Genomic DNA, 139704 nt, shown 5'->3' with positions numbered 1-139704 from the left:
TGGATTTTTTTTTCCACAAGGACCATGAATCATATGTTTGCGAACCATGTTGAAAAGATGTCGATTTTTGCTCTGATTTGGAATCTCTGCACTAACTATTTTGTCATAAGAATCTGTGGAGTAAAGTTTTGAACTTGGCTTGAAGATAATGAGGAAATGAGCGTGAGGAAGACCACGTTTCTGGAACTCAATCACATAGGTGTAAGCAGCAACAGATCCAAATATCTCTTTTTTGAATAACTCTTGCTTCAGTATATCAAGCTTTGCATGAAAGACTCGAGTCACTAAGTCTGGCCTGTTATGTGCTTCGTCTGTTGGCAGCATATGATCCTTTATTTCTGGCCATGAAGGATTACAAGTCATGGTAATGAATAAGTCTGGTTTACCAAATTTCTGTACCAATGCCATAGCATCAACATATCTCCTTTTCATGTCACGAGGACCTCCTATAAATGAAGCTGGAAGCACCACTCTCTGCCCTACCTTTGAACCTTGGCATTGACCTGCTATCACGCTATCCATAACACCTTGTAGTTGCTCTCTCCTTATGAATTCTTGTTTGCTCTTATAATAATCTAGTCTCTGACTTTCGATTTTTATGTACATATCAACAACATACTGCTGAAGTAACCTTCCAGTGTTCAGTATATTTGGACAATATTTATCTCTCATCTGCAATTTATAAGCATAATATTCTCGCATTGACACAGATTCGCTGTTGTTTTCAGGATCATTGCAGGCTGGATAAATTGAGAAAATATAAGTAATGTGTTTCCTATATATAACCAATGGATGTACTGTATTCTGCATATAAGTGAGTGGATATGTGTAATTATATAAGTAGTGCATAACTAATGTGTATAGGTAATGTATAAGTCATCAGCATATCATTGATGTATAAGTCATTAGAGGTTCGAAGTACCTTGTTCTTCAGCAGATATCATTTCTTCAGCAGATTTGTAATTGGTCAGAACAGCAGTAGATTTGGTTTTCTGAATAGATCTTTTTCTCTTTTTTGGATTGTCTCTTGTCATTCTTCTGATTCCAGGATGCCAGCCTGTTTCACCAAGTGCAAACAATAGTGGATATTGTAGAGGATCGTAACAGCCATAATAGTACTGCACAAGGTGATCATTTCCTTCTTTTGTATAAATTTGGATGTGTCTGGCATAACTTGGTTCTGAGTTTTGTCTTTCTGTCCAAAGAGCTGCAACTTGAGAGGCTGTTGGATGATTGAACACTCGTTGATCATTTTCTGAATGTGATTTGAGGACTATTTGATATGAATCTAAATTCGGAACATTTCTGAGACTTCGCAGAAAGCATGCATATGGATTTGACTTCATCAGTTCCATGATTCTCATTACTATGCTTTCTGTTAACCTTTCAGAAACTGCCATTCTATTTTGAAGCTCATGCTCTGTATCATGGAAATAAAGCTGCAGATATAATCCACATCCTCCATGCGGAATAAGGTCTTTGATGAAATGATAAGTCTGTCCTTGAACTTTGAATGTGTAAATACCATTTGTTCTCTTGCAAAGCGATTTATCATAGTGTACACCAAAAGATGTAAAAGCAAACATATTGTTATATGTTCTGACATATGTGCGAAAGGATAAAGCTTCATCAGAGTGACCAGTAAATAGTTCTACAAGAATATCTGGAAGCTTATTTTCATGTAGAAGTACTTGTCCGTCAGAGCAACAGAAATTAGGTGTCTCAGAATGCATCTTTTTTGCCCCACAGTATTGACAATCAGCTTTCGTAGGTAACCTATCTGCATTGTCATTAATAGACTGCAGTGTATGAACTCCATGAATAACTTGATTACCTGTAAAAGTATTCATTACTTGAGTGAAACTAAGAGTTGAGAGTCAAAATAATTATGTAGGAAAGTAAGGAATAATGCTCTGCAATGTGTACCTCTTTTTTTTTTCTTTCTGTTACTCATGCCTTTCATTTGTTTCATTGATGAATGTGTTGTACCTGAATAATTCAATTATCTATAATCAGAAGTGATTTCATGAGATATGCTTATATTGAGGCTTAGCAAGACTATCAGAAAAAATGAGTTGTAATAAGATTGAATGTATGTGAGTGCTAATCATAATATGATTTGGATCATTGAACTGAAGTATTTTGACAGATAGCAGAAGCAATTAAGATTCAAGGTAGTAACCTGCATTTGTCTTTGTTCTAATAGAGCCACTGTCCGGAAGTTGATACATTTGGTATGTTGGCAGAATAACTGACAGATCTATTAGAGATAAAGTTGATAAAATTCTTATGAATAATGATATCAAAAATCTTGTTAAAAACTCCAAGGAACATTTATCACCTGAAGCCTCTTCAGCAATGTCTGTCAGAAATTGGTAGCAGTTCATACATATGAATGATTCATCTGATAACCAAAAAAGTTAACCAATATGAGTGTTGATCATAATGTTCATGATTATATATAATGAACATCAATCAATAATGAATTTTGAACTCTAAATGACCTGTACTATCTGTAGAAGCTAGGCATGTATGTTTTGTCTTACAATTAGATGTAGATCCTGCGTTTAAAAATTGGAAATAGATCATTATATGAATAGAATCATGCTTATAATCTGACTACAAACACTACATGGCAAATGAATCATGTAATCTACCTTTCTGATACGTTGAGAATGAAGAAATCTGTTGCTTTGACTTTTTACTCGAGTGACTATCAGATAGTTCATCACTATTGTTTGGAGACTCAGAAATTTGAACACCACATTTTAGAGCACCTATTAAAATCAATGATTAGCATAAGGAACAATCAAAAGTGTAAGTGATCAGAATATAGTAGCTTATATAGAAATAGTACCTCTGCAGTGTCCTGCAAAATGAGAGTATAACAACTGATTAGAAGAAGCAGTTACAAATGATTTAAGACAAATGTGAATTTAGTATAGCTAAATATGTTCCTTACAGAACAGTAAATAGTATGGCTAATCTTCATTACAATCAAGAATTCGATCAACCTTCTCTTGGTGTTTGAAATTCTGAGAATCAGTTACTCTGCTAACTTTATCATTCAAAGATGAACATGAAGAACGTAACGGGAATAGTGAATGGTGAATAAACAGATAATGGAAATATAATGAGAGTATTCGAATTAGGATGTACCATGAGAACATTGTTGAGCAGCAAAGGGACGCATGACAGACGTAGAAGCTGGTGATTTGCAAGCCTGTTCAAATTGCTCTGGCAAGGACTTGGAAAGCATTTTTTCCAATTTTTTTCTTTGATAAGCCTCTCTATTCTTTCTGCGACAGGCTTCTTTTTCTTCAGGCGAAAGAGCAGCAAATTTTTCCCTCTTTTTACGATTTCGATTTTCCTTTTTGTCACGAAGTTTATGAGGATCATCCCTTACGAAGAGCTTAGAGCAGCTCATGTTTCTTATACACAGAAACCAAGCAGGAAACAAAGGCAGAGAAAAAAAAAATGCAGACGTATGCACAGATAGGTATTTTTTGTATATTTGGATGTAAACAACTATCTACGTCAAAAACACATATATATTGATGTGTAAGGAAGAAACTACCAACGTAAACAACAGGAAGCTAAGGAATACATAAGTAGAAAGCAACTAAAGTAAGGAAAAAGACAACAAGACCTCCATAAAGATAGCAAATCGCTGCTGATATGAGACACTTGATGGGAAATTTAGCTGGAACACCTGAGCAAAGATTCATATCAAAGAAATATATAGTAGTATCAAAGAAATGGAAACCTAATCCAAATAAATTGGGTTGAAGATGAAAGAATACCTGATGTCAAGGAAGTAGTAAAATGCAGGGGAACTTGCATGCAAACTGGTTCTGTGGATGTAGTAAAGTATTTGCATGAACCTGTGCTACTTGTGTATTGCAGGTCTATCAGTAAAAAACAAGAAATGTGGAAAACCGAGACAAAACAAGTGCAAATGACAAAAATAGGCATGGTTGGAACCACAGAAGGCCAGAAAATAAGCATATAAATGACCAAAAGAGTAAAAAACAAAAGGTAGTGGCAGACAATTGATTTAACATTCCAGCTAGATGATTTAACTCCTTGGTCAAAATTCAAAAGTAAAATCTGTGTGATCTTTATCTTGATGCCAAGATTTATCTCTAAAAATATGTTTAGGATTTATCTAAAAATATCTTTACTTATTGTATATATTAGGGTAAAATACACGGAACCCCCCTATGGTTTCGCGAAAAGACAGGAAACCCCCTATCGTTTAAAAACCTCCACATAAATACCCTAACTTTCATAACTAAAGTGGAAATTACCTTTTGAACCGGCTGAGTTACCGGCAGCAGGTCAAATACTCTCGTCTAACCCGTGGCCTGCTAAATTAGTAGGAATTGACAATCCAATGTATATCCAGAAACGAAACGTAAGCTTGAAAGCTTTGCCTTGAACTTTGAATCAAAATCACTCTAAGTGTACACGGAAACCTTTGACAGGACTCGGAAGAAAAAAATCAAACTGGAACTTGATATACCAAATGCAGACCTTCCCCATTGATATAGCTAGGAGCTAGCTAAACCAGTTGAACCATTAATCTTTGTTGAGGCGATTTCAGTCTTACCTTAAACGTAGAACCAAGTACTACATTAATCACTCCTAAGTCAGTCCCCTCCCCTCCAATACAAGAATATCCACAAACAAGAAGAAGGAGATAATGGCGGCAGCTGCAGTATCCACCACCACCACAGCTTCATCAATGCTTCATCAGTTGGAGTGCAACATGGACGTGGACAAACTCACTTGTGAATTCTTCTCCATCCTCGAAAACAAGTTCCTTTTTGGGTATGACGATCCCAAGTTCGTTTCCCACCTCCCCAAAATTAATACTACTCCTCCTGCTACTGCTGCCGCTGCTGCTGCTGCTTCTCCCCTCAGCACCAAGCACTTCCCAGGCGGCCGCGGCAAAGTCCGAATCCTCTCCATTGATGCTGGTGGCTCCACCGACGGCGTTCTTGCTGCCAAGTCTCTGGCACACCTGGAGGCCACCCTCCGCCGCAAATCCGGAAACCCAAATGCCCGCATTGCTGACTTCTTCGACGTCGCCGCCGGCGCCGGCGCAGGAGGCATCCTCGCCGCTCTGCTCTTTACCCGGGGGAAGGATGGAAGGACCCTGTTCACCGCCAGGGGGCATGTTGACAATGGAGACGGTGGTTAAACTACTAGCCGGGAAATTATTCTGTTTAAGGGATGACATATCAAATCCACCAGCTGGCAGGGAGGAAGCAAATTTACCAGAATTGCTCCGGCGAGCAGTCCAATTAGGGGAGAGAGCATCGTCAGTGAACTCTGAGACCGTGGGAGCGACAAACTCGGAGGGATTGTAGCTGCCGACGGGGATAGAGTCGCGAGCGGCCCGCATAGGGGAGAGCGGGGCAGCAGGAGAGAAATGGGGTATTTTGGGTATTCGACCTCCAGCCGGTAACTTAGCCGGTTATAGGTCTATTTTCACTTTAGTTATAGAGTTTAGGGCGTTTATGTGTATGTTTCTAAACGATAGGGGGGTTTCGTGTCTTTTCGCGAAACCATAGGGGGGTTCCGTGTATTTTACCCTATATATTAATATATATATATACATCTTTATGACCTATATTATATTTGTGTAAAAATATCATTAGCAACCTGAACTATACACACAATCAATTTGGGGTCCAGGGGCCAGAAGGAAAGAAGGAAAAATCTTGGCCTGAAACACGATGCCAGAAGTGAGAAGCACATTCCAAAAGCAATAAATCAACCGTGCATTTAATATTTCCAAATCATTTTTTTCGCGTGATTGTTATTTCACAAGCTGAAACACAATGAGAAGCACAAAAGCAAGGTATAACGATCAAAAAGTGCACTCCACTCGAATGTACAGCATGCTCAAGCACGGAGATGCAGTCGAAATACCAGCAACAGTAGAAGGGCCAAGTGGTTCTCTTATATATATATATATATATATATATAAACAGAAGAAGACCTCCATAAAGATAGCAAATCGTTGCTGATATGAAACACTTGATGCAAAATTTACCTCCAACAGCTGAGCAAAGATTCATATCAAAGAAGTATATAGTAGTATCAAAGAAATATATAGTAGTAATAAAATGCAAGCCAATTTGCATGTGAAGTGGTTCTGTGCATGTAGCAAACTATTTGCATAAATCTGTGGTACTTCTGTATTGTAACTGTATGAGTTAAAAAACAAGAAATGTGGAAAACCGAGACAAAACAAGTGCAAATGACAAAAATAGGGACGGTTGGAACCACAGAAGGCCAGAAAATAAGCATATAAATGACCAAAAGAGTAAAAAACAAAAGGTAGTGGCAGACAATTGATTTAACATTCCAGATAGATAATTTAACTCCTTCGTCAAAATTGAAAAGTAAAATCTATGTGATCTTTATCTTCATGCCAAGATTTATGTCTAAAAAGATGTTTAAGATTTATCTAAAAATATCTTTACTTATTGTGTATATATATATATATATTATATTTTATTGTATATATATATATATACATCTTTATGTATATATTATATTTGTCTAAAAATAAAAACCTATATTATATTTGTCTAAAAATACCATTACTTATTGCATATATCCTTTATATATATATCCATTAATTATCCATCTTTTAATTTAGAATTGGAGTTGAATTAAAATTTTAATCACTAACTTATATTTTAATCACTAACTTAAATCTATGATTTGCGATTATTATGTCTATCATAATTCAGTTCAGGTATATTTTTAATTTTTGCCGAAGGTTTAATTTAGTTCAGGTTTATTTTAATTTTAATTTTTTAATTGAGTTCAATTAGAATTTTAATCACTAACTTATATTCCATAGTTATCAAAGTCTTTCGATTAAGATTTTAATTTTAATTTAGAAATCTAATATTTCTAAATCTATGATTTGCGATTATTATGTCTATCATAATTCAGTTCAGGTTTACTTTTAATTTTTGCCGAAGGTTTAATTTAGTTCAGGTTAATTTTAATTTTAATTTTTTAATCGAATACTATTGGAACATGGATTAGCAGCCTGAAGTATACATACAATCAACTTGGGGTCAAGGATCCAGAAGGAAAGAACCAAAAATCTTAGGCTGTATACATCTTTATGTATATTATATTATATTTGTCTAAAAATTAAAACCTATATTATATTTGTCTAAAAATACCATCACTTATTCCATATATCCTTTATATATATATGCATTAATTATCCATCTTTTAATTTAAAATTGGAGTTGAATTAGAATTTTAATCACTAACTTATATTCCATAATTATCAAAGTCTTTCGATTAAGATTTTAATTTTAATTTAGAAATCTAATATTTCTAAATGTGTGATTTGCGATTATTATGTCTATCATAATTCAATTCAGGTTTATTTTTAATTTTTGCCGAAGGTTTAATTTAGTTGAGGTTTATTTTAATTTTAATTTTTTAATTGAATACTATAGGAATATGGATTACCAGCCTGAACTATACATACAATCAATTTGGGGTCCAGGATCCACAAGGAAAGAAGCAAAAATCTTAGGCTGAAGGACAATGCGAGAAGTGAGAAGCACAAGCTTCCAATGCATAAAGTGAGGTCCACATTCCAAAAGCAATAAATCAACCGTGCATTTAATATTTCCAAATCATTTTTTTCCCATGATTGTTATTTTAGGTATCCTTTATATATAAAAGATATAGACTCCAATAATTTAGTTCAAGCTTATTTGTAATTTATAAAAGAACCATAACTCTTGAATTTTCTCCATAATAACCAGGTCTATCATATTTAAGAGTGAAATCTATCAGTTTTCTCCATAATAACCACGTCTATCATATTTAAGAGTAAAATCTATCAGTTTAATTTTTTTTTCCAAAAGTTTAAATTTAATTTTAATTGAAAAATAAAATTTCTAAATCCATCTTTTATTATGCCTATCATAACTCTTAAATTTTTTTTCAGTTGAAGTTTATTTCTAATCTTTTCATTCAAGAGTGGAATAAATATTTTTTAATCGAATAATTTAGGAACATCCATCATCAGCCTGAACTATACATGCAATGAATGTGGGGTCCAGGAGAAATCACAAGGTGAAGGACAAAAGTAACGTACAACCATCAAAAAGTGCACTCCACTCGAATGTACAACATCCTCAAGCACGGAGATGCACTCGAAATCCCACCAACAGTAGAAGCCAAGTGCTTCTTATATATATATAAAGGATATTCGTGAAGTGTAGTGGCGTAGTACCACCAGAATAGGACCAGTAGCGGGAGGGTGGTTCATCGGTGCGAATGGGCTGTTTATCTACTTCCCAACGACACGCCATTAATTACTGCCATTGGATCGAAATTAGACTCAAGGCGACGCCCACTCATTTGCCAACTCACGTGCTCCGCCCCCACCCCCATCAGCATTTTTCATCGTCATAAACATTTCAGTACTCTTATAATTAATTATTATATTTATAACCCCCCCCCCCCAGTCCCGAAACACCAGCGATCCTCAGATCTTCGTTCCACCTCTCAGAACTTTTGTACCCTCTCTCGCTGTGTCTTTCGGAGGCTTACTCTTTGAAGGATGAAGGTGACGGTCGTTACACGTAGCGGCAGAGAACTAGTAAAGGGTGGCCTTGACCTCGATGATTCCGTATGCTATTCTATTCGTCCTCTTCTTCTCTTGTTATTTTCTCAATTTAGCTAAAAGTTATTTGCAACACTAGAATTGAGAGAAAATATGATGGGTTTTGGGCTCTGTCCTTGTAGGCTACTGTTGCTGATCTTCAGGAGGCAATCCATAAGCGAAGTAAGTCTGTAGAAAATGCTTCTCACATTGCTTTGCTTTCTTGGGTTTCGTTATTTTCGAGGTTTATAATCTGAGCTGAATTCGTGTTTGTTATTACGAGTGCCTGTGCAAGTCTGCTTGTTCTTGCAAGTTTCCCTCTTTTTTATGCCTGGATAGTAGATATTATAGTTTTTTTTTATGTGATGCCCGTGAGATAAAAAAAAAATGTTTGTAAAATAGGTTGATCATGCAAGCAAATAAATTTTTGAAAATAGTCCACAATCCAAACATACCCATTTCTCGACATTGGCACGGTTTATTTTTACTATTACAAGCAGTATGTTATTATTGTTCAATCCTACCAGGTTCTTCTGGGTTAATTAGCCGTGTTTTCGTTCGATTTTATTTTTTTTCAATTGAATGGATAGAAATATCCAGTTTGAACCTTTCTTAAAATTGACTGTGGAAAGGAGCGAAAGTTCTGAGATTTCTTACACTTTCTCTTGCCTCTTTTGTAAAGATCGAGGGCAGATGGCCTCTTTTGCTCATGAATAGACACATTTATGCAAAAAAAAAAAATGGAAGGATAAACCAATATACACCATTTAAGAAATGTCAAACTGAGAAATTCTTGACAACATTAGTTCAGATTACAAAAAAACTTAAAATTTGAATGGCCCTGCAAATTGTCAAAATCTTAAAACAAAAAAGTGACTATTGAACTCCCTTTGCACCTCTAAATAAGTCTTTAGAATTACTGACATGAAATTGACTTTCTCAAATCTTAGTTATGTTTGTCCTATAGAACCCATCTAAACTTTGGAATTCTAGGTTAAAGAAATGCATCAGAGAATTATTACTGGCCATAAAAATATTAGTATTAACTGCTATACATCCGTACTTATATGAAAATTAATCATGAAAAGTGTAAGAGAAAATGGTAGCATAGACATAAAATGATGGGAAATTTCACTGATGAAGAGCTATGCTTTACCTATCTTATTTTGGTTGCCTAGAGTTCAGAGGTTCAAGATCTTCCAAAAAATTCTGAGAAGAATGTCTCAAATTGGTACTTTCCATTCATAAGGAAAACATTCACAGAGCAACAAGCTTTAAAAAAGTTATGGAAAAAATGATATTCTGTAAAATGAAAAGAAAAAAGAAAGCCATGACCTCTAGTGGTAATGTCTTTCACAACCCAATAAGTCTATGATTTGGTAAAACTCATTCAGTTCTTTGTATAATACAACAGAGGCGGATTTACAGTGGGGGCACTGGGGGCACGGGCCCCCACTGCCCTCCTTAAATTCCTATTATACTCCTATAATTTTGATACAATTTTAATGGTGCCCCCAGAATTTTTTTAAAAAAATATGAAAGAATGGATCACAAAATTTATATCATTCACTTTCCTCCTCTAAGGACCAAATATCAATTATATCAGTCATTACTTTTGGTCCCCACTCTCCAAATTCCCTTTACTCTGTGGTCCCCCATTTCACTTCACAACCCACGACTCCTCTTCTTCCACACCCAACTAACTACTCTTTCTTTTTATTACTTCATCCAATCATCATTAATCATTTACTTCCTTTGTCCCCATTCCCCAATTTTCTTTTCCTCTTTTGCCTCTTGGTTGTCCCCACTGAAAATGGTCTCTCCCATCAAATAGTCCGATCCTATCCTGGTTTTCCTGTCATGAAAATGGTGTTGTTGACTACTTCAAACAGTGTTCCATTAAAGGAGTAGGCTTTTTGAAAGCCAAGACCTGCTTTCTTCAGTTCAACCGCAAGAAACCAGTCATTGAAGCTGACTTCTTTCCAATTAAATAACGTGATACGGGGCACAAAGGAAGTAAAGGGACCTGAGTCTGCTACAGTGCCACTGATTTGCAACTCTTTTCACCAATTTTGGGAGACCATTAAAATCAGGTTCTAAACAATTACTTATTATTATTATTATTTTAAATTTGTTTGCAAATATATTTCTAGAGCATGAGATTATTACTGTTTTAGAGAAATTTGAAAATTGATTAGTTAATGTAATAACTAATAAATGGGTTATTTGATATTTGATAAATATTTTAACTTGTGAAATGGTGATTTTATAGATTTATAATTTATTTTTTATTTTTCTTGATTAGTTTCTTATTTGGAGTTAATGTAATGATGAATAGAAGGCCATTTGACATATATTTTAACTTTTAAATTATTCTTATATGGATCCTTTTGTCTAATTAACTTGATTAGGTTCATATATTCTGATTAATGATTTGATATAGTAATGAATGAATAAGTTGTGATTTGATATAGTAATGATATGTTGTGATTAATGATTTAATAAATAACTTTAACTTGTAAAATAGTTCTTGGATAGATTATTAGATTTTATTGGACATTTAATATTTTAATTGGATTAGTATCTTATATATTGATTTTAATTTCTTAAACTATGGAGAGATATTTCAAGAGGAAATCAATGGAAAAAGAGCCGTCTAATAAAGAAGAAGCCAAGGATAATGAAGGTGCAAAAAATGACAATAAAAGAAGTTTTTAAATAAAATTATTATTACATTAATAATTTTGAGTTTGTCTTTTTATGTTTTTCATGGAATATACATATCAATTGTACTTGTTAGTGAATTTATTTATTTTTTGCCCAAAAAATAAAAAAAAAAGAGTAGATAAAAAAATTTTAGTATTATTTGTGCCCCCACTAAGATTTTTTTCTGGCTCCGCCCCTGTAATACAATAGCACCAAAAATTTGAAGTGTTTTTCGCAACATGATCATAGTCTGTACAAAGAAAAAAGGGAAAAAAATCTCAAAGCTGTTTCAAAAATAAATACCGTACATATATGAGACAATTCAAAAGGTATCCACCATTCAAAAATAATGTATTAGCAGCATGCAAATAATGAAGGACCTAAGGCTAAAATTAAAGAACAACCCTATCCAATAGTGACCACCCTTCAATCCAAAAGCCGAAAAAAAGGAAAAATATAGCATTGTTAACTTGAAAATCTTACTATTCCATGAACTGGTTATAGAATGATTGAATCTTGATTTGTTCACGCCTTTAATGTAGTGATGTATGTTAATAACATAACAAAAAGTACGGAAAAAAAGATAATTTAAGAAAATGGGATCTGAATGCAAACGAATCCTAACATCTTCCTGTTATTTCAGCTGCAAAAAATTAAGTATACCTTTTCAACAAATGAAGAAACTAGAAAGACCAACAGATCATATCAAATTTTTTATTGCTACAAAGATAGAAACCATTTTAGGGACCAGTAAATCTACTATAATTTAGACTATTCGCAAAATGTTATCCCCATTAGACGATTAGAAGCCAATCTTAGCTTCTCAGAACCAAATCAACAGGAATTTTATTTTAAAAAATTGGAATTTTTGTAAACTAAAATAAATAAATGATGTTCTCGTAAAAGAAAAGGGAAAGGCAAGATCTGAAGAGGTATTGAAAACAAGTATCTAAATTAGTAGGGCTCTATCATCACTTACAGTGCTATTGGCTGTTTGTCAAAGAAACCCCAAAAACTAAGAAGGCACCAAATATTTTCTTGTTAAGGATTCAAATACCGAAAACCTGAAAAAAAAAACCAAATATTTTCTTGTTAAGGATTCAAATACCGAAAACCTGGAAAATTACAACCAAAACTTAATTTACCAAAATAAAAACATGAAATCTACAAACTTTTCCCACCTGCAATCACAAAAAAAAAAAAGGTCAAGTTCAGATCAGATAAGTAAAAGGAGAAAACAACATGAACAGAAAATTTAATGAAAGAAAAATCTCAAAATGTTCAGATTCAATAGGTAAAAGGATTTCAGATTTGTCTCTATCACTTGCTTATCACATGCATAGATAGAAAAATGGTGAAAGGAAGAAGAGGTTTTTGACCAAAAAAAAAATAATAAGAGAGAAGAAGAGGAGAGGAAGACGATCAAGCAGATGCAGAAACATCTGAAGGCCTTTTATCTTGCAATGTAAAAAAAAATAAACAACATTAGTTTGCTCCAAAAGCTGCAACTAAACTCCTCATCTCGCTCAAAAAAGGGAAAAAATTAAATGGCTAGATTATTTTTGGCAGAGGAAGAAAGAAGCTCGGAGCAAATTATTTTTTTTCTTCTCACCAAGACAGATAGAAGATAAGAAGATGAAGATGATGTTGAAAAAAAAAAGATGGAAGAATGAAGAGTGAGATGATGATCATGAAGAAGGAAAAGATCAGGGGCGTCTCGGTGATGCTGAAGAGTGAGGGACCATGGACTGAGAGGAGAGGAAAGGACTGTTCAGAATTCTGAAGCATGGAGTAGTCAATTCTTACCAAACCCACATGGGTTTCTTTAGGAAGCAAAGAAAGGAAATCGAAAATAAAGGTGCGAAAGTGGGTTGAAGGAAAAGGACAATTACTATTATCATTACTCTCTTTAAAGGTGCGAAAGTGGGTTGAAGGAAACGGACAAACAGTCGGTGGCTCACAAACGCAATTCACAGCCCAATTGCAAGCAGCAGGTCACGTGAACGGCGCATGGCGGACGACAACTTTTCAGCAAATCACCAATTGACATGTCAGCAAAAACACACACCTTCGGGCAAGTTCCTAAGCACTTAGTCTACCTTAGGTTGATAAATCCAGAATGTGAGGCTTAAGGCATAGCCTGGGTTTATAGTGTCATCTCGGCCCTGGTGTTCCTCCCTCGCAGAGTCTCTCGATCCATTCATCCAGTCTCTCGAAGCATGTCAATGGCGATATTTCAGCACGTGGTCACAGCACCCTTTGCACGCGCCGTAAGGTTCCGTACCCTGACTGTCGCCTGTAGCACCGTAACTTTACCTTCTCTCAAGAAGAAGGCCGAGGCATCATCAAAAGTGGACTTGCAGTCGCAGGTTCTCCTCGGCATGTCTGAGCAAGAGCTTCAACAACTTGCCGTCGATTTCGGTCAGGTATAGTTTTAGTGGGTTTAGCCTAAAAGCATAAATGGACCAATCAATTTTCCATCTTCAGTTGCTTTTCTGGAAATATGAAATTCTTGTTGTAACTAGCAAGTACTTGTCATTTTAGGAACGCTACAGAGGTAAACAATTGCACCATTTACTGTATAAAAGAAAAGTTAAAGAAATTCAAGACTTTAGTCAAGGTGAGTAATTTTTTTTTCCAAATCTTGCCTAATTTTATTCAACTTTAATTGGTAATTTTTTTGGGGTAATTTTTTGGATGAAAAGTGCCATTGGCATTCAGGAATGAGTTGCAGGAAGCAGGATGGAGAGTTGGGAGGTCACCAGTATATAAGAATGTTACGGCATCTGATGGCACCATTAAGGTAGTTTCTTGACAAAACTGGCTCGGCTCTTGGTGGTGGTTGAGCTAATAATATATATCTAAACAAGATTCTAGTTTGAATGGACATATACATATACATATACGTATATATATAGATATATGTATATATGTATATGTATGTCAGCATTGAGCATCCATGGAGGATTGTGTTAGATAAAGAGGAGGAAACCAAAGAGAAGATTATTTCTTATTTGGTAACAAACATGTATTCATTGAGGACACTAGACTTCTACAAGAACTAGTTAATTCACCTGAAACCTGAAGCTTTGGAGAGTTGGCGAATTAAAATTGAAGAATGATTTGAATGATTTCCTTTTACAATAGAAAGTCTGGAGCCGTAAAGTGAGGCAAGTTATTTCTTTTCTCAAGGAAATTTGGCAGGAAGCTTTTTTGGGATGTGGGAGCACTTATTGTCTAGATTCTATTTTGGTTTGTAAGTTTGCGTCGGGTGAAATTTGAATCACAGTTTGTAATTGGGATCGCTGTAGGGTAGTATCAATATGGAGAAAACGAGTAAGGTTCACTGAAATTGCCATCAAAAGTTTAATTATGTCTCAGAGCTTGTGCCTTCTCTCAGATGACCTAGAGATCTCTGGGTCTCAGGCTCTCGGCATTTGTGAATCCCGTTGGCAAAAGAAGCAATCAAGGAATATTTTTAATTGTTTTTAGACTCGCTAGAATTGGCACTAAGATTACATGATTCAGGAACTTGCTTTGCATAGAACTTGGGTTTCCAGTATTCATAGTGCTAAGTTTGGTGATAAACATCATGGTTGTCTCATGCATAAAAATGTCATGTCCTAAGACTACAGGAGTGCATAATAATGTCATGCATAAGTTGCCTTCGCCATGACTCTCTGTTGCTCATTATATGTATAAACATGAAGCAAGAACATGCGCATATCCAGATTTAGTCCATCTCAATTCTTTCCAAAGTGATAGATTTGGCTGTCTTTATATGCCTACTTTTTGATTATGTCTTGTGATATCTTGTGACTTTATATGTCTACTGTCTCATTATATCTTGTGACTTTTTATTATTTCATCTTCCCAGTTACTGATAAAATTGGAGGACAACCGATTGGTTGAAACTGTTGGGATACCAGTGGAAGATGATAAAGGTTCAGTCAGGTTGACTGCATGTGTCTCATCCCAGGTTATTTTCTACTGCAAAAACGTTTAAATGTGGTGGTTTATATATCCATTTTTGGGATATCTATTTTAACATTGAGTACATAGTCCCTGTTGATTCCATTGTTAATCTTCTCCCTGTGTCAATTAGGTAGGCTGTCCATTGCGCTGTTCCTTTTGTGCCACTGGCAAGGGGGGATTTGCAAGAAACCTTAAGAGGCATGAAATTGTAGAGCAGGTATGTCTTACATCTGTTTGATGCTATTTTTGAAATTTACATCAGGTGACAGATGGGCTCTCTTTCACTTGGAGGTGCTGTGAGAAAAATTTCCCTGCCTCGTTACCTCCATCCTCAGGACTCATGGCATCTTTTTCTTATTAAATCAACCTAGGCTATTTATCCACTGCTGCGTCCCTTATTCCCTTAGTTAATCGTCCTTAGGATTCTCGTTGTACCCTTCTTTCCCCAAAAAGTCCAGTGAGTTTCCTTTGTTTACATGCCTGCTGTTTGTTTGTGAACATAAGTTTATACACTTCTGAACTACTGATGCTAAACTTTTGTCATTTTATTTAGTTGTGGATCCTGTTATGGTCTCTGGAAGCACTCTGTACGTGCTGCATTTAAGTAGTCCCATGATCATAAATGTGCAGGTGTTGGCAATAGAAGATGTTTTCAAGCACAGGGTTACAAATGTCGTGTTTATGGGAATGGGTGAGCCGATGTTGAACCTTAAAGAAGTTCTTGAAGCACACCGTTGCCTGAATAAGGTCCTCTATGCCTCTCCACTCTGAAAATTCAAATTGCTCCAAAATCTAACATAGGTGGTGTATTAAACTGTGTAGCTAGTTTTTTTTTATGTGGATGTAAAGATTGTTCACATGCCATCCTTTGTTCAGGATATCCAAATTGGGCAGAGGATGATCACAATATCAACTGTTGGAGTTCCAAATACAATAAAAAAGCTGGCTTCTCACAAGCTTCAATCGACGTTGGCTATTAGGTAATGTCATTGCATATTCTGCTTTCTGGACTGAAAAGGGATAGAAATGTTTCCTTGTGTGTTTGCACAATAGACCTTCAGGCATTGAACTGTTATATCACTGTTCAACACGTCCCTGATGGCTGTTCTATTCTGTTACAAGGAAAGGGGAAAAAAAAGGGTGGAAGCCCTTTCTTTCTGCTTCTCTTAAAAGCAGTTTGACATAACTTCTAGATAAGTCCAACGAAGTTAGAAGATGTTGCTCTTTATGCTGTTCAATTCACTGGTCATCATGCTTAGGTATAAGGAAGTATATTTTGCTTCCTTGAGCTACAGTAGAAACCTGACAACATCAGATTGCACCAGTTTGTTTGAATTCATAGGTACAGGAATTATGGGCATTATTCCTGGTGGAGTTAATAATTCTGGTGATTGCCAAGCTTAGGCACGAACTCAAATGGTCTGAACTTTTGCTAATTTACCTTAATCTCCCCTGGTTTCCATCATTATCGCGGGCACGGGTCTAATATTTCACTAACTTCCTCTTCAATCTTTGTCTGATGAATGTCGGGAATTATCAGGGTGGTTAGTGTGATTTAAGAACTTAGTGGAGGTTCTCGTAGTTACCATAAAACTCAGTTAATATCATAATTTGCCGATGATTTTTCCAGATATCATTGCTGACCATCCTTAAAAACTAGTTGTTAAGCTGTGAAAGCCTAGAACATCTTTTCCTTAGCTAAGCTTACTTCAACTCTGATTCGTGATGTGTCATTTCCTTCACATTTTGTCCAGCTTACATGCTCCAAACCAGAAACTCCGCGAAAGTATAGTACCAAGTGCAAAGTCCTATCCTTTGGAAGCAATCATGAAGGATTGCAGGGACTATTTCCTTGAAACCAGTCGACGGGTGTCTTTCGAATACACACTTTTAGGTATTCCAGACTTCTGCGAGTAAAAGGTTTTCATGACTTCAATTGTTTGATAGGCATGCAGAGAGGAAGTAACAATAGTTTTGGCTTTTATTTGTTCTTGTGAAGCTGGAGTCAATGACACCATTGAGCATGCGTTAGAGTTAGCAGAACTGCTTCATGAATGGGGTCGTAGTTACCATGTCAACCTGATACCGTTTAATCCAGTTGAAGGATCTGATTACCAGCGTCCATATAAAAAATCAGTACGCGTTTTATCTCCCTTCTTCTTTGGATGTTCATTTTGGACCCTTTAGCTTTCCCAATTTAGTTCTAAACTATTTTTTTCTAGCAAGAGCGGGGTCAACTGATAGGTATAATAAATTTGGTTATGCAGACTCTTGCATTTGCAGCCGCTCTGGAGTCCCGTAAAATAACCGTCAGTGTCCGGCAGACTCGAGGTCTTGATGCTAGTGCTGCATGTGGACAGCTGAGAAATCAGTTCCAAAAGAGCCCTCTGCTTACTGGTGCCGAGGACCAGCAATCAAACTCAGAGATTGCAGTTAGTTGTTGATCCAGGATTCACCTGTTGCTACCTTCTGCAAGTTAGGTGGAACAGCTGCTTCATGGGGGTAAAGTCCTACTAGGTTAGCATCACACTCAGCTCTCGTGGCAATCAATGGATAACATCCCACAGGAGCAGAAAAGATTTTCATCTTAACAAGAGGATTATTCAGTGAAATTGAAGAAAATTATGAAAAACTGCAGATTTTATCAAATGCAGGCGACAATACTCGAGAGCTGAGAGGAATTGCAAATGGGGATGGAGGTCTTAAAGTACAACATGGTGTATATTTTTTCTTCAGGAAATGGCAGTCTACGAACGATTTTGTGAACTTGCTGAAGTTCATTTAAGCTACGACTACAGTTTCGATATTGCTAATAAGAGAGAGATCACTTTTGAGCTCTTTCTAAAATTCTCAGCCATATGTAAAAGGAAAAATGAAGAGACATTTGACACCCTATGGAGACTATTATATATACCAACCTTCTGTGGCAAAAATTGAATTACACGAGACAGTCTCTCCACCCTGCTTAAAGGCAGAAGGTAACTTCCGCAGTCCGCCAAAGGCTAGTCGCCTAAGAAAATTCCCCCGAGTCAAACTAATTGCCATGGAACATCAGCCATATGCCTTTTCTAGCAAATAAACTTCCATTCGTACTGTACAGCGGGCCTTCAAATAGGAGAGTACTTGAAGAGTAGAGGCATCAATCATCAGACTTCTGCATTCTGCATGATGTACATACAGGTCATCAGCAGTTAAATATTTCACAGACAAGCCCCTCGAAATGCAATCCCTGAAAGAGAGTCAACAAGTTATCTCTTTTCTTTGATATCATAATAAGCTGTACTGATTCCTCAATCCTGTTGAACTGATTCCGTTTGGCACTACTTCGTCAACAATTTCGATGTTATTCTGTGCAAAATATAGGCAACTGATAATAAATTGAGAGTACATCAGTCAACAATATGATTCTTCAGCTCACTACTACTACTTGAATTGATAAACAAATGCTGAGTTGATAAAGCAACGTTCAGGGGTGAGGCCAAAAAAGGAAGAGAATAGTATCGTACACAAGAACAAATCATTCAAGGGTGAGGCCAGAGATGGTGAGTGGTTACATAGGAAATGAAGAGAGAAGGAAGGATAGATAAAGAAAGCCAGAGCCGTCTGGAAGAATCCAAGTGCGAACCTCATTTAACTCAATGTTCACGCGCATCTTTCCACTTCTTTGACGTTTTTACAACACTGCCCTTCAAATCCTTGCATTATGGGATTAGGTTTTCAGCACTAGTGACTGTTCAGTTTTCACGCGCCTCTTTCCACTTCCTTGACGTCTCCGAGCGCCCCCCTCAGTACTAGTAGTAGAGTCCACACTCCACAGGTTTCCGGCGCTCTTGTCGAATTTCACTTTCCGTTCATCGTCGCTTCAAAGAATCGAAAATATCAAAGTCATTGCAATTATTCTTGGTACTTTCTCTCTCATTGAAATCCTCTCAAACCAAAACATCTTCCTTAACCTCTCTTCTTCTCATTTTTTTCCTTTTTTTTTTTTGTTCATCTTTAATGTGTAAAAGTTTTGATCATTAACTCTGATGCTTTTAGTATGCTTTTAGTTAACTTATCTGATTTTCTTACTATGTGTTTGCCGCTGATTCTCTCCAGATTTTTTCTTCCACTTTGGTTCTCTGTAATTTCTTCAGGTAAGGCTTCTTTTTCCCTTTTTTTTTTTAATCTTTGTATTTGTGTTGTCAACATGAATAGCCGAATATTTAATTTTGTTAGTATCAACACTTATTATTGTGCTCTGGAGAGTTTTTTTCCCGTTACTTATTGTAGACATGTGTTCTTTCTTTTGGTGCTTTTCTTTTACTTGTTTCTATTTTCACTTTCTTGTAAATGATTAATTGTCATTGCTTATATTTTCTTTGATCAAAGTTGTTTTTGCAATCTATTGTAGGGAGCATTTGAAGTCCTTATATCGTCAAAGAAGTTGTTGCCAGGTAAAGTTCGGTTCTTTGTGTCGTAAATTTTCACTTTTCCAAAGTTATTCTAATTCTTGGTAGATTTAGTTAGGATATGTGCTCTACTTTGGATTCTTATCCAATCTATTCTTCTAGTTTTCACGATTTGAAGAAATTTTTATTTGTTATGCCTGATAAAATCTTTACTCCTCTGCTTCATGGTTGCAATTTTTTAGCTCCAAACAATGTGATTTTGTATCTTGATTAGAAGATTATGATACTATAACGGCTCTTTACATTTCAGCTCCTGTTGTTTCATCATGTTGCTTTTGCTTGCTTTTCTTTCCAACTTGCATGGGGTAGCAGAGGCTATAGTTGATCTCGTGAGCAGGGGAACCACTTTGAGAGAAGGAAAAATTAATGAAATTGAAGGTGGGGTTACTTTGGAAGTTAGTTTATCGTATACATGACGAAAGGTTCACAACTCAATAAAACTGTAGAAATACATGGAGAGGAGCTTTTAAACATATTTGTTGTTAATATTTGATTTTAGGTTAATGCTTTAAGCTGTTCTTTTATCTAAGAAAGTCGTTGGTTCAGACAAAAGGTGTGCTTGATATAACTCATGACATGCTTCAAAGATTGGAGGCAAACTTCGGGGTTCATAAATTCATGACAGTTTGTTGTTATTTGTACGTGCTTATGTGGTTTAGCACATACGAAACTGCCTGTATGATGTGAAGTGGTGCACAGGAAGTGGCTGGGTCTGATTTGCAGGTGAAACAAATTGGTCCTGTGTCAACAGACTCAACACAAAAGAAAGACAAAGAACTTACTCAAAATTATTTAAGAACTATGAAATCTTGTTTATCTTGTTTGCAAGAGGTTTGTTTTGAACTCTTTGTATGTTTATCATGCAGGGACCTAACACAAAAGATAGACAAAGAACTTACTCAAAATTATTTAAGAACTATGAAATCTTGTTTATCTTGTTCGCAAGAGGTTTGTTTTGAACTCTTTGTATGTTTATCATGCAGGGGCCTACTTTAACCCAGATTTTAGCAACAGTGGTAGGGCTTGCTGAAGGGTAGTGCTTGATTGTTATGCCATGTTACAACACGTGTAGCAAATAAACCACTATACAAAAGAAAGACAAAGAACTTACTCAAAATTATTTAAGAACTATGAAATCTTGTGTATCTTGTTCACAGGAGGTTTGTTTTAAACTCTTTGTATGTTTGTCATGCAGGGACCTGCTGTAACTCAGATTTCAGCAATGGCGGTAGGGCTTGCTGAAGGGTAGTGCTTGATTATTGTCCCATGTTACAACACGTGTAGCAAAGAAACCACTATACAAGTTTTTCAATAGCTGAGGTAGGTGATACTCAAGATTTTGAGATTGTTACAATTCTAGCTAAATTTCCATGTAGTAATCTTGCCAAGTATGCTTTTCATTAGTGTTAGATTTTTAGCCTGAAACTTGTGAATAAGTTGTTTTCCCATTTCTCCCATGGAATAGTTAGAAATTTGAAAGATTGAAACTATTAATATATTGTTAATGATGAACTGTCATAGATGTTAAAATTGGTGGTTCAGACCATTGATGATAAAATACTTTACAGGTTTTCTTTCTTTTGAAAATTTAGATAGCATTGTGGCTACCTGAAAAGTCTCATTGATTACTTAAAATGTTTACAAGTCTTAGACTTTTGCATTTTTTTCCAATTAAAAAATAATCTGACAAAGATGGAGCTGACTTTGTTGGTAGTTGGTTAAAGCAACTTAGTTGAAGATTATGTTTTTGTAATAGTTAATGCACTACTAAGTCCTAATGGCTTTATGCTTAAATGATCAAATAAGTTTTCTATAGACTGTTTTATGTAAATTTAATAAAGTAGGAGAAGTGCAGCAACACTATCACTGTAATGGTACTAGATGGGAGGGGACAGGGATTTTACAATAGGCAGTTAAATAAAAAACTTACTCATTTCGAGTAAGATCATTATGCTTTAATTTCCATTTTATGCAGTTAAACTTTTTTGAACGGTTGAATTTTGGCAGACTGCTGTTAATTAAGCATTACATCCAGTTTCTTGATATTTAACTAATAAGTTTACTTCGTTTTTGCTTTCCATTCTATGTTTGTATGAGGAAATAATTTAATTTACAGAAGAGTTCATCAACTGCGTTGAACTTGTATATTGTTTGCTTGCTATGATGACTGGCCTTTACTAACAAAAAAGAAAGAAAGTTGACATGGCCATTGGATTTGGGTTTGGTATCTTATCCTGGTCAGATAACAAAGACAGCTAGAAAAGAGGGCAAAAAATGTGAAAAAAGGATGTTGCCTGGGAGTTGAAGAGAGTGCAATTTCAGGATCTCAAGTTGCTGTAAAAACTTAATCAGCAAGAACATTCTTCCACATGGGTTTTAGGAATGCTTAAAGTGATTACCTTCAAACTTAGATATTCATTTACATACTAGTCATTTGATGAGCCTTGGAGCTTTGTATGAGAAGCAAATGAGCGTTTAAAAGTTTAACACCTGACAGGAGAAATAACTGAAATACAAGTTCATTGTAAAAACTAGACCAAAAAATTTGATGCCCAGCAAATTTACTAGCTAAAGTATTTCAAAGCTAAATTTCTCACAATTGTTACAGTGAACATCAATCTAATTTTCTATTAGAGAAACCTTTGTCACACCTAGTACTAAAACACAATCACTTTTAACAAAAACTGTTTACTGTTTTTATTTGTAGAATTTTATGAACATAAACATAAAAAAGGAAACATAAACATTACCAAGCGACCTCTCAGTGATTGGCAGCAGCGAAATGTTGCTACTTCTGGCTCCCACCTCCCTCTTCTTTTTGGTTTTAGTCCGCAATCTGCAGTGCAGTAATGAGCTCCGAGAGAAACCCCAGAATTGAGATTGAAGTTTAGAGGTCTAATTAAAGATCAATTTAGAGGGGAATCTGAGTTTCTTATTGGGACGGGACATTTGGAGGAGAGTTAGAGTTTCTTAAAACCACGGCTGCCTTCAATATCCGGTTCAAACATTATTAGACTTCTAAACCCGAGTGTTGCTCACTGGACCGAAGCGGCCTGACTTATAAGTCATAACATGCTCCATCAGCAGTCAGCACTCACACTATAAAGTTTAGGGCTTGGTTTATCACAGCAGAAGCAGGCAGATTCCTTGCTCTGGTTTTCGTTCAATCATCTTTCAAGAATCGTCGTTTTAACAGGTCAATTTAATTGTTATTCTCATTCAATTGGTTTCTGAAATTCCGGATTTCTGTTTTACTTGTTCTTTTTGCTCTTGTAAAACTCCTGATTGAATAATGACTGAGAGGTTTCGGGTTTCTATCTGAGACCAAGACTTGTAAAGCTCAGATCTTCCTACTAATCACAATTTTTTTTGCGCCACCTGCCCTTTTATGATGTTGAATTTAATTTTTCTAAACATAAATATCATAAATTTTCCTCATCTGTTTTTACTTTTTCTTTTTCTTGGTCATAAATTGGCCCCCCAAATTGATTTTTGGCTGGCTTACAATTTTTTAAAAAATCATTAGCTCTAACAAAAGCAATATTAGTTGACGGTATATATCTCTTTCTCTCTCTTTTTTCCCGTTTTTGGGTTGTGAAGCATAAAAAAGGGACCCTTCTTTATAGGTGATATGACATAGAATTCATGATATTGATGCATTTTGATTCTCAATTACTTTTTTTCCTAAAAAAGATGAAAATTTTCTTCATCTTTAATACTGCCTTTCAGCCTTTGGTGTTGCAACGTGCTAAATGTGCATAATGTAATGTGTAAGTAATAAAATTTTTTTTTTTTTAAAAAAGAGTTCCTCTTAGTAAGCTTTCGAGTTTTGGCTGTTCTAGCATGAGTTTCAGAGTCGTATACGCTATACAGATAGGTGTATTATGGGATGATGTGAAATTTTAGAACTTGTCTTTACCATCGCTTGTTTAAACTGTCTGTTATGCTATGATAAAACTTTACTGAATATTTGTCGCTGAAAAGAAAAGTTTTTTATATGCTATACATTTTCCCTTGTTGTCATACTGAAATTTCAAACAAGTGTTTTACTTCTGAAAGAAGTTGGCATGTTTTGGCTTTTTTTTTTTTTCAATTTATTTTGAGACAATCATCCCTATTAAATTCATAATATATGTGTAAAAGTTGAATTTTAAATTCAAATTAACATCTAAATTCAGAGAGTTCTTTTTTTTATTTTTCTTTTTGTGCAATAAAGTTATCTAATATTATGAAGAAAACTATCTTAAGAACATTATTCGAAAAGATAAATGCTTATACATTTGAAAAACTTTTGCGAACTAGCTCCACGGGTTATTGTGAATTTTTTTTTTTTAATTTTTACTTCGGTTTGTTTACAGAAAACAAAAATTATTCCTCGCGAAATGAAGCAAAACTTTGACATTTTCTTCTGTGCTGTTTATTTTGGGCCGCGAAGAGCTTCCGGGAGGTCAAGCCCAGATTGATCATGACAGATAGAGGAGATTGACATTGATCTGGCCATTGGGCTCCTGGAAAGGCATCTCTTATCATACTGGGCCTCATAATTATCAAGAGTATAACGCTCTTTCTGGCGATTGCCGGCTGGAGGGTCGTCTTGTACAAAGGGTTTGCGAACTTGGGAAGTGGAAAATGAATCAGAAATTTGGAGGGGGGAAACCGCCAACTGGAACGCCGTCGTTAGCTTGGTCGTGCGCTGTCGTGATCGTTTCGCTCCTCGCCGGTGCCTCGGTCGTCCACAACATCTATAAGCCTGATCTGGTAACAACCCCCCCCCCCCTTCTCTCTCCCTCTAAATACTCACACAGCTCGTACAACTGTTCGATAAAATGCCCATACGAACCGTGCAAAACTTTCCTCTTGAGTTTTACTAGTATTTTTAACTGGGACCTCTTTTGTGAAGTTAGCCTAAAATTGTAATGTAGTTTGCTGGTGAGCTTGCAGACTTTGCCTCCAATTGAGAAAAGCGTTGATGGGGCTCAACGAGAACCCGTGGAAAAACACTGATGAATTTCCAGTTTCACTTGTCTGTTGAGCTGTAATTCAGGAGTCAGTCGCTACCAGCAGTGGTGCTTCATAACTTTATACATTTGAAACTTTTTTTTAAGTATATACAATTTCATGAGTTCCACTGTGATTTGGATCCCCATTTTTCCTTTTTTAGGTGGGGACTTGTCTTCTAGTATTTGAATTTCGGTTCAAGTTTGATCTCTTCGTGACGTGTCTAGGGCATGCTAATAATCCACATCAAGTTAGAGATGGAGAACTGCAACCGTCTGGTGCAATAATCAGTAGTATTTGGCTTGTCTTAGAGACCACTGTTTACTAATATTAGCAGTTATGCAAAGGAAAATTTGAAGTAAATCCAGCCGTATTTTATTGTCAAATTAGATATAATTGATACTTGCAAGCAAATTGCACGTGTAATCAACTGTTTGTATTAAATATGGCCCCTAAAACATGGTTGATGTTACGTGCTAATTGATACGCCATTCCCATGGCAAACCGGAGTAATTGGCAGTCCCACCCTGTTCTTTTCCACCGAGCGCAAAATTATGTGTGAAGCAAAAAATAAAGCTCAGAATATCTAACTTAGGAGAAATGTAAGAACGTAATAGCCACTGCCAATGATAAGTCATTTTAGAAGAAGATAGTGCCGATTATAAAACTGCTTTTTTCTTCCACAAACTTCCTTTCAAATCTCTCCATAAAAGTTTAGGGGTTGGAGAAATGATAAGAATCAGCAAATTGGATTGTTCCAGCGGTTCGCCAAGTCATTTCTTGAGAGTACATTTTTTCAAAATATAGGGGCCTTAATCCCACTTGCCGTGCTGAGTATTGCCAAGTCCAATTCTATTGAATTAATTAATGAACCTAGTAGTTCCCTTGCGCAATCCTCACTGGAACAATAGTAGTCCAGTTGGCTTTTGTGCGTAATATTTCTTGTATCTGGGCCAGTAATCCGAAGTAACAGAATTCATTGCTCTAAAAGTTGTAACAGGGTAGTCAAATCAGGGACAGAGCCCATGAAGAAGTGACTTAGGATTTTTCTGTTTTCGGACTAGGTGGGTTTCCCGCGCAATGCGCGGGCGCTGGGTAGTAGGTCATAAGTGCGGCGAAGTTTGGTTTTTGGTTTGTGAATGTGTGGTGAAACGTTTTGAATGGAATAAATTGGATTTTTGATGGATAATTTTACAATTGTAGTTAAATACAGTGTATTTGTAAATGGCATGGGTTATTATATAAATTTTTTTAGCTTAAATGATGGAGATTAACTTATTGGAATTCTTAAAAATTAATAGTTTTTTGAAATTCAATGATTTGGGGATATCTATATATGAAGCAAAAGGAAATATAAAGGATAAATGATCTAATGTATTTGTATGTATATAGTTGTGTGTTACTGTATATTAGTTATACATATATTAGTATATGTGGTATATTTGCATATATATGTATAACTGTTATATACATATTAATTAATATATGTATGTATATGTTTGTGATGTGTATAAGTATTAGTATTGAATATATATGTATAGGGCTAATATATGTTTATTAGTGTGTATTACTAATATATATATATATCTCTGTTATTACATTGTTATAAGGATATATTAGTATTATATATCTATATATATGTATTTATTTGTATATGTTTATAATTATGATATATTTGGTATCCCTATACATTTTTTTAGGTTAAATGATGGAGATTAACTTATGGGAATTCTTAAAAATTAATAGTTTTTTGAAATTCAATGATTTGGGGATATCTATATATGAAGGAAAAGAAAATATAAAGGATAAATGATCTAATATATTTGTATGTATATAGTTGTGTATTACTGTATATTAGTTATACATATATTAGTATATGTGGTATATTTGCATATATATGTATAATTATTATATACATATATGTATAATTATTATATACATATGAATTAATATTAGTATTATATATCTATATATATGTATGTATTTGTATATGTTTATAATTATGATATATCTGTATTATTGTAGACTACTTATTATACTTATATGTTATGTATTTGTTATGATATATTTGTATAATATTAATTAATATATATCTATATATCTACATATATGTATATATTTGTATATGCGCAATTATGATAAATGAGTTTTATTGTGTATTAGTTATAGATATGTGTATATCTATTAGTATTTTATTTATATTTATTATCGTATATTGGTGTTATATATGCAAGAAAGTTTCTGTGTCTTGACCTTATCAGAATGTATTGTGTATTCACGTGTGCATGGCAGTTATTTGTTTGCATGTGCAGCTAGCATGAGACGTGTAATTTCTTGGGTGGAAGGACAGTGAGAAGTACAGAAAATTCACGTGTGTCTAGTAATCTTTCTGGGTTATATAGTTGAAGATTAGATAGGGGTAAGAAGTGTATATTTGATATATCTGTGCAGATATTTAAGATTTGGAGATGGCGGGTGGAAGTGCGAGATTTCCAACTGTTCAATTGTATTATCCAGAGGTGGATGAAGAGGTGAATCAACTGGCTGTTGTTCGTGGAGCTGCGTATCCTATGGGGAATGGTTGCCGAAATCGTCCAGCTGAACCTGTTGCGCGAGCTCAAGTGGCAAATGTGTTGCTGAAAAATGAGATATGTAATTTGTTCAAAGAATTTTATAGGCATGATGATTGGGCTTTGGTGTTGGAGGCTGCGTTTAGGACTGGAAGGAATTATCCGATCTTGGGGTTGATTGCTAGTAGAATGAGATTGGAGGTGTTAGAAGAAAGGTATTACTTTCCCAGTCCGCCATCTTCTAGCGACATGGGTGGCGAAAGTGATTAAAGATTCTAACTTTGCGAAGATGTGTTGGTTACTTTGTGTATTGTTGGTTTCTGGTGTATGGTTTTTGGTGTATGCTGTTTAGGCTTTAAGATGTGTTTTTAAATTTCTTAAGGATATGATGCTGTTGTACTTGATATGTAAGGTAGGATCATGTAAAGTGGTGAAGTTTTTGTTTGTATAACTGTGATTCGACGGTATGTAATGAAAATTTGTACAAAACTTTGAGATTTCGGGTGTATTATTTTTTGGATTTGAGAATTTATGAATGAATTAAAAATTTTAAGAATGTAATGTTTTTGGTAAAAAAGATGAGATGTTAGAAAAGAAATCAAGGCCAAAGCAGAACTTTTGAACACATGAACGTGTTTAAAAGTTTAAATGTTTATTAAATGCATAATAAAATGAAAATTGTTCAATTGTATTTTTTTGAGCTATTGAGATTTGGAACTATTGAACAGCGAATTGTTGTTCAATTGAAATTTGTAGCAAAGTTCGAAAGTGAATGAGAATTTAATGTATAGTTTTCTACAAGAATCCAATGTTGGATGAGTGTGTCTAAAAATACATGAAGGGGTCTGAAAATTTAAAAGTTGATTGAATAGATAATACAATGAATAAAATTTATTTGATGTTTTCAACTATTTCCTGACATATAGGACGTTGTTCAATGAGTCAAGAATGGATAGTTGTAGCAGATTTCAGATAAGTATTGATAGACTAAACAGACCAAAAGAATTCACGTGCGTACAGTACTTTTTTGTGTGGCACATATCTTTTTGTCCGGATTGTTTACCTCACATGTGTATAGTGTCATTCTGTTTTTTGTATTTGTTTGTTTTTGCTTTATTGGCTAGTTGGTGGGTATAAATTCATCAGTTCTGTGATTTGCTTATTCAGTTCTTGTATTGCTATACTCTTTGCCTGTTTGTGAGTTGAAGATGGATTATACTCATAATCGTACTGCAGTATTACGTGATTTGCATCCAGATGTTGAGGTTATGTTCAATCGAATGTCACTAAGTGGCGTCTTGGGAAATTTGGCTGGCCATAGCGGAGATAATGGAATGTTGAGTGGTGGAGATCGGGTTTTAGCGAATAATATTCTGCTCAGGAATGAGATATATGAGTTGTTCAAATCTTTTTATCGCCATCCAGAGAAGGCTTCTGTACTGGAAAGTGTATTAGGAGATATTGGAGAGCTTCCATTTCTTCAAATTATTGCTGGTCGTATGGAAGTAGAAGTTGAAGAACAGAGGAAAGCAATTCAAAGCGCAATGAGTGGGTTTGCTGATTCCTCTGGAAGGAATTTGTAGGCTGTTCGTATGCATGTTTTCATTGCTTTGTATAATTTCTATGCTGGAATTGTTTCCAGTTGTGGTTTAGTGTATTATATGTAAAAGTTTGTGTTTAGATTTTGTATTGAGCAACTTTAGATGCATAAGCTTTTTAGGTTATGCAAATGTTTTTATGTTTTATCGTTTGTTAATATTTGGTTTGATTGGAGTTTGTTCTGTTTTTTTTTTTCAAATGAAAGTAAATTGAATAAACTATTGTAAAGTTGGGATGTATTTCTGGGAGGAGCACAAAATCAATTAGAGGAAGTGAAGGAAAAATAGTTGCAATAACTGTACATATAACTCTGGTCTATTTCCAGTTTGACAAAGCTCAGCTAGCTATTTCTAAGCAAAAACTGATAAGAACTTCAGTAAGTATACAAACGATGAAGGGTAGTAAAAGTTCACCAACAAAAAGTTAAGGAATAGATAGCTGAGCAGCCAAAGGTTAGAGATCAAAAGTTATGGAACAGTAGTAGATATGCACAAATATGTGCTAACAAAACGTATCATATGGCAGTTTCAGTCCTCCTTTTCAGACTTTTCGGTACGTTGCTTCTTAGTTGGGCTCTCTGTGATTTTGAGAGTTGAGAGCAAGCTGGTGTGGACATTTGTATCTTTTGCAGAAGTAGTGACTGCAGTTTCATTGGTATGTGGACTGGTGGTTGGAGGTTGTGTACTTGACCCTGAGTAACCAATGGTGGGAGGAACTTGTGATAAAATCTCTGCCATTGAGGTCTTATGTAGGATAATCGCTGAGTATTTCTCAGTAGTGGTGGAAGCATAGGTGTTTATCATTTTCTTCACAAAGCATGTTATGACGGTGCTGTTTATCGCTTCTTCAATGACCTCATAGTTGAGTTCATGCTATAGAAGTAAGATAAACGAATTTGCATTAAATATAGTAAACTTAGTTCTTAGTGAGAGTGTTCTGAATGTGTATGAAAACTGAATTTGTTACCTTGTTTTCTAAGTCCTGCATCTCTGATAGGGTGAAGGGAAGCAACTGAAGAGCATCGTTGTCATAAAGATCAAGCGTCAAAACTCCAGAATAATCAGCAAGTTCTATAGTTAATCGGCATCTTGCAGCAATATTGACTTGTTTGTTGCATGAAGTGCAAACAACTTTCCACACAGGCTTTCCTCTGAATGATTTATGGCATTGTGGACAAGCATTATACCATAATCGTTGGCTCTTGTCTAGTAATCTTGGAGTACCACGCAACCAGTATGCTTTTTTCTGTATTAAAGTCACTATTGTTTTAGTTACGTTGATGACTAAATGCAGATGTAGATTTTAATATTGAGCATGTTTAAGAAGAAGATGGAAATGCTGAAATAAAAAGACAATGGAATAAAACTTATTGGCCAACTTACAGGTAGAAGAGATGAAGAATAAAGAAGCAAATCATAAAGGCAAGAGTTTTATAGAGCATAAAAAAACATATATTTTGTACAGGATAAAAGCAGAAAGTATATATGTGAATTGCTGTTGGCAATAAAGCATCAGAGGTAAAATTTACCATAGGAAATGCAAGAAAGTCTTGGATAGTGGTGAGCTCATCATCTCTTGGTTGCGGCAAAAGCTTGGCTCGATTGTGATATGCTTTTTCTGTCATCAGTTTCTTGATGTCTGCTTCAGTCTCGGTAGCCCTTGTAAGTGAAGATATAAGTTTTATTTCTGAGCCTCAGAATATATTTCATAGAAAATGTTCTGACATAGTTATTTATGAGAAGGATTAGTATCACTGTTTGAGATCAGCAGCTTGTTGTATTGGAGGATTAACCAGAATGCTTGATCCAAATTTTGTTGAAAGATTTAGAGCTGCAAATTTTGTCATCAGACACATAATATTTTGAATACATACTAAGTGAGAAAATATGTCCAGGATGGGAAATTTTTGATGTACTCACTGTGATATGATGACACTTTAATTCGAAGTGCAACAATTAGTGGCATTGTGTCAATGACATTTGCAATCATCTGGCCTTCATCTGTCTCATGCTCACCCCAAAGAGTTAGAATCACTGGCATCATGCTGCATTGTGTTTCAGAGTTCATATGGTTTAGTGTTCATATAGAATGATGGTTTTGAGTTTATGATGGGAGAAAGCTGATGATCAATCTATAATGGTTTTGAGTTCATTTAGAACAAATGGATGGTTTTACATACCTTTTATCTATAATCACCACTTCTCTGGTAGCAGTAGTAGCTCTCTGTATTCGAGGATGGACTTCAGCGACAATGCCTAAGACATCTGATTTTGGGATGTGCTAAGTTATAATTTTTATGAGAATTATATGTATTAGGACTTCAGGAAATGTATTTGTCATTTACCTATATCTGTATTATCATCAATGTGCTGATGAAATCTTCTGAAGGGTGAGAATTTGAACACAGGTGGAATCTGAGGCGGCTCAACTTCATCTATTGCTTGAACAACAGTAGAATTGTCTATGTACCATGTACACTGATTTGGATGAGTGCAATATTCTGATGCTGTGTACTCAACTCTAGCATTGCAGAGAATATATCGTTTATACAGCTGGAAATGGTTTCTGAAGAAATCAATGTCTGATTTATAAATCATTGCTTCAACTGTTGTACCCTGATAACAATTATAGTTATATTCAGCTGAGCATGAAGGTTGAGGAACAAAGCATATAGAGTGCAGTTGAGAATACGGATTACCTGCTCATCAATTAATATCAGCTTCTGATATCTGTTTCCTGCTTTTGAGAGCAATGCCTTTTGCTTGTCCAGAACCTGAACCACAGTTGTCCAGTTTTGCAGTCCAGGGATTATCTCAGTGAATGGAATGATATTTTTTTCCTCCTGTGACTCATAATAACAATACATAAGTACTGGGTGAACACTATAAGAGATATACAAGTATGAACATAGACAAATGAGTCATATGTACATGGTTAGAGCAGTTACTGATAAGCACTATAAGAAATATAGAACTATGAACATAGATAAATAAGTGACATGTACATTCTTAGAGCAGTTATTGATAAGCTAGATACTGTACTTCTCTATATACTATATTTTCAGTAATTGAGTCTTGTTGGTCATCAAATATGGATGGTTTGATAAGAATTTTGATAGAGGTACTGTTTTTAGCTCTTGACAATGCTACATATAGTTGTCCATGTGAGAAAACTGGTTCACGCAAATAGATGCCAACAAAATCAAGCGTTTGGCCCTGAGCTTTGTTAATTGTCATAGCAAAACAGGGTCGGATAGGAAATTGAATGCGTTCAAATGATACTGGTGAGTCTGAATTGTTCTCTGCTCTGAAACAAATTCTGTGGATGAAGACCTCTTTTCCAGCAAATTCACCACATGTTATTGCTGCATGTATGACGTTTGAGCTCAATGATTTGCATATGAGTCTAGTGCCATTGCATAATCCCTGAGGTGCATCAATGTTTCTGAGTAACATGATAGGGCAATATGGTTTCAGAAGCAGCTTATGAGGTGGGAAACCATTTGGAGTTAAACTGTTTAGCAAGTCCTCCATGATTGTCTGGTCGGAGTTGTCTATACACTTGTCTCGGCTGATGTATTCTTGCACTTGTCCTTCTAAGTGTACAATGAGCTTCTCATTAATCTGGTCCACAAAGTCATTCTTTGTTGTCAGTATAGCACGGTTAACTGCAGATAAATCTCCCTTGGAAAAAGCTTTGAAATCTGGAAATACTGTCCTCATCAGTGCAGTCATTGAATCTTCCTCATTTGTATATCTTATTAGCATTGATAGAGGTATCTGGATAGAATTGTTGAAGATAATTGGCTCTGTTCCATTTCCAATTCGAAGTAGATATTGAGTAAATTCTGGATCATGCCTTGCTCTCATGTTTTCAGTCAGATGTATCTTATGCAGCTCTGGCCATATATATGAATTGACTATACTTGCATCAATAAATTCAGATTTTGATCCTTTTGTTACCACTGGCAAGACTTGACGAAAATCACCTCCAAAAACAATGACCTTTGATCCAAACAAATCGTTTGAGTCCATTATGTCCCTCAGAAGTTTGTCGACACTTTCAATTGACGCTTTATGCGCCATTGGAGCTTCATCCCAGATGATCAGAATGGCTGATTGAAGGAGTTTTGCTAATGAGCTCTGTTTACTAACTCTACATTGCTTATCTGCTGTTGCACCAATTGGTATCTTGAATCTTGAGTGAGCTGTTCTTCCACCTGGCAGAATCGAAGCCGCAACTCCAGAGGATGCTGTAGCAAGAGCTATGTATCCTTTTGACCTGATTTCTGCTAGTAGTGCTCGATACAAAAATGTTTTTCCTGTTCCACCTGGTCCATCAATGAAGAAGGTTCCTTTCTTATGAACAAAAACTGCATTCATGATAATGTCAAAAGCTTTTTTCTGCTCAGCATTTAGTTGTTTAATTGCTAGTAGGTCATGCTCTGGTACACAGATTCTTGTTTCAGCTATTGTATCACGAGTGTTTTTGTTCAAGTTGTCAAAGCACATGGTATTTGGAACTAAAGCATATTGATTAATGTCTTTTCCCATTGATTGCAGAAACTCATTTATTTGGTATAATACCTGGAAACGAATCTGATCAACTGATAGTTGTGGAATTCTGCTCATATCTTCAGATAATGGCTTCTCAAATTGCTCCCAAAGATACCTGGGATTTGAAGGAGGAAAATGAACAAGCAGAGTCGCAAATAATCTTCTTAAACTATATGGCATCTGATACAAACTTGCTTCTTCGAGGCATTGTTCTTGTGACTTATCAGACTCAAAGTAACCTCTTAGAATTGCTGCCTCACGGAAAGTGTGGACATATGCTCCATTTATTGTTCTCAAATCATCAAATGAAGTTGGATTGTTGACATGTGTAAGAAGCAATCTCAGAAAGTATATTTCTCCTTCCATTGGACTTGCTGTTACTATCCTGCCTATAGAATTTTTCTGTTTTCTTGGCTCCCAAGTTCTCCTTCCTGGATACCACACAAAATGTTCAGGAAACTCTTTGTAAGTGCATTTGAGATTCTGAGCTAGACAATGAGTAGAGTTCATGTAAAAGAATTCTGTTAACATAGTTCTCTTAGCAAATCTATTCCTTACTACATCGCGCAAATCTTGATCTTGTCTGAAGTTCAATGGCTGACAATTTTCTAAGTGAAGTTGCAGATGAATAACAGCAGGATGCATTTCAAATAACAAGAATCTGTATATTCTCCATATACCTTCGACGGCGCAGACCCACCTAGCTGATTGGTAGTCTTTGATTTCATCGACTGCAGATAGATGAGCATCAGGATTTGAGCCATTAGAATCGTCTGAATTCACTCGAAAGTGGATCTTGTCATGACTTTTGTAGATGTACTTGTATATGTACTTGACTGCCTTTACTGTAGAACAGATTTCGACGTTTATATGGCAGTTGAATTTTGCAAGAAGATAAGGATTGTATGGAACAACCCATCTGTTATCTAGTTGATGTCCACGAACCATGATTTTGTATCCATTGTTCCTTCTCTGATAAATGGGGTATGCATTATCTCCATGGAACGTTTTGTCAGCAAATGATTTTGGATAATTGTTTCTGCATTTTTTCTGATGTTCTCCTTGCATACAGACATTCTTTGGATTTTTTTTTCCACAAGGACCATGAATCATATGTTTGCGAACCATGTTGAAAAGATGTCGATTTTTGCTCTGATTTGGAATCTCTGCACTAACTATTTTGTCATAAGAATCTGTGGAGTAAAGTTTTGAACTTGGCTTGAAGATAATGAGGAAATGAGCGTGAGGAAGACCACGTTTCTGGAACTCAATCACATAGGTGTAAGCAGCAACAGATCCAAATATCTCTTTTTTGAATAACTCTTGCTTCAGTATATCAAGCTTTGCATGAAAGACTCGAGTCACTAAGTCTGGCCTGTTATGTGCTTCGTCTGTTGGCAGCATATGATCCTTTATTTCTGGCCATGAAGGATTACAAGTCATGGTAATGAATAAGTCTGGTTTACCAAATTTCTGTACCAATGCCATAGCATCAACATATCTCCTTTTCATGTCACGAGGACCTCCTATAAATGAAGCTGGAAGCACCACTCTCTGCCCTACCTTTGAACCTTGGCATTGACCTGCTATCACGCTATCCATAACACCTTGTAGTTGCTCTCTCCTTATGAATTCTTGTTTGCTCTTATAATAATCTAGTCTCTGACTTTCGATTTTTATGTACATATCAACAACATACTGCTGAAGTAACCTTCCAGTGTTCAGTATATTTGGACAATATTTATCTCTCATCTGCAATTTATAAGCATAATATTCTCGCATTGACACAGATTCGCTGTTGTTTTCAGGATCATTGCAGGCTGGATAAATTGAGAAAATATAAGTAATGTGTTTCCTATATATAACCAATGGATGTACTGTATTCTGCATATAAGTGAGTGGATATGTGTAATTATATAAGTAGTGCATAACTAATGTGTATAGGTAATGTATAAGTCATCAGCATATCATTGATGTATAAGTCATTAGAGGTTCGAAGTACCTTGTTCTTCAGCAGATATCATTTCTTCAGCAGATTTGTAATTGGTCAGAACAGCAGTAGATTTGGTTTTCTGAATAGATCTTTTTCTCTTTTTTGGATTGTCTCTTGTCATTCTTCTGATTCCAGGATGCCAGCCTGTTTCACCAAGTGCAAACAATAGTGGATATTGTAGAGGATCGTAACAGCCATAATAGTACTGCACAAGGTGATCATTTCCTTCTTTTGTATAAATTTGGATGTGTCTGGCATAACTTGGTTCTGAGTTTTGTCTTTCTGTCCAAAGAGCTGCAACTTGAGAGGCTGTTGGATGATTGAACACTCGTTGATCATTTTCTGAATGTGATTTGAGGACTATTTGATATGAATCTAAATTCGGAACATTTCTGAGACTTCGCAGAAAGCATGCATATGGATTTGACTTCATCAGTTCCATGATTCTCATTACTATGCTTTCTGTTAACCTTTCAGAAACTGCCATTCTATTTTGAAGCTCATGCTCTGTATCATGGAAATAAAGCTGCAGATATAATCCACATCCTCCATGCGGAATAAGGTCTTTGATGAAATGATAAGTCTGTCCTTGAACTTTGAATGTGTAAATACCATTTGTTCTCTTGCAAAGCGATTTATCATAGTGTACACCAAAAGATGTAAAAGCAAACATATTGTTATATGTTCTGACATATGTGCGAAAGGATAAAGCTTCATCAGAGTGACCAGTAAATAGTTCTACAAGAATATCTGGAAGCTTATTTTCATGTAGAAGTACTTGTCCGTCAGAGCAACAGAAATTAGGTGTCTCAGAATGCATCTTTTTTGCCCCACAGTATTGACAATCAGCTTTCGTAGGTAACCTATCTGCATTGTCATTAATAGACTGCAGTGTATGAACTCCATGAATAACTTGATTACCTGTAAAAGTATTCATTACTTGAGTGAAACTAAGAGTTGAGAGTCAAAATAATTATGTAGGAAAGTAAGGAATAATGCTCTGCAATGTGTACCTCTTTTTTTTTTCTTTCTGTTACTCATGCCTTTCATTTGTTTCATTGATGAATGTGTTGTACCTGAATAATTCAATTATCTATAATCAGAAGTGATTTCATGAGATATGCTTATATTGAGGCTTAGCAAGACTATCAGAAAAAATGAGTTGTAATAAGATTGAATGTATGTGAGTGCTAATCATAATATGATTTGGATCATTGAACTGAAGTATTTTGACAGATAGCAGAAGCAATTAAGATTCAAGGTAGTAACCTGCATTTGTCTTTGTTCTAATAGAGCCACTGTCCGGAAGTTGATACATTTGGTATGTTGGCAGAATAACTGACAGATCTATTAGAGATAAAGTTGATAAAATTCTTATGAATAATGATATCAAAAATCTTGTTAAAAACTCCAAGGAACATTTATCACCTGAAGCCTCTTCAGCAATGTCTGTCAGAAATTGGTAGCAGTTCATACATATGAATGATTCATCTGATAACCAAAAAAGTTAACCAATATGAGTGTTGATCATAATGTTCATGATTATATATAATGAACATCAATCAATAATGAATTTTGAACTCTAAATGACCTGTACTATCTGTAGAAGCTAGGCATGTATGTTTTGTCTTACAATTAGATGTAGATCCTGCGTTTAAAAATTGGAAATAGATCATTATATGAATAGAATCATGCTTATAATCTGACTACAAACACTACATGGCAAATGAATCATGTAATCTACCTTTCTGATACGTTGAGAATGAAGAAATCTGTTGCTTTGACTTTTTACTCGAGTGACTATCAGATAGTTCATCACTATTGTTTGGAGACTCAGAAATTTGAACACCACATTTTAGAGCACCTATTAAAATCAATGATTAGCATAAGGAACAATCAAAAGTGTAAGTGATCAGAATATAGTAGCTTATATAGAAATAGTACCTCTGCAGTGTCCTGCAAAATGAGAGTATAACAACTGATTAGAAGAAGCAGTTACAAATGATTTAAGACAAATGTGAATTTAGTATAGCTAAATATGTTCCTTACAGAACAGTAAATAGTATGGCTAATCTTCATTACAATCAAGAATTCGATCAACCTTCTCTTGGTGTTTGAAATTCTGAGAATCAGTTACTCTGCTAACTTTATCATTCAAAGATGAACATGAAGAACGTAACGGGAATAGTGAATGGTGAATAAACAGATAATGGAAATATAATGAGAGTATTCGAATTAGGATGTACCATGAGAACATTGTTGAGCAGCAAAGGGACGCATGACAGACGTAGAAGCTGGTGATTTGCAAGCCTGTTCAAATTGCTCTGGCAAGGACTTGGAAAGCATTTTTTCCAATTTTTTTCTTTGATAAGCCTCTCTATTCTTTCTGCGACAGGCTTCTTTTTCTTCAGGCGAAAGAGCAGCAAATTTTTCCCTCTTTTTACGATTTCGATTTTCCTTTTTGTCACGAAGTTTATGAGGATCATCCCTTACGAAGAGCTTAGAGCAGCTCATGTTTCTTATACACAGAAACCAAGCAGGAAACAAAGGCAGAGAAAAAAAAAATGCAGACGTATGCACAGATAGGTATTTTTTGTATATTTGGATGTAAACAACTATCTACGTCAAAAACACATATATATTGATGTGTAAGGAAGAAACTACCAACGTAAACAACAGGAAGCTAAGGAATACATAAGTAGAAAGCAACTAAAGTAAGGAAAAAGACAACAAGACCTCCATAAAGATAGCAAATCGCTGCTGATATGAGACACTTGATGGGAAATTTAGCTGGAACACCTGAGCAAAGATTCATATCAAAGAAATATATAGTAGTATCAAAGAAATGGAAACCTAATCCAAATAAATTGGGTTGAAGATGAAAGAATACCTGATGTCAAGGAAGTAGTAAAATGCAGGGGAACTTGCATGCAAACTGGTTCTGTGGATGTAGTAAAGTATTTGCATGAACCTGTGCTACTTGTGTATTGCAGGTCTATCAGTAAAAAACAAGAAATGTGGAAAACCGAGACAAAACAAGTGCAAATGACAAAAATAGGCATGGTTGGAACCACAGAAGGCCAGAAAATAAGCATATAAATGACCAAAAGAGTAAAAAACAAAAGGTAGTGGCAGACAATTGATTTAACATTCCAGCTAGATGATTTAACTCCTTGGTCAAAATTCAAAAGTAAAATCTGTGTGATCTTTATCTTGATGCCAAGATTTATCTCTAAAAATATGTTTAGGATTTATCTAAAAATATCTTTACTTATTGTATATATTAGGGTAAAATACACGGAACCCCCCTATGGTTTCGCGAAAAGACAGGAAACCCCCTATCGTTTAAAAACCTCCACATAAATACCCTAACTTTCATAACTAAAGTGGAAATTACCTTTTGAACCGGCTGAGTTACCGGCAGCAGGTCAAATACTCTCGTCTAACCCGTGGCCTGCTAAATTAGTAGGAATTGACAATCCAATGTATATCCAGAAACGAAACGTAAGCTTGAAAGCTTTGCCTTGAACTTTGAATCAAAATCACTCTAAGTGTACACGGAAACCTTTGACAGGACTCGGAAGAAAAAAATCAAACTGGAACTTGATATACCAAATGCAGACCTTCCCCATTGATATAGCTAGGAGCTAGCTAAACCAGTTGAACCATTAATCTTTGTTGAGGCGATTTCAGTCTTACCTTAAACGTAGAACCAAGTACTACATTAATCACTCCTAAGTCAGTCCCCTCCCCTCCAATACAAGAATATCCACAAACAAGAAGAAGGAGATAATGGCGGCAGCTGCAGTATCCACCACCACCACAGCTTCATCAATGCTTCATCAGTTGGAGTGCAACATGGACGTGGACAAACTCACTTGTGAATTCTTCTCCATCCTCGAAAACAAGTTCCTTTTTGGGTATGACGATCCCAAGTTCGTTTCCCACCTCCCCAAAATTAATACTACTCCTCCTGCTACTGCTGCCGCTGCTGCTGCTGCTTCTCCCCTCAGCACCAAGCACTTCCCAGGCGGCCGCGGCAAAGTCCGAATCCTCTCCATTGATGCTGGTGGCTCCACCGACGGCGTTCTTGCTGCCAAGTCTCTGGCACACCTGGAGGCCACCCTCCGCCGCAAATCCGGAAACCCAAATGCCCGCATTGCTGACTTCTTCGACGTCGCCGCCGGCGCCGGCGCAGGAGGCATCCTCGCCGCTCTGCTCTTTACCCGGGGGAAGGATGGAAGGACCCTGTTCACCGCCAGGGGGCATGTTGACAATGGAGACGGTGGTTAAACTACTAGCCGGGAAATTATTCTGTTTAAGGGATGACATATCAAATCCACCAGCTGGCAGGGAGGAAGCAAATTTACCAGAATTGCTCCGGCGAGCAGTCCAATTAGGGGAGAGAGCATCGTCAGTGAACTCTGAGACCGTGGGAGCGACAAACTCGGAGGGATTGTAGCTGCCGACGGGGATAGAGTCGCGAGCGGCCCGCATAGGGGAGAGCGGGGCAGCAGGAGAGAAATGGGGTATTTTGGGTATTCGACCTCCAGCCGGTAACTTAGCCGGTTATAGGTCTATTTTCACTTTAGTTATAGAGTTTAGGGCGTTTATGTGTATGTTTCTAAACGATAGGGGGGTTTCGTGTCTTTTCGCGAAACCATAGGGGGGTTCCGTGTATTTTACCCTATATATTAATATATATATATACATCTTTATGACCTATATTATATTTGTGTAAAAATATCATTAGCAACCTGAACTATACACACAATCAATTTGGGGTCCAGGGGCCAGAAGGAAAGAAGGAAAAATCTTGGCCTGAAACACGATGCCAGAAGTGAGAAGCACATTCCAAAAGCAATAAATCAACCGTGCATTTAATATTTCCAAATCATTTTTTTCGCGTGATTGTTATTTCACAAGCTGAAACACAATGAGAAGCACAAAAGCAAGGTATAACGATCAAAAAGTGCACTCCACTCGAATGTACAGCATGCTCAAGCACGGAGATGCAGTCGAAATACCAGCAACAGTAGAAGGGCCAAGTGGTTCTCTTATATATATATATATATATATATATAAACAGAAGAAGACCTCCATAAAGATAGCAAATCGTTGCTGATATGAAACACTTGATGCAAAATTTACCTCCAACAGCTGAGCAAAGATTCATATCAAAGAAGTATATAGTAGTATCAAAGAAATATATAGTAGTAATAAAATGCAAGCCAATTTGCATGTGAAGTGGTTCTGTGCATGTAGCAAACTATTTGCATAAATCTGTGGTACTTCTGTATTGTAACTGTATGAGTTAAAAAACAAGAAATGTGGAAAACCGAGACAAAACAAGTGCAAATGACAAAAATAGGGACGGTTGGAACCACAGAAGGCCAGAAAATAAGCATATAAATGACCAAAAGAGTAAAAAACAAAAGGTAGTGGCAGACAATTGATTTAACATTCCAGATAGATAATTTAACTCCTTCGTCAAAATTGAAAAGTAAAATCTATGTGATCTTTATCTTCATGCCAAGATTTATGTCTAAAAAGATGTTTAAGATTTATCTAAAAATATCTTTACTTATTGTGTATATATATATATATATTATATTTTATTGTATATATATATATATACATCTTTATGTATATATTATATTTGTCTAAAAATAAAAACCTATATTATATTTGTCTAAAAATACCATTACTTATTGCATATATCCTTTATATATATATCCATTAATTATCCATCTTTTAATTTAGAATTGGAGTTGAATTAAAATTTTAATCACTAACTTATATTTTAATCACTAACTTAAATCTATGATTTGCGATTATTATGTCTATCATAATTCAGTTCAGGTATATTTTTAATTTTTGCCGAAGGTTTAATTTAGTTCAGGTTTATTTTAATTTTAATTTTTTAATTGAGTTCAATTAGAATTTTAATCACTAACTTATATTCCATAGTTATCAAAGTCTTTCGATTAAGATTTTAATTTTAATTTAGAAATCTAATATTTCTAAATCTATGATTTGCGATTATTATGTCTATCATAATTCAGTTCAGGTTTACTTTTAATTTTTGCCGAAGGTTTAATTTAGTTCAGGTTAATTTTAATTTTAATTTTTTAATCGAATACTATTGGAACATGGATTAGCAGCCTGAAGTATACATACAATCAACTTGGGGTCAAGGATCCAGAAGGAAAGAACCAAAAATCTTAGGCTGTATACATCTTTATGTATATTATATTATATTTGTCTAAAAATTAAAACCTATATTATATTTGTCTAAAAATACCATCACTTATTCCATATATCCTTTATATATATATGCATTAATTATCCATCTTTTAATTTAAAATTGGAGTTGAATTAGAATTTTAATCACTAACTTATATTCCATAATTATCAAAGTCTTTCGATTAAGATTTTAATTTTAATTTAGAAATCTAATATTTCTAAATGTGTGATTTGCGATTATTATGTCTATCATAATTCAATTCAGGTTTATTTTTAATTTTTGCCGAAGGTTTAATTTAGTTGAGGTTTATTTTAATTTTAATTTTTTAATTGAATACTATAGGAATATGGATTACCAGCCTGAACTATACATACAATCAATTTGGGGTCCAGGATCCACAAGGAAAGAAGCAAAAATCTTAGGCTGAAGGACAATGCGAGAAGTGAGAAGCACAAGCTTCCAATGCATAAAGTGAGGTCCACATTCCAAAAGCAATAAATCAACCGTGCATTTAATATTTCCAAATCATTTTTTTCCCATGATTGTTATTTTAGGTATCCTTTATATATAAAAGATATAGACTCCAATAATTTAGTTCAAGCTTATTTGTAATTTATAAAAGAACCATAACTCTTGAATTTTCTCCATAATAACCAGGTCTATCATATTTAAGAGTGAAATCTATCAGTTTTCTCCATAATAACCACGTCTATCATATTTAAGAGTAAAATCTATCAGTTTAATTTTTTTTTCCAAAAGTTTAAATTTAATTTTAATTGAAAAATAAAATTTCTAAATCCATCTTTTATTATGCCTATCATAACTCTTAAATTTTTTTTCAGTTGAAGTTTATTTCTAATCTTTTCATTCAAGAGTGGAATAAATATTTTTTAATCGAATAATTTAGGAACATCCATCATCAGCCTGAACTATACATGCAATGAATGTGGGGTCCAGGAGAAATCACAAGGTGAAGGACAAAAGTAACGTACAACCATCAAAAAGTGCACTCCACTCGAATGTACAACATCCTCAAGCACGGAGATGCACTCGAAATCCCACCAACAGTAGAAGCCAAGTGCTTCTTATATATATATAAAGGATATTCGTGAAGTGTAGTGGCGTAGTACCACCAGAATAGGACCAGTAGCGGGAGGGTGGTTCATCGGTGCGAATGGGCTGTTTATCTACTTCCCAACGACACGCCATTAATTACTGCCATTGGATCGAAATTAGACTCAAGGCGACGCCCACTCATTTGCCAACTCACGTGCTCCGCCCCCACCCCCATCAGCATTTTTCATCGTCATAAACATTTCAGTACTCTTATAATTAATTATTATATTTATAACCCCCCCCCCCCAGTCCCGAAACACCAGCGATCCTCAGATCTTCGTTCCACCTCTCAGAACTTTTGTACCCTCTCTCGCTGTGTCTTTCGGAGGCTTACTCTTTGAAGGATGAAGGTGACGGTCGTTACACGTAGCGGCAGAGAACTAGTAAAGGGTGGCCTTGACCTCGATGATTCCGTATGCTATTCTATTCGTCCTCTTCTTCTCTTGTTATTTTCTCAATTTAGCTAAAAGTTATTTGCAACACTAGAATTGAGAGAAAATATGATGGGTTTTGGGCTCTGTCCTTGTAGGCTACTGTTGCTGATCTTCAGGAGGCAATCCATAAGCGAAGTAAGTCTGTAGAAAATGCTTCTCACATTGCTTTGCTTTCTTGGGTTTCGTTATTTTCGAGGTTTATAATCTGAGCTGAATTCGTGTTTGTTATTACGAGTGCCTGTGCAAGTCTGCTTGTTCTTGCAAGTTTCCCTCTTTTTTATGCCTGGATAGTAGATATTATAGTTTTTTTTTATGTGATGCCCGTGAGATAAAAAAAAAATGTTTGTAAAATAGGTTGATCATGCAAGCAAATAAATTTTTGAAAATAGTCCACAATCCAAACATACCCATTTCTCGACATTGGCACGGTTTATTTTTACTATTACAAGCAGTATGTTATTATTGTTCAATCCTACCAGGTTCTTCTGGGTTAATTAGCCGTGTTTTCGTTCGATTTTATTTTTTTTCAATTGAATGGATAGAAATATCCAGTTTGAACCTTTCTTAAAATTGACTGTGGAAAGGAGCGAAAGTTCTGAGATTTCTTACACTTTCTCTTGCCTCTTTTGTAAAGATCGAGGGCAGATGGCCTCTTTTGCTCATGAATAGACACATTTATGCAAAAAAAAAAAATGGAAGGATAAACCAATATACACCATTTAAGAAATGTCAAACTGAGAAATTCTTGACAACATTAGTTCAGATTACAAAAAAACTTAAAATTTGAATGGCCCTGCAAATTGTCAAAATCTTAAAACAAAAAAGTGACTATTGAACTCCCTTTGCACCTCTAAATAAGTCTTTAGAATTACTGACATGAAATTGACTTTCTCAAATCTTAGTTATGTTTGTCCTATAGAACCCATCTAAACTTTGGAATTCTAGGTTAAAGAAATGCATCAGAGAATTATTACTGGCCATAAAAATATTAGTATTAACTGCTATACATCCGTACTTATATGAAAATTAATCATGAAAAGTGTAAGAGAAAATGGTAGCATAGACATAAAATGATGGGAAATTTCACTGATGAAGAGCTATGCTTTACCTATCTTATTTTGGTTGCCTAGAGTTCAGAGGTTCAAGATCTTCCAAAAAATTCTGAGAAGAATGTCTCAAATTGGTACTTTCCATTCATAAGGAAAACATTCACAGAGCAACAAGCTTTAAAAAAGTTATGGAAAAAATGATATTCTGTAAAATGAAAAGAAAAAAGAAAGCCATGACCTCTAGTGGTAATGTCTTTCACAACCCAATAAGTCTATGATTTGGTAAAACTCATTCAGTTCTTTGTATAATACAACAGAGGCGGATTTACAGTGGGGGCACTGGGGGCACGGGCCCCCACTGCCCTCCTTAAATTCCTATTATACTCCTATAATTTTGATACAATTTTAATGGTGCCCCCAGAATTTTTTTAAAAAAATATGAAAGAATGGATCACAAAATTTATATCATTCACTTTCCTCCTCTAAGGACCAAATATCAATTATATCAGTCATTACTTTTGGTCCCCACTCTCCAAATTCCCTTTACTCTGTGGTCCCCCATTTCACTTCACAACCCACGACTCCTCTTCTTCCACACCCAACTAACTACTCTTTCTTTTTATTACTTCATCCAATCATCATTAATCATTTACTTCCTTTGTCCCCATTCCCCAATTTTCTTTTCCTCTTTTGCCTCTTGGTTGTCCCCACTGAAAATGGTCTCTCCCATCAAATAGTCCGATCCTATCCTGGTTTTCCTGTCATGAAAATGGTGTTGTTGACTACTTCAAACAGTGTTCCATTAAAGGAGTAGGCTTTTTGAAAGCCAAGACCTGCTTTCTTCAGTTCAACCGCAAGAAACCAGTCATTGAAGCTGACTTCTTTCCAATTAAATAACGTGATACGGGGCACAAAGGAAGTAAAGGGACCTGAGTCTGCTACAGTGCCACTGATTTGCAACTCTTTTCACCAATTTTGGGAGACCATTAAAATCAGGTTCTAAACAATTACTTATTATTATTATTATTTTAAATTTGTTTGCAAATATATTTCTAGAGCATGAGATTATTACTGTTTTAGAGAAATTTGAAAATTGATTAGTTAATGTAATAACTAATAAATGGGTTATTTGATATTTGATAAATATTTTAACTTGTGAAATGGTGATTTTATAGATTTATAATTTATTTTTTATTTTTCTTGATTAGTTTCTTATTTGGAGTTAATGTAATGATGAATAGAAGGCCATTTGACATATATTTTAACTTTTAAATTATTCTTATATGGATCCTTTTGTCTAATTAACTTGATTAGGTTCATATATTCTGATTAATGATTTGATATAGTAATGAATGAATAAGTTGTGATTTGATATAGTAATGATATGTTGTGATTAATGATTTAATAAATAACTTTAACTTGTAAAATAGTTCTTGGATAGATTATTAGATTTTATTGGACATTTAATATTTTAATTGGATTAGTATCTTATATATTGATTTTAATTTCTTAAACTATGGAGAGATATTTCAAGAGGAAATCAATGGAAAAAGAGCCGTCTAATAAAGAAGAAGCCAAGGATAATGAAGGTGCAAAAAATGACAATAAAAGAAGTTTTTAAATAAAATTATTATTACATTAATAATTTTGAGTTTGTCTTTTTATGTTTTTCATGGAATATACATATCAATTGTACTTGTTAGTGAATTTATTTATTTTTTGCCCAAAAAATAAAAAAAAAAGAGTAGATAAAAAAATTTTAGTATTATTTGTGCCCCCACTAAGATTTTTTTCTGGCTCCGCCCCTGTAATACAATAGCACCAAAAATTTGAAGTGTTTTTCGCAACATGATCATAGTCTGTACAAAGAAAAAAGGGAAAAAAATCTCAAAGCTGTTTCAAAAATAAATACCGTACATATATGAGACAATTCAAAAGGTATCCACCATTCAAAAATAATGTATTAGCAGCATGCAAATAATGAAGGACCTAAGGCTAAAATTAAAGAACAACCCTATCCAATAGTGACCACCCTTCAATCCAAAAGCCGAAAAAAAGGAAAAATATAGCATTGTTAACTTGAAAATCTTACTATTCCATGAACTGGTTATAGAATGATTGAATCTTGATTTGTTCACGCCTTTAATGTAGTGATGTATGTTAATAACATAACAAAAAGTACGGAAAAAAAGATAATTTAAGAAAATGGGATCTGAATGCAAACGAATCCTAACATCTTCCTGTTATTTCAGCTGCAAAAAATTAAGTATACCTTTTCAACAAATGAAGAAACTAGAAAGACCAACAGATCATATCAAATTTTTTATTGCTACAAAGATAGAAACCATTTTAGGGACCAGTAAATCTACTATAATTTAGACTATTCGCAAAATGTTATCCCCATTAGACGATTAGAAGCCAATCTTAGCTTCTCAGAACCAAATCAACAGGAATTTTATTTTAAAAAATTGGAATTTTTGTAAACTAAAATAAATAAATGATGTTCTCGTAAAAGAAAAGGGAAAGGCAAGATCTGAAGAGGTATTGAAAACAAGTATCTAAATTAGTAGGGCTCTATCATCACTTACAGTGCTATTGGCTGTTTGTCAAAGAAACCCCAAAAACTAAGAAGGCACCAAATATTTTCTTGTTAAGGATTCAAATACCGAAAACCTGAAAAAAAAAACCAAATATTTTCTTGTTAAGGATTCAAATACCGAAAACCTGGAAAATTACAACCAAAACTTAATTTACCAAAATAAAAACATGAAATCTACAAACTTTTCCCACCTGCAATCACAAAAAAAAAAAAGGTCAAGTTCAGATCAGATAAGTAAAAGGAGAAAACAACATGAACAGAAAATTTAATGAAAGAAAAATCTCAAAATGTTCAGATTCAATAGGTAAAAGGATTTCAGATTTGTCTCTATCACTTGCTTATCACATGCATAGATAGAAAAATGGTGAAAGGAAGAAGAGGTTTTTGACCAAAAAAAAAATAATAAGAGAGAAGAAGAGGAGAGGAAGACGATCAAGCAGATGCAGAAACATCTGAAGGCCTTTTATCTTGCAATGTAAAAAAAAATAAACAACATTAGTTTGCTCCAAAAGCTGCAACTAAACTCCTCATCTCGCTCAAAAAAGGGAAAAAATTAAATGGCTAGATTATTTTTGGCAGAGGAAGAAAGAAGCTCGGAGCAAATTATTTTTTTTCTTCTCACCAAGACAGATAGAAGATAAGAAGATGAAGATGATGTTGAAAAAAAAAAGATGGAAGAATGAAGAGTGAGATGATGATCATGAAGAAGGAAAAGATCAGGGGCGTCTCGGTGATGCTGAAGAGTGAGGGACCATGGACTGAGAGGAGAGGAAAGGACTGTTCAGAATTCTGAAGCATGGAGTAGTCAATTCTTACCAAACCCACATGGGTTTCTTTAGGAAGCAAAGAAAGGAAATCGAAAATAAAGGTGCGAAAGTGGGTTGAAGGAAAAGGACAATTACTATTATCATTACTCTCTTTAAAGGTGCGAAAGTGGGTTGAAGGAAACGGACAAACAGTCGGTGGCTCACAAACGCAATTCACAGCCCAATTGCAAGCAGCAGGTCACGTGAACGGCGCATGGCGGACGACAACTTTTCAGCAAATCACCAATTGACATGTCAGCAAAAACACACACCTTCGGGCAAGTTCCTAAGCACTTAGTCTACCTTAGGTTGATAAATCCAGAATGTGAGGCTTAAGGCATAGCCTGGGTTTATAGTGTCATCTCGGCCCTGGTGTTCCTCCCTCGCAGAGTCTCTCGATCCATTCATCCAGTCTCTCGAAGCATGTCAATGGCGATATTTCAGCACGTGGTCACAGCACCCTTTGCACGCGCCGTAAGGTTCCGTACCCTGACTGTCGCCTGTAGCACCGTAACTTTACCTTCTCTCAAGAAGAAGGCCGAGGCATCATCAAAAGTGGACTTGCAGTCGCAGGTTCTCCTCGGCATGTCTGAGCAAGAGCTTCAACAACTTGCCGTCGATTTCGGTCAGGTATAGTTTTAGTGGGTTTAGCCTAAAAGCATAAATGGACCAATCAATTTTCCATCTTCAGTTGCTTTTCTGGAAATATGAAATTCTTGTTGTAACTAGCAAGTACTTGTCATTTTAGGAACGCTACAGAGGTAAACAATTGCACCATTTACTGTATAAAAGAAAAGTTAAAGAAATTCAAGACTTTAGTCAAGGTGAGTAATTTTTTTTTCCAAATCTTGCCTAATTTTATTCAACTTTAATTGGTAATTTTTTTGGGGTAATTTTTTGGATGAAAAGTGCCATTGGCATTCAGGAATGAGTTGCAGGAAGCAGGATGGAGAGTTGGGAGGTCACCAGTATATAAGAATGTTACGGCATCTGATGGCACCATTAAGGTAGTTTCTTGACAAAACTGGCTCGGCTCTTGGTGGTGGTTGAGCTAATAATATATATCTAAACAAGATTCTAGTTTGAATGGACATATACATATACATATACGTATATATATAGATATATGTATATATGTATATGTATGTCAGCATTGAGCATCCATGGAGGATTGTGTTAGATAAAGAGGAGGAAACCAAAGAGAAGATTATTTCTTATTTGGTAACAAACATGTATTCATTGAGGACACTAGACTTCTACAAGAACTAGTTAATTCACCTGAAACCTGAAGCTTTGGAGAGTTGGCGAATTAAAATTGAAGAATGATTTGAATGATTTCCTTTTACAATAGAAAGTCTGGAGCCGTAAAGTGAGGCAAGTTATTTCTTTTCTCAAGGAAATTTGGCAGGAAGCTTTTTTGGGATGTGGGAGCACTTATTGTCTAGATTCTATTTTGGTTTGTAAGTTTGCGTCGGGTGAAATTTGAATCACAGTTTGTAATTGGGATCGCTGTAGGGTAGTATCAATATGGAGAAAACGAGTAAGGTTCACTGAAATTGCCATCAAAAGTTTAATTATGTCTCAGAGCTTGTGCCTTCTCTCAGATGACCTAGAGATCTCTGGGTCTCAGGCTCTCGGCATTTGTGAATCCCGTTGGCAAAAGAAGCAATCAAGGAATATTTTTAATTGTTTTTAGACTCGCTAGAATTGGCACTAAGATTACATGATTCAGGAACTTGCTTTGCATAGAACTTGGGTTTCCAGTATTCATAGTGCTAAGTTTGGTGATAAACATCATGGTTGTCTCATGCATAAAAATGTCATGTCCTAAGACTACAGGAGTGCATAATAATGTCATGCATAAGTTGCCTTCGCCATGACTCTCTGTTGCTCATTATATGTATAAACATGAAGCAAGAACATGCGCATATCCAGATTTAGTCCATCTCAATTCTTTCCAAAGTGATAGATTTGGCTGTCTTTATATGCCTACTTTTTGATTATGTCTTGTGATATCTTGTGACTTTATATGTCTACTGTCTCATTATATCTTGTGACTTTTTATTATTTCATCTTCCCAGTTACTGATAAAATTGGAGGACAACCGATTGGTTGAAACTGTTGGGATACCAGTGGAAGATGATAAAGGTTCAGTCAGGTTGACTGCATGTGTCTCATCCCAGGTTATTTTCTACTGCAAAAACGTTTAAATGTGGTGGTTTATATATCCATTTTTGGGATATCTATTTTAACATTGAGTACATAGTCCCTGTTGATTCCATTGTTAATCTTCTCCCTGTGTCAATTAGGTAGGCTGTCCATTGCGCTGTTCCTTTTGTGCCACTGGCAAGGGGGGATTTGCAAGAAACCTTAAGAGGCATGAAATTGTAGAGCAGGTATGTCTTACATCTGTTTGATGCTATTTTTGAAATTTACATCAGGTGACAGATGGGCTCTCTTTCACTTGGAGGTGCTGTGAGAAAAATTTCCCTGCCTCGTTACCTCCATCCTCAGGACTCATGGCATCTTTTTCTTATTAAATCAACCTAGGCTATTTATCCACTGCTGCGTCCCTTATTCCCTTAGTTAATCGTCCTTAGGATTCTCGTTGTACCCTTCTTTCCCCAAAAAGTCCAGTGAGTTTCCTTTGTTTACATGCCTGCTGTTTGTTTGTGAACATAAGTTTATACACTTCTGAACTACTGATGCTAAACTTTTGTCATTTTATTTAGTTGTGGATCCTGTTATGGTCTCTGGAAGCACTCTGTACGTGCTGCATTTAAGTAGTCCCATGATCATAAATGTGCAGGTGTTGGCAATAGAAGATGTTTTCAAGCACAGGGTTACAAATGTCGTGTTTATGGGAATGGGTGAGCCGATGTTGAACCTTAAAGAAGTTCTTGAAGCACACCGTTGCCTGAATAAGGTCCTCTATGCCTCTCCACTCTGAAAATTCAAATTGCTCCAAAATCTAACATAGGTGGTGTATTAAACTGTGTAGCTAGTTTTTTTTTATGTGGATGTAAAGATTGTTCACATGCCATCCTTTGTTCAGGATATCCAAATTGGGCAGAGGATGATCACAATATCAACTGTTGGAGTTCCAAATACAATAAAAAAGCTGGCTTCTCACAAGCTTCAATCGACGTTGGCTATTAGGTAATGTCATTGCATATTCTGCTTTCTGGACTGAAAAGGGATAGAAATGTTTCCTTGTGTGTTTGCACAATAGACCTTCAGGCATTGAACTGTTATATCACTGTTCAACACGTCCCTGATGGCTGTTCTATTCTGTTACAAGGAAAGGGGAAAAAAAAGGGTGGAAGCCCTTTCTTTCTGCTTCTCTTAAAAGCAGTTTGACATAACTTCTAGATAAGTCCAACGAAGTTAGAAGATGTTGCTCTTTATGCTGTTCAATTCACTGGTCATCATGCTTAGGTATAAGGAAGTATATTTTGCTTCCTTGAGCTACAGTAGAAACCTGACAACATCAGATTGCACCAGTTTGTTTGAATTCATAGGTACAGGAATTATGGGCATTATTCCTGGTGGAGTTAATAATTCTGGTGATTGCCAAGCTTAGGCACGAACTCAAATGGTCTGAACTTTTGCTAATTTACCTTAATCTCCCCTGGTTTCCATCATTATCGCGGGCACGGGTCTAATATTTCACTAACTTCCTCTTCAATCTTTGTCTGATGAATGTCGGGAATTATCAGGGTGGTTAGTGTGATTTAAGAACTTAGTGGAGGTTCTCGTAGTTACCATAAAACTCAGTTAATATCATAATTTGCCGATGATTTTTCCAGATATCATTGCTGACCATCCTTAAAAACTAGTTGTTAAGCTGTGAAAGCCTAGAACATCTTTTCCTTAGCTAAGCTTACTTCAACTCTGATTCGTGATGTGTCATTTCCTTCACATTTTGTCCAGCTTACATGCTCCAAACCAGAAACTCCGCGAAAGTATAGTACCAAGTGCAAAGTCCTATCCTTTGGAAGCAATCATGAAGGATTGCAGGGACTATTTCCTTGAAACCAGTCGACGGGTGTCTTTCGAATACACACTTTTAGGTATTCCAGACTTCTGCGAGTAAAAGGTTTTCATGACTTCAATTGTTTGATAGGCATGCAGAGAGGAAGTAACAATAGTTTTGGCTTTTATTTGTTCTTGTGAAGCTGGAGTCAATGACACCATTGAGCATGCGTTAGAGTTAGCAGAACTGCTTCATGAATGGGGTCGTAGTTACCATGTCAACCTGATACCGTTTAATCCAGTTGAAGGATCTGATTACCAGCGTCCATATAAAAAATCAGTACGCGTTTTATCTCCCTTCTTCTTTGGATGTTCATTTTGGACCCTTTAGCTTTCCCAATTTAGTTCTAAACTATTTTTTTCTAGCAAGAGCGGGGTCAACTGATAGGTATAATAAATTTGGTTATGCAGACTCTTGCATTTGCAGCCGCTCTGGAGTCCCGTAAAATAACCGTCAGTGTCCGGCAGACTCGAGGTCTTGATGCTAGTGCTGCATGTGGACAGCTGAGAAATCAGTTCCAAAAGAGCCCTCTGCTTACTGGTGCCGAGGACCAGCAATCAAACTCAGAGATTGCAGTTAGTTGTTGATCCAGGATTCACCTGTTGCTACCTTCTGCAAGTTAGGTGGAACAGCTGCTTCATGGGGGTAAAGTCCTACTAGGTTAGCATCACACTCAGCTCTCGTGGCAATCAATGGATAACATCCCACAGGAGCAGAAAAGATTTTCATCTTAACAAGAGGATTATTCAGTGAAATTGAAGAAAATTATGAAAAACTGCAGATTTTATCAAATGCAGGCGACAATACTCGAGAGCTGAGAGGAATTGCAAATGGGGATGGAGGTCTTAAAGTACAACATGGTGTATATTTTTTCTTCAGGAAATGGCAGTCTACGAACGATTTTGTGAACTTGCTGAAGTTCATTTAAGCTACGACTACAGTTTCGATATTGCTAATAAGAGAGAGATCACTTTTGAGCTCTTTCTAAAATTCTCAGCCATATGTAAAAGGAAAAATGAAGAGACATTTGACACCCTATGGAGACTATTATATATACCAACCTTCTGTGGCAAAAATTGAATTACACGAGACAGTCTCTCCACCCTGCTTAAAGGCAGAAGGTAACTTCCGCAGTCCGCCAAAGGCTAGTCGCCTAAGAAAATTCCCCCGAGTCAAACTAATTGCCATGGAACATCAGCCATATGCCTTTTCTAGCAAATAAACTTCCATTCGTACTGTACAGCGGGCCTTCAAATAGGAGAGTACTTGAAGAGTAGAGGCATCAATCATCAGACTTCTGCATTCTGCATGATGTACATACAGGTCATCAGCAGTTAAATATTTCACAGACAAGCCCCTCGAAATGCAATCCCTGAAAGAGAGTCAACAAGTTATCTCTTTTCTTTGATATCATAATAAGCTGTACTGATTCCTCAATCCTGTTGAACTGATTCCGTTTGGCACTACTTCGTCAACAATTTCGATGTTATTCTGTGCAAAATATAGGCAACTGATAATAAATTGAGAGTACATCAGTCAACAATATGATTCTTCAGCTCACTACTACTACTTGAATTGATAAACAAATGCTGAGTTGATAAAGCAACGTTCAGGGGTGAGGCCAAAAAAGGAAGAGAATAGTATCGTACACAAGAACAAATCATTCAAGGGTGAGGCCAGAGATGGTGAGTGGTTACATAGGAAATGAAGAGAGAAGGAAGGATAGATAAAGAAAGCCAGAGCCGTCTGGAAGAATCCAAGTGCGAACCTCATTTAACTCAATGTTCACGCGCATCTTTCCACTTCTTTGACGTTTTTACAACACTGCCCTTCAAATCCTTGCATTATGGGATTAGGTTTTCAGCACTAGTGACTGTTCAGTTTTCACGCGCCTCTTTCCACTTCCTTGACGTCTCCGAGCGCCCCCCTCAGTACTAGTAGTAGAGTCCACACTCCACAGGTTTCCGGCGCTCTTGTCGAATTTCACTTTCCGTTCATCGTCGCTTCAAAGAATCGAAAATATCAAAGTCATTGCAATTATTCTTGGTACTTTCTCTCTCATTGAAATCCTCTCAAACCAAAACATCTTCCTTAACCTCTCTTCTTCTCATTTTTTTCCTTTTTTTTTTTGTTCATCTTTAATGTGTAAAAGTTTTGATCATTAACTCTGATGCTTTTAGTATGCTTTTAGTTAACTTATCTGATTTTCTTACTATGTGTTTGCCGCTGATTCTCTCCAGATTTTTTCTTCCACTTTGGTTCTCTGTAATTTCTTCAGGTAAGGCTTCTTTTTCCCTTTTTTTTTTTAATCTTTGTATTTGTGTTGTCAACATGAATAGCCGAATATTTAATTTTGTTAGTATCAACACTTATTATTGTGCTCTGGAGAGTTTTTTTCCCGTTACTTATTGTAGACATGTGTTCTTTCTTTTGGTGCTTTTCTTTTACTTGTTTCTATTTTCACTTTCTTGTAAATGATTAATTGTCATTGCTTATATTTTCTTTGATCAAAGTTGTTTTTGCAATCTATTGTAGGGAGCATTTGAAGTCCTTATATCGTCAAAGAAGTTGTTGCCAGGTAAAGTTCGGTTCTTTGTGTCGTAAATTTTCACTTTTCCAAAGTTATTCTAATTCTTGGTAGATTTAGTTAGGATATGTGCTCTACTTTGGATTCTTATCCAATCTATTCTTCTAGTTTTCACGATTTGAAGAAATTTTTATTTGTTATGCCTGATAAAATCTTTACTCCTCTGCTTCATGGTTGCAATTTTTTAGCTCCAAACAATGTGATTTTGTATCTTGATTAGAAGATTATGATACTATAACGGCTCTTTACATTTCAGCTCCTGTTGTTTCATCATGTTGCTTTTGCTTGCTTTTCTTTCCAACTTGCATGGGGTAGCAGAGGCTATAGTTGATCTCGTGAGCAGGGGAACCACTTTGAGAGAAGGAAAAATTAATGAAATTGAAGGTGGGGTTACTTTGGAAGTTAGTTTATCGTATACATGACGAAAGGTTCACAACTCAATAAAACTGTAGAAATACATGGAGAGGAGCTTTTAAACATATTTGTTGTTAATATTTGATTTTAGGTTAATGCTTTAAGCTGTTCTTTTATCTAAGAAAGTCGTTGGTTCAGACAAAAGGTGTGCTTGATATAACTCATGACATGCTTCAAAGATTGGAGGCAAACTTCGGGGTTCATAAATTCATGACAGTTTGTTGTTATTTGTACGTGCTTATGTGGTTTAGCACATACGAAACTGCCTGTATGATGTGAAGTGGTGCACAGGAAGTGGCTGGGTCTGATTTGCAGGTGAAACAAATTGGTCCTGTGTCAACAGACTCAACACAAAAGAAAGACAAAGAACTTACTCAAAATTATTTAAGAACTATGAAATCTTGTTTATCTTGTTTGCAAGAGGTTTGTTTTGAACTCTTTGTATGTTTATCATGCAGGGACCTAACACAAAAGATAGACAAAGAACTTACTCAAAATTATTTAAGAACTATGAAATCTTGTTTATCTTGTTCGCAAGAGGTTTGTTTTGAACTCTTTGTATGTTTATCATGCAGGGGCCTACTTTAACCCAGATTTTAGCAACAGTGGTAGGGCTTGCTGAAGGGTAGTGCTTGATTGTTATGCCATGTTACAACACGTGTAGCAAATAAACCACTATACAAAAGAAAGACAAAGAACTTACTCAAAATTATTTAAGAACTATGAAATCTTGTGTATCTTGTTCACAGGAGGTTTGTTTTAAACTCTTTGTATGTTTGTCATGCAGGGACCTGCTGTAACTCAGATTTCAGCAATGGCGGTAGGGCTTGCTGAAGGGTAGTGCTTGATTATTGTCCCATGTTACAACACGTGTAGCAAAGAAACCACTATACAAGTTTTTCAATAGCTGAGGTAGGTGATACTCAAGATTTTGAGATTGTTACAATTCTAGCTAAATTTCCATGTAGTAATCTTGCCAAGTATGCTTTTCATTAGTGTTAGATTTTTAGCCTGAAACTTGTGAATAAGTTGTTTTCCCATTTCTCCCATGGAATAGTTAGAAATTTGAAAGATTGAAACTATTAATATATTGTTAATGATGAACTGTCATAGATGTTAAAATTGGTGGTTCAGACCATTGATGATAAAATACTTTACAGGTTTTCTTTCTTTTGAAAATTTAGATAGCATTGTGGCTACCTGAAAAGTCTCATTGATTACTTAAAATGTTTACAAGTCTTAGACTTTTGCATTTTTTTCCAATTAAAAAATAATCTGACAAAGATGGAGCTGACTTTGTTGGTAGTTGGTTAAAGCAACTTAGTTGAAGATTATGTTTTTGTAATAGTTAATGCACTACTAAGTCCTAATGGCTTTATGCTTAAATGATCAAATAAGTTTTCTATAGACTGTTTTATGTAAATTTAATAAAGTAGGAGAAGTGCAGCAACACTATCACTGTAATGGTACTAGATGGGAGGGGACAGGGATTTTACAATAGGCAGATAAATAAAAAACTTACTCATTTCGAGTAAGATCATTATGCTTTAATTTCCATTTTATGCAGTTAAACTTTTTTGAACGGTTGAATTTTGGCAGACTGCTGTTAATTAAGCATTACATCCAGTTTCTTGATATTTAACTAATAAGTTTACTTCGTTTTTGCTTTCCATTCTATGTTTGTATGAGGAAATAATTTAATTTACAGAAGAGTTCATCAACTGCGTTGAACTTGTATATTGTTTGCTTGCTATGATGACTGGCCTTTACTAACAAAAAAGAAAGAAAGTTGACATGGCCATTGGATTTGGGTTTGGTATCTTATCCTGGTCAGATAACAAAGACAGCTAGAAAAGAGGGCAAAAAATGTGAAAAAAGGATGTTGCCTGGGAGTTGAAGAGAGTGCAATTTCAGGATCTCAAGTTGCTGTAAAAACTTAATCAGCAAGAACATTCTTCCACATGGGTTTTAGGAATGCTTAAAGTGATTACCTTCAAACTTAGATATTCATTTACATACTAGTCATTTGATGAGCCTTGGAGCTTTGTATGAGAAGCAAATGAGTGTTTAAAAGTTTAACACCTGACAGGAGAAATAACTGAAATACAAGTTCATTGTAAAACTAGACCAAAAAATTTGATGCCCAGCAAATTTACTAGCTAAAGTATTTCAAAGCTAAATTTCTCACAATTGTTACAGTGAACATCAATCTAATTTTCTATTAGAGAAACCTTTGTCACACCTAGTACTAAAACACAATCACTTTTAACAAAAACTGTTTACTGTTTTTGTTTGTAGAATTTTATGAACATAAACATAAAAAAGGAAACATAAACATTACCAAGCGACCTCTCAGTGATTGGCAGCAGCGAAATGTTGCTACTTCTGGCTCCCACCTCCCTCTTCTTTTTGGTTTTAGTCCGCAATCTGCAGTGCAGTAATGAGCTCCGAGAGAAACCCCAGAATTGAGATTGAAGTTTAGAGGTCTAATTAAGGATCAATTTAGAGGGGAATCTGAGTTTCTTATCGGGACGGGACATTTGGAGGAGAGTTAGAGTTTCTTAAAACCACGGCTGCCTTCAATATCCGGTTCAAACATTATTAGACTTCTAAACCCGAGTGTTGCTCACTGGACCGAAGCGGCCTGACTTATAAGTCATAACATGCTCCATCAGCAGTCAGCACTCACACTATAAAGTTTAGGGCTTGGTTTATCACAGCAGAAGCAGGCAGATTCCTTGCTCTGGTTTTCGTTCAATCATCTTTCAAGAATCGTCGTTTTAACAGGTCAATTTAATTGTTATTCTCATTCAATTGGTTTCTGAAATTCCGGATTTCTGTTTTACTTATTCTTTTTGCTCTTGTAAAACTCCTGATTGAATAATGACTGAGAGGTTTCGGGTTTCTATCTGAGACCAAGACTTGTAAAGCTCAGATCTTCCTACTAATCACAATTTTTTTTGCGCCACCTGCCCTTTTATGATGTTGAATTTAATTTTTCTAAACATAAATATCATAAATTTTCCTCATCTGTTTTTACTTTTTCTTTTTCTTGGTCATAAATTGGCCCCCCAAATTGATTTTTGGCTGGTTTACAATTTTTTAAAAAATCATTAGCTCTAACAAAAGCAATATTAGTTGACGGTATATATCTCTTTCTCTCTCTTTTTTCCCGTTTTTGGGTTGTGAAGCATAAAAAAGGGACCCTTCTTTATAGGTGATATGACATAAAATTCATGATATTGATGCATTTTGATTCTCAATTACTTTTTTTCCTAAAAAAGATGAAAATTTTCTTCATCTTTAATACTGCCTTTCAGCCTTTGGTGTTGCAACGTGCTAAATGTGCATAATGTAATGTGTAAGTAATAAATTTTTTTTTTTAAAAAAAAGAGTTCCTCTTACTAAGCTTTCGAGTTTTGGCTGTTCTAGCATGAGTTTCAGAGTCGTATACGCTATACAGATAGGTGTATTATGGGATGATGTGAAATTTTAGAACTTGTCTTTACCATCGCTTGTTTAAACTGTCTGTTATGCTATGATAAAACTTTACTGAATATTTGTCGCTGAAAAGAAAAGTTTTTTATATGCTATACATTTTCCCTTGTTGTCATACTGAAATTTCAAACAAGTGTTTTACTTCTGAAAGAAGTTGGCATGTTTTGGCTTTTTTTTTTTCAATTTATTTTGAGACAATAAAGCTTGTTCTCCACCCATTTTGTACGTTGACTGGGTTTTGTCATTGTATTTGCATACCACAATTAGACTTTTTGCAATGAATGGTATTACACGCAATTGCATGAAGTGGATGTTGGCAATATCTCCGCAAATTGCATCCTACCCATTGCGGTATACCTATACAAGAAAGATTATTCTCTTATGTTTTCATCCTGCTTTGTTTGTTCGAATATGTGCCTCATATTTTTCGTTAAAAGTGATTCAACTGGTTCTGTGATGATGTTGGATTGGTAACTGCTTTAGGGCCCTAATCATGAGGAGGTATAGTCCACCATATTACAGTCCTTCAAGGAGAGGATATGGAGGTCGACCTAGAAGCCCTCTAAGAAGGGGCTATGGTGGAGAGCGTGGTAGGCGTAAAGAGCAAAATCATGGAAGTCTTTTGGTTCGAAACATTCCTTTGGATTGCAGGTACTCAGTAGTGATCCTTACAGTCATGACATTGTCTTCTATTCTGTAGGAACCTGGAAGCTGTTTTGTTCTTTTAACAAAATTTGCATAATTGCAAACAGGCCAGAAGAACTTCGAGTTCCCTTTGAAAGATTTGGATTAGTCAGGGATGTCTACCTTCCAAAGGACTATTACACAGGGTAAGCTATATTCCTAATTTAATAGATTCTTCTTAGTATGCATATAAAAATTTGTATACACTTGAACACAATGTGATTTTACATTTGATTTCTTATACTCCCTTGCACTTGTGTCCCTATTCTGCACAGGTCGGTATAACATTTAGAAGAATGGACGAAATGTCACACTAGTGTCATGATTATGCTACTTATCGAAGCATTACTATCAGTAATTCTAGTTAAGACAACTTTTTCTTTCTGAGTGATGACACGGATAAGTATTGAAGAGGTTAACAAATAAAATATTTGAGGTGGATGGCCTGCAAGGTTTTTCTTATTGATTTCTTTTGAATGTCTCTGTTGCTTCCATGTGTATCTGAAATCTTGATGTCAATAAGGAATCTCTCTGGTGTCAATTGCTTCTTTCTAGCTGCATTCTGGGTGCAAAAATCAGAAAAATGGCTGGTTTTCAGATTTTTAGTGGGCGAAACTTGCTAATAGATTTGCAGAATGTGATGGGCTGCATTTTGAAACTATTTGAAGGCTTGTCATTATCTTATTCTTTCTTTTCATGGTGAGTTATGCTTTTAAATGGTTTGTACGGGGGTCTGTTTGTTTGAAGTTAAAAACAAGCCCAAGCCCCACAATTGTTGAAGCCCTGTTCTTTATCATAGCATATAATTATTTTCCTCCCAAGGCTGTTAATGTTCCAAATAAAGAGTGGTCCTTCATGAAGACAAACTATGAATTACACCGATCAATAGAAGTTTGATGACGAAGAAGAATGATAGTTGAGAAGTGAAGACAACATGAGAAGAGTTTAATCCTGGAAGAAAGCTGATTTCAAATGTGTTATATGTTTACGAGCTTGTCAAGAAATTTCGAGTAATTTGCATCTTTTGAAGTTGCTTGCTTACTTGAATGTAAAGAAAAGGTGAGCCATTTGGATACTTTCTTCTTTCACATAATGAAGTTTTTGCTTTTAAGTGAAATGATAGGTATATTAAGCAAGATATTAATAACACTAAATTTGTTTGCTAACTTTGACTAGTAAGTATTAGTTTTGTTTTCTTAGTGACTTATTTTTGCATTGCGAGTTTCAAACTTCTGATGATGCTCTCTGCTTCTTCTGGCAGGGAACCTCGTGGCTTTGCTTTTGTGCAGTTCGTTGATCCCTATGAAGCTGCAGAGGCTCAATATCAAATGAATGGACAGATTTTTGCTGGTAGGGAGATATCTGTAGTTGTTGCTGCTGAGACTAGAAAAAGGCCTGAAGAGATGCGCAGAAAAGCTAGGACTGGGTAAAAAATATGCCATTTTCTTCTTTCCTGGTGACTCCACAAGTTACTGAGTTTTTGACATATTTTGCACGTTGGCCTTTTTGTAGTGGACCTGTAGGCTATGGGGTACGACGGTCATCTTACTATGGTAAGTTGTGGATCAACATTGACGTATTTCTCTTCTACTAACAAGATTTTCTCCCTTTGATTATATATCTGTAGATTCTTGTAACGGGAGTAAGGCTAGAAATTTAAGAAATGCATAGTGCTTTTGTTTTTTAGGTGTACTTGTTCGATTTTTAGTTGAAATCTAGATTTCTGTAACTTTATTTGCATGTCTGCTGGATCTGCATTTGATTTCTTATGAAAGTAGTATGCTGCATTATAATTAATAAAAAAATTCTCAAAAGTTCAAATCCTGAAGTGATACAAGTTTGTCTTGCTTGCTTTGTTTGAGTGGAGACTTAAAAGGAGTTTCTAGATAGTATTTGTCTTCCTCACTGTTCAGTGAGTCAGATTTCTGGTTAGTCTCTGAAGGGGTTGCATATATATATATATATATATATATATAATTTTTTGTTTTGTAATTTTACTCAAGTTTGGTATATAGTCACCAAACTTGAGCTAAACTTGGATTAAGCATGATCACTTTATCTTCTGATGATAATCTTCTATTATCTTTTCCTTTGTAAATTTATTGCATTCTATGCACAGGGCATTCTAGGTCTCGCTCTCGTTCACGCTCCCCTCGATATGCTTCAGGTTCTAGAGGTCGATATAGATCAAGGTGAGTTGTTAAGGTTGAACAGTTTCAGCATCTCCCTTCTCTTAATTGAATGTGTCTCATTGCAATAATTTTCAGGTCGTACTCTCCTGCACCAAGGGGCCGTAATGATTATTCTATTTCTCCACCGAGAAGGTATGATGATCGCCCTAGATCTCCAAGAGATCATCTGCAAGACCGAGACCTTGTTCATATTCACAGGTCATATTCTCCTGGTTACCATGATGTGGCTGACCGAAATGGCAGCAGCTATGCCAAGTAAGTAGAAACACGCATTACGAAGGTCACTTGCTGTTAAATACTAGTGTGGTGAAGTTATGCTCTAAGTAATAGTTGCTGATGTCGGATTAAAAGCAAGAAGTTGGAGTCTTTTCTAATTGTGCCATCGAGGGGTTTGGGAGCCGGGCATCATTTTCTTTGTTGCATCAAAAGGACAGGAGGAAGGTTCAAGGGGCTGGGGAAGGTCCTGATATATTATTGTGTTGGTTTGTGTATTTCCAGCATTATGATGAAGCTAATCACCAATATTCTGAAAGACCTCTGCCTTTGATAGTATTCTGAGAAGTGAAATGTTTGCTTTTCAGCCTCCTCGTCTGAAACAACTTTGGGTCTTCCTGGTAGCCTGGTAGTGTTGTGGCCTAAATCATTTGGAAGTCATTTAGACTTGCTCAACGTTGTTTTTTTGTATCTCAAGACGTGCGAATGTTCAGCAGTTTTCAAGCTGTGATATTCGGATGGCTATTCCCTTGCCCCCCCCCCCCCTTCCTTCCCCCCAAAAAACCTCCTTCCCTTTTCCTCTCAAGGCTTTTTCCATTTACAGTTGCATGTGCATTCATGTGATGTGTTGCAGGAAAACTGAGCTTGAATCTGGGGAAGCAGTGGCTCACTGGAGACCATCCCCTGGTCAGGCATCAAGGTCACCCTCTGGATCCAGATCCAGGTCAGCTGATATTTCTCCCAGGCATGGCAGATAAAGACAAACGCCACAAGGAGGAGAATTTGAAATGTTTTCCCTCATCATTTTGTACATCAGCGTGTTACCTTCTGTCAATCAACATTTGGAAGCTGCTCGTGGATACTAGATCTATGTTGAAGAACTTGTTACATCTTATCGTTGATCATACAGTTTTTTTCCCCTTTCTCCTTGGATCAAAAGACAAAAGACTTGTATGGGATTTTCTAGGAGTTTGATAAAAAGTAATTTTTAGTAGCTGAATTAAGCACTGGGTTGCCATTTGGAGGCTAGCTTTCCTTGAATTGTCCCCTCCTTTGAGACTCGAAAAGTGCCAAAGTTCAGAAACCGCCGGACATGTAAACTTGATAGAAACCTCCTTTGGTCCAGATGGTATACGATAAGTTTTGCAATGCAATGCATTTGCAACTGTGCGATATGGAGTCTTACGAGTCTCTGTGAAGTCCAGCCCGGTTGCTTGATCTGGTACAAGTATTTATTCCTCAACAATTTCCATCTGGAAACCTTTCAAGCAATCATAATCGTCTCTCATGCGAGTCCAAATTTTTGCTCCTCAACAACTTCAAGTCCGGAAAGTTTAAAACAATGATAACTCAACCCAATGGGGTCAGAAAAGAAAAGGATTTGATTCATTAAGAGGGGGTTTGGGTATTGATTTTTTGTTTTAAAGTTAAATTAAATTGAGAAAATACCTGAATCCTAGTCGGTAAGAAGAGTTTCAGGTATTAATTTTTTTTCGTAAAAATGATGATACATTAAAGTAAAATCCCAAATAAAACACAAAGAACTCAAATTGGCAGGCTAAGCCCTCTATTCGCCAAACTTGTTCAATAATGATCGAGTACCGAGACAAACTAGACATTACTCCTACATCAAAAAGTAAAAGTTTAGGAACGGGCCTATCCTTCAAAAAACGGGCCCAGGCTTCTCAAATGTAGGCCTGATTTGCTTCTCTGCTCTGGTCTGTTTTTAAGGAGCTCTTTCGTTAGCCATGAAGGACCTAGTAGGTCCAGAAAATGCAAAACTGAAACCGACATGCCATTTGCTTTGCAGCCCAATCTTCTATTTCGTCTTGAGCAGGCGATCAGCTGTCGGCTCTATTCATGTTCCACGGCGGCCGAAGCAGCAGCATAACAACTCGCACAAGGGGAATGCTGGGACGAAGGCTCCTCTCTCTCCTGAAGACAAGGACCCCATCAACCTCATCTTCATCACAGGCCTCCGCCACTGCGTAAAGCCTAAATGCCCACATACTACTAGTAGTCATTGTTTTTGTCAATTTGTTTCTGCTTTCTATCTACAAGCAAGATAATTGCTTCCGATTCTCTATATTTGTTTGTCTTTTGGTCTATGGGATGTTGTTTGTATTTTTAATTAATATCAGTGGATGGGTATTCCCGAAGGAACAGTTTGGTAGAGGAAGAGAGTGGAAGATCAAGCGGCAAAAGATGGGGCAGGAGGGCTGTGTCGGGGGCATTGATATGCTTAACTGGAGGTGTTGCTTTGAGCGCTCTTGATGATCTTGCTATTTATCATGGTTGTAGCAGGTATGTTGAGTTTTACTTTACTAATCCCTCTTCTTTGCCAAAAGCTTCTCCCTTGCTTGAATAACTTGATTGTCCGATACTGGGTTCGCATGGAATTGGAAATTTCATGATGCTCCAAATTTGGTGACGTTTGAGTAAATATACATGGTTTTTTTTTCACTTCTTTTTTCTTTTAAAGCTTCCTTCAGCAGATCAGCCATTTATTCTTACAGTTTTGCGTGAAAGTTGAGACTTTTATAGCAGCTAAGTAACAGGTGAAGAAATTGACTTCCTGCCCTCCTTTATCATTTAAATCCAATCAATTTGTTGGTATGATGCAGAAAACATAATCAGCTATGTATCATGTTTTTCTGAACAAGAAGAATATAAACTAATTAACTAACTACCCTGCTCTGTAGAATTTGGAGTTTAGTATATTGCAGTGAAACACCATCAAAATCTACATTAGCAAGAGGGAATAACCTCTAAGAATTCTTCTAGCCCAGCATACGATACTTATTATTGTTAAAATAGTCTAAAGTTATTCAATTAAAAGTTTATGTATTTTAGTAAGGTGGAAAATTGTTCAAGTAAAATGCTCTAGTGTACTTATATTGCTTTCTTTTCCATTTTGAATAAAACGTAGCTGAATGTGGATTTATGGGCAGCATTTAGATATATTCCTCTTCGGATTGCAACATTCTGAAAACATTGATAGTCGGATTGCAGTTCTTTTTGTAACATCCTTAAAGCTTGTAAATCTATGTCTTAGGGACAATCTTAAGTCCTGGCTTAGGCGTCTGAGAATTATGGTTCCTTAGTGAGTGTCTATACTTAATTAATGTAGCCTTTTGGTTTAGGTATATGCCTCCAATCGCGTATGTCTGAATGCAAAAAGAAGCTGCTCTTGGAAATCATGTCTGATTTCCCAGCTTCTAATATTATTGAGGGGGAAAATGAATGTTTTCATCTTTGTGTTTTGATTTTCTCTGATATGCTGGTAATGCATTTGCTGTAGCTGTTCTGGTAGCATTTCTGAATATTGTCTTGATTCCAAGCAGCAAGGCCATGGAGAAAGCTAGTAAGAGCCAAGCAATTATTGATGCCATCGGAGAGCCCATAGTAAGAGGTCCTTGGTATAATGCCTCGCTTGCAGTAGCTCAAAAGAGGCATTCTGTTTCGTGCACGTTTCCTGTTTCTGGACCACAAGGCACTGGAATCCTACAGTTGAAGGCTGTTCGTAATGGAGGTTGGTGTCAGTTACCATCGTGGTCAATTTTTATCTGATTTATTCATAATACATCATTCCGAATGCAGCTTTCTCTATCTGATTTGGGAGTTAGGATGTAGGGGGAGGGGAATGCAACAGAACAAAAGGGAGGGGGGGGGGGGGCCATGGGGGAGGAAGTTTACATTATTTTGTTGTAGCTCCTTAACATTAGTTCCAACAGACCTAACTTGTTTTTTCATGCTGTAACAATGCGTGGAACAGATGACAGCTGGTTTTCATTTTTGCGACCTCGTGACTGGGAGATACTACTTATGGAAGCTCTCCTCCATGTACCTGGTAACGATGAGAAGCAGCAAACATTTCGTATTAGCGTATCAGATTTCTTACCACCTCCACCTTCGCCTGTTCCTGCCTGCAAGGCATGCACTATCTCATCTCAACAGCCAGAGAGTTTAGATAAGAGTTGATTGTTAGGCTAGATTAGTTTTCAAAGTCTTTTGCTTCCTCTTCTTCATTTTTTTTTTGGTTATTACGCCCAATTGCAATTTTGCCAACATTGTAGTCGACTATAATGGAGAAAGATAATAAAGGTTGGCGGAGTCTATATCATCCCAAAGTTGTGGAATTCGAGTTAGGCTCTGTGCTACTTCAGAGCTTTTCCAATTAAGATGGATCCCTTGTGGTGTGTATTCAACCGCTGATGGAATTTTTAGGCAGTCAAACTGGGTATGGATTTTCATTGGTGAGGCTTCGTGCGGGGAAAATGTCAATTCTCACCCGTTTGATGGGTTACGCTACCATTAAGTTTCTACCTCTTTTCTTGTTGTGCGTACATGTTTTCCTGTGGGAGCACGGACGCAAAATGGAAGGTGACACAAACATCTGTAATATTTGATGATTGTCGTGGTTTAACTATCTTCGCGCTTTGTCCGCTATTAGCGGCATAAGTGGTAAAGGCAAAACAGTAGTACAGTGTGTGTGTGTGTTTGGATTGAAATGATTTGAGAAAAAATAATTTGTTTTATAAATTTTAATTATTTTTTATGTTTTTAATTATTTTTTTATTTCATATACATCGAATCACAAAAAATATTACAATAATTATTTTAAATAAATCATCTGAATAAACTCCCATCCAAACAAATCAACCCACGTCACTCACTGACACATTTCTGACTGGATAGAACCAACAGCATCGTTTTCTTTATTGCTACCTCCATTATACGTGGCTTGTTGCATTTCTTTCATTTTCTTTTGTGAGAGGACTGCTCATGGACGGTCGATCTGATGACCGTCCTGCCCCAAATCCAACCATTGGTTGGTATACACTGATACAGAAGTTCAAATGTACAATGGTATAGAGACAGTCAACATGACAGACAGTACAATAATTCTTGTCACATGAAACGAAAGAGAAATTATGTATTACGTCACCCTTTTGTGATTGAGTGTGAAATTCCTCAGTGTGAAATTCAAGTAAGGTACTAAATCCAAGCATTTCTAGTGTGCTATGAAAAAATGGCTTCATGGTTTCTTATATTTTTCTTTTCGTGGGAAATAAAAATGTCCTTGCAGTTACAGTCGGACTAGGTTTTCTTTGTTTTCCAGCTTGAACGAATAATATAGAATTTATCGTGTCAAATAAAAAACTGACATGATCGCTATGAAATTTTTTTACTTTCTTTGGAGTGATATTTTATCATCAGACGAGTATGGTAGCATGCAAGTTCTCTCACTTTTTCCGATGACTGAGAAACTCAGACTTTTTCGTTACTAAAGTTGACCTGCGAGAAACCTTCAAAAGCCGGCAACTTTTGAAGGCTCCCGCAGACCTTAATAAACCCAAACCCCAAACCCCCCCGAACCGATGTGGGATAGAAACCCCACAGGGGTGCCCCGCTGCTAAGAAGTAAAGACCCCCCAGACACCCACTGAAATGGAGAGATCACCTCCCCGAGGTTTCTGTCTTTTTCCGATGACTGAGAAACTCAGACTTTTTCGTTACTAAAGTTGACCTGCGAGAAACCTTCAAAAGCCGGCAACTTTTGAAGGCTCCCGCAGACCTTAATAAACCCAAACCCCAAACCCCCCCGAACCGATGTGGGATAGAAACCCCACAGGTTTACTTATTTCAGATTTTCTGTGAAGGCCATGCAAGTTCTCTCACGATTTTGAAAATTTTGAATCATACGTGTAAACGCCAACCTGTTGAGTGGGGGCATTGCCACGAAAGTTTTACTGGAAGACAGGCTGTCACTCGCTCCGCTGAGAATGAGAAGTCAAGTCACAGGTGTGCGTAAAACCTTGGATATATAATGAAAACGTGAGACAATGAATCCTGAACGAGCACTAAATAACGCATTAGGAAGGAAGCCTCCGTTGAATTTGACTATTGATTCTCTTCAGTCTCCTCTCTCTTCTCTGCGAGGAACGGTGAGAAATGACGATCGGAATAATGGAGGTGACTTTAGTTGGCGCTCGAGGTCTCAAAGACACTGAATTTTTTGGTAAGCAAAAATTGCACGACTCCACACTCCACACTCATCTCACGTTACTACTGCCATTAAACAGCTAATGATCTCACATGCGATGCAACAAAGATGAAGAAACTCAATAATGTTTTACCGTCCCGATCAAGTTTTTTGAGCCTGGGATATGTGTTGCCTGTGATTTTTTGTGTGCATGGTTTCATCTTTTGTCTTCTGGGTCTCTCTCCTTCATATGTTGCTGCTCTTGTTGATGGTTTGAGCGTCTTCGGAGTTTTATCTCCCTCTTTATCTTTATGTTAGTTTGATGATCAGATGACCACTAAAACCCCATCTCTATTCTCTTCTTCATCACCAATTGGCCTCTTAATTACTGCTGAAGCCAAAAGTATATCTCGAGATTTTGCCTCTCATTATAATCATGACGGCCTCCTCCCTCCGGCGCCAACCACAATTTGTTCCTGAGTTACATTTTTTTTTTTCATTAGTTTCATTCAATTGAAAAAGGACAGAGACAATTCAAAAGGTGTAGATGTGGAAATGTTACGCCCACTTCGTCCTTGTGCGATTATTCCGATCCACATGCCACGACTGAGGCAACGACGGAGAATTTTATTTGAGACTTAGTCAAACTAGTCGCCACGTTGTATTACTCTTTTCTTCTTCTACTTCATCAAGACTGGACTCCGGAGATGCATGGTGGTTAACTAGGGTGGTTTTTTTTTGCGTGCCGTGCAGGCGGAATTGATCCCTATGTTTTGATTCAGTACAGAGGCCAAGAGCGCAAAAGTAGCATTGCTCGAGGTACGTAATTAAACATTTACTACTACTTTTTAAAAGCGTATCAACAGAATAGTAAGCAAACTTGCCTCCGCACCCAGTGTCTGACCCAGTCCAGATGTGAGCGTCTTGCCCGAAAGAAAGAAAAGCACAAATTTTGGCCCAATCTTCTTGCAGGAGGATTCGAGTGTATTCACGTTTCAGAAAAATATATATATATATATATATTGTAAGGTTGAACTGTCAATAATGCCTCCCAAGCTTTACGGTCTGTGTCAGTTTGGTCCTTGAGAGATATTCAATGCAACTGATATAAACCTTAAAGCAATTCTTTTTTCTGACTTAGTCAAAATTGAATGCTACCATCAACAGGATTCCCAAATCCGCCTCCTACCCACGTTCATCATTACGACACTACGACTTCTCCTTTTGATGGTCAGAAAATAGTAACAACTGCCTGCCCAAGATGTGTATTGTTCCAAGAGGGACTCCCTTTTTGCAATTTTTTCTTCTTTAATATGGATTTTTTCTTTCTGTGTAGTTTCCTGGAAGCTGTCTAGGTAGGAGACGCATAATTGTCTTTCTTGACTTTGTAATGACATTTTATTTATGGCTCATTCAATGTCTAATCTGCGTTTACAATTTGGTTGTCGCATTATATAGTCAAACATCTGTAAGACAAGAAGTAGCAGTAAACTAGTAATGTAAATTCAAATACAAGAATATGACCCTGTAAGTTGTAACGACTCGACTGTATATGCAATCAATCTTCTGTTCCAACGATTTGACAGACTGTGTTGCTATGCAGGGCAAGGAAGCAACCCAGCGTGGAATGAGAAATTCACCTTCAGAGCAGAGTATCCAGGAGGAGATGACCAGTACAAGCTCATTCTCAAGATAATGGACCACGATACTTTTTCGTCTGATGACTACCTCGGCCAGTCCACGTGAGGCATTTAGAATTTATTGCCAAAAAAAGAAGATAATTTAGCATATTCTGTTCCTTTCCCAATCGTTTCCTATGTTACTAGACGTGATAATTATTTCCTATTCGGTTGTTCAAATTTTGTTACTGCAAAGCACCTGCTGAAATGATCTAGTTTAGCTAGTCAGTTTAATAGACCAACAACCTCAAGTTAAACTCCAGCAATTTTAGCATCGAAAACACACTACCATCATCGGTTAAGAAACTACGTCGGGAATCCTTTGAAAGTTCTCACAGAAAACTGAAAGAAGAATGTTCATCCCCTATCCGCGGAAGTGGTTTCTATCCTTACCGGTCATGATCCTCAAGTGTGTATATAGAGCATTCGCCATTCACAGAAATGAAATGTCCTTATTGTCTTTATCCTATTTCCCCAAGTATCTTATCAATTTCAGTTGCACTGCACTAATAACATGTCTACCTGCAGCATCTACCTGAAAGAGCTTCTAGAACTGGGTGTGGAGAATGGAAAAGCTGAAATACATCGTCAAAAGTATAGCATTGTTGCCAGTGACCAAACATTCAGTGGAGAAATTCAAGTTGGGATTACTTTTACTCCAAAGGTATTCATCCAACGCCAAATAAACTGCTGTCAGATATGCTTCTTGGCAACATTTGGAGATATTATGATCTGTCATTTGATGCATCTCTTGAAACAGGAGGACGCCAATGCCGAAGAAGAATTTGGTGGATGGAAGGAAAGCGACTACTAGTTTCTCTGACAGATGAGCGTGCTCAATATGCAATATGCGATTCTTGTAATATAGTCTGGAATGAATCTTCAGCTGCACCAGAAGTTCTCTTCATCTCGCTTGAGTTGCGATATTAGGATTAAAATGTTGTTCAAAGTTGCATCTGTAACATTTTGTGCTAGAAAGAACGCCTTGTTTAGTATGCGTGTTTTGTTGAGTTCACAAACTGATCTTTTGACTTTTGAGTGGCCTCCGAGTTTGCTGAGCAATTACTGGAATTCGGGGAGTGATGGGAACTAGTAAACCCCAACCACAATATGGTGTGTGCTGTAGTTTACAGCCATGGCGGGGATTGCTCAAGTTGGAAAAGGGAAATGATCCCCCAAAACTATCATATAGCATCTGCTAAAACCAAATGCAAGACGGTAGCCATTACGTTCTGTTGAGGTCCTTTCAACGCTTGGTGTATGAAAAATACAGTCAGAGAATTCAAAGGTAGAGAGAGCAAATACAGCGGAATGAACCCTCCGTGGTATGAGCTGGCCATTTGCAGAGAAGTCCTCGTAATGTTTCTGGTTTATACCGAAAACAAAAGAATGAATTAATGGTACTCCAAAATATATGCCTTATCAGAATTAGAGAAGAAGACTTAATTATTAGATAATTTAGCACTCATCCATGGGCCGCCGTCTTAGCTCAGCCGGTAGAGCGCATGGCTTTTAACCATGTGGTCGTGGGTTCGATTCCCACAGACGGCGTACTGGTTGTTCCATGTATGTTGGTCCAGTAACTAATGAACTGCCCCTGGGTTTTTTATGATTTGGAAGTTCCAACTGATGAACCGATGATTTTTCTCCTTGCACTGATACTGCGGTAGCTGTCTATAGGTTTCTCAAGTGATGATTTTTCACTTGCATCGGTTCCAACTGGAAATCTGAATGTGTTGTACAAACACAAAGTTCATCCTTCATTTTTGGGACCCTAAGGAACTCTGATCATATTCCTTTTTGGTTTTGTTTGAGGTTTCCTAAATGCTAAGCAACTCGGTTACAGCTAACTGATTAAGAAAGGTAAAAACGCATTTGAAAGGGAACCCGTGCTCTAAAATCATTCAACCAACACAACTCGTGAATTGATACAAAGTCATGCGTTGACTGAAAGCCATCCCACAACTAAAGTTGGAAGTTGAACCAATGCGATTCTCGTAGACTCCCGGCGGCGGTTGAATGTTTAAACCTGTTCATGGGCTTCACGTCTGTCACCTCATTGTTGAATTTACACTTGTAGGTGGACTCACGTTCTCCTAAATGACCAATGACCTTGCACATATATTCAGATGCCCCAACACTTTCTCCGCATTCAACAGGACTTTTTGTCTTCCAATCCAACTCAAATTATCATACATTCACATTCATTTCTTGCTCCTTGTCTACTTCATGGTTTCTATGTTTTGGTATCCATTGCCAATTTATGAGGCTTCTGAATTATGAAATTTGAAGACTTACTAATGCAGCCAAGCGAAGACAAGCAAAAAATACAAGACCTCGAAGACGAGGTGGGAACTAAAAGACCCTTTTTTTTTGTTTTTTTTTTGGCATCGACTAAATGTGTGACTGCCATCTATAACCATTATTCTTATGGCAGGTAGAGAAACTGCAGCAAGAGCTGGACGGGGAACTACAACTGCAGAGAGTGCTGCAATGCGCCTTGCAGCAACCAATTCATTCCTGCCAATGTCTTTCTTCCTTGCTTCCGCCAAAGGTAAAATACAGAGATGAAGTTCCTCATTGTTTGATCGCATGTTTTTAAGTTTTTTTGTCTTTGTTAAATTGTTGACTTCTGATAACTATGCTTCAACTTAAACGGATTATTTAAACATTACGAATAGCCATAGCTGAATCCACAAGGGCGACAAATCCAGGGAAAGAATTGAGTGTGTTTAGTGACTCGAATCGGTGCAGGTTCACGTGCTGCTCAAAGAACTGGCAATGATTGAAGAAGAAATTATGTGGCTGGAGAGAAAGGTTGATGAGCTTAAGCTAAACCTGTACCAAGAAAAGAAGCAGACCCAGGAATGGGAAATGCTGCGATTCAAAGAACTGCCGCCTCGATGTGCTCCGTCGAGTAATAAGGAATTGATTTCCAAGCAGAAAATTCGAACAGACTATCCACAAAATAGAAAACCTAGAATCCTTCAGGAAAGAAGAACCTCCGTCGGTTCTTCCATTGACTTCCGAAGCTCATCTTTCTTCGGGTCTAGTGGTAAATTAAACTTTTTTGCTTTATAAAGCTGATTTACTTCTTTTAACAGATCCTCTCTTGCCTTGACCCTCCTTCGCCTTTTGCTCTCAAAATTATTGATAACCAATTATGAAACCATTTGCACAGAAATATTAGATCAGAAGTCAAGATGTTCAAGTTCAAGAAGTTGGGAAAGTCGCATCCCATTAGATATAGAAATAGAAATCGACTTTGAGAAGCCAAACAAGCTGTCTGAAGAACTGATCAAGTGCATGATAGGCATATATCTCGAGATGAAACAGGCATCATTTGAGATGAAAGGATCAGCCATTGTTCCAAAGTGTAGCTTATCCTCCATGAAACCAAGAGGCCTCATGTCTAAAACATCATTCAGTTGCACTGTATCCCCATTTTCCTGGGATTCTGACAAATCAAATATTGATCCATACCGCATCCTGCAAGACTTAGATGGCAGCATCCGAGACATTGGACCTTACAAGGATTTTGTCCAGATTACACGAAATTCAGTTGACAAAAGCTATTTATCCGAATGTCATCCAGCAATGAGAAAATTGCGGTTAGACTTGGAGATACTACAAACATACAAGCATTTTTTGCAGGGTTTCTGATTTGAAACTCAAACTAATTACTTTAATTTCTTGCAGGGTTTTGATGCATAAACTCAGTAATGTGGACCTATCATACTTGACCTACAAACAGAAGCTAGCTTTCTGGATAAACGTTTACAATGCGTGCATCATGCATGTATAGTAAGACATCTTTATGCATTCTTTGACAAAAATAGAGATGGATATAAATGGGTGAATCTTCAATTTCAGGCATTTCTGCAACTCGGTTTTCCTTCTAGCCAGGACAAATTACTCACAGCCATGAACGAGGTATGCACTGAACATAAGACTCAGTATTGCACTCATTAAGGTGTCGTAGCATTTTGAAAGGAAAGACTTGCAGTTGGCAACTAACGCAAGAAAAATAATGAAAAAGGAGCTTGAGATACCTGACCAGACAGAGTGAAATAACCACGAATAGAAGAAGTGATTTTCAAAATTGACGTGTGTATGTCTTCTGCCCCAGGCTGTGATAATTGTTGGAGGAATCGTATTGAATGCCCTTGCTATCGAGCACTTCATCCTTCGTCATCCTACGGAGCAAAAACAAGTGAGTGCATTTTTCTGGTGTAGTGCAATGCATGCTCGTAATGGTTGATCCCAAAAGCAATATGAAGCAAGAAACATATTCTGCTTACAATTGCTCAAAAGACAGTAGATGCTAACTTAATACAGTAACAGCACATATTATACGAGAATGAAATCTTACCTAAAGCTTGGTTAAAATATGCATGACGAATTATCAGGGGCTGACACGTGAGAGAGAAATGCTCCTCAGACATGCATATGGTCTTGGATATCCAGAACCCAACGTTACATTTGCTCTTTGCCGAGGCTGCTGGTCTTCCCCGGCGGTGAGTGCACTGTTTTGTTCATCAATACTATAAAATCCGGTCACCAGCCCTTTTAGTTTAGTAAGCTTGAAGGACGATAAGGGTCGTGGTTTTTGCAATTTGCAGTTAAGGGTTTACACACCAGAAGAGGTAGTGAATGAACTAGAGAGGGCAAAAGTAGAGTATTTGGAAGCAGCTGTGGGAGTTACAGGCAAGAAAAGAATTATCGTGCCCAAACTAATGCAGTGGCACATGAGAGACTTTGCGGACAACATGGAATCGCTGCTGGAGTGGATATACAGCCAATTGCCACAATCAGGGTCACTCAAAAGGTTGATAATGGAGTGCCTAAACAGTGATAAAAAATCTCCCATCGCAAAAATAATGGATAGTCAACCTTACAATTTCGAATTCCGTTATATCCTCTCTCCTTATGAGTGAAAGCTAAAGAGGTACAGATGTAAAGCATCAATACAAACAAAACAAAAGGAAGCCCCTTTTTCATCCTCAATTAACGATGAGAAGTTGTAGCCTTGACTTCTAGCCACATTAGTGTTCTATCACTATTTATGGAACCGTAAAATGAGATCCATATTCCATCGGAAATAATTCCAAGGGACAAAGAATCACGTTTCATTGCCGGGAACTTTCATTCCACTCTAATCATCTGGCGTCTCTCCCAAGTTTAGATATGATGAAAAGTGGAAGGCTGGTTAGCAACATAAAGCAACAGCCGAAGAAACGTCATTGGCATTAGCATGTAAGAACGCATCATATACTTTCACCTCCTCTCCTTTGTTTAGTGCAAAGATATTTCATGAAGGGCTTGTAATTTGACAGCATAAATTCTGGTTCATCCAATCCTATCGAACATTCATGCAAAAAACTTTCCACTGAATAGACCAAGGTGAGATTGAGCACCATGATACGAAATCATATGGCTCACTTCTCATGGGTTCAAATAATACATTTTTTATCCTCGAGCAGGCTCAGCCAAGAGGTTCACAATTCTATTTAACAAATTCAAACCAAATACAGTTTCTTCACAGTTGACTTTCACTAAAATATTCAGTGGTTCAAAACACGTGCCCTCCAGGACAAGCGTAACTAAGCAGGGAACTGAATTACTCAAGAGCTCACCACTAAATCTTAGACGTAAACCAGATGCATCATCAAGATTGGCAGAAACAGGCATGTCGACAGATACAAGGAAAAAGTTCGCATTACTCAGCACCTTTACTGCCAAACACTCGCAGATGACTAGAAATTGATCATTTGTCCCTGGTTTATCACCCTTCTTCAGCTCTCCAATATGGTCCGTGAAGATACACCTATTGTAAATTGTACAAAATACTCAAATGTCTAATTCCATGATAAAGATAAACTTAGCAAATCATCATTGCAAGAAATACACACATGTTTGAGGAAAATAATGACAAGAAGAGAATGCATGGACTGCTCTCTCCAAAAAAAAATGCTTTAAATCTCTGCCAAGCTTGTGTCCCTCACTTTTCTTCCCTCCTTGCCTATGCTGAAAGCAAGTTTTTTCTTTTTTTTTCCCTTTTTTTTACAACAAAGAAATTTTTGAGCGCTGCCAGTTGGGGGGAGTGGGAGGTTTCTCACATCTGCATCATGGATGTGCTCCTACACTTGCACACATGTGAACTTGCTCAATGCATTACGGGACTAACTTACAACCATTTGCTATTTAGATATCCAATACCATGTAGCATTTGGTCCACAAGTTGCTCACTCCACAAATTTTGCATCAATCCAAAACTAGGCGAACAGAGAAATTGTAATTTCTAGAACTTGGCTATCAAAGTTTCTTCAAGTAAATAATGCATGATGAAAGCAAAGAAAAGAAAGAGGAGCCGAATGTTAAGCTATACAAATAACTACAGAGAAATTCTTACTAGATGTTAACAACTCACCTCCTTGTGTACTCAAACATCCCAGGCAGCTGAGCTTCCTTGGCAGAAAACACTCCAATATCCATTGGAAGAGGTCTTACGAAATATCCAATGTCAGGTCGCAACTTAACTGGATAAGTCTTGCCATTACACCATAATACCAGCTTTAGAGGTAAAAGATGATGGCGGAAACGAACTTGAAGCATTATGTTGATAGTCTCACTAGGACCCAAATTAGCAATTTCTTCCATAGGAACCAGACTTGGCACATCACCATGAGAGGAACTGTGGGCCAAATTGACACAAACAAAGAAACTAATTACCAATGGAAACATTAGGATGATGGTGAATTGATAGATGTTCTACACGCATCATATAATAGGAGAGCAGAAATCATGAATTCTCAAGCAAGCTTGCTTATTAGATACATTTTGGCCACAAGATGAACAAAAATGACATGTAACCTTTTAAGAATTCCCATACTTGTTTCTCTGTGAGTCTTTACATTTTTTATTTCTGAGGGCAGAATCAGAATTATGAACCTAAAAAGGTTTCAAAAAGATTTTATCTCTTCTCATACAACTGTAAAACATCACTCCTAAAATAGAAAAAACACCAGTACATAGTGTAAACAAACAAATAAACTATCAATAAATGGCAGAACCTAAAGGTAACCTAATGTAAGAAGACTATAATCAATTATGTCTTTCTTTTGTAACTCTTCGTTGGATCTTTTGACAAATAAAACAAAGCTCCAACTAATGCTGACATTATTGGTTTAACAGTTAAATTTCATATTTCTTTCCTGCCTGGCAGTATGTCCAAGCAATCTGGCTAGTGCTATATTCCATTTATGTCCACTCATACAACTCAGGTTCCCCAGCTTTTAGGAGAAGAATTATCCCAGAACCTTGGCTCCCAATCCTCAATCCAACAAAGCAACAAAACAAAACAACTAATCGTGCAAGAAGACCAACACACTTTCCACCGATCAACTTCCTTGCAAGCCTTCAGCCCCCATAAAATATGTTAAAAAGGCACGACTAACTAGTTCAATCTATTCAAATACCAATCAAAAATTAAAAAACAAAAAAAAAAAAGAGGAAGAAGAAGTGAGATTCAAGTAGTTCTTCATCTACAAGCACAAAATCAAAATAAAATTATAATAAACCAGAATATTTACTGCTCAAAACAAGTCAAGTCATGGACCAAAGGTCTGAACATATTCAACACCGGCCCATTACCATTTTAACTGGAAGACATGACACCAGTTGTATAAATTGATCTACATTCATTCCCAAATTTTGAGAAGAGAAATGCAATTTAGGATAAGGTTGTCTGACCAAACAATAGTTAACTGAAGTGCACAAACCAAGGAGAACTGGAGCTTAATATCACCTCTCAGTCATTGCTGATGCATGATCTGATGAATCTTGCCTTTTGTTATCTTCTACCAATTGTAAATTCATCATCGGCTCTGTAGAACAGTTCTTGAAGGAAACTTGTAAACATACAAGCAAGGGAGAAAGACTTGACAGCTCAGATGAGAATGCATAATCCACACTCAAGCCATTTCCATTGGCAGGATCCAGCAGTGCACATATTTTAGGTTCAACTCTGCCATGAATATGCCCGATTGAGATTCTTGCTGATGATTTCCTAATAGAACTTGGTTCAGACAAATTATGGCCTGAATTTGGGTTCTCATCCAACCATGATTCAAGCGATCTTGTAGATATTAGTTCCCCAAGATTATTGGAGCCAGAATATTGATTATCCACATGTGAGCCCCCATCTGGATTTGCATTGGGATAGCCAACCTCAGATAGATGTATCAGTGGTTCCTTATGGACATCAACTTCACTAAGAGAACTACTAACATTGCTCCCACCAGTACCATCTGAACCACCAATCGAATCTGCATAGCTATAATCTGAGGTACTTTCTTCATTCAAAGATCCAGATACAGAATCCGGATCATCCGTATAAGACTCACTTTGAGTAGCACCATCGCCTGGTCTCTTTGCTCCCTCTACAATATTAGAGTTTATACTAGGATCCTCAAAATTTAGACTACAAGGTCTTGGAAGAGGTTCGTAGCCTGGAGCTGCATGAAGAACCACATGTGAGAGCGAACCAGGAAGATAGAAGCGAGCACTAAACTGTTCAGATGATGGTGCTTTAATTTGTCCCCCAAAAATTCTTCCTGCAAGGACACGTGAAACATCCCTGCTCTCTTGTTGGGCTTTTCCTTCTTCAGTATCAGAAGAACCTATATAGCATGACAGAAGTTCCTTTATAAAACGAGCACGGTCACGGATATCATAGTTCAAGTCACATCTAGCAAGATCAAGCATGTAACTTAAAACTTTTCTGTATGCCCATAATTCTTCCTCTTTTGAATGCAATAGGACCTGTAAAGAAATAAAGCAAAAGGTTGATGAAGTGAAACAAGATTCACAACCTAACATGTACCTGGGAGCTAAATGTACTTTTTAGTTGTTTTAGATCAGTTCCATGACCATTCAAGAGCAAATACTTTACATGCAAGAGAAGCAGCTAATCCAAGACAACTTGACATTTTGTTTTCTTACAAGCAAGGTTTGCTCTTAGTGTACTGCAAAGTTCAGCAACATCTGACTTTGCCTACAACCCTGTATTTTAAATGTTTCTCAAGGTTATGATAGTGATTATCATTTCTGCTCATGACCATTAGGTTCTAATAAATTATATATTCAGCATTTAGATTACTCAAGATAGAAAGCCACATGATAATCTTGTCTGTGGACACATATTCCAGCCCAAAGTAAGGCTGTAAATTTCTTCTCCTCCATTGAGATTAAATGAAGCACATAATACCAAAAAAAAAGGGGGGGGGGGGGGGGAGACATCATGCAGTGAAACCAATAACAAATGCCTATGTTGGTAGAAAACCAAATAGGAGTATATCACCACCCAGAAAGAGTGGCTCTTCCCACTACTGGGGTGCTGTAGAACAATTTTTGCAGCCACAAGAAAGGTAGATACTTCTCTTGGAGTACCATACTATATATCAAGTTGATCAAATTTAAATCTGGAAGCACCAAATGCCATTGGACTGTACTACTTCTTCACTAAATCCTCAATCTTTTGAAAACTATCCACACAATTTTGTCTTTTATTGATGATCATAGGGCTTTAGAGATTTATATGGTCCTAAAACAGTACATCAAGCCACTCAGAAATTGGTGAATTTCATCTCAGCCAGTTAGAAAATAATACTAACCATTTAAATTACTGGTACAATCATAGAGCAAATTCAATTGGTCGATGCAAAACTAAGCATGTCAACTAACAGACCAGAAGAGCAGAGCATAATTTCTTGCCCACCTTCATGCATGAACAAAAATATTAAAGGCAAATAAAGAATTAAAATTTTTTTAGTTAAATACCTTGCCACAAGCATTAAGAATCTGAAGCTTTGTTTCAACTTCTTCCACAGTAAAGCATCTTGCTAGATACTTAAGTACAACAGGTAAAACCTTTGGGATTACATTCCCAATGTCACTGTACTCACCCACCATCCAGATAATCATTCCACGTGCTGCAGGCACCCGGATGGATTCCAAACTTCGAATTAAATGGACAATTACCTTCATCCATACAAGGAGAAAAACAAACAAGTGAGCTTTACAAATATTGTAGTACTGGGATTTTTTCCAATTAAGTAATTTTCCATCTTAAAAGTTGTCATACAAATTCCTCTCCATAGCACATGGAACTAACTAATATACCAATTTTGCATATTCTATCCTGAGTTGAAAGTTCTACAATAAGATCTATATGCATAGACTAAATAAAAGTGTGTATTATGTGATATGAGTACCTTCAAATAAGAACAAACTAATGTAGTAGGGGCTGAAATTTAATCATTTGGTGTTTGTCCCAATATTGCCAACAAAAGATGCGATATGCGAGCAGCAATAGACAAAAACATGTACAATTCAGACCAAGCACAGAAGCAAAATTTGCCAGATAATTACCTTTTCGTTACTGGAAGGATCTTTTCCTATTATTGCTTTGATTGAATATATTGCCTGAAGTAAAACTATAGCTTCTCCATCTGTAGCTGCATTATCACCATATGTGGATTCTGTGATGAAAGCCATTATTGCAGGAGAATAATAATAATCACCCCTCATTTCCAAACAAATAGATGCTTTGATGTTTACCATGTGATGCAAGGGCCAATAACCCTTCCAAACATGTATTTGCTACCTTTGGAAATTGTTGAGCACATAAACCAATTGCAGCTACTGTATCTGCAGCAAATTTCCTGTCTGGATCTTTCACATAGTCCTAGCAATACACTAGAAGATAAGCATCAATTGCAAGATGATGGTGCCCGTAGACACCTAAGATCACCATGTATTATCATGCAGTTTAAAAACTGGCTTCCAAGGACAAAGATCCAAATTGAAACAATAATGATGCTGCGGTGGACAATTATGCAGCAATTACCTGGAACTCTTGAAAAATAGAAGAAATTGATGACTCCGTAGCAATTGTGGAAAGTATCTCAAGTTTCAATGCCTTTACTTGGTATGAATCTGAAGGGCTCATGAAGAAGTCTTCAAAATGTGGAGCAAAGAGAGAAGGCACTGCTTTAGAAAATACTTGGATGTTGCAGAGAACCTATTCCAGAAAAGGGGAAAGACATAATCAGGGCAAATTTTATCAGCAATAAGGTCCCGAGGCAGCATCAATCCTGGCAAACTGGAAAAGGAGGTCAAGCAAAAACCACAAATACTGATCACAAATAACATGCAGAGCCTATTCTAGCAATTACTATTCTCTGGTATAATATGTATAATCTATCACATTCACCACATTCTCATGACCAACTATATACATAAACAGCAATAGCAGGTCAAAGGAAACATGCTTGGCTCCAACACTACTCCCAAAACCATAAGACAGTTAAGGTTCACCAATCTCCATCCTAATGCATGTATTTAAAACCACTGAGTTCAATTCATAGCTACATCTATCACTGTCTATACAAATTTCATATCAGATGCCTTGGGACATGGATGTGGTGCTGCCATAAGAAATATGAATCAGTTTTTCTATAAACTTTTGCTGGTTTTATTATCCTTTTTTATGTAGGACAGGAACTAACGAACCTAACAAATATTGTCAGCAAGTCATGTAGCACAAAAAAATATCAACAGAAGAGAGGGGGGAATCACATACAAAGCTTCCAGTGGAAGATTTTCACTGCGTTTAGTCCATCATGTCTCTAATTAGTATATAAACAAATTATACTTCAATTTTCTAGTAAATATCCAGTACCTATCACTCAATGTTCCTATTTAGGCAATTAACTCAGTGATAAGCTTATTTTAAAAGAAAGGCTTACCTTTGACACAAATATTGAATATGGAAAGAACCTATAATTTAAAACCAAACAAATATGCAACTAGTCAACCAGAAAATTTCAGGCTATCAAACAAATATAGTAAATAACAAACTACATACCACATATTTTGACGAGTTTGAGGATCTCATAAGAAATAAAAGTGGTTTAACAATTTTCTGGATATCTTCTTTTGGTGCCATTATCCAGTGCACTCCAGCAGCTGCAAGTACCACAGCACTATTATGACTCCACAGCAAAGGTGAAGTGCACAGCAACAGGATCTTAATGTCCTCATTATCTTTTGCAGATGTGAAATGCAAACCCTCTAACTCGGACGAAAGCACATCTGCACATCTATGCTTGGATAAGTACTTATCTGGCCCTTCAAGGTAACTCCTGGAGACTATATCTACTACCTCAGATTTACATACCCCATTAGTCAAGTCAGCGTTGCTTTCTTTAAGTCCAAAGTAGGCGTTAGAATCCTCGTTTCCTTTTTGATAGGTGTCAGAGGCACCATTTTCAGAAGCAATATTCTCCAAATCACGAGAAGATAACATAATTGATTCTTTAACTAGCCCATGCCTTGCAATTGCATACCGTAAAAGAATACCAATCAACACAATTTGACCCCATTCTTCGACATCAGGAAGAGTCTCACATAACCTTCTATAGTTTCTTCCAATCAGAGATAAATTAGTTGGACAAACAGAAGCAAATGCAGCTGCAGCAGCTCCAATAACTCCGGGAGAATTATCATTAAGCAAAAACCCAACAAGCTGCACATCACAGTATGATAATCCAATTAAAAGACAATATGATTCTGAATTCTACTTCATATTCTCCTTTTTACTTTCTATGGCATGTAAAAGTACAACTTCAGTAGACACAGATATCAGCAAACGTAGTAGAAATAACATACCAAGCACTAAAAAGATATGCTTGTGCTGAAGACAAATGAATGTATTTCCTACAGTTTCTAACTTTAATTAGTTATATAAGTACTTATAGATCAATAGCAGTAATTGGAAATCAAAAAATGCAAACACAAAAAGGGAGAAGTAAATCCATCAACATTATCTCAAGCTGCACCAACCTCTTCAATGGCAGCAGTGTTTTCCTCCAAACGTAAATCATGCACCTTTGGAAGTGCATTGGCAGCACACTTTCTAACATATACCGATGGATCCCTCGCGCATTTACTAACTGCTACCAGAACAAGCGGTGCAATCACATGTAAACGAATACCTGCCATAGTCCGAAGTGCCCACGCCCTCACCAATGGGTTTGTATCCCCCAGATCCTTCTGAAAATAGTTTATTGAAAGCAATGCCTCATTCGGCCGCCTATATTGCATCAACAGATATTAAAAATTAAAAATCATTTGAGAGGGGAGGGGTTGGGGGGGTTGGAGGTGGCCGAACTGCAATTAACTTTTCTTTTTTCCTATAAAGAGACTGGAATTAGCAGTAAATAACGCACTTTTCAGCATAGTGCAGAAGGTACAAGTATACGAGCTTCTTCACCTCGATTGACTGTGAGGCGACGTTTTTCACCACCTACAAATTCATCAAAGCGCTTACAGAAGCTTACTTAACAAGCTTGTACCCACAGTACTGAGAAATATATTTAATTTAGGCACGGATTTATGAAGATTTCAGCATAATTATAAGAAATAGTAATGGAAGCAAGTAGTAATTTACTTGAGGAAAGAAATTGGAGACGTCGAAGCCTTGGGCGATAAGAGCGAGCAATCGCTTGAGAGCTTCGCATTTCTCTGAATCGAATTTGCTGTCGAGGAGTGGCGCAATGTTGACGTCATCGGGGTCGTCGTAAAGATGAGCGTCAGTACCGATCCGGAATACCATCGTTGAGGCTTTGCTCAAAGACTCCGCCGTGGCCCCAAATTGCGTGAACATCTTCTGTAATTCCTATCTATTGTTTCAGCTAAGTGATAATATGCCAAATTTAATTGGATACCGTTTCACCAGCCGGAATTTTGCGTCGGAGAGTTTGGAGACTGTTTACCGGTAGGCGATGCAAGATGGAAGTTAATTGTGTCATCTTTTCCCGCATTGCAAAGTTTATTGTGCTAAACCTTTTCCTTGTTAATTTAAAAACACTTTCGTCCATTTGGATTAGCTATTTTTTGATGGTGTTTTTAAAAAATTTTACTATAGCAGAGTTTTTATAATATATATTAAAAAATATTTTTAAATATTTTTAAAATATTTAAAAATATAAGAGAGTTTTTAGAATATATTTTAAAACATGAAAAAAATTAGATTACTTTTTAGAATATTTTTTAAAAATTTTAATAGTATTTAAAAATTTAATTTTTGAAAAACTCTTGAATCCAAAGAGAGCCTTTATGGTTTATACTTACCTTTTTACTACACTTTTATTCAAATGGCAGGCAGGTTGTGTAACTTGACTCGGTGATCAGAAAAATCCGATAATCTAATCCGAATTAGCAGATATCTGACTTGGCGGATTATTTATGCGGACTGGGTCACATCTAAATGAAGGAGTAATGCAGAGCGGATTTAGATATTTTTTGTGATCCACGGATATGCAATCCGATCTGTATGCAATCCACGGATATGCAGAGCGAATTAAATCTACTATTTATAATAGTTTTATCTCTTGTTTCTTATTTTTATTTTTACATTATCTTACAAAATAGATTTTTTTTGTATATGGTGTTAAGTTTTTAAACATATTGTCATATAATTTGTGGATAAAAAATTGTAGATGAGATATTTAATTCTTATTTGTTTGAATCAGAAAAAGAAAAAATATAATAGTTACTTTATATTGCAACAAAAAAATATTTTCGACTAAAAACTCTTTTATTTTATGATTAATAACTTATATGCGAGTACAACATATCACTTATATGGTATTTTTGAAACTCTAATACATTTAAATTTCACTTTATCTTTATGATTTTTAATTTTTTAAGGAAATTTTAAAAATCAAATATGAATCGAATATTTAATTGATCCGATCCGCATAATGCGGATATCCACATTAGTGGATTCGTATACGTATCATATAAATGATCAATCTGATTTTTTTGCATCAACTCAATATTTTGATATTTCTAACTCGTAAACATCTTAATGGCGAGACATTTATTCAAGTCCTCTTACGTTTCCTCGAGAGTCAAGATTGAGAGTTTGCTTTGAACCAAATAAAATAAAATAATAATTGTAAAACATTTTGTTCACATCACAACTTAAAGCTTTATTAGGGTGAATATATGGGATTTAAAAGGTGATGATTTCTTGTACATGGGTACTTTTTTAGAGTTGTAGGAGAAAATGTATATGGATTGATCTATTAGGAATTGTTTGCTACTTCACCGTGAGTACGAATATTTGACATTTCCTCTTGTTGTTTAGTTTGACATCGGAATAAGTTTTTATTATGATCATTGATGGTGGTTGCGAGCTGGTTGAATAGTTCATGAATATTCAAGGGATAATTGCAGAAACCTTCCATGAGATTTCTAAAAATTGCACTCACTTCCCTTGAGATTGAAAATATTACTAATCTCTAGGGATGGCAATGGGGGCGGGTGCCCATCCCGCGGGGTAAAAATGGGGCGGGGGATGGGGCGAAATATTTACCCCCGCCTTAAAACGGGGCGGGGGTTGGGGCAACGTACACCCGCCCCATCCCCCGCATAAATATATATATATATATATATATATATATAAGATGTTTGTCTAAAAGCCTTAATGAAAATGTAAATACGAGAGTCTGATGGAACAAGAATTCTTTCCATGGCCTATAATATTGTTTATAAACAGTTCCAACAAACCATGGGTTTGTTTTTTCCTTAATTTTGCTGATTTTCTTTTTTATGTTTTCCATTGATCTTTGCCTTTTGTTATTTCTGGATTTTAACTGTTTTTTGTATTTTTGGTTAGTGTTTGGGAATTCTTCCTCTCTCCTGTTAGTTCTAAAAAATGCTTGGACATATGAGGAAAGTTTTGCTTTTTGTAAGTTGATTTCTTTTCTTGCGGGGGAAATTGGGCGGGGGATGGGGGGCAAGGCGCGGGGGACGGGGGGAGTTATTTGACAACGGAGCGGGGGACAGGAGAAGGATCCCTGCCCCATTGCCATCCCTACTAATCTCTCGTAACATGATTTTGGAGCCTATGCCAACGTAAGATATGGTGAATTTACTTATAGACCCTTAGAGTTTAAGGTTGTTAGTAAACAAATTTGGAGAAAAAAATTAGAGCAATTAACAAGTTCAATAAAACTAATTAAATAAGATTAATGGTTATTTCTTATCTGATTAGGCATTGTAAGTGTACTTACAAAATGATACCAATTGATACTCCAATATGACGATATTTTATGATTGACAGCACTTGAAAAGACAATTTAAGTTGTATATTTATATTATCTACATAAAAGAGAAGGAGAAGCAAGAAAAATGTGGGGGAAAGAAACCTCTAAGTTTTGGTGATTTTGGCTGAACTCACTTTATCTTTAAACATTCATGAAATGGAAGGAGAAAACAAGCAGAAATCAAGGCAAAATCTAAGGATTTTTTTGTTAACAATTTGTGGCAATCAAGAGACAATAATATGTAAGTAATAATTTGTCAACTCAACTTAACACAAAAAAGTTTCTTTAGTAAATGAGAGTTTTTGGAGTTGATCCTATACTTTATATGATTTAGAACCTCAAATTTCTGAATGTTATGTTCCATTCCTTATCTTAAAAAAATAAATATGCGGTACTATCATTTGTTCACCAAGATAAAGCTAATACAATACATATATTATATATACTGAACATCATCATCTCCATCTGAATTTCTAATGTTGAGAATTTTTATAAAAAATATATTGTAATAATTTAATGCGTGTATGAAATAAAAATGTGATTGAAAAATATATCAAGGAATATTGTCAAAATTAGAAAACTGGTAATTCAAACATCACAAACAAAAGTTTAAAACTCATATACTCAGTTCACTTCGTCCTTTAAAACATGTTATGTTCTTTTGTTGTAAATAATAAAGATGGAAAAAGATTGAAAATTTATTAGTTCTTATTAAAGGAAATTCCACCGTTCCTTTTTTGACAGTAATCCAATCAATTCTCGCCACATCATTCAATATCTCTTTTTTATATATTTAATGGTGAATTGGTACGGTATTATAAGGATACTTCCCCTTTTATATTGTGACCAGTCAAATAAAATCAACAAATTTATTTAAATGACTACTTCCGTGGCAAAATTTTGTTTTCGTCTTTTGAGTTTCTTTTTGTTATCTTCTTCGTCAAGATTTTACAATAATCTCATCACCATCATTAGTTAGTTGTAGATTGCTCAGGGCAGCAGCATGACTTTCAAAACTAACAACTGGTAACAAGGATGTGTGTATTTAACTTCGACTAGGTAAAATTGGAGTTAATAAGAGTTGAATTTAATAGGGCAAGGAGCAAGAGCAAAACCTGCAAAAGCAAAAGCAAGTAGGCAGTACGAGACTGACGCACTGAAATCAGAACGATAAAAGTGATGACTATTGTGGCACGTGAATACGACCTCTCTTTTACCTGTATGCGTTTTCATTTACTGCCCCTTTTACCGTCGTTGCCTCTCTTGTTATTGTCGTTCCCTTCGACCAACTGCCACACTGATGATGATCAGCTGAAGTCTTATAATTCATGAACCCAAGAAAACTAGTCCTGGTCTGGCCCCTAGTAATGCGAGTTTAATTGAATGAATCGCATTGAGAACGCAAGATTTTCACTTTTCTTTTAACCATTCTTGGTTTCTGTCCCTGCTCATCAAACCCAAAGCCACCTTAAGTTTCCTTTCAGGTCTCACTCCGCTCAACTCTTCCTATTTGTTTTGCATCTGAGCTCTGAACCCCCCACCCAGGAACCCTAACTCCCTTTTCGTCCACTGTGCAAAATTAAGGCAAGAAAATTTAGGAAGCCCAAGTGCTAGTAAGGTAATCCAAGTCAACTATTTTTTGTATGGATTATGTTTGTTTTGCATCATCTTACATGTGTTTTCGTCTGGGTGTGCATTTGGACATTTGTTTAAATTTTAGCTCCTGTGGTTGTCTGATCAATTGCATGCATTCCTTTTTGTATAAATGTATAATAAGTTTGAATCGACTGAAGATTTAGGTTCAGTTCAACTAGGATACGATGTAATTGGTTGCTATTGAAACTGGGGAATGTTTAGAAAATTAGTCCGTTCAAAGTTGATGTCCTTAACTTAAAAAGTGGCTGAAATTTTCTATGCTGCAAGTTTTGTTGTTCACTATTCTGGATTCGTGTACTTACCATAACCGAATGAACAGTTTCTAGTGGCTTGTGGCTGCTCATTAGGCTCTACATTGCATATTTGTAAGACAGAGTCTGTCTTTTCCTTTCTGTACTCGATTTTGTAGTTCTCTAGGACAAATTTTAGATTGCAGAGATTTCTTTGTTTGGATTTCATTGTGATCCAGTAAAAGAACTTTTCAATTGTAATCTCCTACCCTGCCAAACGTTGTTGATAAAATATCCACTATCTAGCCATTCATCTTCCATGTGATTGATTGACGGATTGTTGGTTGATGTTTATATTAGTTACAACATATTACTTATTATTCTTCCTTATCATTTTTTCTTTTGTTGTAACCCATGTAAACTTCAGAGTGCCCCGGCCCCTGCCCCCACCCCCGCCCCCGCAGCCGGGAAAAAAATAACAACACCGAAGAAAAAAGAAAATAAAAAACACTCCATATCCCCCGTCAAGCACGATATTCAAATGTTTTTATTTCTGGTTTTAATGATGAAATTGTCTCTTGTACATGTAAATAGTCAGTTCTTGTTTCAGAAGTCATTTGTGCCTTTGTCTGTCAGTGATCTTTCTTGTTTGGATTGTCATCATGCTGATAAGATGAATCTGCCTGCTATGCCTTCCCCCCCCCCCCCCCCCCCCCTTCTCTGCGCTTATAAACTGTTTTATAATTCTTTTTGGCTGACAAGTAAAGGTCCTACATTTCATGCACCAGGTTCATTTTTGTATCTTTGAATGTGATGGGAGGCTCGGTAGACCATAGTTCAGGAGAAGATACTGATATAAGTGAATCTGAAATTGAAGAGTATGAAGACAAATCATATCAAGCATTAAAGAGTGGAAAAAAGGAAGTTAAGGTATCTGATGGGGCTTTCACTTGCCCTTACTGCCCAAAGAAAAGAAAAGCAGATTTCCTTTACAAGGACATATTGCAACACGCGAGTGGGGTTGGGAGTTCTACTTCAAAGAAGCGAAGTGCACGAGACAAAGCAAATCATCTTGCGTTGGCAAAATACTTGGAGAAGGATATGTCGGTCACTGCTGGTCCATCACAGGCTACAGTCGAGGTGGATCCCCTAGCAGATCATGATCGTGATGAGATGTTTGTGTGGCCCTGGATTGGCATTGTTGTTAATCTTGCTACTGACTTCAAGGATGGGCGCTATGTGGGTAAAAGTGGTTCCAATCTTAGGGATGAGTTGACAAGCAGGGGTTTCAATCCTACTAGAGTGCGCCCTTTGTGGAATTACCAGGGCCATTCAGGCACTGCTCTTGTGGAATTTACCAAAGATTGGTTTGGATTTAAAAATGCCATGTCATTTGAGAAAGCATACGAGGCTGATCGTCATGGAAAGAGAGATTGGATGGCTAATAATACTCTAAAGTCTGATCTTTATGCTTGGGTTGCTCGTGTGGATGACTACAAGTCTGATGGCATCATTGGAGAGAACCTTCGTAAGATTGGAGACATTAGAACCATCTCAGATATCATTGAAGAGGAAGTTAGGAAGACAAGTAAGCTGGTGAATAATCTGACAAATGTTATTGAGGTGAAGAACATGCAAGTAAAAGAGATGGAAAGCAAGTTCCAGGAGACTGAGAGTTCTCTAGGCATTTTAATTGAAGAAAAGAATAAGCTTCATCAAGCCTACAATGAAGGTATCACAGTTGCACTTCTTTGACAGAGAAGAGTTTTATAGGCTTTAAAATTGTTAAATCCTTTTTTGTTTTCTCTAGAATTAAAGAAGCTTCAATCTACTGCTCGGGAGCATTTCCAAAAGATTCTCAGTGACCATGAAAAGATGAAGTCACAACTGGAAAACCAGAAAAAGGAACTTGAACTCCGGGGTAAACAACTGGAGCAACGAGAAGCTCAAAATGAAAGTGATAGGAAAAAGCTGTTAGAAGAGCTAGAAGAGGTGAACATAATTGCTTTAGTTCTCTTCTTCTCTTTTTCCTTTACATAACATGTTTCAAGACCTCAATATGCAATCAATTCCTTTCCTTGTCACATTCGAAACCAGGTTACACTTCATGTGAGTAGTGCCATCATAACAGGTGATAAGAGTTAATATACGGGCTTAGAATAATTCCATGACACAATATGCTAGTTCATATACAGCACTAATTGGTATCTAGGAAGCGAAATTAGTTCAAATATCCCAGCAATTGGTATCTATGAACTTAGTTTGCATTCCTACTTGACAGACTCTTCCACTAACCTTTATCTTTATTTGCATGATACTTTTTGTGCTCATGGAGGGAAATAGTTTATAGCCTTTATGGTCAAGAGGGGGTTGATGATTGTATAGGAGCAGAATTTAGTGGCAGAGCAGGGACAGTCATGGCGGGCAATTCCTTTACTTGATATGCCTTAAGATGGTAATGCTGGCATGAATTCGCATTTAATGATTAGAGACAAACTTGGTGAAATTATAAGAAAATAATATAAGTTAATGTTCTATAGCTGAGACACTGTTATAACATCTTCAATCTCTGTTTTAGGAAATAACAAATGAAAATAGAAAATAGTTGAACTAAGGAATGGCACACAAGCTGAACTTTCTTTTGGCCCTTGCTGTTCCCCCAAATAAAACGACTGAAGGACTGCAATGCCCATTCCTTCCCTTCCCACTCCTTCGCAATTTGCCTTCTTTTTGTTCTGTTGAGTCTTGAACAGCATCAGTTAAGATGTCTTCCTTATTCTTTTGGGATAAATACAAAAAAGCCCCCTATGGTTTCAAAACATACAAAACGACGCCTTATGTTTTGAATTAAATTGTAAACTAACAGAATTCGTTAAACTTAACGATAATGATGGTCTCGGCCGTTAAACTTACCGGATTCCGTTAAGTTTACCGTTAAATTTACCGGATTCTGTTAAGTTTTTCGTTTAATTTACCGGATTCCGTTAAGTTTAACGAATTATGTTAGTTTACAATTTAATTCAAAACATGAGGTATCATTTTGTATTTTTTGAAACCACCGGGGGGGGCTTTTCTGTGTATTAGGCATACTATAGGAGACTTTTTTGTTTTTAACCCTATTCTTTTTTATCATATTAATGGAATTTGTTGGAAGCAGTTTATTATTCGCTGATTGATCGGAGTCAAGATATACAACTTTTTGTGCTGATTTTCAGTAGTTACTACGATAAATCATTGAAGAATGCTCATCTTCTTCTCTCCAGAATGCGGCCCAAAATAGTTTAATTGATGCTGCATCTGAGGAGCAAAGGAAAGTTGATGCCAAAGTATTGAAATTGGCTGAAGAACAGAGGGTATACTTTTAAATCATTTTCAGTATCTCTTTTCTTGCTAATTAGAATTGATTTATTCTAAAATGTTCAACAATTAATAAGAGATCATATGAGTGAGTTTTTGTTTTTTCAGAAGCAAAAGGAAGAATTGCTCAATAGAATTATTCAACTGGAAAAAGATCTGGATACAAAACAAGCGTTGCAGCTAGAAATTGAACGTTTGAAAGGTACAATAAATGTTATGAAGCACATGGGAGACGAAGGTGATCTGGAAGTCTTGCAAAAGGCTGACTCGCTGAACAAGTTGTTGAGAGAAAAGGAAGGAGAACTTGAGGATTTTGACAGGTTGAATCAGACGCTGATAGTTAAGGAACGGAAGAGCAATGAAGAGCTGCAGGATGCTCGAAAAGAATTGATTAATGTAATTCTTTGTCATTTTGATGTCTTATTATTCTGATTACTATTCTAGATTCCAATTATTCGGGGGGCATCTATAATAGGGGGATCTCTTTCAGGTTAGCAACAGAGATAATGGAAACTTGAGAATGATGTGAAATAACTTTCCCCCCCTAAAAACAGACAACGAAAAAGGAAATTAGTCTTTATGCATGTGAAATAAGGTGGTTGGTAATTTTTGCTGTCTGATATAACTGATGCAAGACACTTGGTGACTAGTGAGTTTTTAAATTATAAACTTTTGGCTCTTACATTCTTCTCTCTATCTGTCATAAGAGTAAAGGTGAACTCAGCAATTTTTGTCTTCTCCCTTTTTTTTTTTTGGATTTTCCGTGGCATTTCTTTTCTTTCGTTTTGCTGTGGATGGGAGGCTGTGGTTATAGACTGTAGAATGTTAATCATTTCAGCTCTGTATACATGTTAAGGCTGATGATTTTGACTACTTCTGTTGGTGGTGCCTGGAATTTGATTCTACATTATTGTAGAGAGTTTGGTTGGTTTATTGATCAGATCCGAGGCTTTGCAGTCTGATTATTTAGATGCGTTTCAGGGCTTGAAAGAATATCCTAATTCAGCATATATTGGTATAAAGAGAATGGGTGAACTCGACAATAAACCATTTTATGAAGCCATGAAGCTAAAATATAAACATGAAGCAGATGCCGAGGAAAGGGCTTCTGAACTGTGCTCATTGTGGGATGAGTACCTTAAAGATCCTGAATGGCATCCTACAAAAGTCATACTTGTTAATGGGAAACATGAGGTACGCAATTTATCAAATATGCATTTCTTTTGTACTTATTTTATTGCTTTCTTATTTTCTTTTGTACCCGTGTAGCTTCCTATTGTCCTGGTGGTAACCAGAGCCAAAATCATCCAAACTTTTTTATTACCAAAAAAAAAAAAAAAAAAAAAAAAATCCATGGTAGACATCCCACCAGAGAATTTGTATGCGGTTGGGATGCTTCATCAGTGGAAGGGTGGTAGTTGTAGTTGCTATTTTTCAGCTTTTACTTATACGTGCCTTGACCTTACCGGATCCAAACCAAAATGACACTGCAAACTGGGAAATATTCTTTAGCTTAGTCCAGATGATGGAATTCCTCATGCATGGTGCAAAGGTCTTGTTGAAGATCTGAATTTTCTCTTAGTACACCATTCTCAACTGAATCATATCTACGTTGTTTTGATAATAGTAACCTTTTTTACAGTGTAGATTTATCTAAAGAAACAGTCATTTGTTAGTACAGTCTCTGAAAGAGGGAAAAGAAAAGGCATATGATGCTGACAACTTCTGCTCGGATAACTGTTGATGCATCTTCAAGCTTATTACATGCACTTGTTCTTTTAATTGACTTTTCGTTCATGAAACAAATTTAATGTACTTGCTTCACTTTTTCTTCCTAATGGTTGCGATATTCTAATGCTGATTACTGGTGTAGGAAGTAATAGATGAAGATGATGAAAAGCTGAACGACCTGAAAGAAAAGTACGGCCATGAAGTTTACAAAGCAGTGACAACAGCTTTCATGGAGATAAATGAGTACAACGCAAGTGGGAGGTATATTACTTCGGAATTGTGGAACTACGCTGAAGGTAGGAAAGCTACTTTGAAGGAAGGAGCTGCGTTTCTGCTGAAGAAATGGAAGCTGCACATGGAAAAAATGCAGAGATAGACCCGACCGATTGAAAGTTGTGATTTGTCTGACAATTGGGAAACTGTTGTGCCTTAATTTATTCAGTCTTCTTGACCATGTAAAACCCAACTTCTAATGACCAAATAATTGAACTTTCATGCACGGTTGCGTGCAGTCTGCTCATCATCTGTTACTTCTTGTTTTATCGTGTAAGATGATTTATGAAGAGCAATTCAAGGACCACATTCAAAATAGTTGCTGGGATGGATGTGGGTGTTGTTGCAAATTACAAGGGATTGGGAAAGTCCTACTTTTCGCCAATGATCTTGCGAGATGTCTGGGAATCAATACCTTGAAATTGACAGCCATTGAAGTAAATTGCGAAGAATCCAAAATGTGCAGAGTTAAAAAGAGAATTACATTTCAGAAACTGGGAACGAGATGCGACGCGTTGAAAACAAGAAGCAGATGAGACGGGTTCAAAACATTGAACAGTCTGATTTAAGACGAAGGCACGAAGTGTTCAGTTTCGTTTGGGAGTGAAAGATTTGGATAGAAAAGAAAGGAAAAGAAGAGAAAGTTTACTTTTGCTTCATTTGTTAGTTTCAAGTTGGAAAGAAAAGAAAAGAAATGGAAAGATGAATAGTTAAAAAAAAGCTTCCTCCCAAATCGGAAAGAAATGGGAAGAAAGTTTGGAGAAAGCTTGATATTTTTTTTAAAATGCCTATTTTGTCCTTAAAAAGGTTTTGAACAAATATTTAATGATTTCTATGTCCAAAATCATTCCACTAATTCTTAAAACTCCCAAACCACTTGGGATCCTCGGTGACATGTTTTCTATGCCAACCCAATGCCACCAATAGTATTGCGCCAAGTGTCTTGTTATTATTTATATTTGTGTTAAATCAAACCAAGTTGAATTATTAAAAAATTAAAGTGTAATTAATAACAAAACACTTGGCGCAACACTATTGGTGGCATTGAGTTGGCATAGAAAACATGTCACCGAGGATCCCAAGTGCTCCCAAACAACATAACAATCTCTTCCCTTCTCTTCTCTTCTTTCATAACTTAAGCTTCCCTTCTTTTCTTTTCTATCCTAAACTCCCAAACTAAGCCACTTGGTTTGTTAGAGGCTTAAAAGAGGTTCGACATTTGCCAAACTGCCACATGAATACATACAGGTGGTGGGAGGTGACACGAGTGAATGTAGGGGGCCACCATTGATGATGTGGCAATTTAAGTTATTTTCCATGTCACTGGACCTCCGAACGACTGCGGTCTGTTCGCTTTTGATGGACTCTTGGCAAAAATTTGCGTACGCGTGCTACGTCAATTTGCAGTACAGATTCGTCTTTTTGACAGCATGTGCATGTTTCCTAGTATTTTAAAATTCCCCGGTTACAAGTTGAAACTACAGAGTCTTATATGCTAATAAAAAACCGTCATGGCTTGAAAAGATTTTGTAATTGTTTTCTTAACTAAATAAATGAATAAATCTATCTATATCTATATGTATTCAGGAAGGAATTTTTAACAAAAACCCTCTCAATGACTTCTAAACTTCTCATTCTTTTTTCTAGATTTTTGTATTTATTTTAATACATAAAATGTAGTAAGTTATAACCCACCTTATCACCCATCAATATTCCCACTATCTCACTCCCACTATCCCACTATCTTAACTCATCTTACTATATCACTCCTACAAATTCTCTATTCCCACTATCCCACTATCTCACTCCCACTCTCTCTCAGTTTCTTATTTATTTTTGGTTCTCTATTCATATTGTAAATGTATTAATTTTGTTTCTTTTATGAGCAGTAGTGAAAGATATTATGTGCAGAGACTTCAGCAGAAATCAACCTTCTTGCGGAGAATTGGAAGTATATTCTTGCCAGCTTAATTTTCCAGGTCGGTCCCTCTGCCTTTTAAGTATGTTTTGCTTTTGCTTTGCTTTTTGTCATGAATGATATTGCATTGATTTTCTGATCATCTATTATTTTTGAAAATTTTTTACAAAATCCTATAAACGGTTGTTTGCTTATTGTTACACTGTAAAGCAAAGATACTCAATAGTGGGATAAAGTATAAACACAAAATCACAATCACATTTCTAACATAAGGTATTGCTTTCTTATATAATTGCGGATGGTATAGGTTCATGATTGAGGGTTTTACTATTTCTAACATAAATTGTATATTATAAAAATTTCTTTTGTTTGTATTATTGAAGTTTTTTTAATTATTTTTTATTACACATTTATCACATAAAAAAGGTGTTACGATAGCAGAGGGAATGAAACAATTAGCGACATGTGAAAAAATCGAAAAGGACAAAAGCAATTAGAGGGATAATTTCGCACAAAATTCGTGGGTTAAAGTGCAATTTGAGGTATAGATGGGAGGCATTTTAGTGCATTTATTGGTTTGTTTTCAATAAGTGGTGGTTGATTTTGCGGGGTTTGGGGGGTCTACATGTACCAAAATATATTTATATAGGGATTACTTCATTAACTATGGGTGCTAATAACAATTCTATTGGTGCGTAATTTTCATTTGATTACAACACAATTGTATTAAATTCTATTGATGCTACTTCTATATTAACTATTGTATTTTTTTGTTAACAATTCTCATACAATGTATCACTTACTACACATAAAATAAATACAAAAACTATTTATTTTTTATTTAATATATTTTTTTTCTAGATGAAAGAAATGAAAATATTGCCTCTCTTCAAGTTCGACAGCCATCCGCATCACCAATACTTTTGCATGATCATAGTAAATATGCAGTTTTTAATATTGTCAAAGATCGTGCATTTTCATTTGTAGTATGCACTCCACAAAATTCAACATAGTTAATTAAATCATCAATTTTGACTTTCATACTAAAAGTGGATTGGTGTGAAGAGTGTTCGCACCTTCAAGAAAGATTATCAAATCGAATGCTTATCAAATCGAATGTTTAGTATTTGTAAGTATTTCATTTTAACAACATTCATTTGTAGAAATATATCATTTACTTTTTTAATATAAATTTTAATTTTTTTTTCAGGATCCATCTTCCAAAAAAAGACAGTTCTTGAACGATATACACATTCTATTATATTTCAAACTATTGTTAAACAGATATTACATTTAAATTTGGTTGGTTCAATTTTTTCATCTTTATTTGTTCATCATTTTATTTTTTTCAATAATGTCAGCACCGTGCGTAGCACGGATATTCACACTAGTAATAATGTAACGTAGCTTATACCAACCCTCACCCTGTCATCCGGGGAAGGATTCAGGAAGGACGGGAGCCCATGATGAATTTCTTGAAAGTTCATTTCAGCTGCTAAATGTCCCGTACATCGATTAGTTTTCACATCTTGGGATTTTGTGGCGAAGGGGGAGAAAGCATAAGGGACGCTGGGGAATTGGCTGAAAAAGAACAAAGAGAGAGAAAATCAAATGGAGAAAGGCAATGGTACTGGTGTTACTGGTAATCCCATGATTGTTGAAGAACTCAAGAACGCGCGACGTTTTGCAGTGAGCCTGGCCCGAGAAGTTGATGCCAAGAACCAAATGTTGCTTGAAATTCGGCGCCAGAATGACGAGGCTTCAGCTGCTCTCTCCAGGGTCGTTGCCCAAAAACAAAAGCTTCAGCAATCTTATGGTCAAGGTAACTAAATAATACCCCCCCCCCCCTTTCTCCAGTGAATATACTGGCTGCTGTCGAGATATCTTTTTTCTCTATTATGTTAAATGGGATTTTTGAAATGTTTGTCGAGACATTGATGAATCGACTATTGTTTATAAGAGTCTTTGGGTTCGTCTTATGCTTGCTAATGCCAAGGGCTGCCCTTTTCTTTGTGTTTATGGCTTTACGCTTCGTATCACCTTTTGTAACTGGTATCATGACCTATAGTTAATACCACCTTTTTTGACTGGTATCTTAATTACGCGCATTCTCAGTTGACAACTAAAAATTGCTATCTCGGTTGACATTTTAGATATTGTCCGTCCATTTTTGACTGATATCATACTATTAATTCACTTACAGGACTAGATAATTGCTTTAGGTTGGTAAATAATATTGTGAACTGCCCTCGTATTCTAAGTATCCGAAATATATGTTGTTGTAGTTCAGGATTTCAAACAAAGCCGTCAAGATTTGCTAATTGATATTTTTGTTTTCATAAAATACATAATTTGTCGAGCAAATGCAGCAAAAGAGTTTTGGAGGAAATGAATTAAATCAGATTTACACTGGCCCATGTAAAATGCATCTGGAAGCTATTGAATGATTAGAACAAGATAATTTTGCAGAATTGTCTTTGTTATTAGGGTATACAGAAGGCTAGTGGAGCTTGCTAATAGACTATTGAGCATCTCAGCTTAATTTATAGAATCCAGAGGAGCAACTGTTTTTTGCTGCAGACCTCTGTTTTTTCTTTTTCTATGAATGCAATGTGTGGATCCTTTCTATCAAGAAACTATTTTCCTGTGTTGTTTCGCTGGTCGTAGAAACTTGTGTGTAAACTCTGCTATGTGTAAAACTAGTATTTGGAGTTTGACAAAAAAAGAAAAGAAAAGTTAAAAAGTATTCAGAAATGCAAAAAGCTGCCTGACTCTCTATCCAACCTCTTATTTTGGCAACTAGTCTTTGATGTGATACATTGTTACTCAACTTCACTACTGAGATTTCTTTGCTATTTGTAAATTTGATTCATGTAGTTTCGCACTAAAATCATTCAGTATCATGTCCTTTTTTATAGCCAGCAGTTAATTCTTTTTGGGACTGCACAGTACTGGAAACATGTTCTAGCTCATGTTGATCATCTTAGCAAAGCATATTTTGTGTTTCTTAGTTCTGTTCCCCACATCCTCACCTTTGTCATTGATGAAAAACAGAGAAGTGACAGTTGACTTGATCTGTATACATGTCTAAACGGCGTCTTGCAATGTTAGTTGGTGTACTTTGTAACGACACTCCCTACAATGTTTCTTATGTACTTTGTAGTGATGAGGAAGTTGCATCTGAATGAATCAGAAATGGCAAAGATGAGGTGCAGCTTGAACTTGCAACTGAGAAATTTTGGGATGCAAAACACAAGTCTGAGGCAAGAATTGGCAAGCATGCAGGAAGAACTAGCAACTCTAGCAAAGCAGGACAAAAAACAGAGCCAAGGTGACCTTGAACCCATAAATTTACTTGTGGAGAAGGACAAGGTACAGCTGTTCAGTTTCAGATTCTGTTCATAGTTTGTGTCTAATGAGCATCTCGTGCGGGAATGGAGGTCAGGCAAATAGGTAGCATAGTGTCACATAAAGGAAACAGAGAAAGTGAGAAACTAACTATTAAAATGTGGTAGACAAACCGGTTGCATGGTCTCCATGTTCAATTCTTCTACCAGATATCTTTCTTGTCTTTTTTGGCCTTATCCTTGAGAGATTGGGGTCCCCGGGCAGTATAACAAACTTAACGCATAAAGAAATGAGGAATAGAACTAATCAGGTTTTGATCATCATTGGTTGTAAATGATCTGAAATATACAGAATGATGTCATTTGAGGCTTGAGTAGACACTCAGTTTTATTACATTCCTGTTTGGGTAACAAATGCACTACAAGTTGTTTGTTACTGTGACGTTGTAAGCATTCTTTCCATCATTATCTTGTACCAACATTTAAGTTGGCCATTTTAAGAGGCAGAAGCCTTCATGATACAGCCCTTTCTGAACTCTTGAGCTCTAATATACTTTATCTTAGATATGATGTTCAAACTTGTATGTCCAATTGGAATGCTAACACATTTTGGGTTCTTTATTCTAATCTTTATATTTAAACTTCATTCCTTATTTTATTATTGTTAGCATTTCTTGAATGCTTGAAAAACTTCTGCTGCTATTTTATGTTTGCTATTGCATGAGTAGGTTAACATTGTGATGCCTACATACATAAAAGCCAATTCTTACTTGAAACCTGTCATCTTAGTGGCTAAGTTTTTTTAAGACATGATTGTACATCGATTACTGGTATTTTAGCTCGATTGTTGCAGTTGAAAAATCAAGAAATCGAAGAACTAAGCAGCAAATTGGCTGAAAAAATTGATGAAGTTCAAGACATGGAAGCTCTGAACCAAGCACTTATTGTGAGGGAGCACATAAGTAATGAAGAGCTACAGGACGCTCGCAAGGAATTAATTAGTGTAAGAATTTGATGTCTTTTTAATCAGAAGATTTAGTTAGACAACATTAAAGTTGATAAAAGTTCCTTAGTTGAATCTTTTCTCTGGATTCCTTGTGTAATTTGAGGTTTAGACAGACACATCTGGCACTGGTCATACAGGTTTTGCCTACTCTTCTAGATGGACAAAGTATTGGGGTTAAAAGGATGGGAGAAATTGATGTTGATCCATTCAAAGTTGCTTGCTTACGTAAATTCTCTGGGACGGAATGGATGGTGAAGTCACTGGAACTCACCTCAGTGTGGCAAGCAAAGGTTAATGATCCAAAGTGGCAGCCTTTTAAGAAGATGCTCAAAAATGGAAAATGCCAGGTCTGTTTCCTTTTCGTCACAAACTCTTGCTGACCTTCTGACTTTCTCTCCCACACCAATTTGCTGATGAGCACGACTTTGATCCAGTCTCCTTTATTGCTGCTAGATGATAAGCCTGTACATGCTGGACATATATCAATCAAGCTGTAGTTGATGTTAACACAATCGTATTCTTCTGTCTTGGATTAGTTGAAATTGGTATGCTATATTATTGCTTGAATGGTAAGCGACTGTCCATATGGAGGGAGAGCGAAGGCAATAATCAAAGAAATTGTTGTATGGATGAAACTATACTTGCTTTAACACTATTTTATTTTTCTGTCTAAATTATTTGAGATTTGGCCATTATTATTGCTTGGGTAATAGTGTGTGTTCATAGTGGGTTGAGAGTTAGGATATAGTCAAAAGCATTGCTCTAGTGGACTCATTTTGAGTTCAAGAAATGAATTCTGCCTCTAATTTCTTTAGACCCTGCTGAGGAACATATTATGTACTTCATTTAAATGTTCTTCTTTCCTGGTCAAGTTATTACCCAAGTTTGGATACTAGACTTTGATTAGGGTGGAAAAGTCATGAGACTGCTTCTTGGATTGGAATGCAACCAAAAATTTGTTTCTGTGACTGACTCTTATGCGGGAGAGAGCGAGATCGCATGCTAACGAGCAATAACAAATACATATTTGATTCTTCTAGTGTCTCCATTACCTTTATCTTACTGCGAATGTGGAAGGCGCCATTGCAAGTTTATGTCTTGGCGATGCAGGAAGTGATTGATGAACAAGACAGCAAGTTGAAAGAATTGAGAAGCCAGTGGGGTGAGGGTGTATACAATGCAGTCGCAAATGCTTTGTTAGAACTGAACGAGTACAATCCAAGCGGGCGGTATGCAGTTTCAGAGCTTTGGAACTTCAAGGAGGGCAGAAAAGCTAGTCTAAAAGAGGTGATCCAATGCTTAGCTCAACTGTTGAAGACTCTCAACTCCGCGAAACGGCGGAGGCGAGTGTCAACATGAATACCAAATGCCACATGATTATGTAGGAGCTGAGAACAGGATCCAGTAATGTCTTCTTTTAAAGTAATTTTCCGCTGATCCATTTGGACTTTGCGAATGGCTTTTCTTAGAGGTGCAGAACTGCTGCTGCCGGCTGTCTGAGCATTCAAAAAAGGATGTCCATTACTAGTATAATTTATAAGGTAGAACCAGAACCAACCTCTTGGTCATGGAAGTACATGTCTCTGTTTATATGAAATTGGTGTTTCAGCATTAAAACTCTTGTCATTCCTGGCAATTCGTAGAGAGTGGGTGCATATATTTTACTTCTTGCTGGGGATACACCATATAGCTTCTAGAATACAAGTAAACTTTGGCCATCATATTAACAATTTATCTTGAGCCACTTGAAACGTAACATATGACGATTAACCTCCGATGAAACCTTACCCAAGCGTCAGCCAAACCTGTAAAAGCCACCACAATCAAAGTGGCTTAATGTCCTCGAGGCCAAAAAAGAGAAGGATTTTAATGCTAAATTCTTCTGGTTTTTTGGGAGGAAAAATTATCAGTTTTAATTGTTCCAAACAATGTACTACTAAGTATTGGATACATTGTGAGCATCAACTAACCAAACAAAAATACATTTCTTTTTAAGTTTGTTCACGAGCAGTAAATCAAAATTCAAAGCCATACACTTCTACAAAATTCATTTTTAGGCCACTGCCAATATAAATCACAACGGTTTGATTCTGATGATTCCTGCCCATCCTCTAAATGCCCTCCAGCTTAACTGGTGGGTCTCAAAATCTAACGGGGCCCAAATCCCATTTGACTCTAGACCTTCCTTCCTTGCTGTTGGTCCGTTACTCCTTGCCCAATTTGAGATCATCGGGTCAGCAATTTTGGACCTGGAGGAAGGAGTCTAACATGTAAATGGGCTGCCAGATTCCAAAATTTTCGAGGCTTCACCCGTCACTTTTCGGCATGCACACGGAATTACAAAAACGCCGCGTATCGGCCGTCATGAACATATGGATCGTGACTCGGACGAGAACGCTTTTCGTAAACCATCGGTTCTGCCACCGAGAACTTCGCAAGTAAAGCAACTTTACTAATGCTGGTCAAGTTTCGACTTCTCTTTCGAGGGTTGGTACCTCAGCTCAGCATCATTTTCAGAAGCTCCTCCGCATTTTTTCTGTTTTTCTTCTTACATTTGCTCCAAGCTCGTTTTTAAACTAAGTTCAGCACGATATAATATATAAGCTCCGCACAAAGGTACAGCTTCTTGGCAATTATGTAGCAGTATTATGTTAAATTACATGGAAGTTGCGATTTCACAAAGTAGCTCTGAGCTATGGTCGCTGTGCAGTTCTGGTTGAGAATAATCGGTTAATTCTAGTTTTATGCTTTCATATTAAGTCTTCTTAAGTAGGGAAAATGTGGGACAAGTACAGGGCTTGTTAGCATGTTGATTAATGTCTAAAGCTTTGTTCTGGTTTTAGCTTACTGAACTCATCTGATGCATGAAACCAATGATGGTTCAGAATCATGCAGTATTACATATTTGTCTAAGAGGTTTAAGATGAACACATAATTTTGGATGGATTGGTATACTTTTAGAGGCTATTCCTACTTTTCCACTTTGAATATGTGAATAACAGATTTCAGGGTCGTATTATTCTTTAGAAGTTATGAGCAAATGTTGTTAAAATATCTTTGATTGGATATGAAATTAGACCTACTGAGGTCAGTGAGAAAAAAGCATCATATACCTTTCTAGATTCTAAGTTGTCTTACGTACCTGCAATTCCTATGGAGAAGAAACAACTTGTGTTATTATAATATGTATCAGGGTCTGTAATGATATATAGCTGTTTCACTTGTCCGTTTGGAAGTTATAGGCTTCATGACAAGATCTTGGCTCTGCTTGGTAAAAGTAAAACTGCGGATACCAAGTATCTCTTGATTCTTCAATACCAGAGTGCTAGAGTCCCATCCAAGTTTTCAGCTCTACTTCAGTGCACCAAGATATTAACTACATGTGGAGCATGGTAAGTTTGAGCAAATGATGCCAAATTGCCAATTCCCGTGTTCAAAAAAAAGAAACCTAAGTTTAGAATAATGTATACAAGTGTGACTTTTATTAATCTCAATTTCTTGCAAATTCTCAGAATGGCACCAAAAAGAGATATTGGTTGGGAGCACGCTGAGCCAGTTGGGGGGGATAAGAAAATTGTCCAATGCCGTTACTGTGGGAAGATTATACATGGGGGAATAACTAGATTGAAACAGCACATTGCTCACATTGCTGGACAAGTGGGAGCTTGTCCTGGATCTCCTCCAGATGTGACATTGGAATTGAAGAAGCATCTAAATGATGGGAAAAGCGAAAGGGCAACAATGAAAAAGAGAAAGGCAGCAGCTCTCAATGCTTTCTACAATAGAAGTTTGTGTGGGTACATGCATGCTACTGATGATGAGAATGATGATGAAAGTGAATGTGATACTCTTGAAGATGAATTGTTATCTTTGGAAAAAATGCAACTTATGTTAGCCATGGAAGAGAGTCGTCAAACGGCTCTAATTGAGGAATTACACCACAAGAGTCATGTTTCTAGATCCCGCCCTGTTACAGTAGGTTGCGGTCGAAGTTTGTCTACTGAGGCGAATGTTATTAACTGCAATGACGATGATGATGGGCAGGATATTGATCAGAAGGGTTTGTCAGATATGGAAGTAAAGCAACTTAAGCAGGCCTTGAAAGAGAGCCGCTACACGGCTTTTCTGGAGGAAGAACAACGTAAGAGATCTGTTTTTGGAGCATGTCCTGCTCCAGCATCTTGGGCTGGAATTTCCTCTTTTTCCATAAATAGGAAAAAAAACAGTAATTTACAATTGCAAGTTCACTTCTATTACAGTCTACCTATATATATTTCCAAAATCCGTGAAGCAAGGCTCAGCCTATTCATAAGCCACCCCTTATTCAGACTCATAGATCTGACTGGAGCTTAAGAACCTTCTAGCTATCTTAAGTTAGTTACTTTTCCTTCCCAGTGTGACTATACCATGTTGACATTTTGAATGGTGCCCCTTGTATCTTAGAGCATAAATTCAAATGCTTTTCTGCTGTTTTTTTTTTTTTTCAGGAAACTGCAGCACTTCTTCCAGCTTTAGTGGCAAGGATGGTGAAAAGCCTGGAACAGATAGCACCTCTTGTATATTTCCGGCAGAGGAAAAATCTATAAAGAGTATTTTTCTAAACTCAAATATTTAAACCAATTTGGTGAGGGAATGGGAAATGTTGTTATCTTCACACAAATGCACACAACATGTTTTACTTTGTCCTTTTTTTTTGGGCTGAGGCCACATTATCTTGAGAGAAGGCGTTACTATGACTTAGCTGGAAGAAAGTCAGCCCAATTAAATTACTATTGTCACAGATCATATTGTCAGAAGGCCCTTAAGGCTGTCAACTCTGTGTATTTCAACGATGTGGAAGTGGGAAAAATTAGCTGCAGGTACAATGATTGATATATAAAAAAAAAATCATCAGTATGTTTTAGTCTAGACTAACAACAAGAGAAGGATATAAAGTTCCAGCAATACAATAGCAAAGCTAAACACCTAATCATCAATTTTGTAATGTCTTGCAAGAAGCATGGTAGATTTCATACACCTCCATATTTTACAGTTCTCCATATCTTGTAAAAAAGGTGTGGGTGATGGAGGTCAGTACTTGAAGGCTAAAAGGTTTATGCTTTGTGAAAGCTTAAAAATTATATGCATGAAGAAGCAATGAATCTTTCACTTAAGCCAAACAGTACTGTTCCCCACAGCTAACATGGACTATAGGAGATGTGTTGGTACTTTTGTGCTTCTTTGACAAACAGGATAACTGAATAGCTTATAGCAATCTCCTGGATATCACTAAGATAGCAGTAAATTTACATAATAACTCTGCATATTACGTTTTTCCTTGATTTGAGAGATTCACTGCAAGTTCATCATTTTAACAAAGTAACATTCTCAGAATTTCATTGACAAACTGTTGCAAAAGTTTTGACAAGTTTCTGTATGATCTGAACTGCATTTTATCCAAACAACTGATTTCTTAACATTTTATTTCAGAAGTCTCCAAGCGTTAAAATGAATTCAAGAGTTCATCTGCTCCAAGGTTATTATATTCTATAAATATATGTTCTGCAGAGTGAAACCTAACAAAAAGAATCATGAAGAGATGCATTTTTAAACTTGGTAGATTGTGGCTGCTGATATTGTCTTTCTGTTGGTAAAATCTATTATACAGCTTCCAGAAGTGCTCAGTAGTTAATCATTTCATGTAGTGCACTTTTTCAGAATTGAGGAAGATGCAACAGATTAGTCTACAAATTAAAATCTTGAGGCGTGAATTGGACCATCAAAGAAGGAAGATGCATCTTGCAGAGCAAGGAAATGAAAGGCTGATGGGAGACTTGGTGCATATACAGAAAGAATTGAATCATCAAATAAAGGATAGAGAAAAGAGCCAAGCTGAGCTTGAACACAAAACTTTACGCATTGAGAAGGAACAAGTAAGCATCTTGAACACACAGACATACACACCTACAAAAAAGTGTGTTTGTGTGTGTGTGTGTGATTTTTTTCCTTTTTTGTGCACATGTCTCTATGTGTAGTATAATTCCTTTTTTCCTTCTGTGACTTTTAAATTATACTGTACTATTGTAACTTATGAAATCCATTGCAATAATTCCTTGTGTGACTTTTAAATCCTACTCTTGAAATCCATTTGCAAGTTGTTGGAAGGAGGTGAGGGAAGATCACTGTAAAGTTGCATGTCACTATGAGGAGCCTTTATTCTTTGTCCATATGGGCAACTCTAATTTGTGAAGAAATGGTTTTCATAACTGTTCTCTGATTTCAATAGATTGGTTACATGCAGCTTTAAGTAGCTAATAACACGTGTCTTTCGAAACTGTCTACAATCTTTTGACTGCTTCTTATTCGGCATTCTCTTAGTTTGGCTATGTCCTATTAGCCCAGAATTGCTAGGATGGGAATGTATAAAATCTTCTGCTTGCTTTAGTTACTGGGAGCTCTGTTTACATGCAAGCTCATGATATCTTATGCAGGGCCTTTCAAATTATTTCAATGCCAAAACTTGTTCTCTTGGCATTTACATGATTTAACTGAGACTAAAACCAGCCATTGTTGAAGAGTTTTTTTTGTTGGGTCCCAGATATAACTTTATTTTTTAATTCCAGTTTTTTTATTTTTCATTAAACTAGAATCCCACTATTTTTTTGACACAGCTGATAGCTCAGATTGACGTACTGAAAAAGACATTGGCTGAAAAGGATGATGAGCTTCAGGATATGGAAGCTCTAAACCAGACACTAATACTTAAAGAGCGATCAAGTAACCTTGAGTTACAGGATGCACGAAAAGAATTGACAAGTGTGAGAATTAGTAGTTCAACACATTCATGGCTGTCCTTGCTTATCTAATTATATTTTATTACTCTTACAGCTTTCCAATACCATCCTTTGGGTTCAGAATACTAAATATAAGATTGTTCTGGTCGTATTGTACAGGTTTTGTCAAATTTAGTGGATAGAACCACAATTGGAGTTAAAAGGATGGGAGAGGTTGACCAAAAACCTTTTCAAGACGTTTGTGCAAAGAAGTTTTCTCGCTCAGACTGGGAGGTTAGATCAGTGGAATCAATCTCATTGTGGCAAGAAAAAGTAAGCAACCCAGGCTGGCAACCATTCAAGAACACCTTAAAAGATGGAAAGTGGCAGGTAGAGTCTTTTCAAAAAATATTGTCTGTTCGTGAATACAAAGGTAGCGCCACAATAATTCTGTGTACTTGCTGTAGCTAGTCTTCTCTATGGAAGTCACAGTTTCATCAACAATATAATGCTTTTCTCGTGCTAAAATATGATACCGCTTTTTATTACAAGTGATCCGCTTGCCTCAAAATGGCAATACTCTTTGGTACGAGGAAGTTGTTTTCTTGTAAAATTGACTTGTATGTGATCTGGGTCATTCAATGTTTAAACATGATACAGGAAATTATTGATGAAGATGATGGGGAGTTAAAACGACTGAGACATGATTGGGGCGAGGATCCATACGCCGCCGTTGTCAATGCATTGCTGGAACTAAACGAGTACAACCCCAGTGGGCGGTATGTAGTTCAAGAACTTTGGAACTTTAAGGAGGGAAGAAAGGCCAGTTTGCAGGAGGTGATACAGTGCATGGCTCAGGAGTTGAAGAATACTGAGGCTTACAAGCGTAGGATGTGATTGAACGTCGATAGATTCCTGCACTTGGTTTTGCTTTGGCATGTAAATTATTGTCTGCACGTAATCACTTTTTTTGGGGGGGGGGGGGGGGGGGAGGGATAGCTTGTATTTCAATTTTCAACAATGTACTTTATTGCTCTCATTATGGAATGGTTTGATAAGATTTCGAAATGGGATCCAACCTCGACTCTTTCTACACGTAAATTTGCTTGAAATGGGAAGGGGAGGTCCTGAGAGTTGAATAATTGATGTTCCTGTCACTTGACTAATATTCTTAGCCAAAAGAGTGGAACTAATGATTTCACAAGCACCTACCAACATTCCTATGGATTAAGTTAGCTCTTAGATACTCGTGGAGATGTAAATGAGCTTAAATAAGTTGCACACTCGTACTCAAGTTTAATTCAAGTTTAATTATTTTGACGGGTTCAAAATTTTGGTCAAATTTGGCTCATTTACTTTTCAAATGAACTTCAAACAAGTTTTATAAAGATAAAATTGAATAGTTTGAATTTTTTACATATAAATTTCGTTTTTGTGCTAATCAAATTAAGATCAAGTCAAATTTGAAAATTTATGTTCAAATTTGGTGTAATCAATTAGTGAACCAATTTTAAATGAAATTCGATTCTACTGTCAAGGAGTTGATTCATATTTCAATCTTAAATACTTCATATTCGTCAACCAAGATGAGTATCAAGATAAGTGTCGAGAAGTTTGATTCGCCTTTGAACTTTAGATAGTCTCTGTCCATCTTCCAAGATAGGCGTGCAAGTTGCAACGGGAGGAACGGAAATTGGGAATTTTCGATCCATGCCCAAACGAAGCTAAAGGATCAAGGTAAGTTTCGTCTTAATTCCAGAGGAGCCTCAATCGTGTGCACCAACCCAGCTGGCCCAAGCCAGAAACAGACTTGCCTTTTCCCCTTTTTTGCAGACATCTTTCATTTTTTTTTTTTTCCGGAGAAACCTGACGGAGACTGAACCATCATCAGATCAAATGGGTGCATCACACATCCGTATGAATTTAGGACAAATCTCATATTGAGACACATTGACGAGAGACAAGATTTGAACTCTTAACCTCCCACCCCACAATTAATGTGATGGCCTAACTCCTCTAGAGAGAGTTGGTTCAGACATCTTTTATTTGCTATAACACATTTTACTTCAGGACAGCAAGAATTGCAAGTATAAAAAGCACCAAAAGCCAAGTAAGCTTTAAAAAAGAGCATCAAAAAAAGACTTTGAATTGTTAAGAGTCATGACATGAGATGAGAGTGGGAATAAGAAAGGTACAGCAGTTGGCCTTGGCCCTTGGGAACCTGGTACAAGTTTTACAGCACTCATCAACACCATTAATCTTAGGATCCCCACTTCAGTATTAAGAAAAGTTTAACATGTATCACTTCAAAAAGGAATCTTGCTCCTCATTTATCAAATATGAATGGATTAATTGTTGGATTATTATATTAACACCCAACCAAAAAAAAAATAAAAAATCAGAACTCCATGTCCGGGCAATTGAACGAACAATTTCTGAATGTCGAAGAACTAAGGTAACTAATGCTGCTTTTCTTCGTTGGCCTCTGCTTCTAGTTTTTAATCTTAATTGACGAGTTCTACAATTTAGTTAATCGTCCGCGTTGATCACCTTTCTTTTCAGCTTAGAATTTTGTGTTTTCTATAAACTTCATGTTTCTTGGTTGATTGGCGTTAGCAAAAACAGATCAACGTTCAAATGGATTGCATTGGTGAGGAGGTGTTCAAAAAACAGCGAAGACTCTGCATTGCTCTGGCAAGGGAGATTGACAACAAGAATGAAAAGTTGCTGGAGATGGAGAGTATAATGAAAGAGAAGGACATCCTGCTTAAAGAAGGTGTGTCTACCACAACATCCTTGCTGCATTATACTACTAGTAGTCTTCACTGCACTGCGCTAGAGCTGGACTTCAACGACTTGAGGGACAACTTCTGTTTGATGGTTTGAATGTTCTAAGATGTAAATTATCCATATACCCAAAAAAAAAAAAAAAAAAAAACTCGGCATCATCCTGAACTAAGAAATTAGTTGGTTAACAATTAAATGACCATTGAGAAATGTCAAACTGCTCTAAGGGTGAAACTTAACGGGTGCATAGTACTTTTTCTTTTCTTTCTTAACAAGTGCATACTGCCTAGTTCTGATTGCTTGGTATGCTGATTGGTGAATTTTAAATTTCGATTCAAAATGGCAATTTCACAGCTCTTGAAGCAAAGCAAAACTTCAAGCTAGAACTTGAAAAGCTGAAGAGCAGGATGGAATTCCAAAAGAAAGAACTTGAGCAGCAAGGCAAGGAAGAATTCAATCACTGTGAGTAAAAAGTTTAAACTGCAGCCAGAGTGTAATATATGCTCTTAGCTTATTTCTACAACCATGTTTCTTGTGATTCAGAACAGAATTTTCTTAGCTATATCTTGCAACGTATGTCTCTTTAAGAATTTTCTTAGCTAAGATATTTAAGAATTCTTTTATATGTCTACTTGTGTGCTGTAACTAGTGCAAGGAACCGTAGTTGCACAAGGCAGAAAGCAAGAGAACAGTGACATGGGATGTGTAGTGGAATCTCAGAAGATGAACTTAGAGCAAGCAATCAATGAAATCGAGGAATTTGACTCCAAAACGGACCTCAATGGACAGCATACCATGGGTAACAAGGATGAGGTACAGTTTCCGTGTCTCATCTATGCGAATGCACCTGTTTATCTGTCTTTCTGTCAAATTACCTAGAGGCGGCGACTAGTACAGTCCTCTCTGATACTAAACAAATTTTCATGAGCTGTTGTGAGAATCCAAATGAAAGTAAAGCACACAATGCTGTTGATTACAGACGTCTTAAGGTGTGATTGTGTGAGGAAGAATGTTCATCCATTTTTAAGTTCTTTGACATTTGAAAATGATTATCTGTCATTAAAAAGCATCCTCTTTGATGCTCCCAGTCAAATATATTTAGGACCAGTTCATTCGCAATTTATCAGTGCTATTCTTGAATCTTGAATGTGTCATGCCTTTAGTCCATCTCTCCCTAATCGTTGGATTCCTATAGCTTATGCAATTGAAGGTATATTTGAAAGCCTTGGAAGATAAAATTTCTGACATGGAAGATGAACATCAAGCTCTCATCACTAAAGAGCGCATGATGAATGATGAACTTCAAGATGCTCGCAAAGAAGCTATAAGAGTATGATCAAGTATCCTTTTCTTGAACTTTAGTATTTCCTTTTGTTCAAAATGTGTTGACTCCTTAATTGTTGTTCTGTTTATAAGATCTAAAATATAAGACCTTCCCTTCAACTTCTACAATCTTCCCCACCAGGCTTTGCAGGGCTTGTCCACTCACCACCTCAGAAAGTTCCAAATCAAAAGAATGGGACAGATTGATACAAAACCCTTTGAAGCTTTGTTCTCGAAGAAGTGCTCTAGTGAAGACAGGCACGCTGAATCTTTAAAGCTATGTTCACTGTGGGAAGAAAATGTGCGAAGTGCAAACTGGCATCCTTTTAAGAGAGTTGAAAACCGTGGAAGATTGATTGTAAGCCTCTCTTCCTAAATACCATCAAAACACTTTTTAACTTGCACAAAAAGTATCTGATTCCAAAAGTTTTATCGTTCTTATGTTTATGAAATGCAATCAACCTTGTCATACTTCCAAAATGATTAATGGACAGTCATTTTGGGATGTCGCAGTTTCTGATTGCTTGGGGCCATAGATAATTGACTATTCGTCATAGTAGAAGCTACTTATATTTGTCGAAAGGAGGAAAACACGTGCAGATTTAATTTGAGATTACGCATCATAATTTAGCAAATACCCAAGTAAAACACATACTGTTGGATCTGTTCCCTGAATTTCAGTTTCTAATGAGTGCAGGAAATTATAGATGACAATGATGAAAAGTTGAAACAGCTAAGGAGTGAATACGGGGAAGACGTCTACCAGGCCGTAACAAATGCACTAATGGAATTGAACGAGTACAATCCTAGTGGAAGATATCCAGTTTCTGAATTGTGGGACTGTCAGAAAGGAAGAAAAGCTAGCTTGAAGGAGATCATTGAGTACATTTCGAACAAACTGAAGACACTACAACCCAAAAGGAAGAGATCGTGACTTTACCATGATCCACTGTCCCGTTCTGAGCAGTAATCTCCTTTAGTTTACTAATCCTATAACGTCCATCGTTTATGTTCCTACAACGTCCAGCATCATAGTTTACGTGCCAAAGATCATGACAATCAAATTTGCCTTACATGTTGTGTTTTCGTCTTATTCCTTTGGATTAATTTCCTCTGTTTTCAATTATATTTAACAGCAAAAGATGTGATGGGTAGTAAAAGATTTCAACTCATCTTTCACCCAAAGAACTGCCTGGTACAAATCATGTCAATTGTACCCCGCTTCTCGTATGGAGACAAACAGAGTGCTTCAGTAGATTTAGTCTAATATAGCGTAACTATCAAACTTGATTCATTGTACTTTTTTTTTTTTTTTGTCAGCAACGATACATTTGTATAATATATTCTATCCTAATCTAGGGGGAGGGGGAGCCTAAGGAGACTGTTATAGGGGCTAGTGGGTATACAAATCTAACTAAACTAAGAGAGTGCTATGGCACAACCTTTAGATTTTTTTTCGCTGCTGGTGAGGGTTCAAACCTCACCAACAGCCCAAGGAGGGACTTAAATCCCTCCCTGGTGGCTACTGAGCCATTGGCCCAATGGTTGATTCATTGTACTACCATAGGAAATATTTGCAGAAAGAACGTAGTATCACATCTTACATGCCAATGATTAGCGTAGTCGTAGCGCTTGTTCTCGATTGATTATTTTTCACTGATTATAGATTCTGATTTTGAATAATCAGTTTTTGTGATGTTCTGGATTTTTTTATTAAATTTTTTTAATGACAAGAAAAAACTAATATATATAATCAATCAAAAAAAGTTTTTTTTTTAAAATTTTAATTACTGTCCATAATCAATTTATTTAATCAGATTTTGTAAAATTAAAGGAATCGAGAACAAGGTCGTAATCACACTATGATTAGGTTCTATTTGGCGTGTCAACGGGTCAGGTTTGGATCTGAGCCCGACCCGGATCCGATAAATTTTTCCAGGTTTGGGTTGAAAATAATTTCGATACTCGGACTCAGACTTGTTTATTCTTACAAAAAAAAAGGGGGGTCAGATATAGAATATAGGATTCTAACCCCATATCCGACCTAGAATCGAATAATATATTAATAATTATAAAATATAAATATTTCTAAATACATTCTTTTACCAAATTAACAATTTAGTAATGACTTTGTAAATTGATTTGTGATTAATTTTGAATTGACTAGTGCGAATTATTTGTAATTTAGTTTTGTAATTTGATATGTTTAAGTTTGGAGATTGGATTTGTGATTGGTTTTGGATTTAATTTTAAAATATTTAAATTTGGACCTTTTCTTTTCGGATAGACTCGGGACCCGTCGAACCCGATTCCAAAACTTTAAGATCGAGACCCATTGAATATACGGGTCGGATCTGGATCTACTACATAAAAACGGGTCTGGGTCAGGAATTTCCAAATCCGACCTGAACTCTGACCCGTTGACATTCGTGGGTTCTATTCACAAGGACAATTGTTGTGTTAACCTGACTGATGGCTCAACTTTTTGCTTATTTGGGCCTGGTTTGGTTTTAGAATTGGGCCTTATCCAAGGGAGTCGAACTTGCAAATGCATCCATAAAGCACGTCTAGAAAGAGCTAGAATTCTTGGGTTTAAACTCGAACCAAGGAACCCTAATGTCCCCAATATAAATATCTGAATCAGCAAAAATTTTCATGCTGTCGTCTATGGCTTGAACTCGCGACCTTTTGTAATCTTTCTCGCGTGTAGAGGAAAAATCGAGAAAAACAGGGGTTTCGATTTTGATTTAACATAATTGGTTCTGATGTATTCTTGAAATTTGGGATGGATTGGTGGGCTATGATTGAAAAGAGAGAGGCCTAGAGTGTGGGGATTTTTCTCTCCTACGGCAGAGAAATGCTCGAATTGGCCGGGAGAATGTTGTTGAGGAGAAGAGGAGGCAAGGGATTAAAGACTTGCGGGAAGGGTGAAGTTGCCGCCTAATGATGGCTTTGGCAGCTTAAAATCACTCAAACTCAAGTTGATAATATTGTCTTTTGATTTCCTCTTCTCTCTTGCTTACATCTCCTGTCAATTTGAGAATTTTCCCCCACGAAGACAGACCTGCTAAAATTTACACTTGATATGAGCCTACCAACATCAGCAGAATAAGTGGTCTTCTTCTTGTCTTCTTCATTTGATCCATTGATTTGTTATTTTTGTTTCTGATATTGAGGTTGAGTGGTGGTGTTCCACACATTCAATTGCATTTCGCTTAAAAGCGGAAAACAAAAGCAATTAAATACAGTAGGAATTTTAATCTAAACAATTTGCCGCTTTTAGCAGCAATAAGTTGCAGAGGCGGAGCTAAGATCTTAGAATTCTTAGCCATTACTTCTTGTTGCCAATGCGGACGTTCAATGGTGGGTGCTTCACTGCAAGAATTCAGCACTCCAAAGTTTTTTTATTTGATCAGATTATTTGGATGAATCATGGACCATAGTTGGTGGATTATGAACTTTTATTGTTGCTTCTTCTTTAAAAAAAAAAAAGCAAAAAATAAAACAATTAAGCATGAGATTTTTTTTGTAATGATAAAAGCATTTCGTTAATGGAATAGAAAGTAGAAATTACGTAATACAAGAAACTGGTCCCAGGTCTTCCTTGCCTGATGTGAAGGTCAACTGTGAATTTGTCCACCTCGACACTCTCTTAGGATAAAGGGTTTAATAATTGTGGATTTGTTGATCTCGACACCGTCTTAGGATAAAGGGTGAGCCCTTTAAATTCTGATAGCACTTTTTTGGAGGGAATTTTTCAGGATTCGAACCCTTAACCTTTAAGGTCTTTGGGTTGAAATGTCCGGTAACTAGGTAGCCGAAGTGGGAAGGAATGAATCTTTCCATAAAATTTCTGTACACATGTTACTGGCAAATTTCACCAAATTGGGATGACGCACACAATTGTCCTTTTCCCCGGTAAAGTTTGGATAATAAATTATTTGAGATAATTTTATGTAAAAATATTGTAGCATTTTTTTGATATAATGAATATAAGATAAAATATGATGTATGTAAGATAAAAAAGATGTTTGAAAAATATATTAATGATGCAAATGTGTAATTCAAACACACTACAACCAGCATCTCATCTGTTTGATGTCTTGTGATATGGCTTCAATCAGGGCATTGGCAGTGCTATTTGAACAATTTGGCTTCAATCAGGGCTTCAATCAGGGCATTGGCAGTGCTATTTGAACAATTTGGCTTCAATCAGGGCATTGGCAGTGCTATTTGAACAATTTGGTCAATAACACCTATGCAATCCGGCTGGATTCCAATTCTTCTCCAGTTTTGCCCCTTGGCCTTGACAAGTGCTTAATCTGATTGCCATTGGTTCCTCAACTTTTGAATCACTACATCTGGTTTCAGGGTTGCAATCAATTTCCCATCATGTCCTCTAGCCAAAGTGCCTCATCATCCCCACCTTCTTGTTCGTTCCTGTGCTCTAGAGCAGCATCAGCGTTCAGCAGAATGGTAACTTCCGCTGGTGGATGTTCTGATTAGAGTCGATGCCAGGTTCTCCTGGTTTTTTGTTTTTCATTGAGAACGCGCTGTTTTACGTTTTTTTTCCTGCAGGGCATGAGCGTAAACTGAGTAAGAAGCGCACTTGGGTCGTTCGAAAATTTCATTGATCCTCCGCTTTCCACGGACTAAACAAAAGTCCCCATCGCACCAAAGTTGTTTTTATCTTATGGTCAAAGGGGTTTTGTTCTATTTGAACCGCGTTCTAAATATGTCTATTATGTAATTAAGCCCTTGAAAACACAAGGTTGCAATTGGATCGTTATAATATATTTTTTTTACAAAAAAATTTCCAAAACTCCAATTTTGATTGGACTCAAAATGTTTTAGGTTAATTTCAATTAAATTACTTCCACCATACGAAAATATGTAAATGATGCTGAGGAGCACGAGTGGCAATTGAGGCTGTCAACTAAAAGCTTCTAATTGAGTCTGCCTGATTCCAATTCTTTTTGAAAAATTTTTTGGGTCTAAAACTTATTCTTTGTTGTTCAGAACGACAATGCGCGTGCAGCGTATTGGTCATAAATTTGCAGTTCCCAACACACAACAACATATTGCAAATGCGTAATTGTAGCACACCATGATTGCATTACCAACATCAAAATAAAGCTAGTAGTAGTAGTGTTTCTTGTATAGATACTTAGTAACAAGCTGCGGGCTGCATTATTTTGCTTGCAGCCACTTCAAGCTCTTGCAACTGCCACTTGCCTTTTTCACTCAAAATTTCCCCCTTTTAGGGTCAAAACATGACCTCTGTCCCCCCGACTCCCCCTCCGGCCCTTCTCTTAGATAGTCAAAAAGGTGTAGACAAAGCAGACAGACACACTCCTAAATTTTCTCCAATTACCCCCCTCTCTTTTCCCTTTTCCCACTCAACACTCAAAATGACCATTCAATTCTACATTTTTTTTTCTTTTTCATATTTCCAAACCCAAATTAAAAATACATATATATATATAACAAGAAATAAAGCCCATAAAAACTCAAAACAGGCCGGAATTAATTTTTGTTGTTGTTCATATAAAATAACTTCAGCTTCAAACTCGGAAATTTTTTCCGGTGAAGGTTTGACCAAATTGCCAATTAGCGGGTGCAATGTTCCATGAAGTGGAAGAGCGACGGTCACTTGCTCTGACCCTGAAAGAGAGCGATTGACCCGCCAACACCGCGTTGGTCTGCCAGTTCTGGCCCCAATTCCGGCTCAGGGTTATCCAGCCGGTCTTGGATCCTTTGACCGATGCCTGCACGATATCTCCTGCACCCGCGACGTTGGTGATCAAAACCAAGTTGAAGTAACGGAAACCGTTAATTTGGAACCGGATCCCTCCTTGCTTACGGCACGGCACCCTGCGGCAATTGGCAAATCAGTATTTGAATATACAGAGCAAGGGCAATCCAGGAAAGGCAGAAAAAGTTGGGGTGCATGTAAGTCTACGCTGTTATCATGATCTCGATTCGCACGTACATACGCGGTTTCTTAGCTTGGGGTCCACACTGTAGATAACTTTTGTGATTAGAAGCCCGTGGTGTAGGGCGCAGACGGGGACGAGGTAACAACACGCATCTGGGGCCGATGTCAAAAGTCTATTACTATGATTCTCTGATTATTTCCATGAACGGCCGTGATGCGCAAGTGCATACAAAGACAGTGTGGATATCAAAGGTTTGGACAAAACTGCACAGCCACACAAAGACAAATAAACCACGTCGTTTTGTAGAAAACCACAGAATCATTCCTGAGCACCCTATTCGTAGATCTGATATCCTTCTCTCTCCGAAAAAAATTGGTGGTACTATTGTTGTTTGTCTTTTTAGATTTTCCACCCATTATTACTACTACCAGGTGAACTAAAACAAATTGGATGGTGCGACACAAATGGGGAATTACTTTGAATGGGCTCTATCCAATTTGATAAACTTGACCTATCCATTTGCATACATTAAAGAAAAGATTCCTTCAAAAGTCTAGCATCCAGTTGGATAGAGCAAATCATCCTCCAGTCTTTTCTTTAATGTATGCAAATGGGGAATTACTTTAAGAGCAAATCATCAACTTTAAGAGCAATTATTTCTTACTTTAAGAGCAAATCATCAACTCTTTAAGGTGAATGAAATCTCTGTAAATAAGGGATTAGCTTGCATGATAATCTCATAATTTGCATTTATTTCGTATTTCATACCTGACCTCCTCTCACGGCATTTGATTGGTCAATTGTTGGCCAAAGAAACTGTACCGTGAGACTGACAGCAGCACAGATTAAGGGTAAAATGTTTATTACTTCAAAAAAGAAAAAGGAAAAAATGTCTGGAGAGGACTATAATGGATGGCTACGTGGACTTGTAGCGCCGTCCGTAAAAGCGCTTTTCAGGGTCTTTTTCTTTTTAGATTCTTTACTTTCGGTTATCATTTTCTTTTTACTAGTTCTACCGTTAACTGCCAGTCTAGCAATCACCATAATAGTAATGAACAGAGAGTAACCGGTGTCAAACGACATCGTGCTGGTGTTTATCCCTCTCAGAATTTAAACATGAACAAAGAAAAGGAGAGCTCACCGGCGGTAAGAGACGGGAACAATTCCGGCGCGGTACTCGGCAATCCTGAGGAACATTGGCATTGCAAGGTCGAAATGAGGGCGAGGAGGGTTGCACCAACCGCCGTTGTCATTTGGCAGAGCATAGTTAGGAGGGCAGAAATTGGTGGCAGTAATCAAAATGGAAGGGCTGCCAGGGTGACACCATTGCGGATCATCAGCACATTTTAGCTCAAAACAAGATCCGCAACTGAACCCATTGTTGAACAGAGCTGTGCTTAACGCTGCAGTATTCACTCCGTATCCCTGGCTGTATAAATTCCCGTACCCACAAGCACCACCTACAAATTCAACAAATATACAAAATTATCAACACCAGATTATGCAGTCGGTCACCCTTGTTACTGGAAATTTGTTTGTTTGAACTCATCGAAAGTTACTACTCCATACAGAAGCTTTGGAAATTTTGAAAGAGTAGGGTTGTATAGGGGGATAGTTTACATATGTCGGGAAGAAAACAGGGGAATGCCAAGCAGGGATGATGGTTTAAAGTCAATTGCACGGATGAAAAATGATTTACCCTACCCATAGTTCCGGAGGCGTCGCTGCCTCCATAGAATGTAGCATGAGCACTTTCCCACGAATCACCGGTATAAACACCAGGGATTCTGGCTTCAGTCGGTGTCAGCAGCAAAGACAGAGCAATAATGCAGGTGAGGCCCATGGCAGCCATTGCTGCTGAGGGGAGGGGGGGGGGATGCCTGAGGGGCGAGAGAGAGAGGGGGGGAGACGAGAAGAGTGAAGAGGGAAGGGAATTGAGAGTAGGAGTGGGATGAGAAAATGTGGAATGCGAACGGCTACTTATTGAGGAAGGGAAGGAGAGAGAGAGGGAGAGAGATTTGGGGGGAAATCATGACTCATGAGTCGGCCTGGAAAATTTCAATGCTGTATGCTAAGTCCTTAATTAAAGCGCATATTGGCGGAAACCCAAATTTCAATGCCTTTATTTTCTAGCCTTTCCCCATGCAATTGCCCATGGGGATTTTACCGATTTCACTCTAGAACGGGGTGGGATGTTTGGAAAATGAAAGGTACGAGATTGGGTTGTGATAGTCATACCACTGTGTATTTGATTGGAAAAAAGCAGAAACGGGTTCAGGGCTCCACGGCTTCACATGGTTTGATATGAAACCGTCTTGCCGCTTTGCTTGAAATACAAGTTGGGGCATCAACTTGTTCGATAGGGAGGGCTCTTTTTCAAAGTGCCCTTACAATAGAATTTTTCCCCCTTTTCTCCTTGTTTTATTGAGTTTTTAAGGGTACACCTTTTGCCTCCTCACCTTGGATTCTCGTGATTGAGAATTGGGAATCTCAGCCACTTATTTTACTAATTTGGATATATTACACTTTCGAACGATAATAGGAAATCATACATTTGGATATTTAGCAGTAAAAAAAAAAAAAAAAAAGAGCATCAAATCAAGAAATACACCAATAATTGACATGGCATGCATTTGTATGATGCATGAAGCATGTAAGATAAACAAAGACTTTATTTATGCGTCCTAGGATTCTTTTTCCATCACCCTTTTTTTCCATCACCTATTCGAAGTTTGGGAAAGATGGACGGGCTGAAGCTTGTTGGAATTCCTTGCACGCCGAATTCTTGTCCCTTTGAGCTGCATTGACAGATGGTATACTGGTTTAAAACTATGCTCCTGTCATACTTTCTTTATATATAACCCTTTTTTCACAGCCAAGTAAGGTAAGTGCAGGTTATCAAAAACCTCAAGCAAGTTTCGCAGCCTGCCTTTTTTGTGTTCCAAAAACTAGTGCATTTCCAAAGGCATGGCCTCCGCTTCCTATATCAAGATGAAGTAGCAGGCGTTTTTAAGTTTCATATCGAGCCTTGTCCTAATCCAAATTTTCCTTCCTTGTCTAACGCTGCAAGTGATGGATGGATAAATAGCAACTCAAGGCCTACAGCTTCGGATAAGTATGAATCCTTAAAAAATGCTACCACATATTACTACTGTTATATATATAGTACTATTTAATAGGATTTTTTTTTTTGCAAGAATGAATGAATGATAAGTTGCCTGGATTCGAGGTCTTCTTTAGCTAGTCGATCACTTTCGACCAAATAGATTGGCATTTGTCTTCCTTTTGAATGCAATTCGTAGGACTTTTTGTAATCTCAAGGTAGCCGCCAAAGAATTTCCAGTTCCGAATAAAATAACCAAAGCATATTAATCTACGTATACTCAAATCATGCATCTGAAGTCTGGCAAGTCTCCATTAGCCATAGCCACTTTACGTAGTTTTAACCGTCCCAATATTAGGCCCTGTTTGGATTGCCATTTTCTGCTAGAAAATTACGTCGTTTTCCGTGATCACATTTTCCTATTACCTTTTTCCCTCACATACATCAAATCGCTACAGTAATTTTTTCATGAAAAATGACGGAAAATGCAATTCAAACAGGGCCTTAATTTGCTTCTCTAATGCTCATTACCTTTTTCTTTCTTCTTCCTCCTCCTCCTCTTTTTTTTTTTTTTTAAAAAAAAAAATGCTTTCAATACTCGGAATTAGAGGGAGGGAGAGCCACAGGAAAACTGAAAAGTAAAAAGGCTAAAGTCATCTAAAGGCATGCAGGAAGAACAAATACAATTTACCCGCCAAATTGATGGGGCCCATTTGTCCGCATTCTCCGCTCCTCCCGTTGCGCCGTGCATTAGCCGTACCCCCAAATACCCCGTCTTTGACTTTGGTCAAAAGATATGGATTTTTGACTTTTCTTTTCTTTTCTTTAGAGGGAAACACAATAATGCATTTCTTCTTCAGTAGACAATCCAGCATACTCTTTTTTTTTCAGTAGAAAAAGAACATACTTACTAAGTACGAGTATAACAAATTAGTTCGAAGTTTCCTGCCTAATTCATCTGGAACTATATAGAACTTGTTCCTAAAGTCAATGGTGGACTTTGAAATTTAATCTGTCGACTCATATGCAGAAAACATAGTGCATGGGACCAAAATAAAAATTTTAATTATTTTTGCGAGGGCAGACCGCTATTTAATTTACAAGAGTTCAATTTTATAACCAAAGGAAAATTGAAAGAAAAAAAAATACCAGTTACGTAGCGTATAGGTCTAAAACTTTTAGTTGTAGTCTAGGAAGGTCCCTACCCTTGTTCATCTGACAGCAAACTCTTTAATTCCTTCGAAGCCACAACTGTCATTTGCTGTTAATATGCTATACATCGTGTGAACTGTGAAATTAAATCCTCAAGAAGTGTTCGAAATAGCCACAAAAACAATATGTTAATTAAAACTAATAAAATATAGATTGAGTCGTGCTTAATAGCAATGTTCTAAGAAATTATTTCAGGCGTTAGAAATGTTTCCCCAAAATTAAATAAATCTTCTTTTTGGTGTAAACAAGAAGGATCAGAACTAGTAAATATTACGTAAATCCAATAAAGAGTGCAGAAGAAGAAGAAGAAGAAGTAGTAGTAGTAGAAGGAAGCTGTCAGGAAGATCTCTAATATCAGCTTTGGTATCCTTCTACAGTGGAAACAACTGCTGTTTGTAGGCGCATCAGAAAGTGTATGTTGGAGAGGATAACATCTGATAACATAAAAGAAATGTGCCTAATTTTCGTGTAATAGAAAATAACGTTATAAGAGAACGTTGTGAACATGCCCTCACTTTCGTAACCAATGAGATAAAAATTTATCTTGTTGGGAAAGAGTCAAATTTTGATTTATAAGATGTAAAAGGAAAATTTATTCTTCTCGTGTTTAACCCGCCAACAAGGGGGGAGGCAAATCCGCCAGTTTGTACTGAAACTAGCCTAACTTAACTTCTCTCACATGCGCGTGAACCCACACTAGTTATCAATTTAACACAAGTCTAATAAAAAAGTAAGTATTATAAATGATGAAAAGTTCTTTTAATTTTTCAATATGGGACAAAGATTTTGAAATACCCCTACATTTACAACAAGAAGTATGGCTAACTAATACTAAACTTGGATGAGACCACCAAAAATAATTCTTTATGAAAGGGGGAAAAAAAAGAAGTGTGGTAGGAATGCTTGAGTTTTAGTGTATTTGGCAGATCCTATGACTGGTTGAACCAAATAACTTACATGATTATACATCAAAAAAATTCAAGCTCGAATACAAGTCAAACTTTAATCGTAAGCCTCAAGTCCGTTCTATTGTGTAACATTAAAGCAAACAAGAGAATATCTAAGCATATTTATTTCTGCAGGTTTTCTCTGCACTATGTAATTAACAGCATAAAACATGAAGTCGTGTATGAAATAAATATTGTCCTCGCAGTTTCAGCCTTTCTGTTCATGAAGGAACGTACTTTCTCCTTCATGACTAGTGTCCATGAAGGGGGTCTGAGACTAATTAATCATTGAGGTCAAGTTTTTCTTTAATTTTTTTCTGCAACACGCAAAAAGAAAATGAAAAGGTGGTATTAATCCAGCCCACTCCATTTAGGTTTACGGTGGGAGAAGACAGCACTAATCTCAGTTTCTTGTTGGACTCTCTAAAGTAAGGGGTTCTCAGTCAAATTTATCAGTCTACTTCAGTTAATTTTCCATTATCCACGTGATAAAAGTAAGTAGCACTGCTTGCGTCCTTGTGCTTTTCTTGCTCTTAGAGTACGAACTGATAATGTATACCAACTAATCTTCCTACTATGATATACAGATGTTGAGTATTTCTTTTTCTCTGTATTCTAATTTCTTGTTGAATTACAGTGTCTTTTTTTTTTTTCTTCTGAATCATTTACGTTTTGTACTTTTATCTGCATTAAGCATTATCTTGCCTAAAAACGTTCTCAATTTTATTAATTTTTTGCACCAACTCAAACGTTGTATTTAGCTTAATTTATATGGGAGGAGAACTAAATTGATACCCGCCGTGAGTGCTTTCTTCAAGACCACATGAACTCTAGCGTTTTATAATCTCGTGCAGATTTCACTTGATAAACACGTCCTTCACAAACTTGTGGAGTTTTGGCTCGTCAGAACGTTCCTATATTCACGATTAGGAAGTAACTCTCGCAGTTTCTTGTATCCACAATCTACACACACAACAATCACTAACTTGTTTTCGATTGGATTATACTCACCACGCTTTTGGTACTTCGTAATGATGATGATGAAGAAGTTGGTGGATGGTTTTGTTTCTAATTAAACTTAGTGCATTGCCTTTCTTGATTAGCTCCATGTCCAAGTGAACTTTATTTAGCATAATGATGTTGCCGATTGCATAACCATCCACCATTTAATTCTTCACTTGTGAGCTTAAATGTTCTTTTAATTAGTTGTGTGCTAATTACGTGCGAGTTATTTATAAATTTAGGACATAAACAGTTGTCACGATGCTTCTTCCACACGTCATCAGTTGGGGGTACAAATGATATGCAGCGACCTTTGTTTTAACAGGGAAAATAAAAATGTTCTTAAACTATATAAATAAATTACACGGAAGTACACCAAGAAACTGTGAGAAGTTTTTTAGTTTAAGCTTATTGGTTTCACCGTACCGTTTCTTTAGCTCGAAATGAATCACTGATTAACTTCACATATCAAATATAATCATAGTGTTACTTCTGTCTGAAGATCTGCTCTTTCCTGCTCCCAGGACTAGGGCACATAAAAGCAGGAGGAGACTGTTCGAGTGCCACCAAGAAGGCAACGCTTTGCTTTCCCAGTCATCCACTTTTTGCTCTCTCCAGCCATTGTTTCCTGCATTTGTGTATATCCCGTTACCTATCGCTGTGTTGCCCTACACGAAATACAACAAGAAAAAGACAACCAATTATGAAATTGCAGGCAAAAAACGTCAAGAAACAAGGAGTAAACGGTATGAGCTGAGTACAAAGAGTGTAGTGACATTCATCATTTAGTAAATGTGTCCAAGCATGAAGAAATTCGTACTGCTTGCATTCTTACCCGGAATCATTTGGTTGTAACTTACAACGCACTCATAATAGCATGAATGTACACCCCCGACCACAATTTGTGCTGATAGACAAGCAAAAGGTAATTAAGCAGCTCGTTCTGATAGTTTATGTGCTTTGATTGTGGCTGTTCGTGAAGGATTACTCTACAGGTTAATATACAATGTTTATTTGTCGGCTTGGCTAACAAGTATCTCGGAACACTTGTTAAGAGGGATCTCAAATGTTAATGTTCTGAAAAAAGTGCATTTAATTAGCTTCTCGTTCTCAAGCATGGTTTCTTGTAATCAACATGAGCTACTTCTTCCATTCCATCAGTGGCCTAGCAAGTGGGCAGGGCAACCTTTTCCAAAGTCTTGTCTTCTCTTAATTCCAAAAAAATAAAAAAAATAAAAAAATCTTGTCTCCTCTTTAACTAAAGTTGTGAGTCTTGAATTGGTTCATTGTGGCTTTACGCAATTCGACCAGAGAAACTTTTAAGTTATAACCAACCAAGTAGAATCATATCTTAAAATCTTCATTTGTTCTCACATGCAAAGTTAATGATCCTACAAATTAGCAGGTCCACCGCCAGAACAGTCCTCTCTACTGTGGCAATTGGCCCCCAATTTTTGGTGCCGGGCCAAAAGCTCAAAAAAAAACAAAAAAATTCGGGCGAATGATTCCAGTGATCGACCACAATTTATGCTGCCTCACACTGATAGCTACTTTCTAACGCATTTTAGTTGTCCCTTGCTTAACTAACTTAACTACCTTCAAGAATTCTCTTGCGACACTGTGATTGGTTGGGCCCTTCCCTCTCTGGTTTAGGTGACAGTTCTGCTGCCCTCATAGTTTTCTACTTAAATTTTATATCCCAAAAGGTGCAAGTTGCTTCTCAAGCTCAAAGCATTAGAAGGAAACATTTTTTTTTTCCTTTTTACCAAAAAAAAAAAAAATCTTTTTTTTGGGCCCCCGCTCGAGGAGGTGTGTGGTGTGACAAAACTCTTTAGTCTCTGAATACGCCAACTACACCGAGCCCACCCCTTCTTGGTGGTGGATCAAGCATCGAAAACACCTTCATCTTTTATTCCTATCATTTGTTTGTGTGTGGACCATCAACTGCAGGGTACTTTGTCCATCTATAGGTTTTATATTTCCAAACCAACTACTTCTAGAGTAGTTGGTCATAAGGGAGAGTTTTAAATATCTCGAATTTCTTGACCTGCATTTTTGTTCAGAATTTTTTGAAAATTTCATCTGTGGGTGCAAAGGCACCCATTTGATCCAGTAGTTCTTTAATTCCCTCTGAATTCTCTATTGACCCCCTTGAATTCACCTCTTTCCCTTAAGATAGAGAAGTAGTAGGTGTACAATAGAATTTATAATGTCCGAAAAAATATATAAGTTATATGTTTCCAAGTTTTGCTTGGCTAATTGTGAAATGGAATTGAATCAGTGAGTTCGATGCAGCAGTCAAAAAAGAGTTGTTAGAATCTTTCCCGTCTATAGATTTTATATTTTCAAGTTTTGATTGGCCATGTGTGAGATGGAATTGAATCATTGAGGTCAATCTAGTTGTAAAAAATGAGCTATTAGAATCTTTCTATTATCAGATTTAGTAATTGAATCCTGTGTATACAACTGAAGGTGGAAAGAGCGTAAGGTTGGACTCCTATACCAATATATCTGACAGATGGATGTGAGGGGAAAAAAAAAGTGTCCGACGAGATTTTTCTTTTTCATTATCCTTTGCCTTCAGTATAATTTTTCTCTCCCACACGTCAATTAATATGACTGTCAAAGGGCACACGGGATCCTCAGTGCCACTTTTTCAATGACAATTCAGTATCACATTTATATTTATGCCAAGTGTCCTATTTATTTAATTTATCATGTGTTGTTTATTTAAATTTCTTCTACCATCACGTGATAAGTGGAATTGGCACTGAATTTGATATCGAGTAGTGAAATAGAAGATCCCAACTTGTCAAAGGAGCTGTGCTCTTATTCTTGATGAGGCTGTCTAATGGGCTACATCTTGTAAGGTCCGATGCTAGCAAATTCTTGGAAGAGTATAACCAATGACCCCGCTTGTTTTGGGACAGGCCGAAGCGATCCTAACTAGTATAAAGTTGGACTGCGTTCCCGCCGGCGATGCTCCATATATTGGACCGTTTGTGAACTTCAATTCCTTCAAGCAACATGCTCGAACGAACGGTTTCCTTTTGGATTGCGAGTTTCCTAAGGAAAATTTTTGAAATATTTACATGATAAATATTTAATTATCTTTTCATTTCACATATATTACGTCACTACATATATTATTATTCCACGGAAACTCCCAGAACTCCGTTTCGATCAGGCTCCGTAAGAGAGCAATGACTACCTTGGTGTACTTTAAAGTTTTCGCAATGGAACCGGTACAAAAAACAGTGAAGGATTATAGGTGTGCATGAGATTGCGAGCCCATAACAATTGCCGAATGCAGTGATACTGGAATTGCAATCGGACCAACGACACAACCCATCATCATGGTTAGTCCCATTTAAAATACCAAACCCAAATGACGAGTGAAATGGACGAGCACGTTTGAAGAGAGTAATTACTTGAAAACCTTTTCCATAAAACATATATATATATATATATATATATATATATATATATATATGTGTGTGTGTTTAATCTTAAGTATACGATTGTCAATGTATATACTATCATCATTAAATATATATATATATATGTGTGTGTGTTTAATCTTACGTATACGATTGTCAATGTATATACTATTATCATTAAATATATTATTTAAATTTGAAACTTATTATCAACGGTTAAAGTCTTATATGGAACGCAGCCTGGGTCGTTAACGCCTGGCTGAATTTATGTTTGGGTTAAATGTTGTTGCAAACGGATTCAAGAGACAATTCTGGTGGATAGACAGAGCATCGAAAGATTAGGAATTGATCAAAAAATCAACCAAAGTGGTAAGAGTCGGACCGCTGGCGCCAGGTATCATGTTACTGTATTGTTAGCATTTGTTACAGTCGAAGTGGTTGTCTTTAAAATTAATTTAATATAATACAAAATTTGTCTTTTACATATATCAAATTGACATAGATTTCCATTAAATAATTTAGGTTTATAAAGTTATAGTAATTTGATAGTTAGATTAGGATAGTTATGAATAATGGCAAAATATGATTAGGTGATAAGGAAAAAATTAATAATCTTTTTATAAGGGTATTAAAGTTAAAAATTCAAAAGATGGTCAAAAAATTGTTTACATCAGTGCCATCTCTCTAACTTTATACTCCCTCCCTTTTTTTATAACTGACGTTTAAAAAATTTGTTCCAGTGTACTTTTATCTGTCGTTTTATTATCCCCATACAGTATTAATTATTTTTTCACAATTTTACCCTTTTATCTCTCTTTTCCAATACAGTGTTCTTAATTACTACTGCATTTAGTTTGCATTGCTTTTGGTCTAGTAAAACAGCACAATTTAGTACTCTAGTGAGAGAAAACATGGGTGAATTGGACAATTAATGAGGGTATAAAAGGAAAGTAGTGTACAGATTTAAGCAATGAAATTTTTTTTTTAATTGGTATGCAAAACCTTAAACGTCAGTTATAAAAGAAGGGATGGAATATATCCATAGGACCACATGGTGCAATCCCCTAAAAAAATAAATAAAAATTCCTAATTCTAGACCAAAATTGAGATCCATCCGTCCTCATTGGATGGATAAGCATCTGGTAAATGTCAAATTATATGGGCAGAAAGAAAGGTGTTTATGCTTTTGAATTTTGATCATTAGGTAGACAGGTTTTACCAAACAATTTTCCTTCTCGACGGAAAAAAAAAAAGTGATAAATTACTTAGACCTTCGTCCTCCCAATACGGGGTTGTTGGGCATATTGACCCGATGAGTTAGGTGGCTCCCAAATCCCAATGTCGCAAGCCCATCTTTTCCATTAACATCCCCTCTGGCTCTGGGTTTGAATTAAAATGTCTGCCCAGTTGCCACCGGAAGCGCCGGTGCCGGGTTCCTAGAGTAACGTCGACACCCGAGACCTTTTTGCTGTTTTATGGCAAACAGATAACAATGCGCGAACGTGTCGAGGCCACTCATATTTCGGTGGCTTCGTGCGGATAGGCTCCATTAGTCCTTCTGTGACTGACGCCGTCAAACTCTCTTGGCTCCTCAGCCAGCCTCCATCATCCATCATCCCGATGGATGACGTCATTTGAATCCTGATGGGTAGGAGAACATGGACAGTCATTGATCCACCTGTCCAAATTTCCTCTTTCCACCCAATCTGCAAGCAAGCTGTTAGGGAATATACTAATGTCCTGATCCTCCCCTCCTGGAACGAAACGAAAGCCTTACCATATTCCTTCGTCACTGTTTAAGGCGGTATCCTTTTTTTTTTTTTTGTCATTTTTCTTTTGTGTGCGATCCCAGATCCGATTCCAATAAATAAACTGCGCTACGAAATTCTTTGTTCATTTGTTAATGATAATACCTACCTAGGAAAAGGGCTGAAGCATTGATTTTGATCGTTATCCGATGGTACAAGATAGTATTAAGATAATGGAAATAGAAATGGGACATTGCCAAAAAAAAAATGAAAAAAACACACAAGGGTGCCAATTGCTAATTCAGGGAAAGGGAAAAAAGAAACTGTAATATATTTTATGAATAAATTTTATATATATTGATGGTGCATACATCATCATGGTCTTGACTTGTTACTTTCCTCGTTCGGCTTCTCTTCCTAAAAAAAAATACATAGTTTTTATTATTATTCTTTTAAAGTCCTTTACTCACTTCAGCTTCTCCTCCTACATTACTGTTTCGGTCACGACAAGTAACTCTTTTGACCGCTGGTTTCAATTCAATATCCATTCCTCGTGAAGTGAAGGGGGGTGGCTTAGCCGCTTAGGCTGCTGCCTTCTCTCCCTCCCTTACCAGTTACCAGTTACCAGTTACCAGTTACCAACTTACCATACCAAACCTAACGAAGAGAAGCGTTAATGGAATGGATTGACTCTTTATTTCTTTATTAATTTTTGCCTGCAGCATGTAACATGATATTATTGCTTTGACTGCTTCTTTCTAAAATGTTAAACGTTCTGCAAGGGGTTGTTAACGCTTGAATGTCTTTATTGGTATGTACCTCTATATTCAATGCACATGTACGTGTGTCGTCGTACAATGTACATGTATATCTAGACAGTGCAGTAACCTCAAAACCTTTTTCGTTTTGATCTGCAACCAACGACTGTAGTAACTTTTATCCTTTCAGTGCGCTGCATCCTCCCTCCTGCGCCCTTCTACTTCACCTCTCTTTTGTGAATAATAATATGGGCAGAAATAATCGATCTCTGCATCTTTTGAGCATTATTTTTTAGGTGTTGTGAAGTAGCAAAATTTCTTGGGCTTCATTCGCTAGCAACGAAGCCTGACAAGTTTCTTAGGCTTCCTTCTTCTTTGCTGCTCCACAACGCCTCAAGATAAAGTGCAAACAAGGGATAGTGAGGGTCAAAGAAAAAAATTCATGTTTTTGAAGCAATTTCTACAATTGTCTTTTACTAAATAACACTACTGTCTCTCGCTAAACAATTATCTTTTGCTAATTGACCCCTGCATGGGGTGGCAGGGACTATTGTGCAAAAAGGGGCCCTGCGTTTTTTGAAACGAGGGGCCTTTCGATTTTTTTTTTTATAAATCCAAACCTCCATGTTTTGAAAACACAAGGACCGTGCATTCAAAAAAAGCTCCTTGACCAGCCAGACTTTCCCTACTTTTCTCGTTAGGAAAGATTACTACATATTAAAATTTGCTCCTTTAAAATATATTTTTGGTTCCGCGTACGTTGATGAGTACGTTTTCTCGTTAGTTATCCTTGGCAAAATGTAAGCGACGTGTTTTTTCGTATGTTTCGTTTTGACACATCCAAAGAGAACGGGAGATCGATCATGGTCAAAAGCGCATACGCCGCCTTGAAATAACCTTGACCCTGAAATGCAAACTTCAATTATTAAATCTGCAAGTAATCCATTTTTTGACATCTACTGCTACCGCTGTGGAATTTGCCCATTTGATAATAGCCGAACCCGCCATTGGTCATTTGGTCCAGTGATTATCACCATCTTTGATGATACTGGAGGTCAGGGGTTTAACCCTTGTTTTTCACAAATTTGTCACTTTACGTGGTTGGTCTTATGGGATAGCTCGAGCGGTCCGCTTCCCCTTAGGATATGGCGACCTTCCTGACTTGTTTAGAGTTCGAGTCCCGTTGTTAACGTGCTCGGTGTGGAGTGGGGCCTCCTCTCCCGGGACCGCAGGAAATTAGTTGGGCCGTAAGAATTGATCCGGACACTCGTGTGTTGACAAAAAAAAAAAGATAATAGCCGAACCCCTATCCCATGCAAAAAGGCCCATCGTCTTCTCGGCCCACTGAAAAACATAGTATGGATGGTTATCCATATCCATCCAGTCGTCCTTGGAGTTGACATTAGAATTTTTCAAATACTTGCCGTGTTTTGTAACCTCTTAAAAAACCCAAGAAGGATGATTAGATGCCAAGCCAAGGTACATCTCAACCCCTTGCAAATTCATTGACGTAACCGAGAACCGTGGTGCTATGCAGCTCTTCTCCTGTCCATTTACATGATGACTTGTCTTTCCCTTATTTTGGATGCCATCTAAAACATTTTTTGAAGATTTATAATAAGAATCTTTTTTTGCCCTGAAGCTAATAGTTACCCCAAAAAAAAAAATTTTTTTTTTTTTTTTTGGGGAAGGTTAAAGCCACATGGAAGAAGCTCATTATGAAAGAAGCTTTTCCAATGTAGTACGATTTCGTGCAGGATGTAGGGGTGCAGAAACATTTGAGGTGAAAAAAAAAAAAAGAGTTATTTGCTCAAAGAATTAATCGGGGTAACATAAACATATGCACCTTGTTAGTTTTTATGGAAGTAAATCAGGTAATGTAGCTATGAGAGCGTAAAGCAACATTTTGGTTTCCGAATAAATCAAAGGAAAGCTGCTCAAAGGAAGAATAAATGCGCAACGGACAAAAAGCAATTCATTTGACTTAACGGAAATTTAACAAGAAGAAGTATTCCTTCGTTTTGGACTTTTTGTTACACTAATTATTGACATGTGGCCTCTAAGAGCTAGCACCACTATTTCCAACATTTTAACGCATCAATCAATTGAGAGTCCATTTAAATTCCTGTTTTCAAAAAATTTTATTGACTAATAATATACTGTAACAATCTGATATGTATAAAGAAAAAAAAAATAATTAGAAAATACATTAATAAAAAATATAAAATTTTTTATATTAAAAAAAAAAAGCTATGAGCCGAACAAGGTGTGACGTGAGCACAAAAGCAAAAAAACCCTTCGGGTGATATCACCATTACTAAGTTTTTAATTTTGTGCTTCGACTCTTCTTTACTTCTGAGTTGAATTGTATTACCACACAGAGAACTTCGCTTCTTTTTATCCATTCTGCTGAAACCCAAAACTTAGGCCCCCGTTTGGCAAGCGAATTTTTTGGGTGTTTATTTAAAGTTTTACTGTAGGTTATTGTAGAAGTTTTTAAAAAAAATTTATGAAGTGTGTAAATATTTGAATATTTTGAAGTGTATAGTTTAAAATTTTCGAAAAGTTTTTTGAGATTACAGTAACTAATGTTTATAAAAAACTTGTAACAGATAAATTTGACAAAAAACTCAAATGCCAAACAGGGCCTTATTTCCTTTAGAAAAGTCTGAGAATTAAAACTTTTCCTTGATCAAACGTAAAACACTACTGTTATTTGTGCTCTTTTTTAAATTCTGCTATTATCAAATTATATGAAGCTCTTATATTATATGATCGCATTCTCAAATCCCAATGCCAATAATGCTAATTGATTCCTGACGGCAAATATCATACTGGAATCGAATTATTTTATGGCCAATATAATTAGCTAATCACTAGTTACTAGTACTAAGCTTCACCACAATCATAATCAGCGATCAAGGGTGGGGGCGGGGGGAAGGAATGACAAACCGCGGTTTATTTTAATTAAAAAATTATTTCGGAGACAGAAAGAAACGAAGCCACCTGCCACGTGGCGGGAGCTATCTTGTGGATGGATAAAATAGTTATGGTGGTAAAATATTTGAAAGACGGAGAGAGGAGTTAGGAAGTGGTCCGCCCAACTGTCCCAACCCATGCCAACCGGAAACGCATCCCATTGGAACCGGCTAGCCCGGTTGTGTGGTCAATAAGTGTATTTATCTTTGTGGGGATAGAGAGATTTATGGTTTATTAAGTGTTAGTGATAGAGAGAGAGAGAGGTTTTAGCACTCTGTTAAAAAACTCTTGGTTGGTTGGTTGATTGGTTGGTTTTTCCTTTCTTCTCTACTTCTTTACCCCCAAACCCAGAGAGGTTTTTCCATTTCCATCCAAACAATTCTCCCCTCTATTCTCCTGACATGACACAACAGTTTCTCAATTTCGCTATTGTGTCTCCTTACATTATTTGAGCTCAGAAAAAAAACACCACCGGAAAACAGAAGTACGATCTTATTTATTTTTCCCGCTGTTTTTTTTTTTGTACAGAATAACGTAGGGAGGTTGCTGATTGATTTGCGTCGGATCACACAGGTAATTGTTTGAATTGTTGCTTGGATTTGAAGTTTTGGTGGTTGAATTGAGGTTGATCGTGGGGAGATCTGGTGAGATTTGAAGGAATTGTTTGATTTTGATCTTGCGTGATCGCGGTGAATTTAGAGGGTTTTTGCATGATGTGTCTCGGAATGATTTAGGATGAAGCATCGGAGTTTACGTAATTAGATCGCCGAGGGTTTTAGAATTATGTTTTCTTTTTGGGGAAATTCTCCTGAATTTTGGTTTATTGATTGAGGTTGTTGAATTTAGATGGAATTTGAATCTGATCTGGTGTTTATTTAATCTGAGGAATATAAATGGAATTCAATCATGTTAACTTTACTCATTTCTTCTTCTGCTTCTTGAAATTCCCATTTCTTATCTCCGTGCACGAATTAGGAACTTCCTTTTCTCAAGAGTTTTTTGGGTATATTCCAGAGAGAAAGAGAAATTGTTGTGTTTGAGAAATTCTCCTTTTCTTTAGTTTCTTTTGAAAAAATCTGGGTGCGGATCGAGGAGGAGGAATTTGGAATCTGGTGCTAATTTCAACGTCTTTAACTCCCCAGTGATGGCTGAATTTTGAGTTGTCCTAGTCTTTATGTTGCTTTTAAGGCCTTCTTTGTTTTGTTCTTAACGTTTTCTTTCTCTCTTTCTTTCTATTTTTTTGATTAATTTTTATAAAGAAAAGGCTTTTGAATGAACGTCCCGGATCAAGTTGTCAGCTACAGAGGCTTGGTTTCTGGTACTTACGAAAACATATTCTGGGATTTTGTTGAAATTGGACTTTTGTTTTGGGTGTGAAGTTGAATTACTTGCTCATATAATCCTCTGGTGTTATAAATTGTCGAGATGTTGGGCATTGCTGGTTGGTGATGGGTCAGAAAGCACGTTTCTGCATATTCACATGCCTGACTGATTAACTGTATTCTGAATACAGGTTTGCTTTAGAGTACTCGTGCATTGCGTTTCATGACTTTCTGGCATGCTTCTTGAGATATGGTGTTGAAGAAGAGGTTGGATTATGGATTCCATGGCTATCAAATCCCTGTCATCCCTAGGGCTCCTCGATCAGTTAGAGTAAGCATCTGCTTATAAAAGTCAAACGGTTACTTGTAGTATTTTTAGTGTTTTTTGCGGTCTCAAGCATCTCTTGGTTCGTCTTATCAGAGGAGGGGTGCGCATAAAAAGTCAGTGGAAGATCACCAAATTTGTGCATTTGAATTGCTGGCTGCTGTGGCTGGGAAACTGTTGCAGGAGAGTGAAAGCTCTGCTTCTAGTAATGCATCAGAAGCTAAGGTTCAACCTTGTCACATGGATGGCATAAAAAAGGAACGGAGTGAAGAAACTAAAGCTTTCAGGACAGAGTGCCTTGATCAGGGGAGCTGTGTGGAAAGTACATTTATACCTGAACGTGTGGCAGGAGAACAAAATTTTAAGTCTTCTGTGGAGGATCATCCCAATTTAGAAAACGATTCCATTATCACAAGTTCTGATTTTTCAAAGAAAGTTGATTGTGATTTGAAGTTGGGAATCTGCAATAACAAAACTGCAGATGAGGATAACCACTTTAATGTAGCGGGTGGCTCCCATCCTTCACAAAATATATGCAATGGTAAAACAGAGACTGCAGCTAAAAGACAAGTAGGGGATGAAACCAAATGGAGTCAAGAACTAACTGTGGCTAACTCTCCCAATGTAAAGCATCAAGTCGGGAAGTGTATGAATAGTAAAACAGTGATTAACTCAGATAGTAGTGTACAGTTGTCCTTGTACAGGGACCCTGTTTCTAGTGTTTCTTTTCCCAAGCACAGGAATAATGTAAATTTAGGAATTAGAGATGATGACGATAATTCTTTTGGGTGGAATAAGTTAAGCACCAAGTTTAGGGCCTTCAGGCCTCAAGCACGCAATGGCTACCGAAGGATTAGGAAGATGCTGCAATCGAAATACTGGAGAGTTGCACCCAAGTTGAGAGATTATGAAGTTTCAAATACCAGTAAGTGGAGGCTCTTCATTATGTCCTTAGAGAATGCCTTTTTTTTAAAACTAATTTATCTAGGTTGTTTATCGAGTTATTTTATTGCCATAAATATTTACAACTAACATTTTGGCATTGCAGATGAAGGAATGAGGTCATTTTACCGAAACAGAAAATTCATTCACACAAGGGATAGATGTCAACATGAAGCACCGTCCAAACGACGGAAATTGAGTGGTCGTAGATTTGTAGTTGCATATGACCAGGAAGCTAGTAGTGAAAGTATTTCTAATTCTCCTGAGAAGGGAGAATATAGGAGATCAGATGGTGTCTTAGATAAAGGTTCTTTTTGTAATGCTATCTCTGTTTTGAGTTCCTATGGCTGTGTCCTGTTTCTAAATCATTTCCTTTTTTCTCGCAGCAAATGGGTCATCAACATCTGTGAAAGTTCATAAAAAACCTAAGAATTCTAGTGGTATCGTCGTTTTACTCTTGTTTTTCCCTTATTCTCCATAGAGTGATAATTGTTTGCTTTTGGAACTTGAGCATGATAGATAGTCGCTGACGTGTTTTATTTCATTTTACAGTGAAATTTAGCATAAAGTCCTTCAAGGTGCCAGAGCTCTATATTGAGGTTCCTGAAACTGCTACAGTTGGTTCGCTGAAGGTATCTATTTATGGCTCTGTGATTGAAATGCATGTATCCTGATATCAGCATATCAAGTTTTGGGATTTGGCCATTATTATTCTATTCTTTGCTATTGCTATCACAGGGGTGATATGTATAGGTCTTAGTTCAGCTCTTTCTATCTGATTTTAAGCTGTCTTATGGTTCTCATAGAAACATAATTCTTGTTGACTGGTGGTCATCATGGTAACATGCCATGGTTGCCAGTGGAACAAGTTAAGGAACCATAATGTGGTTATCAAGGTGTATATTTTGACAGAAATTTTGTCAAACTCGTTTTACACTTAGCAATTGATTGGCTAATTGTCTATTCTAAGCTCTAGTAATCATTGGTGATGACATGATACTGGCATCAGATACTCTTTAAATTGGTAGATAATTTGTTATGACATGCAATTTGTTTTAACAGTCCAACCACTTTTGTTACGGGAATATTGTATTAATGAAAGAGAAGTATATCTTGTGTTACAGCTGCTTAATTGCTGTTGAAAATTGCTGCAGTCATTGTATGATATCTGATGTTTATGTTTCCCACAGACAACAGTGTTGGAGACCGTGACCGCAATACTTGGAGGTGGAGTGCGGGTTGGGGTTGTCCTGCAAGGAAAGAAAGTCAGGGATGATAATAGAACTCTGCAACAGACCGGAATTTCTCATGGTGGCAACCTTGATTCTTTGGGATTCATTTTGGAGCCTAATTTTACTCAAGTAATTGAGCCTTCTAAAGATTCTCCTCAGCAGTTGCAACATGATACCGATGAAAAATTCATCAGGTAATGTAATTGTTCTATACTTGAGGATTTTACGTGTAACATCATACATGCAGGTGTAAAATTTTTATTTCTGGTTTTGATGTAAGATGTATTAACACAGCCTACATTTTCAGGCCTCCAGCCAGTCCCCTTCAAAATTCTGGACCATCCAATGCTGCGATTGACCCTCTTCCTGCGACTAAGATGGAAAAGCAGAACGTATCTAACCATGAAATCATTCTCTCTCCTAAGACCCCTGTAATAGACTCCAAAGCAGTAGTAGATGGGGCTGGGACAGAGTCTAAAGCATTGGTTCCAGTTGCCCCAGTGGGTGCAGAGGCACTAGCAATGGTTCCCGTGAGCCAGAAAATGAAACGCTCTGAAGTTTCACAGCGTAGAACTAGGAGGCCATTTTCTGTTGGTGAAGTGGAAGCGCTGGTTGAAGCTGTAGAGATACTTGGAACTGGGAGGTACTCTGATATTTGCCTAACTATTCTCCGCATACTCTTCTTGTCGATGTACAAATTTACTCTTCATAAGAAAGAGAATGATATGTTCCATATAAGATGATTAACATCTCTCACTCTGTATAGGTGGCGTGATGTTAAAATGCGTGCTTTTGACAATGCAGATCATCGAACCTATGTTGACTTGAAGGTGAGAACCCCCCCCCCCCCTTTTTTTTTGTCCAAGTAGATGTTGTCTGTGGAACCTATGCAGATCATCTGTGGAAATTGCAGTTTTGTTTAACTAGGTGGCTATTATTTGACGTTCTTGAGTACAGATTTGTTAATGAGTTGAAATTGGGCAGTGAGGGAAAAAAATGTTGGTTTGGTGCTGATGCTCTTGGTTATGGTTAACTAAATGAAAATAGAGAAATAATTGATGATCACTATTGTAATAATATTCTCTATACTGCATTTGCTTCTGCTGTCCTGGAGCTTGCTGAAGTGTGTTTGTACTTGTGAACTGACTTGGGACCCTTTTTAACTAGTGTATACCATATTAAGTTCTGTTATTGGAAGAAGACCTGTATCTAATTGAGTATAGGATGAGATGCAGAAAATCATCTGATTTTCACTTTTCATAGGTTAAAAAATATCTATCAGCAAAATTGCTAAAAAGATGCTTGTATATCATGATTGTTTGATGATATTGAAAAGTGAGAGGGACACTTGGGCCACTTTGTGATAGTAGACTTGGCCTTTGTAATATGGATCTCCTCTGCATACAGGATAAATGGAAAACTTTGGTCCATACAGCGAGCATTTCTCCACAGCAAAGAAGAGGAGAGCCTGTGCCTCAGGAGCTTCTGGACCGAGTTTTGTCTGCCCACTCATATTGGTCTCAACATCAGTCTAAGCAACATGGGAAGCATCAAATTGAACCCCTGCAGATAATGGATGCGCAAGCAGAAAAGTATGAAGCTTGAAGTTTCAACCTGTGAGCATGTAAAAATTTGTGGTAGGAAATGAAAACCCCAAAATGTAAAAAGATTGTGAAATTTTATTGTAGCATTGTCACACTCACTGTCACTGATTTATTGCCAGCCTAATTTCTTTGAGTAGGGGTGGGCTGGCACATGTAAATGATGAAATAAAGGTTGCACTTACAAGAATTTAGTAGCGACTCCTGATTCATTGTTCTATTCTTTGAACATAGTTGTAGAACAAAGGTGATTGGCACGAAGAGAATGAAAGTGCACGTTGTAACAGCTGTTGTTGTTGTTGAAACATCTTCTTGGTTATTCGTTATGAAGAAATCCTCCTATTCTTAGCTGTAAAATGAACAGAGATTTAGCTGCGTGTTCCATCTGTTCTCATGTGGATGTGGGGAGTGAGTTGAGAAGACAAACTCAAAACTTGCGAATATGTTCTGTAATTTGATTACGTTGTGGTGGGCAAAAATAGATTCTCATATAAAAGAACATGGTAGCGGATTTGAGGATTCTCAGCAGACTTATTATGCAGGCAGGTTCGCCAGCCATGTTCTTATTGGTGTTGAATTAGAAGATTTTTAGGTAGGTAGGCAAAGGGATGCTAGCTAGGAGAATGTAAAGTGGGTGAAAAGCGCTGCGGTGTATCAATTGGAATCTCCCCGTTAAAGCCTTTCAACATTAATAATTTAGAATTCAGATTTTAATCCTTTTCATTTTCAGATTTTAATCCTTGGGTGAGGAAGCAAAGTTTTAGCGGAAAGAAACGTGGGTGGTTCCAGTTCTGGTGGTGTTTTCGTTTGTGTGGCGGAAAAGGGAAGTTGTCCCCATTCTCCATTGGTTTAACGACACGGCGAAGTAGAAAAATTACTCCCTCTCTGTGAAGGACCGAAACTGAAAGAGGTGGCAGTATTGTGGTGTAGTCGGGGAAACTTGGAAGAAAAACTCTTACCCTTACCCCTACCCTTGGGGTGTTTGGAGCATAAAGTACGCGGTGAGATTGACCATTAATTAATACTCCCTCCCTTTTTTTATAACTTGCTTAAATCTGTACACTACTTTCCTTTTGTACCCTCATTAATTGTTCAATTCATCCATGTTTTCTCTCACTAGAGTACTAAATGAGCAGATAATTACTAGGGTTGTTACAAAGAGACAAGCAATAATTACTAGGAGAGATAAAAGGGTAAAATTGTAAAAAAATAACTAATACTGTATGGGGATAATAAAATGACAGATAAAAGTACACTAGAGCAATTTTCTTAAACGTCAGTTATAAAAAAAGGGAGGGAGTAATAATAATAAATGACGCTTGAAGCAGCCGATGAAGCAGTTAGCATTGTAAATACTAGTAATTGCCTGTTTTTGCCAGATCATAACACAGGATAGGAACAGGGAACAAGTCAGGACAAGGTTTAGAACTCGATAAAAAAAAAAAAAGGTCGGAAAGACAAGACTGGAAACCCAAGGAATGAAGTTCTTCTTCCTTTTTCCGTTTTCATAAATTTTATTTTCGGAAAACAAAATAGATTGGTCCAGGGAATATGGCGGTGGGCGGTGCTTGTTAAGCAGCAAAGCACGTTGGGGCATGTGAAAGCTGAGTAAAAGAGTTGGTTGCATGGAAAGATGGGCATATATACACACACACGCATATATACGTGATTGATTGAGATTGCGGTTTTGTGGGAGTTTCAGTCTGTCTCAATAGTGGTATTTGTTTGAAAGTATAGTACTTATTAGTAGAAATCCAATAGAAGAAATAGTGGTTGTAGCAGTACATAAATGACAAATCTGGTGCGGTTGGGAACCGGGGCTCGACGATCAGATCAGGCGGTGCATTTGTATGGATTACGTTTGGATGAAGCAAAGGTCGAACGAACATGGACCAGACCAACATAGCACGCTACGTATCTGGGTTTCACTCTAGTTTTTAAGTTTTGGGGACAATAAATAAATGAGAGGCACGTTAGCCAATTCCCTATTGACTACTAGTACCCAACCCAGGCTGCCAACAACAATTACAGCTCTTTCCTCATCTGATTCAGATCTGAATCCCCCCACTAAATCACTTTTTTTTTTTTTTCGCGTTGCTTCCTTAATCGCTAGATTATGGATTTGGGCTCCTTAACCAACTTTGCTAATGTATTACAGATCTTAAAAACCTAGTAATTACTTTGAAAAGCGTGTTGCAAAATGAATGAGTTCATCTATGAGACTGACTCGACTGCATTAGCTTCCATGCTCGTGCCGCAACCAGATTGTGCCCAAGAAGGTTCTATTGGTTGATTATATTATTGCAGCATATCATTTGAACCCCTCAAAAGTATTTACAACTTGCCATCTCAATTAGGCTTTGAGTCCAAGCGTTCCACATTAGACATTTATAATTCATTTTTCTCTTCTTTAAGTACAAGTAACTCCCACGGTCGCCCCTCGGGGTTGGTTCGGCTGATGATAGGGTTGCCTATTTAGATTCTGGCACCGTGTGCTCCTTCTGCCATCTTGTCTTGTATATCCTTAGGAGGTGGGATGCATAAGAACAGGAGATTAGTCGGATCGAAAGCTCCTGTGTTGACAAAAAAAAAAAAAAAAAAAAAACTCCCACGGTCAATTATACCAATACTTCTTGATCGCAATTCAAGAACGCTCTATAGTTAATAGCTCACGAATAACGAGATGAACGCTAACAAAAGGTTCAGAATAAATTCCACTTATTTAAGGTTCTAAAAACATGGTAGGCAATTGCACGATCTTTTGGTCCATGATTAAAATGGTGCTAATTATAACATCCTAGTTTTTATCGATAGCTATGAAAGTTAGGAGCTATAGATTGCAGCCAATAGCCACGGTCGGTATTGCGTCTAAATTCCTAATTAACCGAAAAAGAATAAAGAATTGGACATTCCTCGACTACATGGGTTATGCCCATTGCTGTGGGTTGCATGAGTTTGTCATTTTCCTTCCTAAAGGAAAATCCTGTTCCAAACAAAATACGACACAAATTAATGATAGCTCATCTTCTTGATTATAGGAATTCTTATATTGGTATCCATCATTTACACATGCTTTGATTTTTTGCTATAAAAAAAAAAAAGGGCGAATCACGTTTTTGTCGTTTTCAATAGCCCAAATTTGTACAAGACCAACTCCAGTGGGGCGATGCTATAGCACGTACATGGCCTAGAAATGCAAGATTGTTGGTATTGGTATCGTAATTATTGGATGAAGACCTTTGAAAAGGTGAAGTGATGGGCCTGGTTGATTTGCGGAAACCGTGCACTCTCAAAGAAATTTTGGACCCATTTGGGCTGCCTTAACCACCACGTTCCGTGCAGTAGGCTCGAAATTTTGCATGTCTGCACGACAACTTTCCTGGCGTCGTAGTGTACTGCTGAGAAGACTGCCGAAAGTTGTTTTTGTTTTTTCGAAGGCCGAAAGTTGGATGCAACATATGGAAGTTTGATTTTCTGTGATCTTCTCTCCTTTTCATTTGAAATGAGAAGATTTCATTGATTGAAAGCCATATCAGCCAGTAGAATA

General features: G+C 36.8%; 13 protein-coding genes, 1 long non-coding RNA gene and 1 other non-coding gene across 37 annotated transcripts; 12 read left to right on the top strand and 3 right to left on the bottom strand.

Moving 5' to 3' along the window:
- Window positions 1-8503: 8503 nt before the first annotated feature.
- Window positions 8504-18233, top strand: LOC113725463 (uncharacterized). Of its 4 annotated transcripts, none has more exons than XM_072073942.1 (12): window positions 8504-8689; window positions 8806-8845; window positions 12989-13794; window positions 13913-13988; window positions 14074-14171; window positions 15246-15347; window positions 15474-15560; window positions 15974-16090; window positions 16220-16323; window positions 17098-17237; window positions 17343-17479; window positions 17611-18233. In XM_072073942.1, exons 3-12 carry the CDS (start codon window positions 13588-13590, stop codon window positions 17785-17787), a joined length of 1245 nt encoding a protein of 414 aa, XP_071930043.1. In that variant the 5' UTR covers window positions 8504-8689; window positions 8806-8845; window positions 12989-13587; the 3' UTR covers window positions 17788-18233. The 4 variants fall into 4 exon arrangements, with proteins under 4 accessions (XP_071930043.1, XP_071930045.1, XP_071930044.1 ...); XM_072073944.1 differs by having other exon boundaries at window positions 12985-13794; XM_072073943.1 differs by having other exon boundaries at window positions 12938-13794.
- On the bottom strand, window positions 11656-12944 carry LOC140034969 (uncharacterized). Its single transcript, XR_011838850.1, has 2 exons — window positions 12514-12944; window positions 11656-12432 (listed from the first exon to the last, which is right to left on the bottom strand). It is a non-coding gene; the product is annotated as an uncharacterized lncRNA (long non-coding RNA).
- Window positions 18234-43100: 24867 nt separating the features above from the next.
- Window positions 43101-52778, top strand: LOC140034968 (uncharacterized). Of its 4 annotated transcripts, none has more exons than XM_072073935.1 (12): window positions 43101-43286; window positions 43403-43442; window positions 47586-48391; window positions 48510-48585; window positions 48671-48768; window positions 49843-49944; window positions 50071-50157; window positions 50571-50687; window positions 50817-50920; window positions 51695-51834; window positions 51940-52076; window positions 52208-52778. In XM_072073935.1, the coding sequence occupies exons 3-12, from the start codon at window positions 48185-48187 to the stop codon at window positions 52382-52384; spliced, it is 1245 nt and encodes a 414-aa protein (XP_071930036.1). In that variant the 5' UTR covers window positions 43101-43286; window positions 43403-43442; window positions 47586-48184; the 3' UTR covers window positions 52385-52778. The 4 variants fall into 4 exon arrangements, with proteins under 4 accessions (XP_071930036.1, XP_071930038.1, XP_071930037.1 ...); XM_072073937.1 differs by having other exon boundaries at window positions 47582-48391; XM_072073936.1 differs by having other exon boundaries at window positions 47535-48391.
- A 149-nt stretch (window positions 52779-52927) lies between these two features.
- On the top strand, window positions 52928-62539 carry LOC113725464 (serine/arginine-rich SC35-like splicing factor SCL30). Of its 2 annotated transcripts, XM_072073939.1 has the most exons (11): window positions 52928-53843; window positions 54038-54075; window positions 54333-54375; window positions 55586-55710; window positions 58780-58947; window positions 59049-59126; window positions 60242-60406; window positions 60493-60533; window positions 61100-61172; window positions 61248-61427; window positions 62020-62539. In XM_072073939.1, the coding sequence occupies exons 5-11, from the start codon at window positions 58790-58792 to the stop codon at window positions 62141-62143; spliced, it is 819 nt and encodes a 272-aa protein (XP_071930040.1). In that variant the 5' UTR covers window positions 52928-53843; window positions 54038-54075; window positions 54333-54375; window positions 55586-55710; window positions 58780-58789; the 3' UTR covers window positions 62144-62539. The 2 variants fall into 2 exon arrangements, with proteins under 2 accessions (XP_071930040.1, XP_071930042.1); XM_072073941.1 differs by lacking the exons at window positions 52928-53843; window positions 54038-54075; window positions 54333-54375; window positions 55586-55710 and adding an exon at window positions 57097-57585.
- A 603-nt stretch (window positions 62540-63142) lies between these two features.
- On the top strand, window positions 63143-65515 carry LOC113725462 (uncharacterized). 2 transcript variants are annotated; one of them, XM_027248621.2, is made up of 4 exons: window positions 63143-63373; window positions 63552-63689; window positions 64730-64917; window positions 65161-65515. In XM_027248621.2, exons 1-4 carry the CDS (start codon window positions 63246-63248, stop codon window positions 65364-65366), a joined length of 660 nt encoding a protein of 219 aa, XP_027104422.2. In that variant the 5' UTR covers window positions 63143-63245; the 3' UTR covers window positions 65367-65515. The 2 variants fall into 2 exon arrangements, with proteins under 2 accessions (XP_027104422.2, XP_071930035.1); XM_072073934.1 differs by having other exon boundaries at window positions 63146-63373; window positions 63546-63689.
- A 1717-nt stretch (window positions 65516-67232) lies between these two features.
- LOC140034967 (16 kDa phloem protein 1-like) lies at window positions 67233-70044 on the top strand. 2 transcript variants are annotated; one of them, XM_072073931.1, is made up of 5 exons: window positions 67234-67406; window positions 68124-68189; window positions 68974-69112; window positions 69578-69713; window positions 69810-70044. In XM_072073931.1, the coding sequence occupies exons 1-5, from the start codon at window positions 67340-67342 to the stop codon at window positions 69861-69863; spliced, it is 462 nt and encodes a 153-aa protein (XP_071930032.1). In that variant the 5' UTR covers window positions 67234-67339; the 3' UTR covers window positions 69864-70044. The 2 variants fall into 2 exon arrangements, with proteins under 2 accessions (XP_071930034.1, XP_071930032.1); XM_072073933.1 differs by lacking the exon at window positions 68124-68189 and having other exon boundaries at window positions 67233-67406.
- A 483-nt stretch (window positions 70045-70527) lies between these two features.
- On the top strand, window positions 70528-70600 carry TRNAK-UUU (transfer RNA lysine (anticodon UUU)). The gene has a single exon. It is a non-coding gene; the product is annotated as a tRNA-Lys (tRNA).
- Window positions 70601-70953: 353 nt separating this feature from the next.
- LOC113725460 (uncharacterized) lies at window positions 70954-74060 on the top strand. The gene is made up of 9 exons (XM_072073930.1): window positions 70954-71397; window positions 71487-71603; window positions 71804-72104; window positions 72231-72660; window positions 72749-72848; window positions 72923-72982; window positions 73179-73262; window positions 73459-73566; window positions 73672-74060. Exons 1-9 carry the CDS (start codon window positions 71329-71331, stop codon window positions 73984-73986), a joined length of 1584 nt encoding a protein of 527 aa, XP_071930031.1. The 5' UTR covers window positions 70954-71328; the 3' UTR covers window positions 73987-74060.
- A 358-nt stretch (window positions 74061-74418) lies between these two features.
- LOC140034966 (AP3-complex subunit beta-A-like) lies at window positions 74419-82959 on the bottom strand. Of its 3 annotated transcripts, none has more exons than XM_072073927.1 (11): window positions 82563-82959; window positions 82342-82418; window positions 81956-82205; window positions 80979-81638; window positions 79959-80132; window positions 79670-79796; window positions 79481-79590; window positions 78890-79090; window positions 76857-77872; window positions 75480-75743; window positions 74419-74876 (listed from the first exon to the last, which is right to left on the bottom strand). In XM_072073927.1, the coding sequence occupies exons 1-11, from the start codon at window positions 82776-82778 to the stop codon at window positions 74519-74521; spliced, it is 3453 nt and encodes a 1150-aa protein (XP_071930028.1). In that variant the 5' UTR covers window positions 82779-82959; the 3' UTR covers window positions 74419-74518. The 3 variants fall into 3 exon arrangements, with proteins under 3 accessions (XP_071930028.1, XP_071930029.1, XP_071930030.1); XM_072073928.1 differs by having other exon boundaries at window positions 79481-79566; XM_072073929.1 differs by having other exon boundaries at window positions 81956-82165; window positions 82563-82594.
- Window positions 82960-86521: 3562 nt separating this feature from the next.
- On the top strand, window positions 86522-92721 carry LOC140034965 (protein INVOLVED IN DE NOVO 2-like). Its single transcript, XM_072073926.1, has 7 exons — window positions 86522-86845; window positions 87902-88845; window positions 88924-89105; window positions 90377-90466; window positions 90579-90866; window positions 91452-91664; window positions 92344-92721. The coding sequence occupies exons 2-7, from the start codon at window positions 87927-87929 to the stop codon at window positions 92575-92577; spliced, it is 1926 nt and encodes a 641-aa protein (XP_071930027.1). The 5' UTR covers window positions 86522-86845; window positions 87902-87926; the 3' UTR covers window positions 92578-92721.
- Window positions 92722-95776: 3055 nt separating this feature from the next.
- On the top strand, window positions 95777-100362 carry LOC140004320 (factor of DNA methylation 5-like). Of its 6 annotated transcripts, none has more exons than XM_072073921.1 (5): window positions 95777-96214; window positions 97556-97764; window positions 98593-98742; window positions 98883-99092; window positions 99856-100362. In XM_072073921.1, the coding sequence occupies exons 1-5, from the start codon at window positions 96004-96006 to the stop codon at window positions 100102-100104; spliced, it is 1029 nt and encodes a 342-aa protein (XP_071930022.1). In that variant the 5' UTR covers window positions 95777-96003; the 3' UTR covers window positions 100105-100362. The 6 variants fall into 6 exon arrangements, with proteins under 6 accessions (XP_071930022.1, XP_071930025.1, XP_071930026.1 ...); XM_072073924.1 differs by having other exon boundaries at window positions 95809-96214; window positions 98859-99092; window positions 99786-99999; XM_072073925.1 differs by lacking the exon at window positions 99856-100362 and adding an exon at window positions 99199-99779 and having other exon boundaries at window positions 95809-96214; window positions 98859-99092.
- A 613-nt stretch (window positions 100363-100975) lies between these two features.
- Window positions 100976-106575, top strand: LOC113725458 (uncharacterized). Of its 7 annotated transcripts, none has more exons than XM_072073918.1 (9): window positions 100976-101232; window positions 101982-102137; window positions 102258-102886; window positions 103233-103334; window positions 103527-103604; window positions 104443-104657; window positions 105396-105542; window positions 105678-105887; window positions 106158-106575. In XM_072073918.1, the coding sequence occupies exons 3-9, from the start codon at window positions 102259-102261 to the stop codon at window positions 106392-106394; spliced, it is 1617 nt and encodes a 538-aa protein (XP_071930019.1). In that variant the 5' UTR covers window positions 100976-101232; window positions 101982-102137; window position 102258; the 3' UTR covers window positions 106395-106575. The 7 variants fall into 7 exon arrangements, with proteins under 7 accessions (XP_071930019.1, XP_027104417.2, XP_027104416.2 ...); XM_027248616.2 differs by having other exon boundaries at window positions 100976-101361; window positions 101988-102137; XM_027248615.2 differs by having other exon boundaries at window positions 100976-101361.
- A 2945-nt stretch (window positions 106576-109520) lies between these two features.
- LOC113723757 (factor of DNA methylation 5-like) lies at window positions 109521-110713 on the top strand. The gene is made up of 3 exons (XM_027246737.2): window positions 109521-109614; window positions 109750-109965; window positions 110305-110713. Exons 1-3 carry the CDS (start codon window positions 109531-109533, stop codon window positions 110539-110541), a joined length of 537 nt encoding a protein of 178 aa, XP_027102538.2. The 5' UTR covers window positions 109521-109530; the 3' UTR covers window positions 110542-110713.
- A 3973-nt stretch (window positions 110714-114686) lies between these two features.
- LOC113725456 (expansin-A6-like) lies at window positions 114687-117494 on the bottom strand. The gene is made up of 3 exons (XM_027248611.2): window positions 117251-117494; window positions 116688-117006; window positions 114687-115481 (listed from the first exon to the last, which is right to left on the bottom strand). The coding sequence occupies exons 1-3, from the start codon at window positions 117396-117398 to the stop codon at window positions 115172-115174; spliced, it is 777 nt and encodes a 258-aa protein (XP_027104412.1). The 5' UTR covers window positions 117399-117494; the 3' UTR covers window positions 114687-115171.
- A 13474-nt stretch (window positions 117495-130968) lies between these two features.
- On the top strand, window positions 130969-136347 carry LOC113725455 (telomere repeat-binding protein 4-like). Its single transcript, XM_027248610.2, has 10 exons — window positions 130969-131308; window positions 132249-132388; window positions 132479-133307; window positions 133431-133631; window positions 133711-133764; window positions 133877-133956; window positions 134515-134750; window positions 134864-135199; window positions 135323-135386; window positions 135964-136347. Exons 2-10 carry the CDS (start codon window positions 132308-132310, stop codon window positions 136159-136161), a joined length of 2079 nt encoding a protein of 692 aa, XP_027104411.2. The 5' UTR covers window positions 130969-131308; window positions 132249-132307; the 3' UTR covers window positions 136162-136347.
- Window positions 136348-139704: the final 3357 nt, after the last annotated feature.

Source organism: Coffea arabica, chromosome 2c (genome assembly GCF_036785885.1).
Source record: "Coffea arabica cultivar ET-39 chromosome 2c, Coffea Arabica ET-39 HiFi, whole genome shotgun sequence".
Classification (NCBI taxonomy): domain Eukaryota; kingdom Viridiplantae; phylum Streptophyta; class Magnoliopsida; order Gentianales; family Rubiaceae; genus Coffea; species Coffea arabica.
Note: the sequence above shows the minus strand (reverse complement) of the source record. Positions and strands in the feature narration are given on the sequence as shown.

Coding starts and splice junctions, on each gene's coding strand:
- LOC140034965 (XM_072073926.1), top strand. CDS start 87,927: ATGGGAGGCTCGGTAGACCATAGTTCAGGAGAAGATACTGATATAAGT. Junction 88,846..88,923: donor TCATCAAGCCTACAATGAAG/GTATCACAGTTG, acceptor TGTTTTCTCTAG/AATTAAAGAAGCTTCAATCT. Junction 89,106..90,376: donor TGTTAGAAGAGCTAGAAGAG/GTGAACATAATT, acceptor TCTTCTCTCCAG/AATGCGGCCCAAAATAGTTT.
- LOC113723757 (XM_027246737.2), top strand. CDS start 109,531: ATGGAAGATGAACATCAAGCTCTCATCACTAAAGAGCGCATGATGAAT. Junction 109,615..109,749: donor CTCGCAAAGAAGCTATAAGA/GTATGATCAAGT, acceptor CTTCCCCACCAG/GCTTTGCAGGGCTTGTCCAC. Junction 109,966..110,304: donor AAAACCGTGGAAGATTGATT/GTAAGCCTCTCT, acceptor TAATGAGTGCAG/GAAATTATAGATGACAATGA.
- LOC113725462 (XM_072073934.1), top strand. CDS start 63,246: ATGTTCCACGGCGGCCGAAGCAGCAGCATAACAACTCGCACAAGGGGA. Junction 63,374..63,545: donor TCACAGGCCTCCGCCACTGC/GTAAAGCCTAAA, acceptor GTATTCCCGAAG/GAACAGTTTGGTAGAGGAAG. Junction 64,918..65,160: donor GAAGGCTGTTCGTAATGGAG/GTTGGTGTCAGT, acceptor TGCGTGGAACAG/ATGACAGCTGGTTTTCATTT.
- LOC140004320 (XM_072073920.1), top strand. CDS start 96,004: ATGGAGAAAGGCAATGGTACTGGTGTTACTGGTAATCCCATGATTGTT. Junction 97,765..98,592: donor TACTTGTGGAGAAGGACAAG/GTACAGCTGTTC, acceptor CGATTGTTGCAG/TTGAAAAATCAAGAAATCGA. Junction 98,743..98,858: donor CTCGCAAGGAATTAATTAGT/GTAAGAATTTGA, acceptor AGGTTTAGACAG/ACACATCTGGCACTGGTCAT.
- LOC113725456 (XM_027248611.2), bottom strand. CDS start 117,398: ATGGCTGCCATGGGCCTCACCTGCATTATTGCTCTGTCTTTGCTGCTG. Junction 117,007..117,250: donor CGACGCCTCCGGAACTATGG/GTAGGGTAAATC, acceptor TTGAATTTGTAG/GTGGTGCTTGTGGGTACGGG. Junction 115,482..116,687: donor GTTCCCGTCTCTTACCGCCG/GTGAGCTCTCCT, acceptor CAATTGCCGCAG/GGTGCCGTGCCGTAAGCAAG.
- LOC113725455 (XM_027248610.2), top strand. CDS start 132,308: ATGGTGTTGAAGAAGAGGTTGGATTATGGATTCCATGGCTATCAAATC. Junction 132,389..132,478: donor GGGCTCCTCGATCAGTTAGA/GTAAGCATCTGC, acceptor TCGTCTTATCAG/AGGAGGGGTGCGCATAAAAA. Junction 133,632..133,710: donor AGATGGTGTCTTAGATAAAG/GTTCTTTTTGTA, acceptor TTTTTCTCGCAG/CAAATGGGTCATCAACATCT.
- LOC140034967 (XM_072073931.1), top strand. CDS start 67,340: ATGACGATCGGAATAATGGAGGTGACTTTAGTTGGCGCTCGAGGTCTC. Junction 67,407..68,123: donor CAAAGACACTGAATTTTTTG/GTAAGCAAAAAT, acceptor CGTGCCGTGCAG/GCGGAATTGATCCCTATGTT. Junction 69,714..69,809: donor GGATTACTTTTACTCCAAAG/GTATTCATCCAA, acceptor CTCTTGAAACAG/GAGGACGCCAATGCCGAAGA.
- LOC140034966 (XM_072073927.1), bottom strand. CDS start 82,778: ATGTTCACGCAATTTGGGGCCACGGCGGAGTCTTTGAGCAAAGCCTCA. Junction 77,873..78,889: donor TTCTTAATGCTTGTGGCAAG/GTATTTAACTAA, acceptor ATTTCTTTACAG/GTCCTATTGCATTCAAAAGA. Junction 75,744..76,856: donor GCATCAGCAATGACTGAGAG/GTGATATTAAGC, acceptor TTTGGCCCACAG/TTCCTCTCATGGTGATGTGC.
- LOC140034968 (XM_072073935.1), top strand. CDS start 48,185: ATGTCAATGGCGATATTTCAGCACGTGGTCACAGCACCCTTTGCACGC. Junction 48,392..48,509: donor TTGCCGTCGATTTCGGTCAG/GTATAGTTTTAG, acceptor TTGTCATTTTAG/GAACGCTACAGAGGTAAACA. Junction 49,945..50,070: donor CTGCATGTGTCTCATCCCAG/GTTATTTTCTAC, acceptor TGTGTCAATTAG/GTAGGCTGTCCATTGCGCTG.
- LOC113725458 (XM_072073918.1), top strand. CDS start 102,259: ATGGCACCAAAAAGAGATATTGGTTGGGAGCACGCTGAGCCAGTTGGG. Junction 102,887..103,232: donor TTTTCTGGAGGAAGAACAAC/GTAAGAGATCTG, acceptor TTTTTTTTTCAG/GAAACTGCAGCACTTCTTCC. Junction 105,888..106,157: donor TAAAAGATGGAAAGTGGCAG/GTAGAGTCTTTT, acceptor AACATGATACAG/GAAATTATTGATGAAGATGA.
- LOC113725464 (XM_072073939.1), top strand. CDS start 58,790: ATGAGGAGGTATAGTCCACCATATTACAGTCCTTCAAGGAGAGGATAT. Junction 59,127..60,241: donor CCAAAGGACTATTACACAGG/GTAAGCTATATT, acceptor TTCTTCTGGCAG/GGAACCTCGTGGCTTTGCTT. Junction 61,428..62,019: donor AATGGCAGCAGCTATGCCAA/GTAAGTAGAAAC, acceptor GATGTGTTGCAG/GAAAACTGAGCTTGAATCTG.
- LOC113725460 (XM_072073930.1), top strand. CDS start 71,329: ATGAAATTTGAAGACTTACTAATGCAGCCAAGCGAAGACAAGCAAAAA. Junction 71,604..71,803: donor CTTCCTTGCTTCCGCCAAAG/GTAAAATACAGA, acceptor GAATCGGTGCAG/GTTCACGTGCTGCTCAAAGA. Junction 72,105..72,230: donor ATCTTTCTTCGGGTCTAGTG/GTAAATTAAACT, acceptor CCATTTGCACAG/AAATATTAGATCAGAAGTCA.
- LOC113725463 (XM_072073942.1), top strand. CDS start 13,588: ATGTCAATGGCGATATTTCAGCACGTGGTCACAGCACCCTTTGCACGC. Junction 13,795..13,912: donor TTGCCGTCGATTTCGGTCAG/GTATAGTTTTAG, acceptor TTGTCATTTTAG/GAACGCTACAGAGGTAAACA. Junction 15,561..15,973: donor GGCATGAAATTGTAGAGCAG/GTATGTCTTACA, acceptor ATAAATGTGCAG/GTGTTGGCAATAGAAGATGT.